This window comes from Panthera onca, chromosome F1 (assembly GCF_046562875.1).
Source record: "Panthera onca isolate mPanOnc1 chromosome F1, mPanOnc1 haplotype 2, whole genome shotgun sequence".
In the NCBI taxonomy this organism is placed as follows: Eukaryota; Metazoa; Chordata; class Mammalia; order Carnivora; family Felidae; genus Panthera; species Panthera onca.
This window is the reverse complement of record NC_138355.1, coordinates 69,165,143-69,304,133: the sequence shown is the minus strand read 5'-3', so window position 1 is coordinate 69,304,133 and position 138,991 is coordinate 69,165,143. Positions and strand designations below refer to the sequence as shown.

General features: G+C 54.4%; 3 protein-coding genes, 2 long non-coding RNA genes and 1 other non-coding gene across 15 annotated transcripts in view; 3 read left to right on the top strand and 3 right to left on the bottom strand.

Moving 5' to 3' along the window:
- LOC132674250 (SLAM family member 8-like) overlaps nucleotides 1-9,345 on the top strand; it is a 9,592-nt gene extending 247 nt beyond the window's left edge. Inside the window, exons 1-6 of the mRNA XM_078440918.2 lie at nucleotides 1-252; nucleotides 4,269-4,661; nucleotides 5,039-5,329; nucleotides 6,657-6,791; nucleotides 6,988-7,070; nucleotides 7,311-9,345. The exon at nucleotides 1-252 is cut by the window's left edge and continues 247 nt beyond it. Coding sequence (XP_078297044.1) covers nucleotides 180-252; nucleotides 4,269-4,661; nucleotides 5,039-5,329; nucleotides 6,657-6,791; nucleotides 6,988-7,070; nucleotides 7,311-7,403 — 1,068 coding nt within the window. The 5' untranslated portion in view covers nucleotides 1-179 and the 3' untranslated portion in view covers nucleotides 7,404-9,345. The remainder of the gene's footprint in view (nucleotides 253-4,268; nucleotides 4,662-5,038; nucleotides 5,330-6,656; nucleotides 6,792-6,987; nucleotides 7,071-7,310) is intronic.
- A 31,698-nt stretch (nucleotides 9,346-41,043) lies between these two features.
- On the top strand, nucleotides 41,044-43,726 carry LOC144614884 (uncharacterized). The gene is made up of 3 exons (XR_013553146.2): nucleotides 41,044-41,243; nucleotides 41,388-41,733; nucleotides 42,941-43,726. It is a non-coding gene; the product is annotated as an uncharacterized LOC144614884 (long non-coding RNA).
- Nucleotides 43,727-52,865: 9,139 nt separating this feature from the next.
- On the bottom strand, nucleotides 52,866-63,455 carry LOC132677794 (SLAM family member 8-like). 7 transcript variants are annotated; one of them, XR_014136456.1, is made up of 7 exons: nucleotides 63,205-63,450; nucleotides 58,154-58,552; nucleotides 57,479-57,775; nucleotides 56,008-56,142; nucleotides 55,720-55,805; nucleotides 54,626-55,462; nucleotides 52,876-53,706 (listed from the first exon to the last, which is right to left on the bottom strand). XR_014136456.1 is itself a non-coding variant. In XM_078440892.2 (6 exons), the coding sequence occupies exons 1-6, from the start codon at nucleotides 63,275-63,277 to the stop codon at nucleotides 55,370-55,372; spliced, it is 1,083 nt and encodes a 360-aa protein (XP_078297018.2). In that variant the 5' UTR covers nucleotides 63,278-63,450; the 3' UTR covers nucleotides 52,873-55,369. The 7 variants fall into 7 exon arrangements, 5 of the variants coding, with proteins under 5 accessions (XP_078297020.2, XP_078297021.2, XP_078297022.2 ...); XM_078440892.2 differs by having other exon boundaries at nucleotides 52,873-55,462; XM_078440893.2 differs by having other exon boundaries at nucleotides 52,875-55,462; nucleotides 58,154-58,546; nucleotides 63,205-63,448.
- A 19,631-nt stretch (nucleotides 63,456-83,086) lies between these two features.
- Nucleotides 83,087-123,723, bottom strand: FCRL5 (Fc receptor like 5). 4 transcript variants are annotated; one of them, XM_078440708.2, is made up of 17 exons: nucleotides 123,173-123,723; nucleotides 112,846-112,866; nucleotides 111,367-111,621; nucleotides 108,847-109,101; nucleotides 108,281-108,565; nucleotides 106,591-106,863; nucleotides 103,670-103,948; nucleotides 96,889-97,167; nucleotides 96,237-96,515; nucleotides 93,985-94,263; nucleotides 91,734-92,012; nucleotides 88,768-89,046; nucleotides 88,221-88,337; nucleotides 87,607-87,634; nucleotides 86,575-86,657; nucleotides 86,299-86,367; nucleotides 83,087-84,218 (listed from the first exon to the last, which is right to left on the bottom strand). In XM_078440708.2, the coding sequence occupies exons 1-17, from the start codon at nucleotides 123,312-123,314 to the stop codon at nucleotides 84,094-84,096; spliced, it is 3,327 nt and encodes a 1,108-aa protein (XP_078296834.2). In that variant the 5' UTR covers nucleotides 123,315-123,723; the 3' UTR covers nucleotides 83,087-84,093. The 4 variants fall into 4 exon arrangements, with proteins under 4 accessions (XP_078296834.2, XP_078296836.2, XP_078296835.2 ...); XM_078440710.2 differs by lacking the exon at nucleotides 103,670-103,948 and having other exon boundaries at nucleotides 123,173-123,722; XM_078440709.2 differs by lacking the exon at nucleotides 112,846-112,866 and having other exon boundaries at nucleotides 123,173-123,722.
- On the top strand, nucleotides 106,053-110,313 carry LOC144614855 (uncharacterized). The gene is made up of 3 exons (XR_013553090.2): nucleotides 106,053-106,271; nucleotides 106,682-106,787; nucleotides 109,231-110,313. It is a non-coding gene; the product is annotated as an uncharacterized LOC144614855 (long non-coding RNA).
- A 2,899-nt stretch (nucleotides 123,724-126,622) lies between the features above and the next one.
- Nucleotides 126,623-126,707, bottom strand: TRNAR-UCG (transfer RNA arginine (anticodon UCG)). Its single transcript has one exon. It is a non-coding gene; the product is annotated as a tRNA-Arg (tRNA).
- Between the last annotated feature and the right edge of the window lie 12,284 nt (nucleotides 126,708-138,991).

The window sequence follows — 138,991 nt, the reverse complement described above, 5'->3', positions numbered from 1 at the left end:
CTGAATGGCTTATCTAGACCAGCCAGCTTGTCCTAGACAGTTAGCTCCGCCCTTGGGGTGGGAAGAGCCTAAGAGTGTTCTGAGCAGAAGCTCGCCTCTTCTCTTGCCTCTGCCTTCTGGATGTTTCCTCCACAGCCAACTCGGCCCAGACCAAGCAAGCCTGAAGGAGGCAGCCTGTGATGGGAGCCCGCTCAGAAGACCCCCACCTGTGCTGGGCCTCCCGGCTCCTGGGGTTCAGCAGCCTCGTCCTCAGTGAGTGGCCCGGGCTCCCCGGGTGGGAGGCCGGTGTGCGGGGCAGGGAGGCGGGGGTCCCGTGTGTCTGATGTCTGTGGGGAACAGCCCGAAATAGAACTCTGTCAGGGAGCACGAGGGGGGCATCTGGCTCTGAGCCGGGACCCGCCTGGCACAGGGGAGAGGCTGCCTCTGCAGCTGTGAGGGGAGCAGGGGGCCGACCCAGGGTCCCCGTCGGAGCTGGAGGACGCTGGTCCCGCTTCTGGGGGAGAGGAGGGCACGGAACACAAGGAACCAGGAAGGGAGGGCGGCCTCCGGAATTTGAGGGTGTCTGCGCCCACTTGCTGGAAGGGTGTGGATGTCAGAGGGCACTGATAATCAGGGCCCCGGGACGGGGTGAACGGGGTGACGGGAAGGGAAGCAGCAGGTCCCCAAAAGGGAACTGAAAGAAAGACTGTCCTGATGAAACCCAGATACTCCTGTTAGCACTTCCCCCGAGACCATCTGCCTTCGTGAAACAGACGAAATAAAAACAAAGGACAAGACCAACCTCGAGAGCCGTGGATTCCTGGGAATTTCATTTCCTGCCATGTTTTGCTTGAGTGCCCTGGCCTGTCCGGGGAAGGGGGGTACTGGGGTTCTAGGAAATTCCCGAACCTGGGGCATCTGTAAGCAGGGCATTTCTCATTAGACATGAGGTTTGTGGGGCCTGGGGGCTCAGTTGAGCGTCTGACTCTTGATTTTGGCTCAGGTCATGATCTCACGGTTCAGGTGTTAGAGCCCCGCGTCGGGCTCTGTGCTTTGTCAGCCTGGAATTGTGTCTCCTTCCGTCTCTGTCCCCACTGCACTCATGCTCTGTCTCTCTCTCAAAATAAATCAATACATTTAAAAATTTATTTAAAAAAAAAAAAAAGAAAATGAGCTTTGTAAGGCGTTGACATCTCTTTGATCTCAGTATTTTGGCCACAACAAATTGTAGGCTTTCTCTTTCTTGTAATTTTTATTAACTGGAAAAATATGTGAGATTATGTAGAGTTTTCTCCATCAACATCTGGGTTGGAAGAAGGAAAGAAAAATGGAAGAAAGAAGGAGAAATGAAGGAAGGGGGAAAAAGTAAAGTTTTATGTTCATTGCTGAATATTAAATTTTACCTTCTTCAGGGCTTCCTGGGTGGCTCAGTCGGTTAAGCTTGGGACTTCAGCTCAGTCATGATGTCACGGTTGGTGGGTTTGAGCCCCCAGTCGGTCTCTGTGCTGACAGCTGGGAGCCTGGAGCGTCCTTGGGATTCTGTGCCTCCCTCTCTGTCTGCCCCTCCCCCACTCTCTGTCTCTGTCTCTTGAAACTAAATCAATGTAAAAAAAAAAAACAACAATAAAATAAAATAAATGTTATCTTGTTAAATAAATCCTGGCTCTCTGGATCACTGCCACCTGTGTCCCTGGCCGTCTGTCTTTCTGTCCTTCTGTCCTTCCTCTCTGGGATTAGCACCTTCTGCTGATCTGAGAGCTCTCACTGCCTTCAACCGAGCTTGAGTCGGCTTCCAGCCTCCTGAAGCCCAGGCTCACCATCCAGCCTGGGGGGCAGGCCCTCCCCTGCAGCCTGAGGGCTGAGCCTCCTCCCTCCCTGGTTGCCTCCTTCCCAGCAGGTGCCCGAGGTCTTGCCCTGCCACAGGCGGACAGGTACCTGGGTGCCCTTTCCCAGGAGAATAGCTGGGGCGTGAGAGCCCAGGACTGCTGGGAACCGCTGAGAGTGAGCCCCTTCGCAGGCAGGGTAGGGCAGGGGGAGAGGTGCAGGCAGCTCCCTGCAGGGGAAGCCCTGGGCTGGAGGAGAGGGAAGCCGGCTCCATGGACAGCAGCCCAGTGGAGAGAAATGGGGAGATGCCCACACCATGTGGAGCCACAGTATCCGGCCCTCCCTCGTCTCTAGGACGCTGCTCCCCCTGCACAGGTGTGCTCAGTTTCTTGCTGCTGGGGACTTGACAGGGACCATGGAAACCTGCTGCCGTGGACATGGCTCTGAGAGCTCCATGGCTCTGAGCGGAAGGCCCGGCGGGACTTTGGCTCCCGTGGTCGCCTGTGGGGCGGCACCATGGGTGTCTGTCTCCCGGGAGCCCGTCCCTGATCCCGGGAAGAGACCCCGAGAGGGCAGCTGGTGGGGAGCACAGGGCTCCATCCGGGACCTGGGAAGTTCGGGGCGGACCCCAGTTGTGCTTGCCAGGAGCAAGCATCGTCCTGATGGGAACAGCTCACACCTAAGGGAAAGCTCTCGCCTTCTGACACCCTGGCAACGGTTCCCTGAGGGGAGCACGGTCATTGTCTCTGCCTCAGAGACTCAAGGAGAAGGCAGGGAGGTTACATGACTGCCTGAGGCCACAGGCTGTAGACAGCGGAGGACTCCCGCCTCCTGGACCCTCCCCCATCCTCACCGCCCTGCTGCAAGGGACCTCCTGGTCTGAGACCCAAGCACAGTCCCTTCCGGTCACATTCACACACCAACACTGCAAAAGTTTTAGGAGGCATCTAGACCGAGTTCACAGCACACTTTTGCTGTGGGGCCGATGTTTTTCTGCAAGACGTAAAACCAATAAGCCTTACAAGTAACGGGTACATCCAGCTTCTTGAGGCTGAGAGCGGGGCCAGAGTCCACAGACAGAGGTGATGTGCGCGTTGGAGAAGAGTTACGTTATCTGTGTTAGAAAACAGGCTGCTTCTCTTACGACAGGTGCGGTGGCTCCTCTAAAGTAATGGGACACAACATGCCAAGGACACAAGCAGATCCAAACCACAATGGGATGCGGCAGCTGGCACGTGGGGACAGGGACCTGCCGTCCGTGCCGGGCAGCGTTAGGCGGGATGCAGCCGCCTGCTGTCGGAATGAGGGAGTTAGTGAGGGCATCATTGCGTAGAAGGATCCGGAATCTTCTACAAGCAATACTGGCCTGAGCCCTTCTCTGGGTTCTCTGCTTCCTCGGAGAGCCAGGAACGATGTGAACACAGTGAGGGGGCAGGCCCCCCGTGAAGACAGACCTGGAGAGGGGTTTGGGGCCCTGGCAGGCAGCGGTCCCCCAGGCGGTCCTGCCCTGCTGCAGGGGACACATGGGCTTCCTTTCAGGACAAGGTCGTTCTTTGCCCGTCCCCTTCTTTCCCATCCCGGTCTCCAGAAGGACCCAGGGTATCAGGTCCCCTGGGCTGTGCCGCATGGGGCATTTTGGGGTCTGGAGGGGTGGCCCGGAGGCCCTTGCCTTCTGGTCACGGCTCTGCAAGAGGTGACTGAGGAAGGACATTGAGGGTGTCTCGGGGACCGGCTGGGGAAGCGTGGTCTTCGTGGCAGGCACAGCAGAGCTCACCTACCCATCATATCTTCTCCCACATTTTCCAGTTCTGGGTAGGGAGCCAGGGCCCTGTGACTAGGTGACCAAACCCATGAGGAGAGATCACGCCGCTTCTGGAGGGAGAGAAACCCCCACGGGCGATTCCCATGTGTGCCTTCCCTGCTGTGGCCCCGGGGGTGCAGCCACCAGGGCGTGATGCCTCTACTTTGTGTGACAGGACCCCTCTCAGTCTCAGAATCTCCCCTTGTCTCAGCCCCTGAGCGACTGGAGTGCGGGTTCCCGTAGCACAGCCTCCCTGAGCCTGACCTTGGGCCACTCCGCTGCAGAGCAAGTCACAGGGCACGGCCCCCACTCCAGGGCCGGGGCTCCCACAGCATGTGGGCAGCCACGGTGGAAGCTGCCTCCTACGCTGGGCACTTGGCATCGGCCCAGATGTGCTGGGGGCTCTCGACCCTGATGTCGTCACGTCCAGACTCTCAGAGTTAGGCGGCGAGGACACTGCGGGAGAGCAGGTCAGGACCGGGTTCAAGGGGACGCCCCACGAGGACCAGGACCCGATTCCAGCATGGCTCCAAATTCTTGCTCTGTCCCGCCTCCCGGAGTCAAGGGAGTCTACTGGGCGGATTTCATGAGCGCCATGGGTTCTAGGGTTTTCTCCTTATTGTCAATGACCAAACACTCACCGTGTCTGTTTCCAATGCCGTAGGCGCCTTCAGCACTGTGGTCAACGGTTCTGGAACTCTTGGGTCTCAAGTGGAGGATTCTGGAAACGTGGTTTCTCTGACGGGAACTCAAGGAGGTTCTGTGTCGTTTCATGTGACCCGAAGTCCAGAATCACTTCCAGGAGTCACGCTGGAGAAGATTTCTTGGGGCATTAAAAACAAGTCCGACTACCTACTCCTCCTGTACGTGTCTCCTGGGGAAGATGTTCCAAAATGGGTCAACTTCCAGGACAAGCTCGAGAAGAGGGTCCATGTGCTCAACACCACGACCCTGAGGATTGACAACCTGACCCTTGAGGACAGTGGGCACTACTGGGCTCGAGTCTCCTTAACACGAGGAAGAGAAACGAACCGGTATTTCCACCTCACTGTCTACGGTAGGTGGTGGCTCCTCCCCCAATACATACTTACCCCTTCCTTTTGTCCCTGGGAGTGTCCTTGGCCCCCCTTGCAGGACCCCTTCCAGACCCCAGACTTGAGGCTCTGGCTTCTCCCTTGAAACTGGACGCAGTGTGTTCACCACAAGTCGAGGCAGAGCTGACATCACGCCTGAGGCTTCACGCAGTGGCTCCCGTCCTCATAGCCACTCGCTGTATATTTGGGTCAAGTCTGTCTTATCTGTAAAGTGGGGGGAGGATGCCATCCATCCTTGGAGGGAGGATGCCAGGGCGAGAGTGGGATTCTGCCCAAGAGAGCAAGAGGCGTGATGCTCCCCACTCACGTGACCCTGTGTCCTCTTGTCCCTCTTCCCCAGAGCTCGTGCCCTGCCCCCAGATCCTGGCCGAGACTCCATCCATCACACCAGACTGGTGCAATGTCACCCTGGAGTGCCACGCCCCGGGAACCAGAGAGGACGTGAATGTGTCCTGGGAGAGCCTCCCCAGGGAGCTGGAGCAGAGAGGGGTCCCAGGACCGGCTCCCAACCCCTGGACCCTGGCTCTGAAGCTGCCCCTGAGCCAGCCCAGCCCCAGCATTACCTGTGTGGTTAGCAACCCAGGGGACTGGAAAACTGCCACCAAGGACCTTGGGGAAGTCTGTGCCCACGGTGAGTGCATCCTGTCAGAGGGGAGGGGACTCCCGGGGCTCAGGTCCCCCTGGGTGAGGGTTCCGGGCTCTGTCCCCCATGTTTAGGTCACCTCCTGCCACCGTCACCTGTCCAGGAGGCTGGCAGGCACATCCCGCTTGCTTCTGCCTTTCGGTGTCTCTCTGCTGCTCCTCTGCACCCCTCACCCTGCTGGTCCAGGCAGCCCCCTCGGGTACCTCACCCCTGCCTCATCCTTCAGTCCTTGTGTGTCCCGGGAGGTCTCCAGCAAGCGAGGGGGGAGAGTCAGTGGTCGGTGCCACCGACCAGAGGGAGGCCGAGCCAGCCGCGGCCTGCAGGGTTCAGGCGTCGGGGCTCGTGTGCCCGTCTCCGGTCTCGGGGACACGCTTCCCGCCCAAGTGCTCGCCTGGATTCCCGGATGTGTCCTGGGCTCCCCAGGTTTCAGCCTCTGGCCAGGCTGCTCCTTCTTCCCCCAGACCTTCCCGTCCCGCGTCCTCCCCTTCCCCACTTACTCCCGTCCAGGGACCCCTTGCCTGCAGCTGCCCCACCGTGTGTGACCCCTGCCGGCCCACAGGAGCCCCCGCTGGGGTCCCGTCCAGCAGGCACTGACCTCGAGCAGGGCTCCTCACCTCAGGACGCTGCAGGAACCCCCCCTGAGCCACCCTCACCCCTTGCCTCCTCTCGGGAGCACAGGGGCCCCCCCACCGAGAGCTGATGCTGTGGCCAAGGGCACCGGAGGGGGGGCCGCGGCTGCTTCTGCTTTGCCTTCCTGTCCCACCTCGGCCTCCCCACCTGACTTGCTAACCGTCAGTGTGTCCCCTAGCGAGCAGTGACCGGCTTCCCTGTGAGCCGCCTCGTCCTTCCACCCCATCGTCCCCCTGCTGCCTTAGCCTCCCTGAGTCCCCTAGGAAGCTCGTCCCTCAGTGACCTCTAACCTCTGGAGGAGCCTACTGCCTCACGCTCACCCTCCCTCCTCTGGCTCATCCCTCAACTTAGTCCGGCCCTCACCTCCCCCGGGAAGCCCTCCCTGGAGACCCGTGTACCGGCTGTGAACCTCTAGTGCACCGCCATGGCCCTGACTGGCTGCCTTCGGCCTTTTCCCAGCCCTCCCCCCGCGTCTGAGCCGCTCAGCACATGGACCCTGTCCTGTCCCTCTCAGCACCCCGGCCCCAAGCAGGGGCCCGGCGCTGGTTGAGCGACCGGACCTGCCGTGTTCCCCCTTCTCCAGCCGAGATGGGGTCCCTTCACATGTCTCCACGTGCCTGGCAAAGGGCATGTGACGTTGTCTCTTGTCTCATCCTTCTTCACTGTCTGTGTGGGAGGCAAACAGGTCCACATGGGCCGGACGGGTCTGCCCACTTGCCAGCTATCCTGGGGGCTCTTGTGGTCGTGCTGCTGATCCTCGGAGCTGGACTGTACCTTCTGTGCTCACGTAGGAGGAAGCAGAGCTTGGAGCCTGGGAGAGGCAGGTGCACTTCTCCTTCCCGTGCCCACGTACCTCCCCCCGCCCCCACTGACCCTCAGCTCCCTTCCCCCTGCGTCTTGCTGCTCAGGGATGTCCCTGCAGAAGGCTGGTGGGTGTGGGCGTGACCGAGGGGGGCATGCTGGGGGAGGGTACAGGTTTCCAAGGCTCAGATTCAAGCTGCATCGGTGGGACTCAGGCGCAGGATCCCAGGAAGAGCACAGGGACCGTTTTGGTGGCGTCCACCGTGCAGGGAAGATGTTCCGAGACCACAGGAAGCAGGTGAGGCCTGGGTTCTCCCACGTCCCTGTGCCTGGGTGTGGGTGTGTCAAACCCAGGGATCAGCAGTTTCTGGCCTCGTTGCCTCTGTATCCCTCTCCAGACAGGGCAGAGTTAACACGGGGTCCGTGCAGTGCTGGGCGCTTTGGGGGGAGGTCACGTGAGCGGCATGGCATCTGTGCGGGTCCCTCTGGGGCCCCTCTGTCCCTCAGCTGTGGCAGGAACCCTCTGTCTGCGTTCCAGGGTTCGGGGGAACCACATCTCGAACAGGAGACACCGCTCACGACAGTCTACAGTGAGGTCCGCCACCCAGGCCAGGGCTTGAGGGTGATTTAACTGGAAGAAGCAGGGAATCCAGCCTCCCCCCGACACCTCTGTTGTGCGCGCGATGCGTGCGGCCCTGGTCGTGCCCCCTCCCCCTCTGACTGCTCTCAGCAGGGACCGGATTCATCCAACCTCAGTGACTCTCTATGCGGACACGTCGTGCACAAGTTAAGCAGAAGACACCCATCGCGGCAGATCGAGGGGGACCTCCGTCGTTAAACGAGTCCAAAGCTGTGGTCCGGTTCCCCTCAGCCTCAGCCCCTTTGGCAACCGTCAACGGAGCCCACTCTCCCCACGTCTGTGCCCCGTCCGTCGTCCTGTCCGGACCCTCGGCCTCTGGGACCCATCGACACGAAGTCTCAACTTCCAGCCTCGACCGGTTCACCACCAGCCGGCTCAGTCTGTGCTTGAGAGCTGTGTAAAAGAATACAAAGTCGCACTAGCCAGGGCTTGCTGAGTCCTGGCCCCGTGACGGGCACTGATCTCGTCACCCTCCTCGTTCGTCACTCACTGGGCCCTGGCAGACACTGTGTGAGCTGGGTGTCCTTGTGCCCACTTTGCAGACGAGGAGCAGGAGGCCAGAAAGGCTGAGTCTCAAGGCCTCACAGCTGGGGGAGCCCGAGCCACACCGCAGCCAGGGCCTGTGTCCCAGCCGTCGTCTGTTTTCCCACGTCCTGGGAAACCTCCTCCCTTCTGACCGGTCGTGCTGGCACCTGGCAGGGCTCCTGTTTCTCAGGAAAAAAGCAGAAGTTTCTAGTTCCTACTAGTTAGCTGTCAACTGACTAGTTATTAAAACCTGCCTCTGTCCCACAAGGCCACAAGGGCACCGTACGCACCCCAATCCTGATGGGGCTCCCTGGCACCAGGGACCATCCCCCCCTTAATCCCCTTGTGCTCGACCACATGGCCCCACCTGCCCCCGCACACCGGCTCAGGGCCTCCGTGACCGCCCCCCGCCTGCAGCACAAACTGTTACATGTCTGTTCAATCCTGCTGGTACAATGGCCCGTCAGTCCCCTCCCCGTTGGCCTCTATCCTGCCCTCTTGGCAAACTCGCTTACGAGTCTGGGGAATTTTCTGTAGATTCCTGGGATTTTCTTTCTTTGTTTTTTTTTTTTTCTTTTTTTTAACGTTTTTATTTATTTTTGAGACAGAGACAGAGCATGAACGGGGGAGGGGCAGAGAGAGAGGGAGACACAGAATCGGAAACAGGCTCCAGGCTCCGAGCCATCAGCCCAGAGGCCGACGCGGGGCTCGAACTCACGGACCGCGAGATCGTGACCTGAGCCGAAGTCGGCCGCTTAACCGACTGAGCCACCCAGGCGCCCCTCCTGGGATTTTCTACGTAGACAAACATAAGTAACGTCTGTGATCAAGACAGCTTTTCTTTTCCCCTTTCCAATCTATATCTTGCTTGATTTCTTTTTCTTGCCTTAGTGCATCTGATGAGACTTTCCCTAGATGCTGCAGAGGAGCGGTGAGAACAAGCACCGTTGGCTCGTTCCCAACATTAAGGGAAAGCATCCAGTTTTCCACCTTCAACAGCGACGTTCGCTGTCGGCTTTTCTGTCAATATGTTTTATTACATCACTCGGTTTCATTTTCTCTACCTTCGTTTTTCTTATTTCCTCTCTTCCACTTGCTTTGCATTTGTTTCGCTCATATTTGTATAGATTTGTAAGATAAATGCTTAAATTATAAATTTGGAGCATTTCTCCTTTGGTAAACTATGCTTTGAATCATGTTCATTTCCTCATAAGCACCTTGTTCGCGTCTTTTCCCACGTTTTGATGTCTTGTACGTTCATTTCCGCTCACTTCAAATGTTGAGATATTTCCCTTCAGGCGCCCTCTTTGACATTTGCGCTATGGAGACTTGTTTCGTTTCCTCCGTAAGCGTTTGGAAATTTCCCGTCATCTTTCTGTTATTAAACTCTACCCGAGGTCTGTCACAGTCCGAGAAAACACATTATTTCAGGACGCAGAAAATCGTTGACGTTTGTGTTCTGGCCCAGGATGGGACACTGTCTTGGGAGCTGAGAGGGCTCTGCAGGCTGCTGGTGGGGCCGAGTGTTCCTCAGATATCAGCCGGGTCAGGCTGGTCCGTGGTCGTGTTTAGCGTCGCGTGTTCTTGCTGACTGTCCGCCTCTCGCCGCGCTGCCGGGACGGGAGTGCTGGGCCCTCTGGCTGCGATGGTGGACGCACCTGTTCCCTTTCAGTTCTGCCATTTTGCCACGTGTATTTGGTGCCGTGCCGTCTTCAGGTGGGCACACGTCGGGGGTTCTCGTCACGTCTTGCTGAACTGACCTTCCGTCATTGTCCGCTATTCTCCTTTACCCCTGGTAACTTCCCGGGCTCTGAAGTCTACTTTCTCTGATATAATTTAGCCCTTCTACGTTTCTTTGGATTCGTGTTTGTGCGATCTGGTGGTTCATTTTATACGTCACCCGGCTGGGCCACAGTGCCGAGAATTGCGGTCAAGTGTCATTCTCGATGTTTCCGCGAGGACACGTGGGATGAGATAAACTGAAAAGGATAAACTCTGAGTAAAGCAGGCTGCCCTCCACAATGTGGGTGAGCCGCATCTCATCGGGTGAAGGCCTGGAAGCTGCCAAGTCTGACCTCCCCTGAGGAGGAAAGATTTCTGCAGCAGACGGTCAGGGGACGAGACCTCCAGCACTGGCTCTTCCCTGTGTGTCCAGGCTGATGCCATTTGGCCTGAACCTCAACAGCAGACCTTCCCTTGTCTCAGCCTGGTTCCCCACCCTGCAGACTCCAGGCCCGCCAGCCTCTGTCAGAATGTCAGCCAAACCTGTACAATGAATCTCTCTAGACCTGCAAGCATCCCTTTAACTGCTTCCCTGGAGAACCCGGAGGGACACCACGGCATGTCTGTTCCTCTCATTTGACTGTGAACCCAGCTCTGTCGAGCCAGACGGGAAGTGTGGTCGCAGAGGGAGCTGACCCCCAGCCGTGTGTGCAGCTGCCCGTCTGCCCCCCGGCCGAGGCGCCCCCTGGCCATCCCCTGCCTGTCCTGCTCCTACCCCGTCCCGGCGCCCACACTGAAGGCCCCTCACAAATCTCTCTCCCCGCTGCGCACCCGGGGCTTCGGTTCTCGGGGCGGCTGATTTTCCTGAGATCCTCTCCCTCGCCCTCTTTTCTCCCTGCTTTTCTCCCACTCTGACTGACCGTCCCAGCGAGAGTCACGGTTCCCTTGTCCCAGGCGTCCCCCCAGCCCGAGGGGACTCCCGGGGGACCTCGGCCGCTGCATGAAAACCGTGCCCTGGAACTGGAGGAAGAGGGCGGAGGGGTGAGGGGAGGGAGCCTCGAGGTCACGAGGGGACGGTCCCGCCCTGCCTGCTCCTGCTCAGCCGTGGGACAAGGAGAACGGAGGCGATGGTGTTGCTCCTGCTCGCGGGAGAGGATGTTCCCGTGCTGAGTGTTTAGAAAACGCTGCTGAAAACGGTAAAAGGGGCGGCAGCCAGAGGGGGAGGCAGACGAACAGGAACGAATGTGGAGCCGGGAGCCGGGGTCCGGCTCCATCCGCTTGCCTGAAGCCACGGGCCGCCGAGGAAGGCTGGAGGACACTAGAGGTGCAGAGTCCCTGAGAAGGCGTTGGACACGTGGCCACGGGGGTGCGGCTCCAACGGTCCAGTAACAGGGCTGCAGGACGGGAAGTGAGTGGCTCCATGATGCAGGAGGCGAAATCTGGGTGGATGAGCCCTGGGACGCTCAGTTGACCTCATTCCCTCCTCCCGCATCCCCATCCAGGGTGGAGGGGACAGGGCTCCGGTCCCGGCCGGGGCCGCCCGGTGCCAGGGTCCTGGCGCCCCGACTCCCTCTGCCCTCTCCCCCACTTCCCACCTTCCACATGCGTGGGCTTTAATGGGATAGACCGGATGGTGGGTCCCAGTCAACTCTCCCCCGGGAGCGTCTCTACGAGACTAAAGTTCCTGCCTCCCTTACTTCTTCTGCAAACAGCGACCAGATCGAGCCTGGGTGAGGATCTCTCTCCTGGGTTTGCTTCCCTTCCACACCCGGTCCCCGCGCGGCTGGCAAATGCTGCTTGTGTGCGGGGACGTCCTTAGCTTCCGTGTCGTTAGTCCCCCCCTGCACCGTGGGCGATCGGAGGGCAGAAGCCTCACCTCGCCCTCGGCCACATCCCCCGTCCCTCCTACAGAGGTGTGTCGCAGAAGCAGTTGAGTAACTGCGGCTGGAAGGTGGCGAACATTTGCCCCGAGAGAATCTGTCCCTCGTCTGGGCTTGTCCGGGAGCCCCCCAGCCCCCACGTCAGCTCACCCGAAGTTGAGTGTCATTGTCCCTGCGGACAAGCTACTCAGAGCTGCCCGCTCGTTCTGCAAAGGGCACCCGCCGGGGTCTCCTAGGAGCAGACCTGCTCGGGGTGCATCCGGCCGTGGGAACGCGGCTTCTGCTGCTGGGGCCAAGTCTCAGTCCGTCTCCCGTCATGCGGACCCACCACGGGCATCCGGCCTGTGTCGCGAGCAAGTGAGAAGGACGTAGCGGGTACCCTGGAGCCCTGGGCCGCAGCAAAGCGCCAGGAAGTGGACCGTAAGTCTCCTGAAAATCAAGGTTCCTCACATTCTGTTACAGGTTCTAGGGGTCCAGTCACTTAGGGAACATCAGCACATCCCTCAAAGTTATTTAAATGTCTCGCGATTTTCATTCTTCTGTATTATTTTCTCTGTTTACCGAATTTTATAGAATCAACAGGGATTATTCTCTTCTGAACAAACCCATGGGGCATCTGGGGGGCTCAGTGGTTAAGCATCTGATTGTTGGTTTTGGATGAAATCATGTTCTTACCATTAGTGGGATTGTGCCCCTCATTGGGCTCTGCAGTCGTCTCTCTCTTTCTTTGTTCCCCTCCCCTCATTCATGAGTGTACTTTCTCTGTTTCAAAAGAAATTAATAAAGCTAAAAAAAAAAAAAAAAGAAACAAGGAAGCAACCCTTATTTTTCAACTCTGTATGTCTGTAGCTCTTCAGGCAAGGAGAAACCAGTAAGGAGGTCTGGGATTCAGAGGCAGGAGGGACCTTGGGGGACTGGGCACCAGGAGAATGGGTCAGGGTGGTGGTGGGGAGGAGAGAAGGGAGTGATGGGGTTGCTGGGACTGCAGGGGCAGAGAGGAGAGGAGCAGGTGTGACCCGGGGCCCAACAGATGGGGACTCCATGTGTTAGCTGGTTTCCCGCCCAGACCCCGATGGTCCAGATCTGCCTCCTCCTGGGTGGCCGGGGTGGGGGGCAGAACAGAGGGGCGGCTCCCGGGTGGGTGTAGCCAGGGGCCAGGAGGCAGGTGTGAGGCAGGCAGGTGGGGGGTGGGGGCTTCCTGACATCAACATGCTGATTTTTCCAGAGTCTTGAAGGGTTGAGGGAGAGGGATGGGGGGCTTGGCCCTTTCTGGGATGCCCTCAAATTCCCCAGGGCAGGGAAACCACCACCAAATGTCTAATTGGAAAGGCAGTTATTTGCCCTGCTTTGGCTGAGATCATCAGGCACTCAGTCTCCTTTTCCAGTGTCCAGTGTTTTCTGTGGATCTTCCTCTACAATCTGAGGGTCCCCTTTGCACCCCTCTCCATCCCTTAGCCTGGTTGCATCTGCAGCAACCAGGCTGAGGACGGCATGTGTGAGCGAGGGGCCAGGACGGCCCCCCGTTAGCCCAGCATTAGGGACAGCCAAGCTGTGGCTCTGTCTTCAGGGGCGGGGTGGGCAGGGTAAGGGGGGGCCTTCCCTCCTTATCTGCCGGTGACATGTACGTGTGGTTGCAAACTGTTTCCACGCTCTTGCGGGGGAAGGGGCTGGGCTGCAGATATGGCCTTCCTGAGACCCAGACTTGGTAGCCTGGCCCCCGCCCTTGGCCCCAGAGTCCCCCGGGGTGGAGAGAAGGGCTGAGTTCTGCAGTCAGACCCCCTGGGTCCCCAAGTCTGGTTCTGCCACCTTTGGCCCTAAGATTTGGGGCACATTGTCCCAGATCCTGGAACACCGGCTGTCCCTTCCTGAGCTTTGTTTTGCCTCACCCGTCAAATGGAGAGAATGACACCTAGGCCAGATGTTACTTGGGACATCACATGACCCTGTGCAGCTTCCGAGCAGGGCCTGACACGGGACCCAGCTCCCTCGTGTGTGTGGAATGACATGTCGTTTCCTTATTGACAGTTTTTCTCATGATCCAGCAGTTTACGAATAGAGAAGGGGTTCCCGTGGGGCCCGAAGGGTTGAGGTGACACAGGGACGGCGCCCGTTCCTACGGGCCCCCCGCCTCTGTCCTCCGCGCATGCAAAGGGCAGGGGTGCGTGGAGCGAGCAGAAACGGGTCGGGTGCACGAGCAGGAAGGACGGTCGTCCTCACAGGTGCAGACACATGCAAATAAGATTCTGCTCGCCCTGTTTGCCTAGCAAAGGAGCACAGTCGGGTCTGTTTTGTTGACAGTCCTGAGTGCGGGGACAGGCGTGGGCAGGTAGGCTCACTGCCCGAGGCAGCTGGGGACTCAGAGCTTCCTGGCTGTTCCTGAGATGCCTCAAAGACGCTGAACCCTTCCCAGCGCTTGCACTCTTCCTAGTCCGCCTGTGGGGTTTGGCCTCCAGGAAGAGGACTTCGTGGAGAAGGAGTTTGAGCAGAGACATTCATTTTGTGGTACTCACAGCAGCCACGGCCCCGGAGCCAAACTAGGGGGTCAGTTACCGACGGGCCCGCGCTGGGTGTGGAGGGCTGCTGGGTGATGGGGCGCCAGGACCTGGTCTGAGGGAGAGACAGGAATAACACGGGCCGACCGCACCCGGGCTGTAACATCCGTGGTCTGGTCCGGCCTCGCCCACTATGTGCCCCCGTGGCCTGCAGGGACAGCGAGGCGGGAAGGCCAAGGCCATGCTAGATCCCGCCCAGCACGGGGTACCGAGACCGGGTCCAGATCCTGCATAGACAGCAGCCCCACTAAGCAGACACCCTGCCCTGCTTCTGCGTGGGAGGTCTACTCCCCACTCAACAGCCTGCTCCTTGCCCTGCCCTCATGGCACCTGCCCGCTGAGCTGGCCGTCTCCCAGCATGCACTTGGGAGTATACCTTCAACTGGGTAGATTTCAGCAACATTTGGAGGAAACCCACAGAAACACACTAATTTTTCTTGGATATTGATGATCGAAGCCTGATTCATATTCCTTTACCCACTGAAAATAGTTTATACCAAACATTCAGATAAACCACCTGCAGAGCAAATAAATGCCTAAAAAAAAAAAAACAAAACCCATAAGCTTTCTAAATACCTGTTTCCTAATACTTTGTAAAAGACATTCCATTTAATTTTATATTTAAATTATCTGTTAATTAATCACCTATTTTAAAGAAGGTACTTAAGGGGCACCTGGGTGGCTCAGTCAGTTAAATGTCCGACTTCGGCTCAGGTCGTGATCTCACGGTTTGTGAGTTCGAGCCCATGTCAGGCTCTGTGCTGACAGCTCGGAGCCGGGAGCCTGTCTTGGATCTTGTGTCTCCCTCTCTCTCTGCCCCTCCCCTGCTCCTGCTCTGTCTCTCTCTCAAGAATAAATAAACATTAAAAAAAAATTGATGATAAAAAGAAGCTACTTAAAAGTACCATCTTCCTCAGACACATGATCAGTGGGTGTTGGGATGGGCTACAGATTTGTATTTTTAATAATCCCGTGATCAGGGGTTGGCAGAATATAGCCATTGGTCAGATCTAGCACCTGTCTGCTTTTATAAATAAAGTTTTATTGGAACACAGCCACATCGCTTCATTTACGTGTTGTATTTGGCTGCTTTCTCCCCATAGTGGCCAAGATGTGCAGTTGGGACAGCGACCATATGGTGAGTGACTCCTAACGGATTTACTGTGAGTTTGCCTGCCCTTTCCCGGATGACGCTGCAGACGCTGTGGATCCAGGTAACTGTGTGGGTTACTATGGGGATTAAAGAGGCTAATGGAAAGCCCTTGGAGCTGTGCCTGCAAACGTACACCTGGTCGATAACTAAATGCTATTGTTTCTTCTTTTCATCGGCTCAGGGAGTAAATTACACTGATAAGTTTCCTAATTATTCTATCCTTGTATTCCTATAATAAATTCATGATCGTGATCGATGGTGTGATTTTATTTGCTAATATTTAATTTAGGAATCTTAAGTTCTCTGTGTATAACCGACTTTAATCCATGGATTAACGTGTGTTTGTCTTGTTTTGGTTTTTGGATTCTCCTTGTCTCATATCAGCATTAGAGCTGAGCTATACTTCTGTGACCTGGAACCTCTCTGCCTGTTTCTAAGCTGGAACGCTGTATATAGCACGGGATTTTTAACGGGCTTTTTATTTTCTTTGGCCATTTGCTAGTGTGCGTCTCTGCAACCGCGTGCCCTTCACGCCTTTTATGAGGACGGATCTTGGCAACCTTTCTAATCTCTTCTAAGTCGGTGGGTATAACCAGGTTTCCTCCTTCGTCTTAACAGAATTTTGACCAGTTCACTTGCCTAGAAAGGCATTATGTCACTTACATTTAAAATCTTTTAATGTGTAGTCACATATCGTGTTTCCTCATAAATTTTAATGTTTCTTGTCTGTATTTATGCCTTGATCTTCATTCCTAATGACAATTAGGTATAACTTCAACTTTGTGGTCAGACATCAGTATTCTGCTTTGGGTTGGTCTTTTAAGAAAATCAACTTTTGATTTTGCTCATTAAATCTCCTTCGCTATTGTCTTCTGTGCTAGGACTCAGTCTGCCCGCAGCTAGCATACAACTTGGCCTTCGAAGACTTAAGCAGGTGCGGGTTATTTTCTCCTGTAACAGGAAGTCAGGCGATGGCAGGTGCTGGTGTCGGGCCAGCTGCTCAGCACGTCCCCGGGCACCCAGGCTCGCCCATCTTTCTGCTTCCCCATCCTTGGCGCGGGGGCTTTGTCCTCCGGCTCGTTGACTCACGGTCCCGGACAGCTGTTGCTGCAGACACAGCGCCACGGGGAATGTGGCAAACCAGAAGGATGAAGGCCACAGTCTCTTTTGTCCTGAGTTCTGCCCTTCCAGGAATAAAGACCTTCCTCCCATCCAGCCGCTCCCCCTGCTTTCACGGTCAGCACCAAGGCAGCTGTTAGAAGGTCCGGGAAGCTCTCTGGGTTGTGCAGCTGGTGAGCGAGGACAGTGAGGGCCCTGTGGCTGCCTGTGGAGGGAGACACTACCCCCCCCGCCCCCCTGCCCCACGCCGGCCAGTGGCCGTCAGTGTCCGTGGTGCCCTTTGCTCTGCTCTTCCTGCCGTGTCACCAGAGCGAAAGAATCCACTGCGGTGAGAGTATGCTTGCTGATTCACGCTTGGATCTCCCAGGGTGTTGTGGTTTGGATTTTTTGTTTAGCCTGAGAACATTCTCACATTTCCAGGCCCTGCTGTTGGGCGCACAGGAATTTAAAGAATCTCTGGTCGGCTTGCTTAATGCTTTTCCATCTTACAGATCGTTTGGTCTGCAGTGACCCCTGTCACACCTGTGTTGATTTTGTTGACGTTTCCCTTCTGTACGGTTTTCCATTTCTTTCTTTTCAATCCTCCTGTGTCACTGGGCAATACGAGGAGCCTCACGTGGCTGCATGTTCGGAATCGGGGTCTTGGGTTTTTACGAGGGGGTGTCATGCACCCCGACTTCTTCCATGAATGGACCTACTCCCGACAGTTAATGTTCTTTATTGACCACCCTCTGGATTTTTTTCTTGCCTTTTGTTGGATTGAGAGAGTTTCCTTTGGTCCAAAGATCTCTAGTATTTGGAATTTGTACCACCTCGTATTTGTTTTTTTTTTCTGAATGGACACGAAACGGACGTTTTTACTTCAACATTTAAGGTTAACCGGTATTTCTTTTTCTGAACAGAACTTTAACGTGTTTCCCTCCGTATTCTCGACTCCTGCGGTGTTTCTCGTATACGTGAGGATAGATATAATTATTCTCTTATGTATCATCGTCATGTGTAGATGTAATTATAGAATTACCATACACATCAGGATTACTGAAATAACCAGACAAAACTGAGCTCGGAAGGGCCTCGGCCACGTGCGCCTGGGCTGGGAGTCAGAGCCCCTTGGCCCTGGTGGTAGGATCCTTCTCCAGGCCTGTAGTTGGGAACCTCCCACGGCTGCCTCACTTGGTGATGGTGTTGATGACCTTGTGTGTCCTCCAGTGCTGAATCGCAGCTTCTCCTTGGTCCCCTCCTACCCCAGAGCCCATCCCCCGAACCCAGATTGTCATCCACTCATTATCCAGCCGGGCAGGCTGGTGCGACGTCAGCCTGGAGTGAGGGACTCCAATGGCCACAGAGAACGGGACAGACGGGACAGGGATCTGGTTGAGCCAGGGTCTCCTCGGGGAGCTGAGCAGAGAGGGCTCTGGGGCCAGCCTGCAGTTCCGGGAATCTAAGCCTGAGCCTGCTTCTGAGCCAGCTGAGGGGCCACGACGTCACCTGTAGTGTCAGCAACCCCGTCAACGAGGAGGATGCGCCTGACCCTGCCTAGCGTCTGTCCGTGGAGGGGTGAGGGGGTCCGGGGTCCGCCGGGAAGGGCCGGCAGAGAGGGGACGTGCGTGCCTGCGGGGGACTCGGGGAATGTTCGAGGCAGAGGAGCAGTGTTAAGGTGCTCTCTGGGGAGCGATCCAGAGGCACGTGCGTGTCCACACCCTCGTTCCTGTCTGCACACCCGCCCGTCCAGAACCTGGACGGCACCCGGAGACCGCCGTGACCTCCAGGACCTGCCCGTGGGGCTGGCACGTGGGCGCCCCCTTCCCAGCATCCGGGAGCCTGGGAGGCTGACCTATCGGCAGAATCCAGGCAGGGGAGGGGAGAACTTGAGGAGGAAAGACTGAGGACCCTGGGGGCACCCCGCCCCAGCCCTGGAAATGCCGGCCCCGGAACCAGGATGGTGTGGATAGTCACAGCCCGTTCACTCTGATAAATGTCCATTTGTTTTGCCCCGTGTGCTAGACGTGACCTTCCTGAGGATGGTTACCACATCTGAAGTCGTAAACCACAGTTCAACCCTCCTCTGAGCCGCGTGAGCACCTGTGGTCACTGCAGGCAGTTACCCCGTTTTCCCTTCAGCTTCAGGTGTCCCCTTGGCTCTGTAGAAAGGGACTGTGTATGCAGTGCAGGGTAGGTAAGGGGGGAGGCTTACAAAAGAGCCCAGGTCCTGATCTCATGAAATACCAAATCCCCTACTTCACCTATACCCCCCCGAGCTAGTACAAGGGTGTAAAGAAGGAGGTTAATAATCAGTGTGTCTGTCCTGCCCCAGAGGTGTCCTCCCGAGCTCTGCCTGCTCCCTGGGGCTCTCCTCCGAGCCGTCTCCTCCTTGCCTTTTCCCGGCTCAGCCACCCAGCCTTCGGCCCCTACACACGCACTGAGCGCTCCTTGTGCCCCGTGGGGAGGGAGGCCTCGCCTCCCTCCCCCCTCCAGGCACCGCTCAGGACAGTGGGGGGCATCACCACAACCTGGCTGTGAGACTCTGGGCAGAGTGACTTAATTTCCGGGGCCTTCTCTGCGTGTAATTACGTCCACTTCCTCGGGTCGTCTCTAAGGTGTCCGCAGAGCACGGGGCACACACGTCCTAGGGGGCACGTCCCCAGGCGAGGAGGGGAACGTCCCTAAACATAGAGCTGCACGCCCGCTGCTGAAGTTCAGGCAAATACAAAGTGCCCGGTTCAAGTACGAAGGAGAGACAGATCTGAGCGGTCGACGCGGGACCCGGGGAGGCGTCCCAGAGACGGGGACACTTGAGTTGGGCCTTGGAGCATGAGCAGGTTTGTTGTGCCAGGAAGGGAACGAGGCCCCGCACAGCGAGCCCAGGGCCCTGAAGCCAGCCGGCCCCGCGCCCTCCCCCCTCTCCCTCCCAGCCGGTGTCGCCCTGAAGTCTGACGGCAGGAAAGAGGGGCGAGATGAGCGGCAGGAGCCTGTCGGGGCTGCGGCAAGGATGTGCACTTGGGATACCTTCTCCACCCGACCCCAGCCTGGGACCCCGGTTCTCCTTGAGCAGAGGGCTTCGGGGGGACGTCCTTCCCACGGTTCTGAGGGTGAGCCCGGCAGGGGGTGCGCATCTGGGTGAGGAAGTGAGGCAGGTGCAGTCGGGGAAGGTAGCCACTAGGGAGAGCCCGAGGGGAGCTCTGGGGAGGGCAGAGGGTGGGGGGGCCCCGGGAGGGACGTACCGACCTCTCCTGTGGGTCGTGGGGTAGGAGGCGGGATCCAGCGGTGCTGACGGTCAGGGCTGTGTGCCCAGAAAGGAAGGGTGCTGGATGGCGGGGATTACAGCCCATGGAGCGTGGCTGCCCTGTCCTGGGGCTGAGGGGGGGTCCCCCCGATCCCACACGCCCTCACTGCCCCCGTGCTGTGTGTAGGCGGGCCCACTCTGTGCCACAACGCTGTTCCCCAGGCCCTTTCCGCAGACAACCCTGCTCTCCGACTGGTGGCACCAACAGCCAGCCCCCTCCCTGTGGAGATCAGCCTCCTGAGACACCCTAAGGTGGGTCCGGGGGAATCAAGCCAGGTCAACCGATTTGTGGTCAGAGGCCATGAGCGACGGCAAAGCCAGGGTACCCTGCTCCTGGTCAGGCTCTGGTCCCATCCTTGCTTTGAACGGTGCGGTTGTCGTGTCTGGACCTGAGAGCAAAGGCTGGAAACCACCCGGCTCGTATGCACACGATCCCGTCAGGGCCTTGGCCCCACCAAGGAGGAGGGATGTGGAGGCTGGAGAGGGAGGGGGACGACTCCTCGAGGTGTGTGACTGCCCAAGGGCACACGACTTGGCAGGGGAAGGGGTGGGAGAGAGCCCAGGTCTCCCTGGAGGCGCTCGCCGCCCACAGGCCCCAACTCAAGCCCTCGGGGGAGGCAGGAGTGTGACTGGGTGTTCGGTAGGACCTGTCATCCACAGAAGAACCGAAGCAAGTAGGAGTCAGGGGCTCTAGCAGGTTCTGGAGGCAGGGCAGACCCAGGGCTCTGAGGGGCCTCAAGAAAGCCCCATCCACTCCTCCCCCTTCCCATGGTTCCTTCCCTCCTACCTGCCTGAGATCCTGCCATTAACGCCTCCTTTTTGGGTAAAGGCGTTGTTGTCCCCCCTGTGAGCCGCCCCTGGGAGAGCATCTCAGGTGCTGTGCCTCCACTTGATATGGTGGCCGATGGCCTGATGACCCAGGAAGGCCTGGAGATGAGAGTGACCCGGGAAGGGCAGGGCACCTTTCCGGGAGCATGGGTCTCTACCCGAGTCACATCAGAGACCCCCCGGGGGCTCGCTGGTGCCCCTCCCAGAACTTGTCTCAGTGGCTCTAGGGCGGACCTGAGGCCTTGCATTTCTAACATGTTCCCCAGTGAGGGCCCCATCCTTCGAGAACCATGAACTAAAATCGAGCAGCGAGGAAGTAGCCCCGCTGTCCAGACTCCCAGGGGCAGCCAGTGGCCGCGACCTCTGACTGCACGGAAGGGCGGCAGGTCTGGATCATTGACCCACAAGACGTCGGGACCTTGGAAGTCCCCTGGTCCAGTCCCAGCAGATCATGGTGGGGAAGTGGGCTCCAGAAGGGACACTAAGAAGGACTTAGGCAGAAAAGCACGGCGGCACCAGGCGGGACGGGGTCTCCTTGCCCCCAGTTGAGTGCGCTGTGCACTGTCCCCAGCTGTCTCAGCACCTGCCTCGCTGTGACTTTCCAACTCAGCCCCTCTGAGTCATGTCCCCCTCTGACCTGGGCCACACAGGCCTCGAAGCAGTTCCTCAAGACCCAAATCCCCATACCCACCCTGGAGAAGCACAGGAGGGGAAGAGGGGAGAAACAAAGAACAAAGAGGGCGACCTCTGACCCCGATGCCCAGCCCTGCCCCCTCAGTGTCTGCCCTCGGGGAGCTCCCAGCCTGCGGAGAATGTCTTCCCTCCCGGGACGCAAGCACAGTAGAGATGGGGTGGCCTGAAGGAGCAGCATCGGGAGGGGTGGGCGTGAGGCTCTCGTGCCCACTTCTCCATCAGCCTTCGAAAAAACTGCTTCCTGGGGTTCAGTTGCCTCTTTCCCAAAGTGCAGATTACAGGAAGAAGGCGTAACATTTATCTGATGCTTGGCAGTTTTTCAGAGCACTTTTGCGATGAGAGCAGCTAAGGCGAGTTACAAACTTGTTCAACTAATACTTCTTGTTTAATCTTAAAAAAATTTTTTTTAATGTTTATTTATTTTTGAGAGAGAGAAAGAGAGACAGACAGACACAGCGTGAGTGGAGGAGGGGCAGAAAGCAAGGGAGACACAGAACCTGAAGCAGGATCCAGGCTCCGAACTGTCTGCCCAGAGCCCCACCGGGGCTCGAACCCATGAACGTCGAGACGATGACCTGGGCCGAAGGCGGGCACTCAACCGACTGAGCCCCCAGGCGCCCCTGTCCCACTAATACCTAGTGAGGGTCTACTGCGTTCCCAGCATTGTTCTGATCTGGGACACCGAGGTCGACAAAACAACAAGAACCTTGGCCTCAGAGAAGACACATTCTAGGTTGGGGGAGGGGAGAACGGGGCGCACTCCGGGAAATACTCCGGAAGTACTTCCGGCAGGAAGGGGACGGGTGTGATTTTCACCAAGGCAGTCAGGGAAGGAGACCCCAAGAGACATGAGAGAGTGAGCAAAGCGAGGGGTCCTGGGGGCGAGGAGAGGGGTAGCATCTGGGTAGAGGGCAGAGCCTGTGCAAAGATCGTGCGGTGTTCAAGAGGGGCCCGCACTGAGCTGTGCTGTGGGGTTCCCAGGAACTGCCTGGTCGAGGACAAGAAGCACGGGAAGAGGGGTAGCTTGATGACCTCCGTGCCTGATTCTTTGGAGTTGACCGAGAGCGCCCCTAAACTCTGCTTGAACCGCGGAATGACGTGGAGGAGGGCGGCTGCCATCCCCTTAGCCCTGATCGCACCCCCACCGTCTACACTGTCTACGGGAAGAGCCAAGAGCCCCAGGAGGGCGCCTAGGTTACGAAGACATGGGGCGGTGAGGGGCCTTGGCAAGATCTGCCTCATCCTGCACTCCACCCCAAGCCCCCGAAGCCCCTCCTTAGGTAGAACTAGGACAAGACCCCGCGTCTTTCTGACGCACCCCCGGGGATGGCAAAACAATACGGTGTGTCCCTGGGCTCCTAACCAGGGTTTTCTCACTTCACAGGTTGTATGAGAAGCGAATTCTTCGGCAGACAGTCCGCTTGCTGACCTCTGAGCCACTCACCCCCGTGAGGGAGCACCTGTCGTCAGGCAGGACCTGCCGAGGCACGTCTGGGAACAGTGATGCTTTCCCGGAATCAGGAGGGCCTCGGAGGGGGGACCGTCAGGATGTCACTGCACAGCCTGGACGGGAGGAGGGGTGGCCCTGGATGATGGAAAATCAAGAGCTGCAGAGATAAGGCTCAGGGTCAGCAGAGGGAGGCAGGGAAAGGAAAGGAAACAGGGGGGGTTTGAGCTCCTTCACCCGCCAGGCTTCGCTGTAAACAGAGGAAATATCGCATCTCAAGATCCATCAAAATTTGAGTAATTTATCAATTCTTTTATGTTTATGACCTAATGTAGGTAAACGGCAAGAAAGTCAAAGGCACGTCTTGTTGAAATTATATTACATAATTTTGGCCGCTATTGCAAATAGGACCTTGTTCCTGTTGTGTCTTCTAATTAGTTTCAAGATAATACATACAGGGGCGCCCAGGGGGGCTCAGTCGGTTATGCGTCGACTCTTGGTTCCAGCTCAGGTCAAGATCTCGAGGTTCGTGGGTTCGAGCCCCGTGTCGGGCTCTGCACCAACAGCGTGAAGCCTGCTTGGGATCCTCTGTCTCCCCCTGTCTCCGCCCCTCCCCCACTTGCTGTCCCTCAACATAAATAAATAAACGTTACAAAAATAATACGAACATAACACATATTGTCACATCGCGGAATTTCTCTACTGTTTGTAACAGTTTTTCATTTGATCCCTTTGTATTTCTGGGTGAATAACCATAGTGTCAACAAATGATGATAATTTTTCTTCCTTCTTTCCAATTTTTATGCCCCGCTCCTCTCCTGTGTCACACTGTGGGGGCAAATAGCTCCCAGACTGTGTCATCGTAGCGATTCTGGAAGGCGGTCTCGTTTGGCTCCTCAGTGTGGGTGCTTCTAGGGTTTCCCTGTTTTTTTTTTTTTTTAATGTTTATTTATTTTTGAGACAGAGAGAGACAGAGCATGATTGGGGGAGGGTCAGAGAGAGGGAGACACAGAATCTGAAACAGGCTCCAGGCTCCGAGCTGTCAGCACAGAGCCCGACGTGGGGCTCGAACTCACGGACCGCGAGATCACAACCTGAGCCGAAGTCGGACGCTTAACCGACTGAGCCACCCAGGCGCCCCTAGGGTTTCCCTGTTAAACGTAATGTTTACGGTTAAGGCATAGAAAGCATTTTAAAAGTACGTTCTTATTGCCATTTTAAGGGTTTTACCATGAATAGCATGTTAAAGTTTATTCTTTCCCTTTTATCATCTGCGGTGAGATCATCTGGTCTTCCCCCGGTTTCCTCTATGAATAACAAACACATTAATAGATTTCCTCATATTGAACCAGTCCTGTGTTATCGGAATCAACCCCAGTGGATGTATTATTCTCTTAATGTGCTATTGTTTGATAACAGTTTTATTTGGGACTTCTGAATCCTTATTCGTAAATAAAATTCTCCTGTATGTTTTTAACGTTTACTTGTTTATTTTGAGAGAAAGAGAGAGCACACAACGTGTGTGTGCAGGGAAGGGGCAGAGAGAGAGGGAGAGAGAATCCTAAGCAGGCTCTGCACTGTCATTGCAGAGCCCGATGGGGGCGGGGAGGGGGGTGCTCCATCCCACAAACCGTGAGATCATGACCTGAGCTGAAATCAAGAGTCTGATGCTTAACCGACCAAGCCACTCAGGCACCCCAAGATTTAAATTATTTGATTATAAGCTACTTAGAGATACATAAACATACAACTATGTAAAAATGGCTTGTGCTTATGGCTTTTATACCATAAGCCACGAAACATGCATAAAGTAAATAAGAACGAGGCAACAAGACAGCAAGGAATGGTTATTCAAGCCTACAATTTTAACCTAACGTGATGGCTGTTTTCGTTTGGCTAAAACGAAATCATTAGTGTGAGGATCGTGGGGGAAAATGTAGCTTCCCAGCCGGGTCTAGATTTAAGGTTGAAAACTTTCTAACGAACCATGGTAGTTCATCTAAGTTTGTTGCAGAAGGCTTGACTGATTCATTTACCAGTTCAAGCCGGTCAGTCTCCACCTTGACCGAAACTCTGCCAGCTGGCAGCTGATAGCTGCGCAAGATCGTTGTACACACTTGGAAAACAAATCGACATGGTTGCTGAGAGCGCCGCTCTGGACGCGCCTATCTACTTACTACTGGAATCGTAGAGCAAGAAAGTTCTTCGCTGAGGATTTGCTACCCTGGGGGGCATCGATTATCCTTGTGCTCGTGAACTTTTGTGAGCTGTGGCCACAAAGACAGAGTCCCATACCGCCGCCTGTAAGCCAAATCTGCCCCCGCCAGCCACAGACCGGGGGCTTCTGGGTTTGGCACACTCGGTGGGGAGGGGAGGTGTGGGCAGAAGTGGGCCAGGGTGCCGGGCACCAGCTCAGTGGGTGACCAGGACCCCAAAATGATCGAATCCATCTTTTTCCAGAAACTTCTTCCTTTCATCTACGTATAAAGCTTAAAGCAATTCATATTGGATGGAAGAGTTTAAAGCTTTTGAAGATTTCTGTGGTGTCCGTTGACAGGTTGCCGTGACTTCTTCCTAAGAGCACCTTCGGCAACGTTCAGTTTCTCTGCCCCGCTCCCTGCCAGGAGAAAGAGACATCGGTGCCCGAGGCGGCCTGGGTTGGTGTTCCCTGACCTGGGGGACGGATGGGGACGCCGAGGGCAGGGAGGACATCTGGAGCCCGAGCCCTGAGTCTGCTCCCCAGCGTTCTCACAGGCTCTTAATCCATCAACTCAAATTGTCATAGTCTTTCTCAGTAATGACAGAAATGGATATCTTGTAAGTTTAGCAAATGCAGTAAGTTTTCCGCTCAGGGATTTGCTCATCTAAGAAACGGATTCTTCGGTCAAGTGTCTTTCAGCAAACAGGTTCTAGATGGATTGACCTGTGGGCAGGTTGATGTGAACTTTACCGCTTATGGGCAGGAAATGTGGCTTTGGGGCCAAGCTGCCCGTGTGAAACCCGCGTGCACCTCCCGGCGGTCTGGAAGCAAGCCCTGGGCTTCCGTGGACCTCAGTCCCCTCGGCCGTAAAGGCGGAGTCATCAGAGGCCTTTCCTCGCGGCCTTGTGGCAAGAGTCATCGTGTTAACACCCTCGTGGCGCTCAGGGAGCGCTGGCCTCGCACGGGCCCGGTAGGTGCCACCATTGGCACTCTGCCCGGCCCCATCCGGTGGCCCTTTCCCTGCCTGTCTCCTCTAGGTGAACCGCGCACATGGCGGTCCCCTTCAGGACCACGCTCCGCTCCCTGCCCTCATCGTGTTCTCCTGTAAGACGCTTTCACCCCGACGTGAACACGGTCACAGGATTAATGCTTTTCCTCTAAGGTACAGGATCTGGCACGTGCACACATTCCTGTCCCGACTCTCGTCGGGGGAAAGCACGAAATCTAAACATTCTGACAGCACCTGCCAGCCCCTGAGACTGCAAATCCAGTTTGAGATTTACCCTTCCGGGGCAACAGACCCAGACAGGAACATGCCACACGGCTGGCCCAGCCTGATGCGGAGGAGGGAGAAGGGTCATGTGGGGCCTCGTGGGCAGGGACACCCTGCCCAGTGGAGACCGTTTCTCTGTGGCTTTCACAGACCGCAGAGCTGGAGCAGAAAGTCCTCTCACCGCTGCTGGGTGCTCCCACTCGCCTCGGACCCCACGGGCAGCGGGCAGACGCCCGTCAAACACAAGCCATCCTGTCTGGTTCCCTGACCCCTGTGCCAAGGGCTCAGCGTCCAGAAGGCAACGTCCTGAGAAATCCAAATACACGTTTGCGAAGGAAAACAGCAACACACAAAGATAGGAAAGCAGAAAAAGGAAGAAAAAGAAAAACCCTAACCAGAGACCTCCACACATATTTGGTCTTCCCAAATGCAGGAAAGACATAAGCGTTTGCAAAAGACCCGAGCAAGTCAGAGATGAAAGGTGGACTCAGACATCAGAGTGTGATGGGGGAGGGGCAGGGCTAAGAAGATAATCAGGGAGGAAAGGGATTCTTCTGCAGAATTTAAAAATGCAAAGAACAGGGGCGCCTGGGTTGAGATTCTGACTCTTGATTTCGGCTTAGATCATGATCCCAGGGTTGTGGGATCGAACCCATGTTGGGCTTTGTGCTGAGCATGGAGACTGCTTATGATTCTCTCTCTTTCCCTCTGCCCCTCTCCCCTGTTCGTGCTCTCTCTCTCTTTCTCTCTCTGTCAAAAAAACCCACAACAAACCCTTAAAAAATGCAAAAGAACAGAATCAACACTACAGGAAACCAAATAGTGACATGCGGACAGGGTGAGCAGAAGAGAAAAGTTAGAAGAACAGCGTGAAATCACAGTAGAGACCGAACATAGAAAACTCGGTCCCCGGAGAAGGGATAGAAGGAACGTCCCCAAACCATTGTTCTTGCTAACAGAGCCCCCCTCGGCTCAGCGGTCAAGGACAGATGGCTGTGCCCCTGTCACCACGGTGGGCAGGTGACCCTATTCTGGCCAGTGGTGCGTAAGAGGAGGTCACATGGGGTTTCTGAGGATGACCTCCATCCCGATAAGAGGAAGGAGGGGAGAGGGGTCCCTGCTGTCGTGGCTCCCCGGCTCCTGCCCCTGAACCTCTGTGTGAGAAGGGGGGGCTGGAAACCGACGGAGTCACCCCCCAGCAGAGGTCAGGAGATGGCCGAGGCTGACCCGGAGCCCCGGTGTCGCCGAGCGCTGATCCAAAGCCAGTGCAGTTTACCTCTCGGCCTAGAAATTACCAGGGAGCCGCGAGGGTGTCACAGCCGCGGGAAGGGGCAGGTGCTCACGGGCCGAGTGACGGGGGCTGACTGTGGAGCCGTTGGCCCGTTTGTTTCTACTTGCCAGTGACAGGGGGCAAAGGAGTGGCTGGAGATTTGGTTGCACGTGGGGGTTGGGACGAGGTTTTGGGTTTCTTGTTCAAGATGTTCATAAACCGTGTAAACGCATGCGTCTCCTGTCCTTCCCCAGAACCTTAAAACTACAGTAAGTCTATTTTAAGGGTATAAATCACAGCAGCAGAGAGAGACGGGGAGACACCTGACCAGCAGACCAGAGATGCCTGGAGTCTCAGAGAGAAGGAAGAGGGCTGCCTGGGTCGGCAGAGCCCGACCCCCGACCGGTTACACGAGGACCTCTGGGGTAGTGCCCAGGGAACGGTTAATGACCCCTCGCGGTGCGCCCATTACGCAGCCAGGGCCGAGAGCACCCTCCTGGAATACACACGCAGCACAGCTTGGAGCCGTCCGCCCGGAGGAACCAGCAGGGACTCTGGGCTCAGGCCAGCGAGGAACAGGAGGGCTTCTCGGGGGACACAGGGGCAGGGCCGGGAGGTCTGTGCTTGGAAGGGCCCGGGCCCCCTGCCCGCTCCAGGCACGGAGTGTGATGGAGCCTGGAAGCCAAGAAAGCAACGCTTTTCTAAAAACCCCCCAAATGCCCTGCAGAGAACTCCAGCAGCCTCCCGGCTGTGGCACTCAGGGCTTCCCCAGCCGAGAGCCGCCTCCCTGCCTGCACCCTAGGGTGCAGCCTGAGGACTCACAGGGCTGCCTGGCTCCTTTTTACATAAGAGGAAAACCAGGGGTCACCACACACGTGAGAAAGGCAGGCAAATGAGGATCCAAGGATGCTTTGCAACCGCCGGCCAGTGGCCCCAGGGGGTGCATCAGGGTGTTAAATCCCTGCAGCCCAGCGGGGTCCCATTCCATGAGGTCTCAGCCCGAAAACTCCAGAAACAGCCTGGGAAGCGTTATCTAGAGACACAGAAGGAACCACGAGACAACCGAAACCAGAAACAAGACATGTGGTTGCCTCTGGGAAGATGGATTGGGGCCAGCAGGACCCTGAGGGGTGTAAGTACGCGTTTGCTGTCCCGTGCATGGTGTGGTGCACTGTATATCTACGCTCTCGTATAGCGGCTACGTTTGATCACACACATGCTAGAAAGAAATCCGACCGGCCTGAATGTGCACCTGACTCACTTGGCCACCTTCTTCAAAAGCAGATCTGGTTCGGGACTTCTGGAAGCCTGAGATCACAGGACGTAGGACAGAGTAATGCGGGGACAGTAGAGTCACTGGCAAGGGCAGGGTGTGGGGACGGAAGGCAAGGACGCCCTATCCAGTGGAGGGAGGCTGACCTTTGGGGACCCTGGGCAGGAGGGCAGCCCCAGCCTGGGGCCTCAGTGTGAGGGTCTGCAGGACCACCGATGCTGGTAATTGTGAGATGCTAGAAAATACATGTGTCGTCTCTGCCCTGGGTTCCCTTGGAATTTCCTGGGTGAGAGGAGTGTCTTTTGTCCTAACGAAGTGGCTCTGGGAGGGCTCCTGGGTGGGGGCTGGTCACATCAGAAAGACAGAGCCCTGATTAGAAGCTGCTAATCTGTTTCTCCAGAGAGGGGAGAGGGGCTGGAAATGGACTCAATGATCCATCGTGCCTGCGTTGAGGAAGTTTCCATACAATCCCAGAGGTATGGGGTTCTAGAACTGCCAGGTGGGTGAATAGTCGGAGGAGTGGGGGGAGGGGCTGCCTGGACAGGGCATGAGGCCCTGCACCCCTTCCCCCTCACCTCGCCCCACACATCTCTTCTGGTACCCTGTATCGTTGCCTTGAGTAAGCTGTTGAACAGTAATTATTTTCTCAGTCTTGTGAGCTGTTCTAGCAAATTAATTGAACCCAAGGAAGGAGTCACGGGAACTTCTAATTTATAAGTGATCAGTCAGAAACACCAGAAACGCCTTAGATGTTTGCTGGCCTCTGGAGTGGGGGGCGGTCTGGTGGGAGCGAGCCCTTGCTGACAAGGGAGCATAAGGCAAGCTGAGGGCCAAACACAATCTAGCCCCCTCCTTATAGGTATCCATACCACCCGCCCCCCCCACCCCAAGTGGGATGTGTGACATTCCTCAGGGTCTCCTAGTCACCCAAGGACAAAGGAAAGGACAGAAAATAAACCGCTAACTGGTAGAGATCACAGTCCTGCAGGAAGTGAGTCTCTATCACTTTGCAAATGTCTTCGTAAATTACAAGAAAAAGGCAATCCCATCAATGGCTTAATCTCCAGAAACCTACAGACTCAGTTTCCTGGAGCCCCAACATCACCCTCCCCTGCACAGTGATGTGGGAACAAAGGCAGAAAGAAATGGCAGGTGAGATTAAATTTCCTTCTGACCTGCAGCCCATCGACAAATACTTGTGGCAAATGCAGAGCCTAACATTTCTCCAGGAAGCCCCTACTGTCCTAATGTTAATGCCTCACTAGAGGGAAAACAACCTTAGCCTGACCACAGCCTGACCACTCTTATGACCACGGCGTCCTAAGAGTCCTCTTTAGCAGATGAAAGTCCTTCTGGAGGCTTCCCTTTGGCCTTTTCCTCCCCCAGCTCCATAGTACGTAACTACTCAGTCCTCACAACCCCGGTGCGGCCCTTCCTACCCATAGGTCCTGTCCCTGTGCTTTACTAAAATCACCTTAAAAAAATTTTTTTTTTACATTTATTTACTTTTGAGAGACAGAGAGAGACAGAGCACAAGTGGGGGAGGGGCAGAGAGAGAAGGAGACACAGAACTCGAAGCAGGCTCCAGGCTCCGAGCTGTCAGCACAGGGCCTGATGAGGGGCTCGAACTCACAACCTGTGATATCATGACCTGAGCTGAAGTCGGACGCTCAACCGACAGAGTCACCTAGGTGCCCCAATAAAATCCCTTTTTGCACCAAAGATGTCTCAAGAATTCTTTGTTGGCCCTCAGCTCCGACCGCCCCCCCCTCCCCTGCCCCATTTCCCAAACCTCATCATTACCCTGTGGGATCTGACACTCTGTCCATGTAGGTAGTGTCATAACTGAACTGAACTATAGGACAGACACCCGGGGTCACAGCACAGTGCTTGGTGCGGGAGAGACACCTGTCCCCCCACGCCTGGTGTCAGAGTGCTGTGAGTGGGGCAGCAGGGAGGTGAGGGCTAGGCAGAGACACATGGTGAGAGAGAGAGAGAGAAACATGCCTGCCCAGTCATGCAGAGCAGTCGAGCTGAGAAGCAGTAGTTAGTGAGGAAGTGACTCAAGGCTACAACCACCCATCACTCACAAATGCCACAGGATGTCCTGCTCAGGGCACACCCAGGGCCTGTATCCCACACAGGTTCCGGGGGCTGGAACCACACTGAAGCCACTTGGGTGGCCTCTGTCCTGCAGCTCTGGGCTCCCTCTGCCTCCTCCTGTGGTCCCAGTGATGAGGGAGCGTAAGGCCAGCTGAGACCCGTAAAACCCCTTGCTAACCCTCCTTCCCTCCTTGGGTGGGATGCGGGTGACATTCCTCAGGCACTCCCCACTGCCCAAGAACAAAGGAGAAGGGAAAAACAATGGCTAACGATAGAGATCACAGTCCTGCGGGACAGGAGTCTCCATCAGTTTGCTACTGTTTTAAATATTTACAAGAAGGCTTTTTTTTTTTTTTTTTTTTTTTTTTTTTTCATTTCGTTGTCTGATTGCTGAGTCTGGGACTTCCAACAGTAGGTTAAACAACAGCGGTGAGAGTGGACATCCCTGTTGTGTTCCTGATCTCAGGGGGAACGCTCTCGGTTTTCCCCACTGAGGATGATATTAGCTGTGAGCTTTTCATGTATGGCTTTTATGATGTTTAAGTATATTCCTTCCATCCTGATTGTCTTGAAGGTTTTTATTCAGAAAGGATGCTGAATTTTGTCAAATGCTTTTTCTGCATCCATTGGCAGGATCATATGGTTCTTTTCTTTTACTAATGTGATGTATCACATCGATTGATTTGCGAGTGTTGAACCAGCCCTGCAGCCCAGGAATGAATCCCACGCGATCATGGCGAATAATTCTTTTTATATGCTATTGAATTCGATTTGCTAGTATCTTGTTGCGAATTTTTGCATCCATGTTCATCAGGGATATTGGCCCGTAATTCTCCTTTTTCGTGGGGACTCTGTCTGGTTTGGGAATCAAGGTAATGCTGGCTTCCTAGAAGGAGTCTGGAAGTTTTCCTTCCATTTCTATTTTTTGGAACAGCTTGAGAAGGATAGGTATTGACTATGCTTTAGATATCTGGTAGAATTCCCCAGGGAAGCCATCTGGCCCAGGATGTTTATTTGTTGGGAGATTTTTGATAACTGATTCCATTTCTTCACTAGTTATGGGTCTGTTCAAAATTTCTATTTCTTCCCGTTTGGGTTTTGATAGTGTGTGGGTGTCTAGGAATTTGTCCGTTTCTTCCAGTTTGTGGCATATAATTTTTCATAGTATTCTCTGATAACTGTATTTCTGAGGGATCGGTTGTGACAAACCCATTTTCATTTGCGATTTTATCTATTTGGGTCCTCCCTTTTCTTTTTGAGAAGCCTGGCTAGAGGTTTATCAATTTTGTTTATTTTTTCAAAAAACCAGCTCTTCGTTTCATTGATCTGTTCCACTGTTTTTTGTTTTTTGTTTGTTTGTTTTTTGCACTGTTGGTGGGAATGCAAACTGGTGCAGCTGCTCTGGAAAACAGTGTGGAGGTTCCTCAAAAAATTAAAAATAGAACTACCCTACGACCCAGCAATAGGAATTTATCCTGCTAGGAATTTACCCAAGGGATACAGGAGTGCTGATGCATAGGGGCACTCGTACCCCAATGTTTATAGCAGCACTTTCAACAATAGCCAAATTATGGAAAGAGCCCAAATGTCCATCAACCGACGAATGGATAAAGAAGATGTGGTTTATATATACAACGGGATAATACTTGGCAATGAGAAAGAATGAACTCTGGCCATTTGCAGCAACGTGGATGGAACTGGAGGGTATTATGCTGAGTGAAATAAGTCAGCCAGAAAAAGACAGATACCATATGTTTTCACCCCTATGTGGATCTTGAGAAACTTAACAGAAGACCATGGGGGAGGGGAAAGGGAAAAAAATACTAGTGTGTGTAACACTGTATATTAGCCAATTTGACAATAAATTATATATAAAAAAAATAAGGTCGGTTTTGTCTGATGTAAAAAAAATTATAAAGTTTTCTACGCTCTTTAAGAAAAAAAAATATTGACAAGAAAAAAGGCGATCTCCAGAAATCTATAGACTCCATTTCCTGGAGCCCTAACAGCACCCGCCCCTCCGCAGTGCTGTGGGGAACAAAGGCAGGAAGAAAACGTAGATAAAATTAAATTTATAACCTGCAGCCCGTTGATAAATACTTGAGGCAAATACAGAGTAGAACATTTCTCCAGGAACCCTACTGTCCTAAGGTTAATGTCTTACCAGAGGGAAAACAACCTTAGCTTGACAACAGCAGGACTCTGGTATCTTATATGAGTCCTCTTTAGCTCAGCAAAGTCCTTCCGGAGGGGCGCCTGGGTGGCTCAGTCCGTTAAGCGTCCGACTTCGGCTCAGGTCATGATCTCGCTGGCCCTGAGGTCGAGCCCTGCGTGGGGGTCTGTACTGACAGCTCGGAGCCTGGAGCTGCTTTGGACACAGATGTCTCCCTCCTCCACGCATGCTCTGTCTCTTTCTCTCAAAACTAAATAAAACATTAAAGGTTAAAAAAGAAAAAGTCCTTCTGGAAACCTCCCCCTCCCTTTTTATTCACCTCCTCCAACACCTAAGTATATAATTAATCACTCCTCAGGACCCCAGTGCAGCTCCTTCTGCCCGGGCTCCTGGGCCTCTGGTCTTTCTAGCCCCAAGTCCCTCCAGACCTTGAGAAGCCACAGTGGGGGAGAGGGGAGGCCAGGCCTGCCCCAGGCCAGCCTCTCTCTTTCCTCACACCCCCAGCCAGAGGAAACAGGCCTGTGGCTGCAAGTCAGAAGCCTCTGAGGTCCACAGAGGCCCTTTGCCGACCACAGCCGCCCCCCTGCACAGCCTGCGTCACAAACGGGCCACAAACGGGCCGCAAACGGGCCACGAACGGGCCAGCGCCTCCAGGGCGGCCCAGACCCGCAAGGTTGCTGACCTCAGAAGCCCAGGCTGGTCTCCCCACAGGGCCCGGGGACCCTGAGAGAGACGGTGAGCTGGAGGAGCCCCGGGGAAACCGCTCTCCTTCCCCTCGGGGCTTGAAGGCCATTCTCCCAGGGCAGCTTCACGGCCACTTTCCTCCTTGCTCTCAACCACCCAGCAGCCATTCCGGCGACATCTCCTCACAACCCAGAGAAGCCCACCGGTGCCCGCTCCCCATGCAGGAGACCCACACGGGACACCAGCCCTTCCTGCCCTGCTTCCTTTGTCACAGGATTCTGGTGGGTCTGGGCTGGGCGGGTTCTCGGCATCTCTCTTCGAGGGGCGGGGAAGGACAGACCATGACACCCCTTCAGGCCTCTGCCCACCCCAGGGGCGCAGGCCCCACCACAGGGTCCCTCAGGGAGAGGGTGGGCTCTACGGATCCCCAGCCGCAGCCCCTGAGAACGTGCCCGTGGATCTTTGAGCCCCCTCCGTGGGGACACACAGGGGACAAGAGACCCAGAAGGAGAGTTAACTGGGAAATAGCTCCCCACTCGGAGGGGTCCATCCCAGTCCCTTACACCTGAGAGGGACCCCCCGCAGCCCCGTTGCCCACCTGCCCCCACCCCCTGGGCTAAGCCCGTCCCTCCCACTCGGGTTGAACATCTGCTCACCCCTCCAGAAGCAGCTCAAATGACCCCAGCAGCCTGCCCCAGTGCTCTTGCCCTCCCCCTTCTGGGGGGATCCCCAGGTTGGTGGCAGGAGATTATGATCCTGAGCCCGAACACACGCCCTGGGCAACATGGCTTCTGTGGTGACCCGTGGGCTTCGGGCTGGAAACCCTCCTGGACGTGCTGTGGCCACAGTCAGCTGCTGGGAGAGCGGCTTTAGGACCAGACCCAGTGAGAATCTCATCTTTTTCACTCATTCAGTGCGTGTCCCGGGACAAATGGCTCCATGGACCTGAGCCAGTGAGCTCTCAATACGGAGGGATTTGGAGACGCTCCAGGGGTCACTGGGTTAATCACCGGGACTGTGTGGGGCCAGTGAGGTCACCAATGCTCCAGAAAGCCTCCAGTTGTATCCAGAATGCCCGTCTCCAGGAGAAACCTCCTGCGTCCGGAATGTGTTGGCTTTACTCCTGAGCAGATTCCCAGCAGCTCCCCGTCCAGACTCTACATTTTCCCTTTTTCCCACCCTGTACTTCCCTCTGCCTCCACTTTCCAGGTTCATGGTCCTTGCCTCGGTTTCTTTGAAGAAATGTCCCAAGAGCCTCCGTATTCTTCTGCCTCCGAAAGTCAGATTAAACCTGTCCCACGTGCTTGTGTGAAATCACCGGCTGAACCTGCAGCAGCCCCGTCCTGTCCGGGAGGGTCCTGGTGAAGAATCGGGCTGGGACCCAGAGCGGGGCTCCCCTGGGAGAACCTGGTCCTGTTCCTGGAAGGGATCCTGAGCAAGCCTCCCGGGAGGGGAGCCGTGTGGACCGCAGACACAGCTGTGTCCCTGGGGACCCGGGGGAAGGGGCCCGGACTCGCTGGGGGAACGGGTGGTAGGAGGAGGCTGGGAAGCAGGTCAGTTCCACAGATGGAGCAGACAGAGTGGGGACGTCCCGCCTCCTGGGGAGCCCGGCCCTCGTCATGTTAAGGGGGGCGGGGCACAGGCTTCAGCGTCCCCCGCGTGCAGGGCCCTGTGCAGGGGGCTCCGCGCCTTCTCCAGGACCCCCTGTGGCTCCGCGGTTCTCTCCTCCCCACCTGCTCTACAGAGGTGCGGGCACCCGCACCAGGACGCGCGGGAAGAAGGTCGGGATCCGAGTGGGAGGGGCCGCAGATGACAGACCACAGGCTCTGTGACCCGCCTTGTGTGCACCCCCAGAACAGGCCAACTCGGCCATCCCGTTCCTGCTGCCTACGGAGGTGGTCCAACTGGAGAGAGGCGGCAAGGGCTCACGTCTGGGGACGGGGACTTTGGGATTCGTGAGGACACAGGGAGACTCCTGGGGGCCGGGGCGTCCCTGTCCTGACCCCTGCTGCTTATGTGGAGTGTTTCTTTAACTCATTCACCTATAGGTTTATGCTGTGATCTCTCTGTATTATTCCCACAACTGGGAAGGTCTTTTTTAATTTAATTTAATTTTTTATTTTTATTTTATTTTATTTTTTTTTAAAGGGAGGGTCTTTAACAGAGAACACTGTGGACAACTTTTGAGCATAAATTGTTCCCAATATTTTTGGTTTTTCCGCCTTGGGCTTTATTCACAGATGTGAGTGACGAGGAACATGCTGGGAACAATTCACACTTCTCCCTACTTACCGCCCTTGTGTGTCTAGAACACCAGTAACTTGGAACATGAGCCCAGGTTTCTGAGCTGCTTGTATTTTCTCTTTTCTGATTTTCTACACTCATCCCTGAACATGATCCACTGGAAAATCCCGTCATATTTGGGTGGTGAGACCACTACATTTTGCAGAGAGAGGGTCCCTGAGGGAGAGACTACTAAGACTCAGGGGGGCCTGGGGGAACCGGAGGGGCCACAGGCCCCTTCTTCCAGAGCCTGTGAGGACCTGCTGTCCCTGCGGACGAGGAGCCGTGCACGTCTTTCCGTTTGGGGCCCCTCGTCCTGCTCCACAGCAGCAGCTCCTGTGCCACCGGGACCCAGAGCCAGCCCCCCCCCCCCCCCCGGGGCAGGAACAGGTGCACGGGGTGGGGGGTGGGGGGCAGCGGAGCAAAGACGCACCTCACGCAGGGGGAGTAAGCAGAGGGATGGGGGAGACAGCACACAGGCAGGGGTGCGGAAAGGGGGTGAGAGCTGAGTTTGGCTCCAGGGGTGGGAGGGGCAGAAAGGTCCAGGGACTCACAGAGAATCCCCGGGAAGGAGAAGCATCGCCATTGGGGGGGGGGGGGGGCTAGATTGGAGAGAGGGGAAGGAACCCCGAAGGCCTGGTGCCCGGCTCAGCGCGGAGCTTTGTCCTGAAAGTGGCGTCTCCCAGGCAGGCGACGAGCGGACGCTGGCGTAGCAGGAGCCCATAGCACCTCTGCTCCAAAAGACAGGAGTGAGAATTCCGCGCCCCTCATGCCGGGAACCCCGGATGAGAGCATTGCCGCTCTTCCCGCTGGAGTCGGACCCTGAACAGGTCAGCAGGGACCCGTCTGCTGCGTCTCCCCCATTTCTCTGACCTCGTGCCCCGCCCCCACTCTGAGGAGCCTCCCGCAGAACTCACCCTCCCCGCTCGCACCCGGAGTCCCCGATGCAGGCAAACCGGGTGCCGGCGTGTGGACACGCTGAGCGACAGCGGCCTGGCCGGGCCGGGCCGGCCTCTCCCTCCAGCCCCTTCTCTCTGTCCCCACAGGGCAGCTCCTGGACGCCCCCCCACCCCCACCCCCGCTCCTGTCTGGTGACCCCTGTTTGGTCGCAGCGGCAGGACCACGAGCAGGCACCGACCGCGAGCTGTTCAGGGTGCACCGTCTGCCCCCAACCGGACCCTCCCACGGTGGACTCCTTCCTTCCACGCCTGCTCCTGAGCTCCTACTGGGTGCACAGATCCCTGCAGGAAGCACCCAGCCCGGGCTCCGCCCCGCTCACTGTACTGGGAGGAGAAAGGCAGTGGGCGGTGCCCACAACACAGAGGGGGAGGGGCTCTGGAGCAAAGAGCAGGTGGGGGGAGGCTCAGGGCCTGGGAGTGTGGTTTCAAGGTCACACCAGGAGGTCGGGGCGGCCTCCCCAGGACCCCTCTGAGAGGAGACCAGAGGAGGTGAGGAGTGACCGTGGACATCTGGGGAGCTGCTCTCCGCGCAGAGGTGACAGCCCGTGTCATGGCCTCAGGCGGGACCTGGGCTGTTGTGTTCCAGGAGCCAGAGGTCAGGTGCCCAGAGCATACGTGAGCCCAGACAGGACAGTTGGGAGATTGGGATCAGACAGGTATCAGGGAGCCAGATCGGGTCCATCCTGACCTAGAATCCTGGGATCCCAGGGCCAGAAGGGCCTCGGAGCTGCCCCATAACCCACCACCCGCTGGACGGCTGAGGAACCAGGGAACAGGAGGGACGCACGCCCCCGAAGCACCGGGAGAGAACTTGCCCCCTGAACGCCTTTCTCAGACCCGGGTCTGGCCGGAGCTGACCTGGCCTGGCCCGGTGCAGGGCTGTGCCGTCCACCTTCAGGGTCCGGGAGAGACCTGCTCCCTGGGCCCTGCAGGCGGGGCTGGGAGACCGGGCCGCGCGCGGCCGCCGCTGCAGCTCCTTCCGCCAGGGGGCGCTGCCGGCACAGCTTTGCCCGCAGGCCCTGCACCTGCTGAGGCTGAGACTCAGGGGCGCCCCTGGCCCGCGCCCTGACCCTGACCCTGACCGCAGCCCAGCCCGTGCGCAGGGCCCTTCCCAGCCTCGCTGCCCGGGTCTCCGTGTCTGCCTCCGGTTGGGCCCCGGGAAGAGGCCTGAGGGCAGCCAGCCCGGTTTGCAGGGCGGAGGGGGGAGGGGGATGAGGAAGGGCGGCCCCAGGGCGGCCTGGGCAGGTGCAGGGTGCACAGTCAGCTTGTCCCCCGCGCTCCCTGGGACGGGCCCTTGTCGGTTCCTCTTGTGTTTGCCGCTGCGGGTTCCCCGGGGGCTCATTGGGAGCCAGGGAACAGGGCAGGGGGTAGGAGCGAGGGCAGCAGAGTAGAGAGCAGGGAAGAGTGGGGTGACAGGCGGCCCTTAACCTGCCAGAACCACTGGGAAAGGTGCCATGGCCCCACCCCCATTCACAGGGCTTGTCCCTCTCAAAGACAACAGCCCAGGCAGGGGAAACTGAGGCACCACAGGACAGGGCCGGCTGCCAGGTGCCCTCCTCTCCTGCCCCTCATTCCTGGGTGTCCTGGATGAGAGTCGTGTGGAGGACGCCCCCCTCCGGCCCTGCTCTGTGGACACACTGGGTTTCCGGGGCTGGGGGCGGGGGGGGGGGTTGCTGCTGCCACACCCCCCTGATCAACGCTGTAGGTCCCGGCCACGCCCACCTGCACACACCTGCTGGGAGAGCAGAGGCGGCCCACACCTCGTCCACCTCACTGCTGGACAGCTGACGACGGGGACGGGCAGGACAGGGCGATGCAGGCGGAGGCCAGCACGGGGTCTCTCCCACCCATGAGCCCAGCGCCGCCTCTCTCTCCTGCCCCCACCCGGCCTGGCTCTCTGGGCCTTGAGGCCTCCCCTGCAGATCTGAAGTTTGGTGCGTCTTACTAGCTGGCCCGAGGCTAAGAATAAGGCATCTCTCAGGCTGACTGTGCCCTGTGTGCAGAACAACCAGTGTCCCTGGACCTGAGGTCCCAGAGCCGGGGGTGGGGTGCCCTCAGGGTCCTCAGTCTTTCCTCTTCAAATTCTTCCTTCCTCTGCCTGGATTCTGCTGCTAGGTCAGCCCCCCAGGCCCCCCGATGCTGGGAAGGGGGCGCCCACGGGCCGGCCCCACAGGGAGGTCCCGGGGACGAGGCGGTACCGGGTTCTGGTCCAGGTTCTGGTCTTACCAGTTTGCAGACAGGAACGAGAGTATGAACACAACATTAACAATCACAGGGAAACACTATGTGTGACTACACATTAATCCATTTTAAAATGTAAGTCAAATACTGCCTTTCTAGGAAATCGTATTGGCAAAACTCTTTTAAGAAGGGGCAGGAATCCTGGCGAAACCCACTGACTTATAAGAAGTTAGAAAGGTGGCTTCCGGGCACCCCCGTGCAGCCACCCTCAGGGCTCTCTGAGAACGGTGCCTAATGCAGGGGTCACACTCTGTGTGGCACCACAGTGGTGTGGTCTGGGGGCAGGGGAGCCGGTGTGGATGTCTCCCTGTCTCCAGGAAAAAACCCAGCAGGACTCCCTGGATGGCTCCCTGTCCCCATGGGGTCCCTGACCCTAACCAGGAAGCCACAGTGACCGTTGGGTGGCAAAGAGGAGAGAATCAGGCTGGGGGAAGACCGTAGCAGAGCAGCTGTCTCCCCGTTGAGAAATACTCATGTCATCATTTCCCCGAGGCCGGAGTAGGAAGGAGGCACAGCTCAGAGAGAAGAGCATTATTTCAAATAGTGGCAGTGTTTCCAGCCCCCAACTGGAGGTCGGAAGACTTTGCGTGAGCGCCACAGAGGGTCCCCTGCTTTGTGCGTCCCAGAGGGGACAGCGTCTCGGGGCTACTGGGACCCTGTGTGTACTTAGTAACTCTGAGCTCAGGCTTCTTACCTGGCCTCCCTGAGCCTCGGTTCCTCACAGGCAGAAGCAGGGTAGGGTGACCCAGACTTGGTAGCCTGGCCCCCGCCCTTGGCCCCAGAGCCCCCCCCCCCCCCCCAGGGTGGAGAGAGGGGCTGAGCTCTGCAGTCAGACCCCCTGCATCCCAAAGTCTGGTTCTGCCACCTTTGGCCCTAAGATTTGGGGCACATTGTCCCAGATCCTGGAACACCGGCTGTCCCTTCCTGAGCTTTGTTTTGCCTCACCTGTCAAATGGAGAGAATGACACCTAGGCCAGATGTTACTTGGGACATCAAATGACCCTGTGCAGCTTCCGAGCAGGGCCTGACACGGGACCCAGCTCCCTCGTGTGTGTGGAATGACATATTGTTTCCTCATTGACAGTTTTTCTCATGATCCAGCAGTTTGCGAATAGAGAAGGGGTTCCTGTGTGGCCTGAGGGGTTGAGGTGACACAGGGATGGCACCCGTTCCTACGGGCCCCCCGCCTCTGTCCTCTGAGCACGCAAAGGGCAGGGATGCGTGGAGTGAGCAGAAACGGGTTGGGTGCACGAGCAGGAAGGACGGTCGTCCTCACAGGTGCAGACACATGCAAATAAGATTCTGCTCGCCCTGTTTGCCTAGCAAAGGAGCACAGTCGGGTCTGTTTTGTTGACAGTCCTGAGTGCGGGGACACCCAGCACACCTGCTCCACTCCTGCCCAGCCCCCGGCCCTCCCTGTGCCCGTCCCCCCCAGCCCCCTGCCCCTATCACCCTGGCTGTCCCCCGCCCTCCCAACGCTTCCTACCCCCCACCCCACCCCGCACTTTGCATCTGCTGCCAACAACTGGTGGCACCAACCGGCCTCCCCCCACCTGCTGAGCTATAGGCATACGGATTTGAAAAATAAGTTTTTGTTTTTCTGATGAGAATAATCCATGTTGATTATTTAAAATTCGGAAAAACATAGAAACTGACACAGAAGAACGAAAACCACTTGTTATCACGCCTCCCAGAGCCAATCTTTATTGAGTCATAATAGACACACAGCGTGTGTGACTGTATGCACGTTGTGAAAATGTCACCACATGAGGACAGTTAGCACCTCCACACCTCGCGTCGTGGTGGTGCCGTGACACTTAGGATCCGCCCTCTCAGTGCCCTTCTGGTCTGTAGCGCAGTGGTATTTTTTTTTTCTTAATGTCGGCTATTGTTTTTTTTAAGTTTGTTCATTTTGAGAGGGAGAGACAGCACGAGCAGGGGAGGGGCAGAGAGAGAGGGAGGGAGAGAGAGAAGCCCAAGGAGGCTCCTCCCTGTCATCGTGGAGCTGGATACGGGGCGAGGACCCACAGACCGCGAGATCGTGACCCCAGCCGAGGCTGGACGCCCAACCGACTGAGTCACCCAGGCGTCCCTATAACACGGCAGTATTAATTTTAGTCACCAGGCTGTGCCTTAGATCCTGGGACTTACTCATTTCAGCCCTGCAAGCGTGAGCTGCCTCCCCACCCCAGCCCGTGGCTGCTGGCAACCACGCTCTAGTCTAGGGCCGGGCGTTCAGCTTTTAGTCTTGCTTTTTTTAAAAGTTTTTATTTAAATTCCGGTTGGTTAACACACAGTGTATTGTTGGTTTCAGGTGTACAATGTGGCGATTCAACGTTTCCTTATGTGGCCCCGGTGCTGATCACAGGTGAGTGTAACAGGTGTGGATCCACACGTAAGTGAGCGCATTGAGTCTGTCTTTCTCTCTGTCGCACTTAGTTCGCCTAACACATGGCCCTCGATGTCCGTCCATGTGGTCATGAAACGGCCACCTCCTTCTTTTTGTGGCTGACTAGGACTCCCTGTGGTGTGTATGTCCCGTGATCTGCCCATCCCGCTCTGGACCCTGGGGTGCGCGCGCGTCTTGGCTGTTGCGACTATGCCGCCGTGAATGTGGGGAGGGGGCAGAGTCTCTGAAATCTGGATTCCAGTGCCCTCAGGTAAATACCCAGACGTGAAACTGTGGGGTCGTATGGCATTTCTATGTTTTAGTTTTTTGGGGAAACTCCACAGTGTTTTCCACAGTGGCTGTGCCAGTTTGCCCCTCGTGTCTTTGCTCGTTGCCCCTTGTGTCTTTGCTCGTTGCCCCTTGGGTCTTTGCTCTTTGCCCCTTGGGTCTTTGCTCTTTGCCCCTTAGGTCTTTGCTCGTTGCCCCTTGTGTCTTTGCTCGTTGCCCCTTGTGTCTTTGCTCGTTGCCCCTTGGGTCTTTGCTCGTTGCCCCTTGGGTCTTTGTTCGTTGCCCCTTGGGTCTTTGCTCTTTGCCCCTTGTGTCTTTGCTCGTTGCCCCTTGGGTCTTTGCTCGTTGCCCCTTGGGTCTTTGCTCTTTGCCCCTTGGGTCTTTGCTCTTTGCCCCTTGTGTCTTTGCTCGTTGCCCCTTGTGTCTTTGCTCGTTGCCCCTTGGGTCTTTGCTCGTTGCCCTTGGGGCTTTGCTCTTTGCCCCTTGGATCTTTGCTCTTTGCCCCTTGGGTCTTTGCTCTTTGCCCCTTTTGTCTTTGCTCTTTGCCCCTTGTGTCTTTGCTCTTTGCCCCTTGGGTCTTTGCTCTTTGCCCCTTGGGTCTTTGCTCGTTGCCCCTTGGGTCTTTGCTCTTTGCCCCTTGTGTCTTTGCTCGTTGCCCCTTGTGTCTTTGCTCGTTGCCCCTTGTGTCTTTGCTCTTTGCCCCTTGGATCTTTGCTCTTTGCCCCTTGTGTCTTTGCTCTTTGCCCCTTGCGTCTTTGCTCTTTGCCCCTTGGGTCTTTGCTCGTTGCCCCTTGGGTCTTTGCTCGTTGCCCCTTGGGTCTTTGCTCTTTGCCCCTTGGTTCTTTGCTCGTTGCCCCTTGTGTCTTTGATTCCAGCTACGCTACTGGGCGGGAGGTGATTCCGTGGTTTTGATTTGCGTGTCCCTGAGGAAATACATGTTGAGCTGGGCCATCTGGATGTCACCTTCAGAACAGTGTCTCCTCAGGGCCTCTGCCCATTATTTAGTCAGTCGCAGGCATTCACATACAGTTCCTCTGGGTACGTTTTCCTGTACATTTTAAAATAAAATGAAAACAAAAAAGCTAGCCTTTAGATAAAGTACTGGTCTCCAAAGTGTGTTATATGAGATGATCCAGTGAGAGATGCAAAGAAAATACAAGAATGTCTATCTATACTTTCATTTTGATCAGGGAAAAAAACCCCACTTCGAGCATGTAATAGAATTTCACTGGCACCCTGGCCTGATCTGTCTGTCACCCAGTGACAGTGAACAGCCCGGGAGGAGCCCTCCCACCCACTGGCTGGACTCCAGATTCTTGCTGTCTGGGGGGCACGGATATCACTGACCGAACCAGCACAGAAAGGTGGCATTGCCAAAAAAGATCCCCTCCCAGGATTCATGGCTTGAAGACGGCACACCTAAGCGAAGAAGAAGAAAAACCAGAGCTGGCTTGTCCCACGCCTGGCGTGAGCTCTCCGTCTCCACGCTATGATGCAAAACAGACCACCAACTGAATCAGACAAGGAGCTCATCACAGATTCAGACTTGTTTATATCTCCAGGATGAGATCTCTCTGACTAGCCTCCAAATGTATTTCTAACAGACTCGGATGTTTGTTGTGACGTTGCCTTAAAATAGACGAGGAATGTAAACAGTCTAAGCTTCCCTACCTTCCCCTGGCCTGAATCCTTGAAATCAAAAATCCACACTTGCACAATATTCAAGAAGACGGAAGTATGGCTGTGCCCCTACTCCCATCATACGTCTCTTCTAAACCCATTCTGAGCCTTGAGGGATTAGCTAATGTTGTACGAAGCCATCACAAACTGTGAGATCTTAACATACTGTTTGTTTCCTGGGTATGGATATCTTATATTTTCTAGGTTGTAATTTTTGGTGTATGCTTTGAAATGTGCAATTCCCAAATTGACAAATATATTGTGAGATTGTCTGCTTAAAATCTTTTAACATACGTTTTGCAATCTTGCCATAAATGATGAACCACGAACATAGACTTTATTTCTTTGCCTCTCTACCTCCTAAAGATTTGGAAGGTTAACATCCCATTTTCAATTTTTTAAAAGTTTATTTTATTTACATTGAGAGAGAGAGAGAGAGAGAGAGAGAGCAAGAGGGGGAGGGGTAGAGAGAGAGAGTCCTCAGCAGGTTCTGTGCCATCGGCGCAGAGCTCGACGTGGGGCTCCATCTCACCAACCTTGAGATCATGACCTGATCAGAAATCAAGGGTCTGATGCTTAACTGACTGATGCTCTGGGCGCCCTTCCTAGTTTAATTTTAATTTTACTAGTGGTGTCCTATAAATAATAAATAAGGAACTTATTATATATATATATTTATATATTTATATAATATATATATTTTTATATATTATAATATATATTATATGTAATTATATATATGATTATATATATTATTATATATTTATAATATATAATATTTATATATATATTTATTTATATATTTATATATATATAAATAATAAATAAGGAACTACTCTGTCTCTCGTTATCGACGCTACGAACAGACCTCTATTTCTGTTCCTGGGTTTTGTGAGAACAAATCCCATTTTCTTTCTCCTACTTCTCAGTTTTTGCTGATGTAACTTGGGGTTTTACACAGTTTATACTTCTTGAGTCTTGTGTACTTCGTGTCTTCCTTTCCAGAAATTTAGAAATATTAGAATGACACGTCTGGTTCCCTAGCAGCCGGGGAGGCACGTGCTGAACTAGACCCATGCTCAAGTTTCGCTACGAGACAGAGGTTGAGGGTCAGGATCTTGCGTGCTGAGCTGGGGGTTGGACGTGGAAAGCCTCAGGAAAGTGGGAGCTAGGGGTGTTTAGGCTGCTAACGTTATTCTAAAGCAATGTTACAACCAATATCTGTGTCCTTTAGAAATATAGTAGTGCCCCCTCACCCACGGGAGATGCGTCCCGAGACCCCCGGTGATGCCTGAGGCCACAGAGTCCCAAACCCCATGGAGACTGTATTCGCTCCTGTGCACACACACCTGTGATGAAGGTTGGTTTACAAGTCAGGCACAGAGATTAACAATACTAACGAACGAAAACAGGACAATCATAACCGTGTACTATCATAAAAGCTACGTGTATGTGCTTTCTCTCCCAAAATATCTCACTCTCCTCCTTCCGAGGATGGTGTCAGATGATAAAATGCCCATGTGACGAGGGGAAGGGAGGCGAAGGACGCAGGCGTTGTGATATGGCGTTAGGTACGGCTGTCACAAGGAGAGTCATCTGCCTCCCGACTGTGATGACGGCAAAGAGTGAAACCACGAACAAGGGGGCCTACTATACTCTCTGTACTCTGGACTCTCTCTACTGTACTCTCGTGGGCTGCCGTGAGAGAGATCTAATCGTGGTGACCTAAACAAATGATGGGGTTGTTTTTCTCTGGTGTTCAGAAAAAGCCTGTAGGCAAGCAGGTCAGGGCAGGAGTGGTGACTCTGCGAAGCATCGAGGTCCCAGGCTGCTTGTATTTTTCTGTTCCTCGGTGTGTGGCTTCTGTCCTCAAGGTCGCAAAATGGCTGCTGTAACTCTAGCCATCTTGTTGCAAGTTCCAGATGCCACAAAGAAGAAAAGAGGGGGAGGGTGAGAGGGCTTTTCCTCGAGCTCCCCCCCACGGAATTCCTGTATTTCATCAGCCCTCCCTTGTCGTACAAAGGTCTGGGAAATATCAGTTTCCAATGGTGTATGTGAGTTCCCTTTTTTTCCACAGCCTTGTCAACGCTGAACATGATTATCCTGAATGTCAATTTGATATATGGAAGTGGTATTCTCTTCCACTTCTTCTTTTTTTTTTTACGTTTATTTATTTATTTTGAGAGAGAGAGAGAGCATGCACATGAGTGGTGGATAGGGAGAGAGAGAGAGAGAGAGAGAGAGAGAGAGGGAGACAATCCCAGGAAGGCTCCACACTATCAGCACAGAGCCCGGCTCGGGGTTTGAACTCACGAACCGTGAGATCATGACCCGATCTCGGAATCAGCAGTCGGACGCTCAACCGACTGAGCCCCCCAGGTGCCCCTCTCTTTCATTTCTTATTTCGGTGATGATCCGTGAATTTGAGCATGTTTTTGGAAGTCAGCTTGTTGTCTCTGGCAAAAAGGAATTTGCGCAGGGAAAAGCCTCCTCTCTTCTCCACCGTCCGTACCCCCCCTCGCCCCCCCATCCCAACTGGCCACACAAGACTTGACTTGTAGAGGGTGTTCAGGCCTGGGGACGTATGACAAGTGGACTGAGGCAAGGCGGACAGGTTCTGTGACAAAGCCTCTGAGGGAGAAACCGAGATTCTTCTGGACAGAGTCAAATTCAAACTAAGGAGAAAAGACCAAGGGAGATGCTTGCTGGGCAGAGTCACGAACTCTGGGTGAGGAGAGACAGAGAAGTGGTTGTTTACGAGGTTCTGGGAAATTTGATTCCATTCCCATATGTGGTTCCTGAGGAGCCAGTCTGTCTGGGGTCATGTCCCCAGCGGGGAGGAGCGGCCATGGAGGGAGGAGGGAGGACGTCAGCTCAGTCCCCGCTGAAGGCTTGGCTGATCCACGCTGCTGCAGGGTCATCCAGCCTGCAGGGGAGGGGGGGGATGGTAAGCAGGCGCCTTTTGAGCTCCTCTCCAACATAAAAGCCCTCGCACCCCGATGAGTGACACGTGTGCCACTGAAAAACCAGCGCCTCTTGGAACGTCATCTTCAATGTAACGCAGACGTGAACTTGATTGAACTTGGCCTGAATCCCTCTTTCACGGCCCGCGACGACCACAGGCCGTCAGGCCGGTAATGTTTGAGGTTTGCAGCCTCGCTGTCCTGCCCGTGGCTTCTCCACTGCGGACCCCAGGTACGCGCGTTGCACGGGTGCCCCGTGGGCGCCCCGCAGAAGTGCTCGCCTGGGCTAATCCACCGGCTGGTGAGGTGACCCCAGCGGCATCTGGAGGCCGCGGCAGGGCAGGGGGGGGTGCTGCCCGCGTGCCTGACCGCCTCGGTGCCAGGGCGACCCCTCCCGACAAGTGGCCCTCCTCAGGGGCGGTCCAGCCCCCGCACTCTGACTGCTGGTCTCCTCCTCCGGCCGGTCAGCCTTCTTCAACCTCTGCAGTCCTGGTGGACACCATTCTCTCCGTCCCATCACGTCATCGTGGAGGAGTCCTATAGGTCCTTGCACATTCCGCCTCCCGAGGCGGGAGAGGGGACGATCGACCACCATGTTCGCCTGTGACGCGGGGCTGCCCTGTCCTGTGGGATCTCGCACTCTGTCCTCTCTCCAAGGGCGGTGCAGAACTCTTCTCTGGGCACCTGCCACGGTCCTGTAACTTTGTGGTCCCTTATGGCTCTGGCCCTGAGGGGCGCCGGCTTGTCAAATACGGCTTTATCTGTCCAACCCAGCCCGGCGGGGTCTCCCTGTACCCACAGGAGGGGCTGGGGGTTCAAGCTGTGACGTGTGCAGCTGTTGTTTGGTCCAACCCGGCGGCCCCCGGGGCCTTAGAGCTGGTCGCTCACACGGCCTGCCTGCGGAAGGTCAGGGCCACCCCTGGGATCACAGCCCGTGCACCTGCAGAGGGCGCCCTTTGGTAGATGCTCTTCCCCTTTCAGGCGGAGAAGAGTTTATCGACTAAGGTCTTTACCGGTCTGTCTGAAACTACCCCTCACTCGGACACCCCGTTTCCTGGCCTGGATTCCTGGACTCCCAGGTGGGGTCTGCTTCCGGTGTCGGTGTTGAGAACACCCTCTTTTGCCTTGACTTAAAACAAGCCGTTAGGGGCTTTCCGCCTTCCCGGCTGCAGGCAGGGCTCGGGTCGTCCGAATCTACTCCACATACCCCACGACTCCCAGGCGCTAAGAGCAGTGCTCTGTCCCGTGACAGCTCCGTGCCCCAGCCCGCGTGCACGGAGACGAGTTCGCGGCCATTGTATGGGACGGTGCCCCTGACACAGTGGGTCCGAGGCCCCTTCCGGGCCCGGGGGTGGACGCTGTCCGTCCTTCCCTCAGAAGGCTGCTCCGCACAAATGTAACTTCAGGGGCTCAACGTACCCGCGGTGCCCCCCTCCCCGCCCCGCCCCGGTCCCTGAACCCCACCCACGTCCCCACCCAACCCAGCCATCGACGAATTACCACCAACCTTTCTTCCTCCTCAAACAGCTGCCCCGAGAACGGTAATTTGGAGGCCCGTCTGGTGAGGTCTGGGACTCCTCCGTCGGACTCCCTCGCAGATTCTTACACAAAGCTGTGTGACTTTTTGTCAGTCTCCAGTAAGCAAGTCCCTCTGACCTCTGCATGTGTGGAGGCCTCTCCTGCCCTGTGGTTGATGTGTGGTCAGTCTCCTGCCCTGTGGTTGATGTGTGGTCAGAAACCTAACAACTTGCAACCCAGACATGGGGGCGCCTGGGCGGCTCGGTCGGCCAAGTGCCCGACTCTTGATTTCAGCTCAGGGCCCGGTCTCACTCTTCGTGGGTTCGAGCCCCACGTCCGGCTCAGTGCCGACAGCACAGGGCTTGCTTGGGATTCCTTCTCTGCCCCTTTCCCGCTCACGCTCTCAATCTCTCTAAAGAAATAAATAAACTTAAAAAAAAAAAAATTAACCGAGACACGGTCTCTCATACGGGCCTTTCAGCCTTTCTCTAACCCGCCCCCCTCTCCTCCGAACCACACTGTGGCGTGCCTTCGGTCGTTGGCACGGCCCCGCGTCTGCTGCTCACGGGACCAGGTGTCCCCTGGCCTGGGGGCGGCTCCCCCCAGTGGCCGTCAGTCTTCAGGAGACTCTGTTGCATCAGGGGAAGCAGGTGGGAGGCCCCCAGCAGCCCAGGGCTGGCCACAGGCCTCCTTTCCCTCCCAAGGATGTCTCTGATTTCGGAAGGAGTCGTGGCTCCGAGGGGTCAACACCACTGTCCGGCTGACAGCTTCATAAGTGACTTGTTGCAATGCAGTCATCCGAGTGTGCTCAGAGGACCGGACTTCACGGCAGAGTGGAGCTTGCTGTGTTGAGCGTTTAACCACGTGGGGACACAGGCCGTGTGGATCTGTGTTTGTCCACCAACAGACCGGTCTGAGCAGCAGGGCAGGCACGTCGGGGCTGCAAGGGTCCTGCTGGAGCCTGCTCTCGTGTGCAAGCTCCACTCGCAATGTGACCAGACGCGCCCGCTGGTGTGGTCTCGTGGCTCAGAAAACACGCGGCTGAGGACCGTCGTCGGGTTACGTGGTCATTTGGTGTGGCCCATGGTCTGGCGCTAGGTGCCTACTCGAGTCCGATACCCTCTCCGTGAGAGGAGAGGTGCTTTCCACGGAAATAGTGGTTCTCTTCACCCCAGAGGAACCTCTGAGTTTTCTTCTGTCAAGAAGGGTCGGGTCTCAAGATCACGTCAAAGCCCCGTGGCTCCAACACCACAGGGCCGATCACAGGGCCACATACACTGTAGCCCCAGCCGGAGAACCTTCTCTTGTCTTCCAAGTGGGGGTGATGTGTGAGTGGAGTGACGTCGCACACCCGTTGTGACACGCTCGTCAGTCACAAACCCTTAGAAAGCCTGGTGTCTCCTTCCCTATGAAGGGGCAAAAAGTGACACAGTTTGCTTTCGCCTGGAGGGATGTGCTGATGTTCCCTAAGTGACTGGACCCCTAGAACCTGTAACAGAATGTGAGGAACCTTGATTTTCAGGAGACTTACGGTCCACTTCCTGGCGCTTTGCTGCGGCCCAGGGCTCCAGGGTACCCGCTACGTCCTTCTCACTTGCTCGCGTCACAGGCCGGATGCCCACGGTGGGTCCGCATGACGGGAGACGGACTGAGACTTGGCCCCAGCAACAGAAGCCGCGTTCCCACGGCCGGATGCACCCCGAGCAGGTCTGCTCCTAGGAGACCCCGGCGGGTGCCCTTTGCAGAACGAGCGGGCAGCTCTGAGTAGCTTGTCCGCAGGCACAACGACACTCAACTTCGGGTGAGCTGACGTGGGGGCTGGGGGGCTCCTGGACAAGCCCAGACGAGGGACAGATTCTCTCAGGGCAAATGTTCACCACCTTCCAGCCGCAGTTACTCAACTGCTTCTGCGACGCACCTCTGTAGGAGGGACGGGGGATGTGGCGGAGGGCGAGGTGAGGCTTCTGCCCTCCGATCGCCCACGGTGCAGGGGGGGACTAACGACGCGGAAGCTAAGGACGTCCCCGCACACAAGCAGCATTTGCCAGCCGCGCGGGGACCGGGTGTGGAAGGGAAGCAAACCCAGGAGAGAGATCCTCACCCAGGCTCGATCTGGTCGCTGTTTGCAGAAGAAGTAAGGGAGGCAGGAACTTTAGTCTCGTAGAGACGCTCCCGGGGGAGAGTTGACTGGGACCCACCATCCGGTCTATCCCATTAAAGCCCACGCATGTGGAAGGTGGGAAGGGGGGGAGAGGGCAGAGGGAGTCGGGGCGCCAGGACCCTGGCACCGGGCGGCCCCGGCCAGGACCGGGCCCTGTCCCCTCCACCTTGGATGGGGACGCGGGAGGAGGGAATGAGGTCAACTGAGCGTCCCAGGGCTCATCCACCCAGATTTCGCCTCCTGCATCATGGAGCCTCTCACTTCCCGTCCTGCAGCCCTGTAACTGGACGGTCAGAGCCGCACCCACCGTGGCCACGTGTCCAACGCCTTCTCAGGGACTCTGCACCTTTAGTGTCCTCCAGCCTTCCTCGGCGGCCCGTGGCTTCAGGTAGGCGGATGGAGCCGGACCCCGGCTCCCGGCTCCACGTTCGTTCCTGTTCGTCTGCCTCCCCCTCTGGCTGCCGCCCCTTTTACCGTTTTCAGCAGCGTTTTCTAAACACTCAGCACGGGAACATCCTCTCCCACGAGCAGGAGCAACACCATCGCCTCCGTTCTCCTTGTCCCACGGCTGAGCAGGAGCAGGCAGGGCGGGACCGTCCCCTCGTGACCTCGAGGCTCCCTCCCCTCACCCCTCCGCCCTCTTCCTCCAGTTCCGGGGCACGGTTTTCACGCAGCGGCCGAGGTCCCGCCGGGACAGAAGGTCCCCCGGGAGTCCCCTTGGGCTGGGGGGATGCCTGGGACAAGGGAACCGTGACTCTCGCTGGGACGGTCAGTCAGAGTGGGAGAAAAGCAGGGAGAAAAGAGGGCGAGGGAGAGGATCTCAGGAAAATCAGCCGCCCGGAGAACCAAAGCCCGGGGTGCGCAGCGGGGAGAGAGATTTGTGAGGGGCCTTCAGTGTGGGCGCCGGGACGGGGTAGGAGCAGGACAGGCAGGGGATGGCCAGGGGGCGCCTCGGCCGGGGGCAGACGGGTAGCTGCACACACGGCTGGGGGTCAGCTCCCTCTGCGACCACACTTCCCGTCTGGCTCGACAGAGCTGGGTTCACAGTCAAAGGATAGGAACAGACATGCCGTGGTGTCCCTCCGGCTTCTCCAGGGAAGCAGAGTTAAAGGGATGCTTGCAAGTCTAGAGAGATTCATTGTACAGGTTTGGCTCACATTCTGACAGAGGCTGGCGGGCCTGGAGTCTGCAGGGAGGGGAACCAGGCTGAGACAAGGGAAGGTCTCCTGTTGAGGTTCAGGCCAAATGGCATCAGCCTGGACACACAGGGAAGAGCCAGTGCTGGAGGTCTCGTCCCCTGACCGTCTGCTGCAGAAATCTTTCCTCCTCAGGGGAGGTCAGACTTGGCAGCTTCCAGGCCTTCACCCGATGAGATGAGGCTCACCCACATTGTGGAGGGCAGCCTGCTTTACTCAGAGTTTATCCTTTTCAGTTTATCTCATCCCACGTGTCCTCGCGGAAACATCGAGAATGATACTTGACCGCAATTCTCGGCACTGTGGCCCAGCCGGGTGATGTATAAAATGAACCACCAGATCGCACAAACACGAATCCAAAGAAATGTAGAAGGGCTAAATCATATCAGAGAAAGTAGACTTCAGAGCCCGGGAAGTTACCAGGGGTAAAGGAGAATAGCGGACAATGACGGAAGGTCAGTTCAGCAAGACGTGACGAGAACCCCCGACGTGTGCCCACCTGAAGACGGCACGGCACCAAATACACGTGGCAAAATGGCAGAACTGAAAGGGAACAGGTGCGTCCACCATCGCAGCCAGAGGACCCAGCACTCCCGTCCCGGCAGCGCGGCGAGAGGCGGACAGTCAGCAAGAACACGCGACGCTAAACACGACCACGGACCAGCCTGACCCGGCTGATATCTGAGGAACACTCGGCCCCACCAGAAGCCTGCAGAGCCCTCTCAGCTCCCAAGACAGTGTCCCATCCTGGGCCGGAACACAAACCTCAACGATTTTTCGCGTCCTGAAATAATGTGTTTTCTCGGACTGTGACAGACCTCGGGTAGAGTTTAATAACAGAAAGATGACGGGAAATTTCCAAACACTTACGGATGAAACGAAACAAGTCTCCGTAGCGCAAATGTCAAAGAGGGCGCCTGAAGGGAAATATCTCAACATTTGAAGTGAGCGGAAATGAACGTACAAGACATCAAAACGTGGGAAAAGACGCGAACAAGGTGCTTATGAGGAAATGAACATGATTCAAAGCATAGTTTACCAAAGGAGAAATGCTCCAAATTTATAATTTAAGCATTTATCTTACAAATCTATACAAATACGAGCGAAACAAATGCAAAGCAAGTGGAAGAGAGGAAATAAGAAAAACGAAGGTAGAGAAAATGAAACCGAGTGATGTAATAAAACATATTGACAGAAAAGCCGACAGCGAACGTCGCTGTTGAAGGTGGAAAACTGGACGCTTTCCCTTAATGTTGGGAACGAGCCAACGGTGCTTGTTCTCACCGCTCCTCTGCAGCATCTAGGGAAAGTCTCATCAGATGCACTAAGGCAAGAAAAAGAAATCAAGCAAGATATAGATTGGAAAGGGGAAAAGAAAAGCTGTCTTGATCACAGACGTTACTTATGTTTGTCTACGTAGAAAATCCCAGGAGGGGCGCCTGGGTGGCTCAGTCGGTTAAGCGGCCGACTTCGGCTCAGGTCACGATCTCGCGGTCCGTGAGTTCGAGCCCCGCATCAGGCTCTGGGCTGATGGCTCAGAGTCTAGAGCCTGCTTCCGATTCTGTGTTTCCCTCTCTCTCTGCCCCTCCCCCGTTCATGCTCTGTCTCTCTCTGTCTCAAAAATAAATAAAAACGTTAAAAAAAAAAAAATTAAAAAAAAAAAAAAGAAAATCCCAGGAATCTACAGAAAATTCCCCAGACTAGTAAGCGAGTTTGCCAAGAGGGCAGGATAGAGGCCAACGGGGAGGGGACTGACGGGCCATTGTACCAGCAGGATCGAACAGACATGTAACAGTTTGTGCTGCAGGCCGGGGGCGGTCACGGAGGCCCTGAGCCGGTGTGCGGGGGCAGGTGGGGCCATGTGGTCGCGCACAAGGGGATTAAGGGGGGGATGGTCCCCGGTGCCAGGGAGCCCCATCAGGATTGGGGTGGTACCCTGGTCCTGTGTACCTCATGCCCCTGACTCTCTGGTCTACACTGAAAATAAGAATCATTTCAGACTTCAGGTCGGGGCTCTTCTCTCACTGACTGTGTGCAATGAGGTTAATCATACCAACCACCTGCTATAGTTCATGTAGCCCAGCGTCCAGGAGATGCTTTTACCTGCTCCCTGCCCACGAGCAGGGGTGAGGTTTCAGGACCCCGGGGCGGGGTGGGGGAAGAGGCTTGTTTCACAACATTTACTGCAAGGTTCAGACACAGCCCGGCTCTGCCCCCTCTCCGGATGCGGATACCGTTCTCAGATACTTAGAATCGTCCTTTCAGTTGCAATCTGGATGTTTCTGGAAGCCTTAGTTCTGAGGCACGCGCAGCTGCTTGGCTGGAGGCTGGTGTGTGCGTGCTCCCTTGTAGAAGCTGAGGTTTTAGGGGCGATTACCTCGTCTGCTTTCCTCTGATCTCGGGGGATCCACCTGCTTCCGGTGGAGCCTCAGGCTGAGCTGGGGAGACGGACAGGCAGGGACATTTGAGACCCACTTCTGTCCTGCTTGGATTACTAATTCTGGCAAATAGCAGGCCACTCTGTTCGCATGGGGGGGGGGGGGGCGGGAAGAGGTAGAGATGGAAGGAGAGAGTTTGTGCGTCCAAGAGGTGACCTGAGGCTCAGGTAGGCGACCAGCCTCTCCTCCGAACGGAACACGCACATTCATGGCCTGAAAACACTTTCCCTCCTGTGGGGGCCGAGCCCCTGCTCTGTCTTGCCCGGCCCCTGGATTACAAGAAGGGAAGCTGGGCTGTGAGGGCAGGGAGAGAGGGCAGGGAGGACACAGCGCAAGGGTGAAGAGGGGGAGCCGAACCCACAGCCCCAACAGGCGGGAAGCACGTGTGCCAACCCAGGGTCTGGTCCTGTTTCCTCTTGAGTGAGTGGCAGAAACCGCTAAGGCTTCAGCGTCTCCGGCTTTCCTCTTGCAAGTGCGACAACAAAATAAACTTGTTGCACCCGAGGCGCTTGGCACAGGCCTGGGGCCTCAGAGGCACCGGATCTGGGCCCCTGAGCAGGAAGGAAGGAGTCCAGGGTGTGGCCCATTTCCTGAGAAGGGGCACCTGCTGTGGGTGGAGGTGGCAGCTGATGCGTGGGGGTCACCCCTGGGGGCTCTAGGGGTCCCCTGAGGTGGGGCCCGGGTGCGGGATCAGCCGTTCAGTAGGCGGAGCCCCAGCCAGGGTGCAGGCTGCAGGGAGGGAGCCAGCAGGGTCAGGGGGACGGACCAGAGAAGGGGTGCCTCAGACGGGGCCTCACGTGTAGGGAAAGGTCCTTCTTAGACACGAGGAGCTCAGTGTCCCCCGTGGGGACAGGAGAGAGAGGGAGGCAGAGGTCAGTAAGCAGTCAGGGAAAAGTTAACTGGCAGAACGAGAACTCACTTATCAACTTCTGCTTTTTCCTGAGAAACAGGAGCCCTGCCAGGTGCCAGCACGACCGGTCAGAAGGGAGGAGGTTTCCCAGGACGCGGGAAACCAGACGACGGCTGGGACCCAGGCCCTGGCTGCGGTGCTGCTCGGGCTCCCCCAGCTGTGCGGCCTTGAGACTCAGCCTTTCTGGCCTCCTGCTCCTCGTCTGCAAAGTGGGCACAAGGACACCCAGCTCACACAGTGTCTGCCAGGGCCCAGTGAGTGACGAACGAGGAGGGTGACGAGATCAGTGCCCGTCACGGGGCCAGGACTCAGCAAGCCCTGGCTAGTGCGACTTTGTATTCTTTTACACAGCTCTCAAGCACAGACTGAGCCGGCTGGTGGTGAACCGGTCGAGGCTGGAAGTTGAGACTTCGTGTCGATGGGTCCCAGAGGCCGAGGGTCCGGACAGGACGACGGACGGGGCACAGACGTGGGGAGAGTGGGCTCCGTTGACGGTTGCCAAAGGGGCTGAGGCTGAGCGGAACCGGACCACAGCTTTGGACTCGTTCAACGACGAAGGTCCCCCTCGATCTGCCGCGATGTGTGTCTTCCGCTTAACTTCTGCACGACGCGTCCGCATAGAGATTCGCTGAGGTTGGATGAATCCGGTCCCTGCTGAGAGCAGTCAGAGGGGGAGGGGGCACGACCAGGGCCGCAGGCATCGCGCGCACAACAGAGGTGTCGGGGGGAGGCTGGATTCCCTGCTTCTTCCAGTTAAATCACCCTCAAGCCCTGGCCTGGGTGGCGGACCTCACTGTAGACTGTCGTGAGCGGTGTCTCCTGTTCGAGATGTGGTTCCCCCGAACCCTGGAACGCAGACAGAGGGTTCCTGCCACAGCTGAGGGACAGAGGGGCCCCAGAGGGACCCGCACAGATGCCATGCCGCTCACGTGACCTCCCCCCAAAGCGCCCAGCACTGCACGGACCCCGTGTTAACTCTGCCCTGTCTGGAGAGGGATACAGAGGCAACGAGGCCAGAAACTGCTGATCCCTGGGTTTGACACACCCACACCCAGGCACAGGGACATGGGAGAACCCAGGCTGACCGCCTCGCCCGGCCTTACCTGGTCCCTGCTCTCCCTGGAAGTCTGCTGGCTCAGCTCTGCATACTGGATGCCATCATCATGGTCCCTGTGCTCTTCCTGGGACCCTGCACGAGAGTCCCACCGATGGAGCTTGAATCTGAGCCTTGGAAACCTGTACCCTCCCCCAGCATGCCCCCCTCGGTCACGCCCACACCCACCAGCCTTCTGCAGGGACATCCCTGAGCAGCAAGACGCAGGGGGAAGGGAGCTGAGGGTCAGTGGGGGCGGGGGGAGGTACGTGGGCACGGGAAGGAGAAGTGCACCTGCCTCTCCCAGGCTCCAAGCTCTGCTTCCTCCTACGTGAGCACAGAAGGTACAGTCCAGCTCCGAGGATCAGCAGCACGACCACAAGAGCCCCCAGGATAGCTGGCAGGTGGGCAGACCCGTCCGGCCCATGTGGACCTGTTTGCCTCCCACACAGACAGTGAAGAAGGATGAGACAAGAGACAACGTCACATGCCCTTTGCCAGGCACGTGGAGACGTGTGAAGGGACCAGGTCTCGGCTGGAGAGGGGGGAACACGGCAGGTCCGGTCGCTCAACCAGCGCCGGGCCCTGCTTGGGGCCGGGGTGCTGAGAGGGACAGGACAGGGTCCAGGCGCTTGAGCACCTCAGCCATGGGGGAAGGGCTGGGAAAAGGCCGAAGGCAGCCAGTCAGGGCCATGGTGGTGCACTAGAGGTTCACAGCCAGTACATGGGTCTCCAGGGAGGGCTTCCCGGAGGAGGTGAGGGCCGAACTGAGTTGAGGGAGGAGCCGGAGGGAGGAGGGTGAGTGGGAGGCAGGAGGCTCCTCCAGAGGGGTAGCGGTCACTGAGGGACGAGCTTCCCCGGGGACTCAGGGATGCTGAGGCAGCAGGGGGACGATGGGGTGGAGGGACGAGGCGGCACACAGGCAAGCTGGTCGCTGCTCACTCGGGGACACGCTGACGGTGAGCAAGTCAGGTGGGGAGGCCGAGGTGGGACAGGAAGGCAAAGCAGAAGCAGCCGCGGCCCCTCCCTCTGGTGTCCTTGGCCACAGCATCAGCTCTCGGTGGGGGGGGCCCTGTGCTCCTGAGAGGAGGTGAGGGGTGAGGGCGGCTCAGCGGGGGCTCCTGCAGGGCCCTGAGCAAACGAGGTGAGGAGCCCCGCTCGAGGTCAGTGCCTGCTGCTCGGGACCCCAGCGGGGGCTCCTGTGGGCCGGCAGGGGTCACACACGGTGGGGCAGCTGCAGGCAAGGGGTCCCTGGACGGGAGTAAGTGGGGAAGGGGAGGACGCGGGACGGGAAGGTCTGGGGGAAGAAGGAGCAGCCTGGCCAGAGGCTGAAACCTGGGGAGCCCAGGACACATCCGGGAATCCAGGCGAGCACTTGGGCGGGAAGCGTGTCCCCGAGACCGGAGACGGGCACACGAGCCCCGACGCCTGAACCCTGCAGGCCGCGGCTGGCTCGGCCTCCCTCTGGTCGGTGGCACCGACCACTGACTCTCCCCCCTCGCTTGCTGGAAACCTCCTGGGACACACAAGGACTGAAGGATGAGGCAGGGGTGAGGTACCGAGGGGGCTGCCTGGACCAGCAGGGTGAGGGGTGCAGAGGAGCAGCAGAGAGACACCGAAAGGCAGAAGCAAGCGGGATGTGCCTGCCAGCTTCCTGGACGGGTGACGGGTGGCAGGAGGTGACCTAAACATGGGGGACAGAGCCCGGAACCCTCACCCAGGGGGACCTGAGCCCCGGGAGTCCCCCCCCTCTGACAGAATGCACTCACCGTGGGCACAGACTTCCCCAAGGTCCCGGGTGGCAGTTTTCCGGTCCCCTGGGTTGCTAACCACACAGGTGATGCTGGGGCTGGGCTGGCTCAGGGGCAGCTTCAGAGCCAGGGTCCAGGGGTTGGGGGCCGGTCCTGGGACTCCTCTCTCCTCCAGCTCCCTGGGGAGGCCTTTGCTCTCCCAGGACACATTCACGTCCTCTCTGGGTCCTGGGGCGTGGCACTCCAGGGTGACATTGCACCAGTCTGGTGTGATGGATGGAGTCTTGTTCAGGATCTGGGGGCGGGGCACGGGCTCTGGGGCAGGAGGGACAAGAGGACACAGGGTCATGTGAGTGGGGAGCATCATGCCTCATGCTCTTTTGGGCGGAATCTCACTCTCGCCCTGGCATCCTCCCTCCAAGGATGGATGGCATCCTCCCCCCACTTTACAGATAAGACAGACTTGACCCAAATATACAGCGAGTGGCTATGAGGACGGGAGCCACTGCGTGAAACCTCAGGCGTGATCTCAGCTCTGCCTCGACTTGTGGTGAACACACTGCGTCCAGTTTCAAGGGAGAAGCCAGAGCCTCAAGTCTGGGGTCTGGAAGGGGTCCTGCAAGGGGGGCCAAGGACACTCCCAGGGACAAAAGGAAGGGGTAAGTATGTATTGGGGGAGGAGCCACCACCTACCGTAGACAGTGAGGTGGAAATGCCGGTTCCTTTCTCTTCCCCCTGTTAAGGAGACTCGAGCCCAGTACTGCCCACTGTCCTCAAGGGTCAGGTTGTCAATCCTCAGGGTCGTGGTGTTGAGCACATGGACCCTCTTCTCGAACTTGTCCTGGAAGTTGACCCATTTTGGAACATCTTCCCCAGGAGACACGTACAGGAGGAGTAGGTAGTCGGACTTGTTTTTAATGCCCCAAGAAATCTTCTCCAGCTTGAGTCCTGGAGCTAATTCTGGACTTCGGGTCACATGAAACGACACAGAACCTCCTTGAGCTCCCGTCAGAGAAACCGGGTTTCCAGAATCCTCCACTTGAGATCCAAGAGTTCCAGAACCGTTGACCACAGTGCTGAAGGCGCCTAGGGCTTTGGAAACAGACACGGAGAGTGTTTGGTCATTGACAATAAGGAGAAAACCCCAGAGCCCATGGCGCTCATGAAATCCGCCCAGTAGACTCCCTTGACCCCGGGAGGTGGGACAGAGCAAGAATTTGGAGCCATGCTGGAATCGGGTCCTGGTCCTCGTGGGGCGTCCCCTTGAACCCGGTCCTGACCTGCTGTTCCGCAGTGTCCTCGCCGCCTAACTCTGAGAGTCTGGACGTGACGACATCAGGGTCGAGAGCCCCCAGCACATCTGGGCCGATGCCAGGTGCCCAGCGTAGGAGGCAGCTTCCACCGTGGCTGCCCACACGCTGTGGGAGCCCGGGCCCTGGAGTGGGGGCCACACCCTGTGACTTGCTCTGGAGCGGAGTGGCCCAAGGTCAGGCTCAGGGAGGCTGTGCTACGGGAACCCGCACTCCAGTCGCTCAGGGGCTGAGACAAGGGGAGATTCTGAGACTGAGAGGGGTCCTGTCACACAAAGTAGAGGCATCACGCCCTGGTGGCTGCCCCCCCAGGGCCACAGCAGGGAAGGCACACAGGGGAATCGCCCGTGGGGGCTTCTCTCCCTCCAGAAGCGGCGTGATCTCTGCTCATGGGTTTGGCCACCTAGTCACAGGGCCCTGGCTACCCACTCAGAACTGGAAAATGTGGGAGAAGATATGATGGGTAGGTGAGCTCTGCTGTGCCTGCCACGAAGACCATGCTTCCCCAGCCGGTCCCCGAGACACCCTCAATGTCCTTCCTCAGTCACCTCTTGCAGAGCCGTGACCAGAAGGAAAGGGCCTCTGGGCCTCCCTCCAGACGCCAAAATGCCCCATGCGGCACAGCCCAGGGCACCTGATACCCTGGGTCCTTCTGGAGACCGGGATAGGAAAGAAGGGGACGGGCAAAGAACGACCTTGTCCTGAAAGGAAGACCCATGTGTCCCCTGCAGCAGGGCAGGACCGCCTGGGGGACCGCTGCCTGCCAGGGCCCCAGACCCGTCTCCAGGTCCGTGAGCTGTCCTCACGCGGGGCCTGCACCCTCACTGTGTTCACATCGTTCCTGGCTCTCCCAGGAAGCAGAGAACCCAGAGAAGGGCTCAGGCCAGTATTGCTTGTAGAAGATTCCAGATCCTTCTACGCAATGATGTCCTCACTAACTCCCTCATTCCGACAGCAGGCGGCTGCATCCCGCCTGACGCTGCCCGGCCTGGACGGCAGGTCCCTGTCCCCACGTGCCAGCTGCTGTGTCCCATTGTGATTTGGATCTGCTTGTGTCCTTGGCATGTTGTGTCCCATTCTCGTAAGAGAATCAGCCTGTTTTCTAACACAGATAACGTAACTCTTCTCCAACGCGCACATCACCTCTGTCTGTGGACTCTGGCCCCGCTCTCAGCCTCAAGAAGCTGGATGTACCCGTTACTTGTAAGGCTTATTGGTTTTACGTCTTGCAGAAAAACATCGGCCCCACAGCAAAAGTGTGCTGTGAACTCGGTCTGGATGCCTCCTAGAACTTCTGCAGTGTTGGTGTGTGAATGTGACCGGAAGGGACTGTGCTTGGGTCTCAGACCAGGAGGTCCCTTGTAGCAGGGCGGTGAGGACCGGGGGAGGGTCCGGGAGGCGGGAGTCCTCTGCTTTTGCAGCCTGTGGCTTCGGGCAGTCATGTAACCTCCCTGCCTTCTCCTTGATTCTCTGACGAGGATACAATGACCGTGCTCCCCTCAGGGAACCGTTGCCAGGGTGTCAGAAGGCGAGAGCTTTCCCCTAGTTGTGAGCTGTTCCCATCAGGACGATGCTTGCTCCTGGCAAGCACAACTGGGGTCCGCCCCGAACTTCCCAGGTCCCGGATGGAGCCCTGTTCTCCCTACCAGCTGCCCTCTCGGGGTCTCCTCCCTGGATTCAGGGACGGGCTCCTGGGAGACAGACACCGATGGTGCCGCCCCACAGGCGGCCACGGGAGTCAAAGTCCCGCCAGGCCTCCGCTCAGAGCCATGAAGCTCCCGGCTGTGTCCACGGCAGCTGGTTTCCATGGTCCCTGTCAAGTCCACGCAGCGGGAAACTGAGCACACCTGTGGGGGGGCAGCGTCCTAGAGACGAGGGAGGGCCGGATACTGTGGCTCCACATGGTGTGGGCATGTCCCCATTTCTCTCCACTGGGCTTCCTCGTGGCTCTAACATATCGTGTGTTCATCACAGCTAGCCTATGGATGGTGCAGTTGGCTGAAGCAGAAGGTAGGTGTGGGTCCCCCGCTCAGGCTCCTCCAGGAGTCAGATGCCCAGGGCGTGTATGTTTGTTCAGGCAGCCGCAAACACCATCAACCCGAGCGCACGCAGCATATGTTGGTAATTGCACTTTGAGTTTCCTGATGGCCGGGACAGTGCGCCCTCGATCCTTCCAGTCCTTCTCTGACTGGGCTGTGAGCACTTGCTGGCTCCCTCAGGAATGAATGGACCCAATGAAGTGTCCGGGGAGACCCAAAGGCAGCTCCCCGGCTAAACGGTCAGGGCTGAGCTGATGTGGAAATAGGCAAAGTTGGCTGCAACTTCCATGAAATTCGGAGAAACAGCCCTTGTTGCAACCGGGGTGGGGGTGGGGACGGTGCACTGGGCTCCGGGAGGGACAGCGATTCAGCCTCCACTGTGGTACCTTCCCGAGGGCTGTTCACCAGCAATTCTGAGCCAACAATGACTGTCTCGTGCCCCCAGCGTTGGTGAGAGGGGCTCAGCACTAGGGAAGCGGAGAGAAAGGAGGTGGCATTTTGTGCTGACCACAGGCGGGCCTGCACGGCTCTAGCCGGGCCATGGGTTAGCGGCTTCTTATCGGTTCACCGCTGTGGCTCGTGTCCTGAGCCTGCCGTGCACACAGAGTTTGCAAACACCGGGGAAGGGGCTGCTGGCCTTCACACATGGTCTAGAAGACCCTGCTCAGGAGTGGAGACAGACACAGCAGAGGGTCAAGGATTGTGAGCTGAGCTTCGAAGAGACGATATCCTTCCGACCTGGGGGGCTGAGCCACTGACGGCGGAAAGCCTAGGCTCCTGGTTTTGAAGGGTCCTCAGCTGTCCGTCCCTGTCAGCACCCGGGACTAGGACAGGATGGAGACAGAGAGCACAGGCCTTGGAGAAGGCAAAGGAGAGTCCTGTCCAGATGGGGGCACCCAGGCCCAGGATGTCATAGTGGGGAGGGCCTTGAGGGGACCTTTCACAGAGGAAGGGGCTCCGTCACTGGTGAACTTAACCCTGGGTCATGAAAGGCAGAGACAGACCTGGAGCCAGCTTCGCTCTCCCCCAGCCCAGGGCTTCCCTTGCAGGGAGCTGCCTATACCTCTCCCCCTGCCCTACCCTGCCCTGCGCAGGGGCTCATTCTCAGCGGTTCCCAGCAGTCCTGGGCTCTCACGCCCCAGCTATTCTCCTGGGAAAGGGCACCCAGGTACCTGTCCGCCTGTGGCAGGGCAAGACCTCGGGCACCTGCTGGGAAGGAGGCAACCAGGGAGGGAGGAGGCTCAGCCCTCAGGCTGCAGGGGAGGGCCTGCCCCCCAGGCTGGATGGTGAGCCTGGGCTTCAGGAGGCTGGAAGCCGACTCAAGCTCGGTTGAAGGCAGTGAGAGCTCTCAGATCAGCAGAAGGTGCTAATCCCAGAGAGGAAGGACAGAAGGACAGAAAGACAGACGGCCAGGGACACAGGTGGCTGTGATCCAGAGAGCCAGGCTTTATTTAAAGAAGATAAAATTGAACATTCAACAGTGAACATAAAATTTTCCATATCCTCCCTTCCTTCCTTCTTCCTTCCTCCTTCTTTCTACCTTTTTTTTTCTTTCTTTCCTACATAATTTTCCAATCCAGATGTTTATGGAGAAACTCTATGTAATTTCAGATATTTCTCCAGTCAATTAAATTGAAAGAAAGAGAAAGCCTACGTTTTTTTTTTATTAACAAAATTATTTGGATAACAGGGATGTCAAAGCCTTATAAGCCAAGCTCATGTCTAATGAGAAACGCCCTGTTTACAGATGCCCCGGAGTCGCGAATTTCCTAGAACCCCAGTACCCCCCTTCCCCAGACAGGCCAGGGCACTCAAGCAAAACATTGCAGGAAATGAAATTCCCAGGAATCCATGGCTCTCGAGACCTCGGTCTTGTCTTTTGTTTTTATTTCATCTGTTACACGAAGGCAGATGGTCTCGGGGGAAGTGCTAACGGGACTATCTGGGTTTCATCAGGACAGTCTTTCTTGCAGTTCCCTTTTGGGGACCTGCTACTTCCCTTCCCGTCACCCCGTTCACCCCGTCCCGGGGCCCTGATTATCAGTGCCCTCTGACATCCACACCCTTCCAGCAAGTGGGCGCAGACACCCTCAAATTCCGGAGGCCGCCCTCCCTTCCTGGTTCCTTGTGTCCGTGCCTTCCTCTCGCCCCAGAAGCGGGACCAGCGTCCTCCAGCTCTGACGGGGACCCTGGGTCGGCCCCCTGCTCCCCTCACAGCTGCAGAGGCAGCCTCTCCCCTGTGCCAGGCGGGTCCCGGCTCAGAGCCAGATGCCCCCCTCGTGCTCCCTGACACAGTTGGTATTTCGGGCTGTTCCCCACAGACATCAGACACACGGGACCCCCGCCTCCCTGCCCCGCACACCGGCCTCCCACCCGGGGAGCCCGGGCCACTCACTGAGGACGAGGCTGCTGAACCCCAGGAGCCGGGAGGCCCAGCACAGGTGGGGGTCTTCTGAGCGGGCTCCCATCACAGGCTGCCTCCTTCAGGCTTGGTCTGGGCCAAGTTGGCTGTGGAGGAAACATCCAGAAGGCAGAGGCAAGAGAAGAGGCGAGCTTCTGCTCAGAACACTCTTAGGCTCTTCCCACCCCAAGGGCGGAGCTAACTGTCTAGGACAAGCTGGCTGGTCTAGATAAGCCATTCAGATGCTTGCTCTTATCTCTGGGACCTGCAGTGACACTCGGGAAGGCTGGTGGAATAAACATAGGAACCCCCCCTCGGTGAGGCGCTGTGTGGGAGACGCCCTGTCCTGTGGGCAAGACAAGCCTGGTGATCTCAGCTCCCCAGCTGGCAGCCAGCGGGACCCCTTACCTGTTTCCCTGGGTTCACACTCTGCCCAGGCAGCCCTGCTCCCCAGGGCCAGCCGATGGCCAGGCCCAAAGTTGCACAAACCACTGTACCAGGGACACAGTGACCCCCCTGCTTTGGGCCTGTCCTCTGTCTTAACACCATTGAACGAGTCAAATCTCCTTTCTGATTTTCTCTGCACTTAACTGTCGGGTGTCTAAGGAAGATGCTCTGAGCACAAGAACAAAGCGCTTTGTGGGAAGGGCCCACCCCCATACCCCAGTGCAAACACGGGCATTTCCCTATTGCCGGCACCCCAGGCCCTCCGGGCACCCAGACCCGCCCTGCCCCCCCCCACAGAAGGCAAACCCCCCCAACAGGGCATCACCCCACCAGCTGTCCCCCTAAGGCTCTGCCAGCCCTGGGCCCGCTCTCACACACAGGCAGGGGGCAGGGACGGACTCCTCCCTCCACAGGCTCGGCTGCCTCAGACTCACGGCCACCTGCTGAGGGTCAGGCCTCTTCTCCCCAGACAGGGCCCCACGACCTCTGAGAACCTTGTCTCCCGTGGACCCTGGGGGAGCAGCACCATAACTCCTCGCTGGCCGTGCCCTTTCCTCGCCCACGGAGGCTCCCCCCAGCTGCTCAGAGCCTCGGATCCTAAGGCTGGACCCCAGGATGGCTGGGGACATGTACTGAATGTAGTCAGCCTATGGGCTGGGAAGTCCCTTCTGGGGATGTGGAAGCCCATCCTAAGGGTGTGGACGACCATCGCAGGTCACTCAGCAGGGCGGAGCAGGGTCTGGGCTTCTAACCGTGACATCTGAGACCCAACATCCCAGCCCCTGTCCCTTCCCACCGTGTGGCCTCCAAGAGTCCCCCCGTCCACTCTGGGCTCCCCGACCTGCTCTGCGCTCCTCAGACAAGAGAGCATCAACACCGCCTTCTTCCCCTGCTCCCGTCCCATAACGGGGACGGTCCTTCAGAAGGCTCAGTCCCTGGCCTTGCGGTTAGAAACTCCTCGGACGGAGGCCACACCCGGGCAGCTCACCACTGGTCACTTCGGCGTGATGGGGAGCAAGTTGGCAATGCCCCTGTCCCTGTCCCTGTCCCTGCACCCCCGGGGAGCACCTCGGGGGAAGAGTGTCTGCTCATCCAAACCACTGCGTGGGGGGTGGGGCCCAGGGCCCAGGAGGGAACCCCCAGCAGCTGCAGGTCAGGGACACGGGAGGGGCCGCCAACACACGTGCCACGCCGGCACCCCACCAGGGACATTTCGACCCCACGTGCTGATCTCTGTCACTCGTCGCCGTCCTGGGCAGCAAGAGCTAATGTCACCCGTGCACAGCGTGTCTGGTTTCTGCGGTTCCCAGGCTCGGTCCCTGCCAGAGGCGGCAGATATCAAGATTAGCGTCCATTTTACAGATGAGCAACGTCGGGGCCCATTTAGGGTATTTGATGGGCCCACGGTCTGGAAGCCGGGACATGGCGGGGCCAGGCCCACATCTCAGGCTCATAGGCCACTGGTCTGTCCAGACCTCAGTCCCTCCTGACCTTCAGAAGCCCCACTGGAGGGGAAGGGGGAGGGAGGCCAGGCCTGCCCCCGGACAGCCTCTCTCCTTTCTCACACCCCCAGGCAGAGGAAACAGGCCCTGTGGCCTGAACCCTGCAGCCAAAGAGGCCCCTGCTGACCACAGCCTCCCCCCTACACTGCCTGCGTCACATGTGGGCCAGCGCCTCCAGCCCTGCTCACCGTGGGGCTTACTTCTCCCACACTCAGCCGCTTCCGGAACTTTCTAACCAGACTGGCAGCAGCTAATGTAGATCATGACCCTGAGACGGAGAATGCGCCCTGGGCAACATGGCTTCTGTGCTGACCCGCGGGCTTCGGGCTGGAAACCCTCCTGGACGTGCCGGGGCCACAGTCAGCTGCTGGGAGAGTGGCTTTAGGACCAGACCCAGTGAGAATCTCATTCCCTGCGTGTCCCGGGACAAATGGCTCCACGGACCTAAGCCAGTGAGCTCTCAACACGGAGGGATTTGGAGACGCTCCAGGGGTCACTGGGTTAATCACCGGGACTGTGTGGGGCCAGTGAGGTCACCAATGCTCCGGAAAGCCTCCAATTGTATCCAGAATGCCCGTCTCCAGGAGAAACCTCCTGCGTCCGGAATGTGTTGGCTTTACTCCTGAGCAGATTCCCAGCAGCTCCCCGTCCTGACTCTACATTTCCCTAATTTCCTTTCATAGAAACAGGACTGACCTTGAGGACGGGAAACCCCTGAGGATAGAAACTCCTTCCGTCTCCAGCTCCCGTCAGCATTTCAGGTCAGGAGCCCGCGGCCCGCTCCCGTCACAGAAATGTGAGGGTATATTGTAGACGCTCACCAATAGCACAATGGAGTCTCTCCCCCAGGAGACGGAGGCCACTGAGCCCAAACATAACGCGCGCACGTGTGGCCATCGGACGGGGACCGACAGAAGAGGAAACGGGAAATGCGTCCACCTCCCGCGTGCGCCGGAAACAAACGCGAGATACTGAGTCACATCCACCCCAAGGTCGCACCGCCGGGTGGATCCTGAGTGCACACGGGCCCCGCGCGCCTGGCGTCTCTAACAGCAATCCCAGAGGGAACGGGACTAGTGATGAGGCCCTCCCGCCCCGGGGTGCGTGAGCAGCCGGGTCCTGCCTGCACTGTCCTCCCTCGGGACACCGGCTCTGACACGGCCCGGGAGCCTCCCCCCGATGAACCTCAGGGCCAGGACCCCAGTCAGGACACTGCCGTCTATTGCCAAACCCCTCAAAACCCCCCCACCCGGGCGTGGAAGGGCCCCTCCCTCCTGGAGATGGCCGACCCGGGGGCGGACCCTGGCCACGTACTCAGACCTGCCTCCGACCCTCCAGGCCCAGTGACAGCGGCCTCGGCCCTTTCCAGCTGGTGAGGGTCCAATACTCCGTCCCTCCCCCCCTTCCTTTCCTGGGCCCCTGCCGAGGGATCCTGGGGAGGGGGGAGGCAAGCCACTGTCCCCATTGTCTGTAGGGTCCCCAGATCGAGGAGGGCCTGCTTGCCAGACTCTGACAATCGGAGCAGGGCCCCGACCTGACCTGGGGGAAAATTACCGCTGAGGATGCCACCAACCTGTCGTTACATCTGGACCTGGAAATAGTTCGACCCACATCCCGGAGCAGACGCCCAACTCTACTGTCCTAACAGAATCTACCTGTGGGGTCTCAATAGGCCTTGTGGGCCGGGGACATCTGGCACTGTGTGTTCCCGAGCAGTGCTGCCTTGCATCTTCGGGCGGTTGACATTATTGAGCGCCTACTGTATGCCAGGTGCCGAGGCCCCTCACTTGACGGAGTCCCGTGTCTCAGGGCACCCGAGCATGATGGACAAGCAGAGCAGCAGGACCAGGACCCCCTCCTCCCCGGCTGGGGGTCCCCGTCCGGCTGGGGGCGAAGTCAGGAGCTTCCGAAGGAAATCGGGGCCCCTGAGGTCCAGGAAGGTCTTTCCATCTTGCGTCCTCAGGTGTCACGTGGGCCATGTGGGTAGTGGGCACGCAATGCATGTTTTCTGGATGTGAGGAAGTCTCTACTCCCACAGACCTTGCAGAAGAATTGGGACAATTCTCTGGGCACCAAGCTTCGATGTGGGTCACACACCGCACCAGATACAAGCAGACGATGCCTCCCACAGGCGTCCCCAGCGATGAGGGCCTGAGGCTCTGAGCTGACCTCTCCCTGAAGGTTTTTCTAGACTCAGGTCAGAGCTCAGAGGCCCTGCCCGCCTGACCTCTGCTCCTCGGGCTTCTGACCACCCAGTTCCCACAGATCCGGCCAGAGAAGGCTGCCTGTTCCCTCCACCACTGTCCTACCCCGGTGAGCACCTGCCTCACCCCTGCCCCAGCAGGCCCAGACCCAGGACCCGGTGCAGGCTCACGATGGGGACAGCGACCGCGGGCTCTGTGCCTGGGGTTTCTCTGACCCTGAGCCCTCACCTCACCTTGGGACTCAGCGAATATTGGAGGAGTGTGGCCAGGTCACCCAGACATTAGCTGAAAAACAAGCAGAAATGACTGAGGCTCATTCTGGGTCCTGCACACCACCCACCCCTACTGGTTTTGGGGGCCCATCCTCCTCCCGATGGGTCTGCACCCCCACTCAACCTCCCATGAAGTCGTCACTCCGTTCTCCAGGGCAGAGGGTCTGTGGGTGCTCCAGGCCCCCAGGGCCCTGTGCTGGACAGCCCGCACCCCCAGACCTCTCACGCCCGCTGTGCCCAGCCTGGCCTCCGGGGTCAGTGATCGCCCGTGCTCCCCCTGTCCAGGCAGCGCAGCCCCCTTGTGTGTCCTGCAAATCCCTGAGGCCCGGCCACAGCTTCCCCCGGGATGAGCAGGGGGCTGGGGCACGTCCCCTTCTCTTCCTGCCAACCTCTCCAGGTGATTCAGCCCTTAAAGCCTGTTCCTTAACCCACAGGTATATTCAGGAATTCCTCCTGAAACCTGCTGCGCGACTAAGAGACCCACCTTGCAAAATGGCACAAGACCCTGGAAACAGCAGTGGGGACACAAAAGTGCCCTTTTAAAAGACAGAGAAACAGGGGCGCCTGGGTGGCTCAGTCGGTTGGGTGACCGACCTCAACTCAGGTCATGATCTCACGGCTCGTGAGTTCGAGCCCCGGCGTCGGGCTCTGTGCTGACAGCTCGGAGCCTGGAGCCTCCTTTGGATTCTGTGCCTCCCTCTCTCTCTGGCACCTCCCCTGCTCACACTCTGTCTCTCTCTCTCTCTCTCAAAAATAAATAAACATTAAAAAAAATAAATTTAAAAAATAATTTAAAGGACAGAGAAACAAAGAGAGGAAACTGAGGCACCCGGCTGTTTGTCCAGCCCCCCCCCCCCCCCCACTGCCCTCCCTGAGCCAGGCGGCTTCGCTGCACCCCCACCCCGGACCTCCCACCTTGTACTTCCCTCTGTCTCCACTTTCCAGGTTCATGGTCCTTGCCTCGGTTTCTTTGAAGAAATGTCCCAAGAGCCTCCGTATTCTTCTGCCTCCGAAAGTCAGATTAAACCTGTCCCACGTGCTTGTGTGAAATCACCGGCTGAACCTGCAGCAGCCCCGTCCTGTCCGGGAGGGTCCTGGTGAAGAATCGGGCTGGGACCCAGAGCGGGGCTCCCCTGGGAGAACCTGGTCCTGTTCCTGGAAGGGATCCTGAGCAAGCCTCCCGGGAGGGGAGCCGTGTGGACCGCAGACACAGCTGTGTCCCTGGGGCCCCGGGGGAAGGGGCCCGGACTCGCTGGGGGAACGGGTGGTAGGAGGAGGCTGGGAAGCAGGTCAGTTCCACAGATGGAGCAGACAGAGTGGGGACGTCCCGCCTCCTGGGGAGCCCGGCCCTCGTCATGTTAAGGGGGGCGGGGCACAGGCTTCAGCGTCCCCCGCGTGCAGGGCCCTGTGCAGGGGGCTCTGCGCCTTCTCCAGGACCCCCTGTGGCTCCGCGGTTCTCTCCTCCCCACCTGCTCTACAGAGGTGCGGGCACCCGCACCAGGACGCGCGGGAAGAAGGTCGGGATCCGAGTGGGAGGGGCCGCAGATGACAGACCACAGGCTCTGTGACCCGCCTTGTGTGCACCCCCAGAACAGGCCAACTCGGCCATCCCGTTCCTGCTGCCTACGGAGGTGGTCCAACTGGAGAGAGGCGGCAAGGGCTCACGTCTGGGGACGGGGACTTTGGGATTCGTGAGGACACAGGGAGACTCCTGGGGGCCGGGGCGTCCCTGTCCTGACCCCTGCTGCTTATGTGGAGTGTTTCTTTAACTCATTCACCTATAGGTTTATGCTGTGATCTCTCTGTATTATTCCCACAACTGGGAAGGTCTTTTTTAATTTAATTTAATTTTTTATTTTTATTTTATTTTATTTTTTTTTAAAGGGAGGGTCTTTAACAGAGAACACTGTGGACAACTTTTGAGCATAAATTGTTCCCAATATTTTTGGTTTTTCTGCCTTGGGCTTTATTCACAGATGTGAGTGACGAGGAACATGCTGGGAACAATTCACACTTCTCCCTACTCACCGCCCTTGTGTGTCTAGAACACCAGTAACTTGGAACATGAGCCCAGGTTTCTGAGCTGCTTGTATTTTCTCTTTTCAGATTTTCTACACTCATTCCTGAACACGATCCCTTGGAAAATCCTGTCATATGTGGGCTGGTGACTCGTCTACATTGTGTGAAGAGAGGGTCCCTGAGGGAGAAACTACCAAGGACTCAGGGGGGCCTGGGGGAACTGGAGAGGCTTCCGGAGCCTGTGAGGATCTGCTGTCCCTGCGGACGAGGAGCCGTGCGCGTCCTTCCGTTTGGGGCCACTCATCCTGCTCCACAGCAGCGGCTCCTGTGTTGCCAGGGACCCAGAGCCAGCCCCGCCCTCCCCCCACCCTCCCCGCCTCCCCCCCCCCCCCCCCCCCCCCCGGCATGGGCAGGAGCAGGTGCACTATTGTGTGCCCGACTCCACAGTGATCACTTTTCTTCCATTTAATGTTTCAACCTGTCCCAAGCAGGCAGGTGCTCTCCCATGACCTGGGTCCTCCCGCAGTTCCCTGCAGAGGCAAACTTAAACCCGAGTCAGTCTGGAAGGAGCCCCCCTTCCCAGAGATTCAGTGTCTGGAAGGCTCCGGTTTGGGAGAAGAGGCAGGTTATTCAGACGCCCAGGTACCAGAAGCTCCTCTCCTGCCCCTACGTCAGCTCAGTTTTGAGAACGGGACGATCAGAGGGCTCCGAACTGGGGTGCGGAGGGCAGTTGGCCGCTTTACGAGGTCACTCGCCGCCAGGCCGTGGCCTCTCGTGCCACAGCAGCGGGAGGAGCAGGGCATTTCTGCTGGTGTGCTGGCTGCAGGGTCCCCGTGTCCCCTGTTTCTGCCTCCTGGAGCCGCAGACCAAGACCCTGGGCTGGGCCTGTGCCTGTGGTTGCTGGGAAGGACCGGAGGGGAAGACTGGGCCCGAGGGCACCTGGCGGCCCCTTCCCCAGCCGGACCCTGGGACACAACACCAAAAGAACCCACAAACGCGCCGCTAAAGGTCCCAGAGGCCAGAGTTCAGGGCTGTCACGCAGCTGGAAGTTTGGAGGAAAAATCAGAAAGCGTGAGAATCTAGAGGGACTGAGACCCCAAACCAGAAAGCAATGTGCCAACCCCCTGCCTGGCAGCTAAAGAGTTCCCACAAGAGGGAGACCCTGGGGACCCGGTGAAAAGAACAGCACAGCAGAGGGACCACTTACAGACAGATGGAGCCATGCAAACCGGAGCTTTTTAAAAAAAAATTTTTTTTTTTTGGTAATGTTTATTCATTTTTGAGAGACAGAGACAGAGAATGAGTAGGGGAGGAGCAGAGAGAGGGAGACACAGCATCGGAAGCAGGCTCCAGGCTCTGAGCTGTCAGCACAGAGCGGGGCTTGAACCCACGAACCGTGAGATCATGACCTGAGCCAAAGTCGGACACTTAACCGACTGAGCCACCCAGGCATCCTGTCTCTCATAATTTTAAATGCACGTGGACTGTATGAGTCAGAAAATCTCACTCTTGGTTGTTGACTCCAAAGGCCCATTCCCAAAGAAATGAAAACCAAAGCTGAGGCCAGCGGAGACGAGATAGGTGTCCAGGGAGGGAAATTTCCCCCACCCGGGGCCGCTCTTGCAAGACCCCGAGAGCGAGTGCCTCCTTAAAGCTTGCACCTGATGCTTTCCCTGCCTCACCCTGGTCCCAGCCCTGAGCAAACGTGGCCGCACGAAGACACGCGTGTTCGTGGCATCGGTGTGTGTAACAGCCCAAATCGGGAAACAGCTCGAGTGTATCTGTTGGTGGGTGGGCAATCACGCTCTGGTGCATCCACACAGGGCAGCGTTATTCAGCACCAGGGAGACGCCAGCCACGAACAAGCATGGAAACGTGGGGGGCTCTCCGAGGCACGATGCTAAGCGGAAGGCGTCAGACACAAGAGATCACAGACCGCATGACTCCATTTACATAAATTTCTAGAAAAGACAAAATTACGGAGTCAAAAAGCAGATCGGGCGTTGGTTGCCTGAATCCAGGGGGATCCAGAGGGAGGGGGACGGATTGAAAAAAGGGTTAGCGATGGAAATATTCCCCCCCTGCATGGTGATGGTGGCTCCCTCACTGGGTACCTCTGAACAAATGCGTGCATTACGCATCCTTCAAGGCAAACAGGATTTGCTGGGGCCCTGAGACAGGCTTTCAGGCCCCGAGGCTCACGGACAATCTCGACCACGGGGGGAACCGATCCAGACGCCAGACAAGGGTTTGTCCAGCCCTCTGTGTCTCATCTTCCCAGGACCGGGTGAGGGGTAGCATGCGCTGGGAGAGTGAAACACATGTTAAAGAAACAGACACACCCGTCCTTACTCACAAACAGCAAATGCTTCCGAACCAAAGCAGAGGATTCCAGGGGCCAGTGGAGCCCGGGAACCACCGAGGGAAGGGCGTGGAAAGGTGCAGAAGTGGGGGGAGCAGGGTTTGTGCTTCATCAGCTATTTTTTTTATTGATGTGTAAGGTACGTAGAGTGGAAGTTACCAATTTTAAGTGTACAAGATTTTCTCATGTTTCCCGGGGCGGGGGGGGGGGGGGGAGAAACGTAACTTTCCTACAACTCTGTCTTAGATTCATTTAGGTTTTTTACTTCTTGGGTTGCCGTGGGGACCGTTTGATCTGCCACGTGCCTCAAGATATGAGTAGGCACGCCTGGGGGGGCTCAGTCAGTTAGGCGTCCGACTCCTGATTTCAGCTCAGGTCATGATCTCGCGGTTCGTGAGTTCGAGTCCTGAGTGGGGCTCTGCACTGACAGAGTGGAGCCTGCTTGGGATTCTCTCTCCTTCTCTCTGCCCCTCCCCCACCCGCATGTGCTGTCTGTCTGTCTCTCTCTCTTTGTCAAAATAAATAAAATTTAAAAAACCTTAAAAAAAGATATTTTGAGTAAAACTGTGCCTCCCCTTTCGGTTTGGATCCTCCTTTCAGAACCATGTGGTTGGGCCGGATGTTGATGTCTGCGGCTACTCAGTTACTGCGACAGGTGGGTTTAGACACGAGAGGCCATGGGCTGCGAGCTTAGTCTGTGGATTTGCTCTGAACTTGCTAGGAGAACTTGCACCTGAGGCGAGCGGCCTGGGCTTATGACGTGGTTCCATTGCATGGTGACAGGAATGCCCTTTTGATTTGTGTGTGTGTGTGTGTGTGTGTGTGTGTGTGTGCGCGTGTGTGTTCATTTTTGCACGGCCCTTGTGTAGCCAGCACCATTGGCATCATTATCTCTAGGAGCAGAGCCTGGAGAAAACAGCACGCTGGCAAATGTTGCTTTTTTGCAAACCCTTCTGGGAGAAACTGTTGGGTGAGATAAAGAGCTTCGCAGAAGTTACAAAGTTTCTTTCTTCCTTCCTTCCTTCCTTCCTTCCTTCCTTCCTTCCTTCCTTTCCTTCCTTCCTTCCTTCTTTCCTTCCTTTCTTTCTTTCTTTCTTTCTTTCTTTCTTTCTTTCTTTCTTTCTATTTTACTGGAAAAAACCACAGCAGACTGTCTAGGCTGCCACAGGGCTAAGAGTTACGTTCACTTGGAATCAAGAAACTCCCCACACTTGAGACGCTCGTTGGTGTCTGGGCAGAGCACCCCCTCCCCGCCCCCGCCCCAGCACGGTGGCAAGAGTGTGGAAGTCACAAGGTGCTGTTTGGAACTGCCCAGCGTCACGCGTCTTGTGCGCACTAGCACCGTATGAAGGCAGTGGGAGCTCAGGCGAGCTGGGGAGGGACGCTCCTCACCTCCTACTTTAATTTTCAGAGGCTACGGTGTGGGTGGCGCCCACGCGGATCGCCAGCTCTCCGGTTGTCGTCCAGCATTCTACAGTCTTCTGCTAAGGCCCCTTTCAGACTCTGCACCGTGAGGTCCAGAGCTGAGGCTGCAGAGCTGAGCTGAGCCGAGCTGGGAGGGGAACCCACATTCTTGGCCTCGCAGGCAACACCAGCGGCATCGTCTCCTGGCTCTGGGGTCAGTGGTCTTCGATGCAAACGCCGGCAGAGGCGGCTGTGGTGAGGGCCCTGGGGCTGCGAGGGGCTGTTTGGCTCCTGGCCATCTGGGCCCCGGCCACACCTCGAGGAGGCGCAGGAAGGATGGAGGGGACCTGGCAGTTCCTTCTTGCTGAGGTCCCCGAGATGTCTTTGGCTGCCGAGTATGAGGAAGGTATTAATAATAACTGGAATGGCCAGTATTTATATAACTCAAAGGTCATCAGCATTGTAATGAACCAGTCCTGCAAAGGGGTGTGTAAAATGGGGTAGGAGTGGATTGCATTAGTGAGGTTATAGTCCTCCATTTATTGGGTCATCAAGAGAATGGGTTGATGACTTAAAGTGAGTCAACTTCTATTTTTAATTTTTATATTAAACCGTTGGAAAATTTTTTACATGTTTTATTTATTCTTGAGAGAGAGAGAGACAGAGTGTGAGAAGGGGAGGGGCAGAGAGAGAGAGAGAGAGAGAGAGAGAGAGACAGAATCTGAAGCAGGCTCCAGGCTCCGAGCTGTCAGCACAGAACCCGACGTGGGGCTCGAACTCACCAACTGTGAGACCGTGACTTGAGCCGAAGTCGGACGCTCAACCGACTGAGCCACCCAGGTGCCCCTAAAATGGGTCAGGTTGAACCTAAAAAATGACTCAATGTATGGCTGATCATGTTGATAGTGAATGGCCTCAAGTAACCAGTGGACCAAGAAACGTGACTGCTCACTAGTCCCATGAAATTCCAAGTCCCCGATTTAGGTCCAGCTGGCATAACATCAGCCACGGCATTGAATCAGCTTTACCTTGCATTTTATTGCTGTGTGTCTGGTTTTATGCTTCAAATTTTTGTGGTTATTCGAGAAGCAGAAGGCGTAGGGGTTTCGTACTTGCCCACATTTGGGTCGTGTGGTAATCAAATCGTAAATCAACGCTGAGTTCAAAGTTGGCACCGGGAGTTTTTTTTTTTTTTTTTTTTTTTAACGTTTATTTATTTTTGAGACAGAGAGAAACAAAGCATGAACGGGGGAGGGTCAGAGAGAGGGAGACACAGAATCTGAAACAGGCTCCAGGCTCTGAGCTGTCAGCACAGAGCCCGACGCGGGGCTCGAACTCACGGACCGCGAGATCATGACCTGGGCCGAAGTCGCCGCTTAACCGACTGAGCCACCCAGGCGCCCCGGGCACCGGGAGTTTGAAGAGGATCCTGGCGGGAAGGCCTGTGCTTGTGGTGTCAGCGACACCCGGTGGCGCGAGGCGGAACTGCAGCCCCGCTGACCGGTCCCTCCTGGATACGCTCCCCTTTCTAGGGAAGGAGTCTTGACACGGGGTGACCAGCCGTCCCTCGTCTCTGCTGTCCCGTTTGTGTGCACTGCGGCTCTCCGGCCACTGGAAGCAACTATATGGAGAGAAGTGAGCGTCATGTGCCTTTTAGAGGAAGTTTCCAGTTAGGCGTTTCCAAGAACCACGGTGGTCCCACGATGCACGCGGCGTGGCTGGAGTCGCGCCGGACTGATGTTTTGGGGAATCAACGCCCTGCCAGCAGAAGGGCTTAACCAGCATCTGAGCAGACGCTCACGGCGCCCGTCCAGCAGGGGCGGGGACGGGCCCAGGCTCCCGGCTCCCATCGGAAGCTGACCCTCTGGGGAACGGGGCTGGAGGTCTCCTGCCCGGCGGCCAAGTGCATGACGTCAGGGCGTGAGAGCGCCGCGCTAACGTGTCTGGAAGCGGCCCTGACGCTCTGGGGACCTTTTTACAATGAGACGTTGAGCCCGGGCGCCGGCACTCTGACCAAATAGGGCAAAGAAACTGACGTGCCTCTGTGTCAACGAAACTCTGGCCCGTCACCACGGTGCCACCCTTCCACCATCATGGTTGACAAAACACGTGTTCACCGAGGGGCGTGGGCTCCTGAGCCCTGCTCGCCTCTTGCCCCCAGCTGGAAGAAAGCCGCGCGGGTCTGCTCCGGACCCGGCTGCCTCACGTGGGACACGAGGGCAAGTCTGTCACCTTGTGCCTGGTTGTCGCCCGGAGACCGGGCAGAGGCCGGCGCTCCCACCTTCCCCAGCGGCTCTCTTTCCGGATGCTTCTGGGCTTTGACGGTGAGTGCTTGCTGCCCTCCTTCCCTTCCAACGCCGGCACGCTCCCTTGCTGAGAGCTCCCGGAAGGACTGGAAAAGCCCCTCGTGGAGGACTGTCGTCCCTGTGGGCCGAGGCCACCGGTTGCTGTCCCTGCAGACACCCATAAGCGCCATTCTGCCCCGTCAGGCAGCTTTCCGCCTGTCCAGAGCTCTGCCGAGGGCCTTTCCGCCCTCTCATGTAGCTGGCCAGACGGGAGCCACGGTCTGGTTGTGGGCGACAGACTGTGCCAGGGGCTCTGTTACCCAGAGCCAGACTTGGTTTGAAACACTCAGTTTCGACTGTTGTGTATTTGCTTGGTGTGTATTTTTCTCAAGCTTCGTCTCCTTCATTTTGCGCTTGTGGGGAGGAAAAAATCTTGCTCTGAAGCCAGGTGCTTATCGTCACCAGCCCTTCGAGAAAACACTGTTGGTGACGAAGCCTGCCTCACTCACTGGCCACACAGCCGCCACGCGTCCTGCTGTGTGTTGGTCCCTTGAGCCTTGCACCTGTCGTGTTTCCGTGTCCCTGCGAGGGTGCCTGTGCAATCCGTCCCCACCACACGGGGTCACTGGCTGTCAAGGGCCGCATGTAAAGCACAGAACTGTTCTTTTCCTTCTGAAGCTGGTGACCTCGTGAATGTGGCCCAGGCCCAGTGGGACCGAGAGTCTCAGGAGTGTCTGGGGGTCTGACCAGCCTTCCTGTGAGCTATCTCGGCCCCTCCTTCCCTCCCACGGGGCCCCCGGCCCAACTTGCCCTCCTTTCTCTGAAGGCGGCTTTCACCAGCCACTTAAATGTGGGTTTCCTCCTCCCTTGTCCCTGACTTTGGACTTAGCTCCCTTGTGCTTGGATATTCCTGGGCCTCTTTCAGGGCTTTACTGGTTTTTCATCTGGGGACAGAGACGAGGGGCACAAAATAGGCAAGTTACACAATTCAAGAACTCCTGGGGCGCCTGGGTGGCTCCGTCGGTTAAGCGTCCAACTCTTGATTTCAGCCCGGGTCATGATCTCACGGTTCGTGGGTTCGAGCCCCATGTCAGGCTCTGTGCTGACGGTGCGGAGCCTGCTTGGGAGTCTCTCTCTCTCTCTCTCTCTCTCTCTCTCTCTGCCCCTCCCCTGCTCATGCTCTCTCTCTCTCTCTCTCAAAATAAATAAAAATAGTAAAAATAAATTAAAAAAAATTAAATGCTTAAGAAAATTCAAGAACTCCTATAGATGTGACCTGAGGCTTACCAGCAGCTGAGAGTTTTTGTGAAAACCACACAGGCAGTGGCTCTGGGGGAGCTTCCAGGGGGACGGAGGGGAGACCGGGTGGGGAGATGGTGGCCAAAACCTCCGGGTGTCCTTCTCCACTGTTGGTGGGAGCTGGGATCAGTCAGGTCTTGTTTAGGTATGAAACAGGAAGTTTCCGCAATAGGAAGCCTATGTTAGGTTTAGTTTAAAAAGAAAAAAATTTTTTTAATGTTTATTTATTTTTGAGAGAGACAGAGACAGAGCGTGGGGGTGGGGGAGGGGCAGAGAGAGAGGGAGACACAGAATCGGAAGCAGGCTCCAGGCTCCGAGCTGTCAGCACAGAGCCCCACGCGGGGCTCGAACTCGCGAGCTGTGAGATCATGACCTGAGCCGAAGTCGGACGCTCAACCCACTGAGCCACCCACGCGCCCCTAGGTTTAGGTTTTAATAAAAAAAATTCAGAAATCCCTAAAATTTTTGTTTTGCTGGAAGAGAGCAGCGGAATCACTCCTCTGGCACGATGATCCTTCCAGCAAGTCCCCCAGCACCAGGCACTGGGGCCGTTTGACGAGCAAGCTGCCGAATCATTTGTGCAGACCTCCTTCGTTTTCCAAATCAGCTCTAACTTTTACCCTAATTGGCTTCTTATGACATCACAAACTTATGTAAACATCTCACCCTTTACACTATTGGAACACCAAGGTTTTAATGTGTATGATTCTGTAAAAACAAAGGAAGCGTCCTTGCATCAGGGGGGTGGTCTTCTCTTTCTGTGGGTCGTTAGGAGTTTGAGGCGGGAACAAGACGAAAACCAAAATCAAAACCAAAGCGCAAACAAACCAAAGATTTTTCCTTTTTCTTTAAGTCTCGATAGCAGGGACTTTCCTGGTGACGAGTGGTCTTGGCCGCCTGGGGCCGCTGGGTTAGCCGGGTTCTCCGGGGGAACAGAGCCAACGGTCCAGGCAGACCCACCGCCAGAGGGGAAGAGTCGCGTTATGAGGGTTGGCTCGCCATACGCCGAGGCCAGGGAGTCCCCGTCGGCGGGACTGGGGGTGGGAGAAGGCGGGCGCCCCACTCGAGGACGGGTGGATGTGCCCTCCGTCCCCCTGTTTCTTCTTCTGGTGGGGCCTCAACCGATTGGCTGGTGCCCCCAGCGGTGGCGAGGGTGATTTTCGCTCCGTCTACGGATGCAAGTGCTGTCTTCTTCTGGGGACGCTCTCGCAGACGCACGTGGGAATAAGGCTGTGCCAGTTCTCCGGGCCTCGCTCAGCTCAGTCAAGTGGACGCATAAAGCTAACCATCACGGCCGCCATCGGGCCGGGGGGCTTAAACTGCACGCACCCCGTGGGTTCGGGGGCTCTGGGCTCATCCCCTAAGTGGCTGGCGGAGGCTCGGGGGCCTTCGCCCGGGCCTCCCCGAGTGGCCCATCCCTCGCCCACGCCATTTCTCCACAACCACTTTCTTCACATTGACCACAGACGACAGACCAGACCAGAAGAAATGTGGACAAACCGAGTGTCCCGGGGGGCGAGTCTGGGCACCGGATCCCACCGTCCTGCCTCCGTCACAGACACCCCAGCCCGGGACCGAAGCTGCCCAGCAGTGCCGTCGTTTGTCACTGCGGTGACGCGTGCGGGGGCCGGCCAGCACGTGCACACAGGCCCAGCCTGGACATAAAGAGCTTGAGAGCTCCCGGGTCGTCCTGAGGCAGGAGACCACACGGTCCTCCCCGCGGACCCGTCCCCTTGGCAGGGCTGAGCCCCCCGGGGCGGGACAGGCCCTCGTCACAGGGTGTCGGCCGCAGTGGCCTGGTGGCCCCACGCCCGCCCCGTCCGGTCCCTCCTTGGGTTTCCGAGAGGCCTCTCTGGGCCCGTGCGGTCGGAACGTGACCGGGCTTTGGCTGAGCCTTTGTCGTTGTGTGTGTGTACTTGAGCCGGAAGAGGAGGGAGACCGACTTTCGTCACCCCCAGGGCCGTTTGTCATTTTATTTTATTTTATTTTTATTTTATTTTTTTTATTTTTGAGGCAGAGAGAGACAGAGCATGAGCAGGGGAGGGGCAGAGAGAGAGGGAGACACAGAATCGGAAACAGGCTCCAGGCTCTGAGCAGTCAGCCCAGAGCCCGACGCGGGGCTCGAACTCACGGACTGCGAGATCATGACCTGAGCCGAAGTCGGCCGCTTAACCAACTGAGTCACCCAGCCGTCCCCGTTTGTCATTTTAATAAAGGTGACAGGTGCACTGGCATCATCGCTCCCCCCCCCCCCCCCCCCGGGATAAATGTGATCACAGGCAATGGTGCTGTAGCTGCTGCTTGAGGAGCCCTTCCACGCGCCCGGCCCGCTGCGAACACCAGTCCTGCATCGCTCCCAGACTGCTCCGGGAGACCCCGCACCACCTGCCCGTTCCCTGGCCAGCGCCTCGGAGCAGGCCTTGAACTTCGCCGAAAGGCAGGCCTCCTTCAACTTAAAAGCATACATTCCTTTCAGCGCGTGGTCTGGGAGTCTCGGCAAGTATACACAATCACGGAACCCCCCCCCCCCCTCGCGGTCAGGAGAGAACATTCCACCCCTGCCACGAGCTCCCCCGTGCCCACCTTGGGGAGCCCTCCCCCCACCCCGCCAACGCCGGCAGCCGCCGACCTGTCCGCTGCCCCTTGCGAGGACATCGCGAAGACGGGGGCGTGCCGCCTCCAGGGTGTGGAAGTGGCCTCTTTCGCTCGCTGGGACGCGTCCCGGGTTCAGGCCCCTGGTCACACCTGCCGGGAGTCTGGTCCGTTCAGGGCTGCGTGGGATTCCGCCGTGTGCCGTTTGCTCCTTCCATTTATGAGTTTACCGCATCAGGGATATTTGTTTGCGTTGTTTCCAGTTTTTGGTGACTGTAATCAAAACTGCTAAAACCATCCGTGTGCCGGTTTGGGGTGCAAATGGTGGTTTTCGTTTCCCTCGGGCAAGTACACAGGGGGCCGGACGGCTGGCTGGTGCAGTAAGTGTGGGTTTAACTTTATGGGAAACGGCCAAACCGAGAAAACTTTTTTTTTTTTGTTTTTACAATTTGTACATCTTCGTGCTCACCGCAACCATTTGGGGCAGGTGCTCTCGTTGTCCCGCTCTCCAGGCGAGGGCACTAGCACCCCCCCCCCCCGGGTCAGGCGGCCTGCCCAGGGCGCACGCCGGCCCTGCGGCAGATCTGGGGAGCTTGGCCTCAGCCCTCCGGCCCGATGCCATCGCGTCTCGCTCACTGGCGTCTGTCGCTCTCACGCTGCTGCCTTCCCCCGCCTTCCCTCCTCACTCGGGCTGGCCTGGCCCCGCCTTCCTCGGGCCCCTTGTCCGTCAGCGTGCCCACCAGCCGAGCCCCGGTGGGTCCTCTCTCTTCTCCTGGCCTTGATCTTTCCTGCTGCCGGGGGCCGCGAACCCGAGAGCCGCAGGTGCGCCGGGCACCGACACGAGGCCCTCCTCGCTTTTGTCAGTCAGAGCCCCCAGAGAATGCATCTGGAGAAGTCACTCCTTCGCTTCTGTTTCTCTGGAAAATGACCAGATAGCCCCCAAATCACGGAAGTCCGTTCCCGAAGCGCTGAGCACATCCACTCCTACGCCTCCTCCCGGATCACCCTGCTCTCGCGTTAGAAAGGACGCCAAGTGCTCGTTTCGGCAGCACATCCAAAAAAAGGACACCGGGTCATCTTCCACCGTTTTCTCTGGAGCATCTTTGTGGCAGTTCAGCAGCTGCTTCCTTGTAAACGATGAAGCAATAAAGGCAAACGAAACCGCGAGCACGGGCGCCTCACTGCCTGCTCCCGAGAACACCTGCTCCGTGTGTACATAAACACTGTCCCCACCTGTAATCCAGTCAAGCAGCTGTCGCCACTTTTCCTGTTTTGCGGATGAGGTAGCCAGTGCCCGGGGAGGCCAGATGGGGAGCGGTAGGACCTTCGGACTCCAGGTCGATCGTGCTTCACAAATGCCTCTGTCCACACGGGACGGGTGACCCGTGAAGCCTGCCGGGGACGTTGGCCAGGTAGCGAAGAGTGTGGGCACTTCTGGCTCCAACTGACCGATGCGTGGCCTCGGGCAAGTGGGGTACTCTCAGCCTCAGTTTCCCCGTCTGTAAAAGGGACGCTGACGGGTACTTGTTGCACGGACTTCCTGGGAGGGTCGCGTGATTGATGCAGAATGCCTCACGCGCTACCCGATGCTCATGAAAAATAAATAGTAGCTGCTTTTGTGAGTTAGGTCTCTGTCGGGCGGGCAGTACTAACCAGCGGGGCTGAGAGGACGGGAGCGACCACGAGGCTGGCTAGCTGAAATAGAAGAGGTTAAATCAGGAGATGGGGTGCAGGTCAGCGCACTGTCACAGAGGAAGACAGACCTCGGGGAGGCACAGAAAGCACACAGAAAGAGAAAGCAGCTGTGACCCGGGAGCGGTCGACATTCTCTTAACCCCAAACGTGAGGGAGGCCAGGCAGGCACCCGTCCTGTTCGAGGAGACCCCCCCAAATGAGGATTCGTTGTTCTGAGCTGACTGAGGAAAACCCCCAAAGGTCTAGTGGAGGCAAGAGGCCACCGTTATGATCGGGGTGGTGGTTTTCGTGTGTCAATTTGACCGGGCCACAGGGTGCCCGGATATTTGGACGTTGTTCTGGGCGTGTCTGTGAGGGTGTTTCTGGAAGAGGTTAACATCTGGATCGGCTGGAGTGAAGCAGATTGTTCTCCTGAGTGTGGGTGGGCCTCGTCCAATCAGGCGAAGGCCCGGCTGGGACAAAGAGAGCTGAACCTCCTCGGAGTGAGAGGACAACTTCTCTTGCCTGACCAGCTCCGAGTGCGGGCATCAGGCTCCTTCCTGCCTCGGACTCCGACTGAAATGTCGGCTCCTCCGGGCTCTCGAACCCGCTGGCCTTTGGCCTAAAACCTTACCAGCTCTGAGTGCTCAGTTTGCCAACTGCCAATCTCGGGACTCGTCAGCCCCCATAGCCCCACGAGCCTGTTCCTGACAGCAAATGAACACCTATGTCTCTGCATCTCCCTCTGGTTCTGTTTCTCTGGACGACGCTAGTGCACAACTAGGAAAGCTGAGGCGAGAGAGCCCAGCGGGCCGGCCGGCCGCCTGCTCTCCGGGCTGGAACCTGCGGCAGCCCGCCCCAGGGACAGCCTCCGCCTCCAGAGAAGACCCGGGGATCCGACTGGGCGGGGGGAAGGAGGAAGGGAACAGATCCCTGTGCTCAGGCCGTGCACAGGGCCCCGGTAAAGATCTATCATCACCCGCTAACTGGGGAAGCCTGAGGGGTGCTCGGGGAAAATTCCAGCGTTTCCCTAGCTTCTTGTTGGGCCCGTCGTGCTCACCCTTGAAGCCCGCAGCCGGTCAGGGGTGAGGTGGGCAGAAGGAGTATCCGTGCCGACCCCACCACTGCAGGGTGCTCCCCCAGACCCGACGTTCGACCTCTGTGCGGCCTCCTCCCGGGAGCTCCCCGGCAGTGGGGTTTTGTCCCTCGACACTCCAGCTCCAAAGCGGGTCAGAAGGGCAAACATGTCAGAGGCCACTCCAGGTCCCTCGGCACCCGAAGCCGAGAGCCCCTCTCTGCCCCGCTCCCCTCCGCAAGTCACTTCGTCTGAATTCCCTGCCACGCGAGCCCCAGACCCCGCCAGGGCACCACCCCCCCCCCCGCCCCTCCACGCGAGCCCCGCCCCTCCAATGCCCGTGGCAGGTGCTCCGATGGTGGGAGCCAACTGTTCCACCAGGAAAGCCTCAGGGAGGAGCGACGGGGAAGGGAAATGTTTTCACTGCAAAATCCCCGCCCGCCTCCTCCAGGTCTTGCCGGGCTCCCTCCCGAGCCCCTGGTGGCGGGAGGGGGGCCGGCCCGGGCGGCGCCCCTCAACCGACACCCGGGGTCCGACGCGCTCCGGGCTCCACCCTCAATGTCTTAGTTAAAAAAATGAAATCTCAGATAAGTTAACAGAATGATACAACCTATGCCGTATGCCCTTCTCTGCATTCACCAGTTGTGGGTTTTGCCACGTTTGTGCTCTCTCTGTACACACACACGCACACACAAATGCACGCTAAGACAAACACACTCGAACACAGACGCTAACGTGCACGTGAAAAAATGTTTACTGAATCACTTCAAGGTATTTCAGGTATTTTCAAATATTCTTAAAGTAATGCCAGGTTATTGACTCAACAGTATCAGTAATATATAGTTCATATTCAGTTTTCCCTAACTGCCTCCGAAGTTTCTCCTGTGGCTTTTTCTTGACCCAGAACCCGGTCGAGGTTCCCACCTGTCGGGCCTCCTCCGTCCCCCCGATGCTCTGAGGTGCCTCTGTCGGAATGTGCAGGTCTCCTCACGGGGATCAGGGCGAGCCTCCCGACAGGAGCTCTGGGCAGGTGAGACGCGTTCCTGCACCCACACCGGAGGGCTCACGGGAAGGGGATGTGAGCCCACTGGCAGGGGTGTGGGCCTGCATGCAGGGGAGAAGCTCTCGTGCTGTCAGGGGCTGACCTTAACGTCCCAGGCAGGTGGGGGGCAGGAAATGCAGCCCCATGGTGTGGAGGGAGGTCCACAGCCAGCTGCGCCCGTCCCCACTTGGTAGAGTGCCACGGTAGCCCCACCAGACGGAAGAGCGCTGAAGAAAGGAGCTGCAGGGGAGCAGGTGTCCGCGGCGGGGGGGGGGGGGGGGGCAGGTGTCCAGGGGGAGCAGGTGTCTACGGTGGAGGTCTCTACAGGTGACGGGTGTCCACAGGAAGGGGGCAGGTGGCCTCCTCGAAGTCCCGGAGCAGGCTCCACTAGGAGCGGCTGGCGTGTGCACGGGAGTGGGACCCAGAACAGGGACCGTGGCCGAAGTCCGCTAAGGAAGCCAGGGGACGGGATGGCCCCGGGGGGAGCAACGTGTCACCAGACAGAGAGCCCGTGAGGTGCACGGACTTTCACTTGCGAAACGGCAGCGTCCCACAGTCCCGTGCTCCGGTCACACCGAGGGCAGAGGCCAGGGGACGGGGCCTGGACCCGTTCAAGTCACCCCATGCCGATGTCCTTGCCCCAGCATGGCTTGGGACGCAGGGCGTGTGTGTGGACTCAGCTTTGAGGAGCCACGGAGGCCGAGGGTCATGCCACCTTCACCTGGGAGTAGATGACAGATGAGCCCGGGGGGTCGGAAGGCCGGTGGCTGGCGGCCTGGCCGTGGGAGGGCAGGTGGGTCCGGAGGAGCCCTAACACGGAGTCCGGGTTCGCTGAGGGAGGAAGAGTACCGGTCAGCCGGCAAAGGAGGCCCGGAGCTCCCCGCGCCCCAGCCCCCGTGTCCCCGTGTCCCCGTCCCACCCTGGCGCCTCTCCCCACCCACGCGGCAGCCGCCTGTACCGCCGGGGCCCTCTCCTGAGCCCTTCGCCTCTGGCCGGCCCGGCCCCTCCTTGGCCTCACTTCCCACTCTGCTCCCCACGCCGCTCCCTGGGTCCCCGCGAGCAGGAACCTCCCTCTAATCTTGTGAGTGCTTTGAGCGCAGGCCCCTGACCGAGCGGGGCGCTGTGCCCCTCTGTGGCCTCGGACGGGTGGCTGCCACTTCTGCCCTGGTGGTCTTGTCCACGGGGTGGGAGCGGTAACGTCACCCGCCTCCAGGGTTACTGTGACCTCACGTGAGCTCACGTGTGCGTGCACACCTTCCAGCGTCTGTCACGTGTCGCGTGTCTGCTGTGTGCCAGGTACGGTGCAGACGCACACGTGTGCACGCTTATGGCGTATTCACGTGTAGCACTTAAAACTACTTGGCACACAGGGACTTCGGAACACGTGTGGATGGGACGTCAGACGTTATCGTTACTTGCACACGGTCTTAAGCTGGAACGGAATAGGGCAGTCTGCAAGCAGGCTCTGTCCTCGTGGCTCGGTGTGGCCCTCCAGGCTTCCTGGAGCCACACCGAGGAGCAGAGCTCAGTCGGGAGCTGGGACTCCGGAGACAGACCGTTCAGTGATGTGCTTGCTTTGCGACTTCGGGCCAGTCGTTTCAGGTCCTCTGCCTTAGTTCCCTCGTTTCCAAGATTGAGGGAAGACAGTACTCGCCTCAAAGGGGGTTGTGAGCGGGTGTGAGTCCCTGTGTTACAGGTGCGCCATTGAACCAAGAATGGGCACAAACACGGTTCATCTGACTTTATACAAGAGGATCGGAAGACCAGAGAGGGAAGCAGAACGGCTAGAGTCACACAGCACTCTTTACGGAGCGCAGCTGGGAGCGGGTTGTCTCCCTGACGCCGGAGGGGTTGGGCTGGGACCGGTCCTGGCAGACCACTCACGAGCGGGCAACGACACAGCCAGACCACCAGCAGTCAGTCACCCTCAAAGCTGCTGTAATGGCATTTCCGCATCTGCTCTCTCACCCCTATGAGACAGTGTGGGGGTGCAGAATAATGCCCCCAAGATGTCCATGTCCTGATTCCCGGAACCTGTGAGTGTGACCTCACAAAAAGGGACTCTGCAGATGTGATTAAGATTAAGGATCGGGCCGCCTGGGGGGCTCCGCCGGTTAAGCGTCAGACCTCAGCTCAGGTCGTGATCTCGAGGTTCATGAGTTCGAGTCCCGCGTCAGGCTCTGTGCTGACAGCTAGGAGCCTGGAGCCTGCTTGGGATTCTGTGTCTCCCTCTCTATCTGCCCCTTCCGTGCTCATGTTCTCTCTCTCTCTCCCTCTCCCTCTCTCTCTCTCTCTCTCTCAAAATAAATAAACATTAAAAAAAAAAAGATTAAGGGGAAATGATTCTGAATTAATCCAGGTGGGACTTTGAGAACTTTAAATCAGAGAACGTTTCCCAGATGCACCCAGAGGGAGACCTGACTTGGGACAAAAGGTCAGAGATGTAGCACTTTGAAGACCGAGGAGGGGGTGTCCTTGAGAAGCAGGAAAGGGTAAGGAAATACTTTCTCCCCCGGGGCCTCCAGAAAGGAGCGTGGCCCAGGGAGACGCCGGTCTGACTTCTCCTCCCCCCCACCCCCCACCCCTCCGGAGCTCCTGGCCATTTGCCACGACGGCAGTAGAAATCGGACAGAGGCAGGACAGGGACAGTAGCCCTGTGTCCCGAGACAGCTGCGAGTGCAGAAGCCCTGATGGCGTAGCCGGTCCTCAGGCCATCCCGCGGCGTCCCTGGTGAATGGCAGAGCGGCACCGCACGGTGGGCCCGGGGACCCCAGCAGGGCAGGCGGGTGCCGGTGAGGGCGACCCTGCGTGAGGGCGGCTCCGCGCCCGGTCTGCCCCAGACCTGCCCGCAGGACGGAGGAGGGGCCGCGCGCGGCCAGCGCTGTCAGAGCCCAGGGTCCCCAGGTCTTACCTGCAGGTCTGCTCCCCTGCGGAATCCTCTGGACTTCCGAGTACACAACTTCTCCTCCTTTCGGATTTACTGGAAAGAGATTGCAGTTTGAGAGACTGCCAGGCTCTTGCCTCTGGTCTGAGTTACTTCCTCCTCCCCCAGCTGGAGTTCGCTCTCTGCAGGGACACGTGTCCCCCGGGCATCCGCACGGCCCCCCCCCCCCCCCGTCCTCTGCTGCCCCACCCCTGCCGGACCAGCCCCGGCTCGCTGCCCAAACAGGGGCACCTCGCTCCTCACCATTGCTGTATACTGGCTGCAGTTCCAGCCAGGCTGGTGCATTGTGGTAGATGGGCTCTCGGACGTCGGAGTCTGAAGGGCTCCTGTGGGACAGAAACGGCCGTGTCTCCCAGGAGCCCTGATGAAGGAGCCAACGTAATAATCGAGCCCCGTTGGCAGGTCTTTGGGCAAGGTGGCTGCCAAGCCCGGAGACACAGACGACCGCGTCCCGGGTGGTTTGCTGCTGTGAACGAGCACGTTACAAATCGCAACATGTTCCCGGACGTGGTGGGCACGTGACACTACCGGGCACTGTGCTGATGCTTGTAACAGTGTCAGGGCGATCTATTATCATCCTTCTCTTATAGACGGAGACAATGGTGGTTCCGAGAGAGAAAGTGACTTGCTCAAGACCGCGTAACTAGACAGGGCGAACTAGAACCTGGCTCCAAAGCCTCCCCTCTCAGAGAGATCCACATCTCAGAGGAATCAGTCATGATGAGCACTCAGGAACTCCCCATGGTCAGGATGCTGCCGCCATGGGCTCGCCCGGAGAGGGTCTTGAGCTGCGGCATGCCTCCCGAGGTCAGCCGCCGGGATCCAAGATGGGAAACCTTCTTCACCGGCTCCGCGTCTGGCTGGCGGACCGCTTCTCTGGACGGCCAAGTCGCGTGACTCCATCTCCTCGGCTGTCCCCACGGCAGGTGTGGGTTAGGTTGCTCACATTCAGAGATTTCCAGGCCGGCTGAGCTAAGATTAGCTTCGGGCATGGATGGATCCAGTATTTACAGCGGTCACACAGACAGCCAAGGCAACCATGGTGCAGGGTGCAAGTTAATAAATGAAAAGGAACTGGCCCTTGACGCAAGGAGGCCCAGGTAGCTAAGGCAGCAGTGAATTGCTACCTGGGAATTGCCTTGACCTACGCCAAGGGAGACCACAGTGTGCAGGAGGCACAACCTGTCTGCGTCCTTAGCGGTCACCAGACCCAGGTCAACTTTTATCCCCTGCGGGCATCTCCCGGAGCACACGAGATCATAGCCCGGGTCTTACCTGGAGGGGTCAGAGGTCGGCCTTCCTCCTGCAAAGGAAAGCAGAGCATTTGGAGCCACGGGAGGAGGGGGCCTTGCCCGGGAGCACGGCCGCAGGGAGGGGCAGGCTCCACGAGGCGAACCCTTCTCTGCTAAGCCTGAGGGAGGCGGCAGATGGCATGAAAATTCCTGAGCCTGGCTTCCAGAGGGGCCGAGTTGCAATGTGAAAGGGGGCTCCGTAAAGAGCAACGCTCGACGGCTGCAGGGGGGAAGCAGACCTGATGGGTGTGACAACACTGCCCGTTGAGACACTCAGCAAGTCACGAGGCCCCACTGGGTTTCTGTCCCCACTCCCGTTTCTCGGTCTTCCTTCTCTTCCTCCCAATCCTTGGGGACCTCGTAAGGGTGGAGAGGGGAGTGCACGCAAGGGTATGGTGCTGGATAAACTCCTCTCCTCTGGGCATCTTCCACGCACTAGGGCTATTTGGGGAACTCTGTGTTTGTGAAGAGGAATTCCGGGGGACCAGGAGGGGAAGAGGGGGGACCGGGATGGTGGTGGGGGCAGCAGCTGAGAGCTCAGCATGAGCCTGAGGGGACAGGACGGGGAGGGCAGGGGCTCCCGCAGAGGTGACCCACCTGCTTTCCTTGGGAGCCGGCAATATAACAGCAGGGCCACGACCCCAAAGCCCAGGGTGCTGAACAGCCCCCCGGTGACGCCCGTAGCAATGGGGCCACTTCTGCTCCCGGTCAGCCCTGGAGAGGAGATCCTGCGCATGAGCTGGAGGGAGAGGCTCGTAGCCTTGATCTGCCCTGACCCCTGGAGATGGTGCCCGGGCCTGGAGGAGGAGGGGAAGAATCTGGGGAGCCAGGACTCCCGAGGCAGCAGCACAGGAGACGGCTCTTCTCTTTGAGAGGAAGCTCCTGTCTGCGGCTGGGGCAAGCGTGGGGGGCCAGGGTGGACAGAGCCCATCAGTGAGCGCTAAAGTCAATGATCCTCTCGGGCCTCCTGCTCCCACTCAGGTACCAGCACTCCAGAAACACTTCAGAAAATGACAAGTTAGAGAACTCCCAGCTTTGCGCACCTGCCCCTGAGAACGTCCTGGTCAAACATCAGCAGGGGTACCAGAACATCCTTGGAGGAAATATTCTGTCCACATCTGTGGCCTGGGAACAGGAAACTTACCTGACATGCTGAGTGGCACCGCCTCGCTGCGCCGGGCCCCCAGGCCGTTGTCGGCCTCGCAAGAGTAGTTTCCAGAATGTTCTGCGGTCAGAGACAGGTTGAGGGACGCTCCTCCTCCAGAGGGGGCCGAGCTGTTCCCCAGGGGGACGTCCTCGTGATAAAACCGGTACAGGATGGGGGGAGAGCCCCTCTGGGCCTCGCAGTGAAGCTCCACCATGTCTCCCACCTTGGCCTGGGCCCCGGGCGCCCTGAGGGTGAGGGTGGGGTGCGATGCTGGGACTGAGGGAGACAAAAGCCAACAGAAGTTCCTACTTCTAATGTATCCGTAAAGGAGCAGTAATTATAAACAAATGGCAGAAGTCAGATCTTGATCTTGGAAAACAGGCTGCAACTCTGACGGCAGACAAAGCTAACGACCTTAATCTACAAATGCACAAAATACCCAATAGAAAAGTGTGAAAGGGTATGAATCACTAAAAACTTGAAATAGCCAATGAACAATTGTTTTCGTTACTAATTAAAGACGTACAAATGAAAACACCCATCAGATGGGCAAAACTTAAAAGGACAGACGATACTGATAGAGTTATGGAGAAACAGGTGCCTTGAGATGCTCTAGGCGGGAACGCAAATTTGAGACACTTTCTTGCACGGCGATTTGGCCACACCTGCCAAGTTCAAAACGCACATCAACTTTGACCCAAAAATCTACCTCTAAGACTGCTGCCTTTAGGGATACTGACATCAGATGTGCAAAGGTCTTTGTGCAAGGATTTCTATGCTAGAATTTTTATAATAGCTAAAAACTAGAGGTAGCCTGGTTGGCTGACTAAAGAAACACAAGAGATAGCCAAGATCTATTTTTTAAAGTAAAGCCAAGATGTATGTTTTAAGTGAAAAACGCAAGTTGCATCATTACGTATAATCTGATGCTGTGAAAAATTTTATACTTTTATATTTATAACACATTTGAATACTTCTAGAAAAATGCCCATGAAACTATTAACAGTGCTTATATCTTGGAAGTACACGGACATAAAAGTGTGTGGCTGCAGGTGGAGACCTTCACTTTTTATGTTCTCCCTGCTGTACCGTCGGTTTTCTTACGAAGATTTATGCATCCCTTCAGAATAACGAATTGTTAACAACTCGAAAGTTGTGCTGAAACACGGCCACGAAGGATGAAGGAATGCCACGGTGGAGACCAGGGCAGGCCCACGGAAGCCCGGCTTTCCCATCGCTAGCTGTGTGCAGACTGCCTGCTTCCCACCTCTTGAGTCTCATCTGGCTCTCCTGCGAATTGGGGATAACGGCGGTTTATCTCCAAGATGAAATGGGATCTCGCACGCCAACTACTAAGCACAGGGCCAGGCACATGCAAGGGCTCGGTGAGGATGATGATGAGGACAATGACAAGGACAATGATGGCGGTGGTGGTGAGAAATCTCTCCCTTTCCCGCAGTTCTCTGTGATCGGTACCCTTGTCGCAGAGCTAAGACATAACTCACGGAGTCCAGGCAAGGAGTCCCTCAGGTGTGATGGCAGCAGCAGAAATAGCCTGCATCGTGTGAAAGAATCATAGAAACAAAGGCACGAAGGTGAGCAGAACGTCAGGAATACTGAGTATGGCGGGCACGATGCGCGGTCCGCTGTGTTGTGAAGAGAGAGGGAGTGGCATTTAGCTCACGTTACACGCCTGCATGGTGGATCTGAGAGGTAAGTGTGTAAGAGTCTCTGGAGTTTCTCCTTTTGAATAGCTCCTTCCAGGAAACTTCGAGTCCAAAATACTCCACAGTCACTGTGCACCAAAATCATAGAATTTTAGGGCTGGGGATGACCACAATGGCCATCTAGTCTGATTTTCCCACTTTATGGGCGTGGATATCGAGGTCAACGTACGGGGAAATATGCTCGGCCAAGGTCATGCGGCTAGTTGCCTCCAGAGCTGAGACCAGAACGCTCACCTCTATGGCCCTTAGCATACTTGTGCTACCCTCCCCCGGGTCCCCCGAACAGGAGGTCGGAGGTTCGGTCTGTAGGGCTGTCACAACTGGTTCAGAGCTCACAAGAAGCCATTTCCCTTTGGATTCAACAATGAATGGCAAGTGGTCAGAGGGCAGCATGGAGAACGGAGGAATTTGGTGGAGGGTGGCTCGTGGCATCCGTGCTGTCCTGTTCTAACCTCTCTGTGCTGCTCTCCCGCGGCCCCACTGCTTTAAGATTCACTTTGTAAAAAAAAAAAACAAACGTGGACTGGTTGTGTCTCCTAAAAGGCCACGCACAGAGCTAATGTTAATATGGAGTTTTTAATATGGAAGTCGGAGGCGTATTTATATTCCTGGTAATAAAGAAGTATAAGAATAGGGGCACCTGGGTGGCTCAGTCGGTTAAGCGTCCGACTTCAGCTCAGGTAATGATCTCACGGTCGGTGAGTTCCAGCCCCGCGTCAGGCTCTGGGCTGATGGCTCAGAGCCTGGAGCCTGTTTCAGATTCTGTGTCTCCCTCTCTCTGACCCTCCCCCGTTCATGCTCTGTCCCTCTCTGTCTCAAAAATAAACGTTAAAAAAAAAAAAAAAAAGAAGCATAAGAGTAAAGGCTTGGGGGGGGTGGGTCAGGAGAGAAAAACCCGGACAAGGAACAGCCAAACCTGTTTCTGGAGCAGAGAGACCCATAGTCTCCCTTTGTAATCTTAACCACAGATCAGAATATAGTCTATGGTGTAAAAACCCTTTGCATTTTTAGTGAGGAGTTTCGATGCCACTGAGGAAGACCGCTTGGGCTGGGTGGCCACGAAGGTCCAGGTTCTTGTAGGGGAAACCACAGGGAGGATCCTGGATGCGCAGAGGGAGGCTGTGGCAGCAGGAAGTAGTGGGGGCCCGAGCCGTCCCGGCAGCCGGGGGGAGGACCTCAGCTCCCCTCCGGTGGCCGGTCCTTGCCTGTGCTGCTGGTGGGGCAGGACGAACTCACCGATGACGCTGAGTGACACCACCTCACTGCGCTGAGCTCCCAGGCCATTGTTGGCCTCGCAGGAGTAGTTTCCAGAATGTTCTGTAGTCAGAGACAGGTAGAAAGACGTTCCTCCCCCAGAGGGGGCCGAGCTGCTCCTCAAGGGGACGTCCTCGCGATAAAACTGGTACAGGATGGGGGGAGAGCCCCTCTGGGCCTCACAGCGAAGCTCCACCACGTCCCCCTCCACGGCCTGGGCCCTGGGCGTCCTGACGGTGAGGACGGGGCGGGACGCTGGGACTGAGGGAGGAAAACAGTTAACCATCAGTTCATGCTGTTTGAACATCTCTCTCCACAGGAAAGACGTTTCAAACCAGAAACTGTTTTCCTCGGTCTTTAGTGACCTTGTGACATTATCAGAGCCCAGTGATGATTTCCTCAGATCTGAGGACACAGTAAGATCCGTGTGGTGCTGTATCCAGTTCAGAGAACTGGGATACACAGTCTCCAGTGTGTTTGGGGGCCTGAAGGCAAAGGTTACAGGGACTGCCGAGAAGTCAGGAGACAGTTGGGGGAAAGGAGGGACAGGAGACCCGTGACTCACACAGCCAGGGACGTCACGGAGCCTGGGCCGCGTCGGAAACGAGGTCCACAGAGAATGGGTACTGATCACCTTATTAGCTCATTTCATAGTCCAAAATTAATGGAGCACTGAGTAAGTCCCAGGAAGTGCGCCATGTGCTAGGGATTCAAGAACGAGAAAGACCCCGTCCCAGCCCTCCCGAAGCCTCAATCCAGGGGACGGGATAGGCAGCGATCACGTGAACGGCAGGTGCAGAACGAACACAGCGATGACTGATACAAAGTGGAGACTAATGTGCTGTGAAATGTGTCATCCCAGGGACCCGGTCTTGCAGGGGCTGGTCAGGGAACGCTTCCTCACAGGGACATCTGAAATCAACCAGGTGAAGAGGAAAATGCAGAGCGTGCCCGGCAGGCAGACAGCATGTGCAAAGGCCCTGAGTTGGAAGAAGGCTAGAGCCCTGGAATTACTGTAACAAGGTGGCAGCAGCAGTGAGAGGCGGTCTGAGGGGTGGCATGAGTAGGAGAGGGAGGCTGGGCTCGAGGAGCCTCGGGGAGGACACTGACCCCCCTTCACACAGCCGCAGGAAGTCGCTAAGTGTATCTGTACAGGGCTGTGAGGTAATCCGATTGGTCCTGACTCATCATGCTAAATAAATGTCCGGGGAAAGGTCCTAGAGAGAGGGAGACGCTGGGAGAGGAGGAGGAGGACAGAAAGGGCTAATCGGTGTGCAAATGTCGGGAATGCGAGAAAGACAGAATCCAGGGATCAGGTGGAGACTCACGGAGAGCAGAGGCCTCTCCTCTGGGCCTTAGGCAGAGGACGGAGGGGTCACCGTGTGGGCACCAAGACAAGCGATATGGCGGTGGAGTCGGGGGCCAGCGTCCGGGAGGGAGCGGACAGGTCGGTGAACTGGGGCTCTGCTGGGGTCTGAGGACAGTGGTGGCCAGAGGGGTTGAAGCAGCAAGCAGGGCAGGTTGTTGGAGTGGCGCGTGTACAGGGGGGTGCAGGCTGGCGTGGGGCAGGTGACGAGGCGTGGTGTCCAGTCGCCAGCGGCTACACATCAGAGCCATGGCCTGATGGCAGGATGGAGGGCAGAGCTGTGGGTGAGATGCTGCCCTGCGGGGAAAGGGGCATCTCGGGGAGGCCAGCCCGCGACGGGGCCAGGTGCACACACTGGGACACGGTGGTCCAGCCCCAGGCAATAGGGGCGGGGACAAAGTCGGGAGAAGCTCTGGCAAGTCTCGTAGCCAGAGCTCCGGGAGGGGGCCGGAGGAGCCAGAGAGAAGTTCAAGGGCCAGTGAGACAGTGAGGCGGCCTTTGTCCTGATGGACAGACAGAGGAAACCCCACCCCAGCCTCTTCTGGGCTGAGACGCGCCCACGTCAAGTGTCCTTTCCTGCCCATCATTGCGGACCAGGATGCGATCTGTGGTTTGAAAGCCTTTACTTCTACGTGAGGGCGTTCTTGGTCACAGTGGCTGCAGGATGGCTTCTGGGGAACACACAGCAAGGGGAAGGTGCAGGTTCCTGGAAATGGAGAGTCCAGACCTCCCAGATGGAGGCTGTGCGGGCAGGGCCTGCTGTGATGTCATAGCAAACGGCCCCGTGGCACCTCCGGCCTGGGCCGCCGGGAAAGTTGGGGGCACGGTCGGCCCCTGGTTGTGCTGTCGTTAGAAGACTCAACTCACCTGTGACGTTGAGTGACACTGTCTCACTGCGCCGGGCCCCCAGGCCATTATCAGCCTCACAGGCATATTTTCCAGAATGTTCTGCGGACAGGGGGAGTTTGAAGGATGCTCCTTCTCTGTTGTGGACCCTGCTGCTCCCCAGGGCGTTGTCCTCGTGATAAAACCGGTACAGGATGGGGGGAGAGCCCCTCTGGGCCTCACAGCGAAGCTCCACCACGTCCCCCTCCATGGCCTGGGCCCTGGGCGTCCTGACGGTGAGGACGGGGCGGGACGCTGGGACTGAGGGAGGAAAAACAGTTAACCATCAGTTCATGCTGTTTGAACATCTCCCTCCACAGGAAAGACGTTTCAAACCAGAGCCTGTTTTCCTCGGTCTTTAGTGACCTTGTGACATTATCAAAGCCCAGTGATGATTTCCTCAGGTCTGAGGACACAATAAGGTCCATGTGGTGCTGTATCCAGTTCAGAGAACTGGGATACACAGTCTCCAGTGTGTTTGGGGGCCTGAAGGCAAAGGTTACAGGGACTGCCGAGAAGTCAGGAGACAGTTGGGGGAAAGGAGGGACAGGAGACCCGTGACTCACACAGCCAGGGACGTCACGGAGCCTGGGCCGCGTCGGAAACGAGGTCCACAGAGAATGGGTACTGATCACCTTATTAGCTCATTTCATAGTCCAAAATTAATGGAGCACTGAGTAAGTCCCAGGAAGTGCGCCATGTGCTAGGGATTCAAGAACGAGAAAGACCCCGTCCCAGCCCTCCCGAAGCCTCAATCCAGGGGACGGGATAGGCAGCGATCACGTGAACGGCAGGTGCAGAACGAACACAGCGATGACTGATACAAAGTGGAGACTAATGTGCTGTGAAATGTGTCATCCCAGGGACCCGGTCTTGCAGGGGCTGGTCAGGGAACGCTTCCTCACAGGGACATCTGAAATCAACCAGGTGAAGAGGAAAATGCAGAGCGTGCCCGGCAGGCAGACAGCATGTGCAAAGGCCCTGAGTTGGAAGAAGGCTAGAGCCCTGGAATTACTGTAACAAGGTGGCAGCAGCAGTGAGAGGCGGTCTGAGGGGTGGCATGAGTAGGAGAGGGAGGCTGGGCTCGAGGAGCCTCGGGGAGGACACTGACCCCCCTTCACACAGCCGCAGGAAGTCGCTAAGTGTATCTGTACAGGGCTGTGAGGTAATCCGATTGGTCCTGACTCATCATGCTAAATAAATGTCCGGGGAAAGGTCCTAGAGAGAGGGAGACGCTGGGAGAGGAGGAGGAGGACAGAAAGGGCTAATCGGTGTGCAAATGTCGGGAATGCGAGAAAGACAGAATCCAGGGATCAGGTGGAGACTCACGGAGAGCAGAGGCCTCTCCTCTGGGCCTTAGGCAGAGGACGGAGGGGTCACCGTGTGGGCACCAAGACAAGCGATATGGCGGTGGAGTCGGGGGCCAGCGTCCGGGAGGGAGCGGACAGGTCGGTGAACTGGGGCTCTGCTGGGGTCTGAGGACAGTGGTGGCCAGAGGGGTTGAAGCAGCAAGCAGGGCAGGTTGTTGGAGTGGCGCGTGTACAGGGGGGTGCAGGCTGGCGTGGGGCAGGTGACGAGGCGTGGTGTCCAGTCGCCAGCGGCTACACATCAGAGCCATGGCCTGATGGCAGGATGGAGGGCAGAGCTGTGGGTGAGATGCTGCCCTGCGGGGAAAGGGGCATCTCGGGGAGGCCAGCCCGCGACGGGGCCAGGTGCACACACTGGGACACGGTGGTCCAGCCCCAGGCAATAGGGGCGGGGACAAAGTCGGGAGAAGCTCTGGCAAGTCTCGTAGCCAGAGCTCCGGGAGGGGGCCGGAGGAGCCAGAGAGAAGTTCAAGGGCCAGTGAGACAGTGAGGCGGCCTTTGTCCTGATGGACAGACAGAGGAAACCCCACCCCAGCCTCTTCTGGGCTGAGACGCGCCCACGTCAAGTGTCCTTTCCTGCCCATCATTGCGGACCAGGATGCGATCTGTGGTTTGAAAGCCTTTACTTCTACGTGAGGGCGTTCTTGGTCACAGTGGCTGCAGGATGGCTTCTGGGGAACACACAGCAAGGGGAAGGTGCAGGTTCCTGGAAATGGAGAGTCCAGACCTCCCAGATGGAGGCTGTGCGGGCAGGGCCTGCTGTGATGTCATAGCAAACGGCCCCGTGGCACCTCCGGCCTGGGCCGCCGGGAAAGTTGGGGGCACGGTCGGCCCCTGGTTGTGCTGTCGTTAGAAGACTCAACTCACCTGTGACGTTGAGTGACACTGTCTCACTGCGCCGGGCCCCCAGGCCATTATCAGCCTCACAGGCATATTTTCCAGAATGTTCTGCGGACAGGGGGAGTTTGAAGGACGCCCCTTCTCTGTTGTGGACCCTGCTGCTCCCCAGGGCGTTGTCCTCGTGATAAAACCGGTACAGGATGGGGGGAGAGCCCCTCTGGGCCTCACAGCGAAGCTCCACCACGTCCCCCTCCACGGCCTGGGCCCTGGGCGTCCTGACGGTGAGGACGGGGCGGGACGCTGGGACTGAGGGAGGAAAAACAGTTAACCATCAGTTCATGCTGTTTGAACATCTCTCTCCACAGGAAAGACGTTTCAAACCAGAAACTGTTTTCCTCGGTCTTTAGTGACCTTGTGACATTATCAGAGCCCAGTGATGATTTCCTCAGGTCTGAGGACACAATAAGGTCCATGTGGTGCTGTATCCAGTTCAGAGAACTGGGATACACAGTCTCCAGTGTGTTTGGGGGCCTGAAGGCAAAGGTTACAGGGACTGCCGAGAAGTCAGGAGACAGTTGGGGGAAAGGAGGGACAGGAGACCCGTGACTCACACAGCCAGGGACGTCACGGAGCCTGGGCCGCGTCGGAAACGAGGCCCAAGTTGGAAGACTCAACTCACCTTTGACGTCGAGTGACACTGTCTCACTGCGCCAGGCCCCCAGGCCATTGTCGGCCTCACAGGCATATTTTCCAGAATGTTCTGCGGACAGGGGGAGTTTGAAAGACGCTCCTCCTCTGTTGTAGACCCAGCTGCTCCCCAGGGCGTTGTCCTCGTGATAAAACCGGTACAGGATGGGGGGAGAGCCCTTCCAGGCCCCACAGTAAAGCTCCACCACGTCCCCCTCCACGGCCTGGGATCTGGGCCTCCTGATGGTGAGGATGGGGCGGGACACTGGGACTGAGGGAAGAAAAGTAAGTTAGCTGACATCCGTATCTTGTCACATTTCTTGTATTTTCATTTTTCAGACATGACCTCTGCGCTGTATTGATGACGTTTTCTAGATCTTTCCCTGTACCAGAACACTCATGCATATCAACACATCAATAGACACATAAAAGCATACAGGCACGCACATGCACAGGACCACAATATACGCACTGGTCTATGGCCTGCTCTTTCCTTCAGGAACGCGGCACGAGCATCTTTCCACGTCATTGCTTAAAGATCTACCTCATTTGCTTTTAGAGATCCAACTTACTGTGGTACGATTCACACGCCACAAAATGCAACTCTGACATCTACAATTTGCTAACTTGGGATAAACATTGCCCGATTACGTTAACAACCGCAAAGCATTCCAGTGCATGGATTCAACACGGTACACTGAAGCAGTTCCCCACGAGCAGGTGTTTATGTCCCAGCTCTCCTACGATGTCACGTCCCACAGTCCTGCATACACGTCATGGTACATTTGCACGTGAGCTTCTGAGCATGAGTTCTTAGAAGCGGACTTTCTCGGGTGAGGAATATGAACATTTCAAGTAACCATATATTATGCTAGATTGTTCTTCAAAAACTTTGGACCCTTTTCCCTTTGCATTAACGGAGGTAAGAGCTCCTGCTCCCACACTGTCATGAGTGATAGTCACAGAAATGCAGAGGCTCATTTTTATTATTTGTCTCTTCCTAATCCTAAATTCTACAGTTATTCTTTTAACGATTATGTATTTTTGAGAGAGAGAGAGAGAGAGAGAGAGAGCGAGCGTGCAGGGGAGGGGCAGAGAGAGAGGGAGACATAGAATCGGAAGCTGGCTCCAGGCTCTGAGCTGTTGGCACAGAGCCCCATGGGGGGCTTGAACTCACAAGCCGTGAGATCATGACCTGAGCCGAAGTCAGATGCTCAACTGACTGAGCCACCTAGGTGCCTCTACAGTTATTCTATCTGAACAACTCCCCCGTGTATCCTATGTGACTCTTCTACTTGTTGATTTTTCATGGGCTGCCGGTGAACTATAATCCATGAATGAGAAGTTACTGCCTGCAAAGTATTCAGATATTGCTTACAAAATGGAAAATTTGACAGCTGTGATTAATTTCTCAAAATGTATCAAGTCAATTCTTTTTTCTGCTCCCCTATGAAATAACAGTAGTCACCATGAGAAAATTCTTGTTCTTTTATTTCTTTTTCCCCATCTGGCCAACTAGCTTTTCTTTGTTACATATATTTTTTTACACCTTTGGCACTCTCTGTGACCATAACTCTCACAGTTGATTAGGCTTGTTTTCATATCTGATTCAGTGGTTTTCAACCCTATGTGTACAATATTCTTAACTAAGGTTGTGTTAAAAAAAAAAAAAAAAAAGATTCTGAGACCACATCTGAGAGATTCTGAATGTAATGGGTCCAGAGAGATGATTAGTAATGAGCCTGTTTTCAGAGCTCCCAGACTCTAGCCTGCAGCCAAGGCGGGGCTCCTTTTGAGCCCTTTGTATCGATTCATATTTTGGCTGGCTGGATTTTGTCATCATATAACTTGTTCGAGAAGGTTTAATGGATACTAAGTTCCCTGGGTCCCTGCATGTTTGACCATGTCTTTTGGATTTGGTATAAAATTCTCCATTCTTTTTCCTCCTTTGAAAGTGCAAATCTGCGGAGAAAGAGGATCTCTTTTGCATCGTTGGTGGGAATGCAAGCTGGTGCAGCCACTCTGGAAAACAGTATGGAGGGTCCTCAAAAAACTAAAAATCGAACTACCCTACGACCCAGCAATTGCACTACTAGGCATTTATCCAAGCGATACAGGTGTGCTGTTTCGAAGGGACACACACACCCCTGCTGTTTATAGCAGCACTATCGACAACAGCCAAAGGATGGAGAGAACCCAAATGTCCATTGACGGATGAATGGATAAAGGAGATGTGGAGTATTACTCGGCAATCAAAAAGAATGAAATCTTGCCATTTGCAACGACGTGAATGGAACTGGGGGTATTATGCTAAGTGAAATTAGTCAGTCAGAGAAAGACAAAAATCTTATGACTTCATTCATATGAGGACTTTAAGAGACAAAACAGAGGAACATAAGGGAAGGGAAACAAAAATAATATAAAAACAGGGAGGGGGACAAAACAGAATATGGAGAACAAACAGAGGGTTCCTGGAGGGGCTGTGGGAAGGGGGATGGGATAAATGGGTAAGGGGCACTAAGGAATCTACTGAAATCATTGTTGCACTACATGCTAACTAATTTGGATGTAAATTAAAAAAAGAAAGAAAGAAAGAAAGAAAGAAAAGAAAAGAAAGAGCGAGCAAATCTGGACATGACTTCTCTCTCCCAGCATTGGTTTCTGTGCAAAGTCTAAGACCAATCTAATAATCTTTCTTTCTGAGATGACCAATTTCATTTATTTTTGCCGTGATAACATGTGCACGCACACCCACACACAACGCATGTGCATACACACACATGCACGTGCACACAACAAACACGTGCACACACATGGAACACACGTGTGCATATATAACCTCGAAATTCAGTAACCTTATTAGAGTATTTTTTTAAAAATTTTTTTTAACGTTTATTTTTGAGACAGAGAGAGACGGAGCATGAACGGGGGAGGGGCAGAGAGAGAGGGAGACACAGAATCGGAAGCAGGCTCCGGGCTCTGAGCCATCAGCCCAGAGCCCAACGCGGGGCTCGAACTCACGGGACCGCGAGATCATGACCTGAGCTGACGCTTAACCGACTGAGCCACCCAGGCGCCCGGAGTATGTTTTTTTTAAATTTTAAATGTTTATTTATTTTTAAGACACACACACACACACACACACACACACACACACACACACACACACATAGTGGGGAGGGGCAGAGAGAGGGAGACACAGAATCCGAAACAGGCTCCAGGCTCTGAGCTGTCAGCACAGAGCCCAACGCAGGGCTTTAACTCATGAACCGTGAGATCATGACCTGAGCCGAAGTCAGACGCTCAACCGACTGAGCCACCCAGGCCTTTCGATCTACGTATTCAATTTTCTTCACTTTGGGAAAATTTTTTATTACATCTTGGACTTTTGTTTTTTCTCTTCAGTTTGGTTTCCTCTCTTAGGGACATTCCACACGGGGGTCTTCATTGGTCTCCATATTTCAAACATTTTGTTGCTTTCGTTTCTCTTTTTCTACTTTGCATTCTGTCATGTTTTCTCAAACCAATTCTCCCTTTGATTAACGGTTTTCAGAAGGATACATCCTGTTCTTAAGGCTTCAAACTTGGATTTCATTTCTAAGAGAGCTTTGTGGGGGTTTTTTGGCTTTTCTTCTGAGCTCTGCTAATTTATAAAATGTCTTCTGTTTTCTTATCATGTCTTCTTTAACCTGTTTGTTCCTTTTTGCAGTTTTTTTTTTTTTCTGGAGTCCGTATTTTCTTTAATTGTATTGAGAATAGTTAGAAGAATTTGTGGGTTTTTTTTGTTTCCTATGCCAATTCTTTTTAAAAGTATTATGAATTACGTGTCCCTTCTTCCCCTTTTACAGTTTCAAATGCATCAATGCAAAACTCCCATATTCTGCTTCTTTTTGCTTATAACTAATCCTTCAATGGATGGAGGTATATTCAGAGTCTTGTATCTGCTTGAGAATGCTGTGTGTGTGTGTGTGTGTGTGTGTGTGTGTGTGTGCGCGCGCGCGCGCGCGTCTGTGTGTGTTTCGTTGACCCAGGGCTGGCGATCGATGCCAAATGGGCATATCTTATCAGAACACGTTCCCGCAAACTCTCTTTGTCGTTTCTTTGGGGCACAGTCCCTCAAAAAAGTACATAGTTTTGTCAGAGTATCTGCCTGGCTCACAGTGAAGCTTCCCAGCTCACAGACAGTTGTCTGCGAATCTAGGGCTCATGAACTTCTGCCCATGTGCAGGAGTGGATGCAAAGATCAGTGTTCTCTTCCTCATCTTGCCTCAAAGGCTTTTTGTTCATTGTTTTATGAATGCCGACTGAGGACCTGCACTGTGCCAGGTGCCAAGTAGGCACAGGTATGTGGCAGAGACCCAGAGTGACAAGGCTCTGTTCTTATGAAGCTTACAATGTGGTTTTGAGGGAGGCAGGCAAGAAACAGGAGATAAAGAAGTTTGAGGCATTGCTAAATTTGAGAAGAAAATAAAACGTGGTAACGGGATGGATGGCGCCTTAGGGCTGGGGCCTTTCCTAGGTAGGTTACATTCCGGCTTCGGAGCCTGGGTCTCACGACACTTAAATTTCTTAACTAATCTTTTGACCCCACAATTTACGTTGGGGGAATGTCTGCCTTTGGTCATTCGTGATTTCTGTGAGCTGAGACAGAGGTTGTCCAGGAGCAAGAGAGCCTTCAGATCTGTCTGTTCAAAGATAAGACAACTCCACCCGGACTCACGTGTTCCTAAGACCAGCACGTTGCCAGTTTACACACTCACCAGCTGCTGCCTTTAGCCGCAATCGTGCTCCGACTCCTGCCCACTCCCATGGCCCTGGCGGTGCCTCCCCTCGCGCCGCCGGGAGCGACGGTGAAGCCGTCGGGTGGCGCTCTCCCCCGGGGGGCCGGGCAAATGGGCCCAGCTCGGCAGCACGCCCCGCTCTGCCCCCACTATCTTCTCTGGGGCTCGGAGGGATGCTAATCACCATCTTGCCTAACTTCCAGCATACGGTGGAAACAGTAAGACAAAGGCAGTTTACACGTTTTGCCCGAATTACGAACCACATTTTCATAGCCAGAGCCAGAATTCAGATTTTCTGACTCATACTTAGATCGGACGACCCAAGTGTTTTCAAGTATGCTGGCTCTTTCTAGGAAACCCCAGAGTCCCTGCCGTGCACACGGGTCCCTAAAACAAGTATTTTCTGAACCGTAGTTCGTGCTGTGTCGTCTCCACGCTTTTGTTGGGCTGGAGGTGGGCAGTGCAAGGCTTGCGGCCCCCGGGGCCTGGCTGCCCGCCTGGTCCTACCGCTGCCTTGGCTCGAGCCACCCGGCCCTGGAGGCCGGGCAGAGGCTGAGATACACGGCAAGGAGTCACAGCCAGAAGCCGAGAAGTTAATGCCGGCATGGCAGAGGTCACGAGGTGGAGAGAAGGGAGGGCGCTTAGGAGCAGCAGGGGTGACGGTGGGGACACAGGAAAATAGCTGGTGGCCTGCGAGCAGAGTGAGCTTTGAGCTCGTCACAGGCCAGTATCACCTGCTCTGGAGAAATAAGTGATTTTCTGAGAGATCTCCCAGCTCTTCCTTGTGCCTGCAAGTGTTGTCTTGTTTTTCTCGCTCCCTGGACGTACACGAAACAACCCTCCCCTCTGGGGACACCCGGTCTCAGTTTCCTCATGACGTAGAATGGTCTGGTGAACCCTGCTCATGGTTTTTCCATCATCCTTCTATTTCTCATAAAAACAGATAAACCAACAGGGGCGCCTGGGTGGCTCAGAGGGTTGAGCGTCTGACTTCGGCTCAGGTCATGATCTCACGGTTACGTGGGTTCGGGCCCTGCCTCGGGGTCTGTGCTGACAGCTTGGGGCCTGGAGCCTGCATCCGATTCCGTGTCTCCTTGTCTCTGCCCCTCCCCCACTCCCCCTCTGTCCCTCTCTCTCTCAAAAATAAATAACATTAAAAAAATTAAAAACAAAAAAACGGCCAAACCCACAAACAACTGGGCTTTCACTCCCGAAGAAGCAAAGATCCAAGTGTAAACAGAAGCAACTTCACTCCAAACGTGATGCCACCTATTTGGGTGGTTACATGGGTCACCATGAGCTGTATGCCTCTGATTTGTGCGCTTTTCTGAACGTATGGCATATTTCAACAACAACTTAAACAATGGGATACGATAAAATGAAACTTATTTTCACGGATTCAGGCAAAAGATCACGGAAACTCCAGAAAACCCTTCCTCCTTCCCTCGTCGACCCTGCCGTGAGTGCTTCAACGGCTTGGGAACTCTGGACCAGTTGAGGGCTTGCCGGCTACTTGGCTGCGTGACCCTGCTCGCAGCCAAGTGCACGCTTGAGTGTTAGTGCTTCTGGGCACTGGGTTAAGAAAGAGTCTCCCGGGGACGGGATCTACAGAACATGTGAAAACCTCGGAGGGAGTGCATTCCTCTGGTAAAAGCTGGGGAGTCCCTTGAGCTATCCAGGGGTCAGGCTGAGCCAGGGCTGGGAGGGCCAAGGCCCACAGCTGGCTGCCAGGGGCGCCAGGTTGGGGAGGTGGAGACTGCGAGGAGATCCGTGCAGACTTCTGAAAGGAAAGAACCCTGTGAGAGGCAAGGACTGAGTCAGCGCCCCCGGGGTTCAGCCACAAAACGCCGCATGCAAAAGCAGAAGACACAAAGGAGAAGGGAGTCTGGGTGTGACGGCTGCCTCGCCACTTGTCGCATCGGGCCTCAGTTTCCTCTTCTGTAACACAGTGGCAAAACAGAGATGAGTGGCTGACAAGAATGCAGGGCTTACCTTTGACAGAGAGGCTCTTGGCCTCGCTGCGCTGGGGCCCGAAGCCATTGTCAGCGGTACAGAAGTAGTTCCCAGAGTCCTGCACCGTCACAGTGACACGGAGGGACACTCCTCCTGCAGACAGGACCGACCTGCTCCCCAGGCTGATATTCTCGTGATAAAACTTGTACAGGATGCGAGGCGAACCTCTCTCAGCTTTACAGGTAAGCGTCACTGTATATCCTTCAGGAACCGAGGCCCCATGGGGGCTGAGGGTGAGGACAGGACAAGACACAGGGACTGAGGGAAAGAATCTTCAGTCAGCGGGTGCTGGGCCTCCTCCCTGCACATTTCCGGTGCTGGCCGGGCTTCAGCCCCTGCCTTCCACGCGCCCCCTTCTCCCCACCCGCCCCCCTTGAGGTGACCCCACTCCTGTTTTCCGGTGTAAATGACGCTCTTGTGGAGGAAGTCCCTTCTTTTACCCCTCCCTGTTCCTTCCTGTGGCCCTGGAAGAGCTGCCCCCACCTGCCCACCCCAGACGAAGCCTCCTCCTTCTCCACCTGCCTCTGTCCCACATACAGGTTCTCTGGCTCCACCGGCTTCTTCCAAACCCCATGTAGACGTATTTAATCCTCTCCACATTAGAAAATCAGCAAAGCGCAGGGCGCTCTGGTGACTCGGTTGGTTAAGCGCCCAACTCTTTGTTTCGGCTCAGGTCACGATCTCATGGTTCATGGGTTCGAGGCCCATGCTGGGCTCCGTGCTGATGAAGCCTGCTTGGGATCCTCTCTCTCTGCCTCTCCCCGGCTTGCTCTCAAAATAAATAGATAAACTTTAAAAAATCAACCACAGAAAACCTTCCGCATCTCTGTGTCCTCTTCCCCGTCACCCCTTTCTCCTGTGGACAGATTTCTGAGCGAAGGGGCCTACATTTCCTGTCTCCATTTCTTTGCCTCACACTCCTGTTTTTGTCTGTGAAAACCTGCTTTTTTTTGCCTTATCGCCACCAATCTATAACGTTGATCTTCCGCCTTTGCGATTATAATGAGGCTATAGCGCTGTCACATCTGCATCTGCTGTACGGGTGTCTGTCGTGTATAATTTGTAAACACATGCATGCAGGCACTAATTATCAAACAAGCCAATGGAGCAGGTGCTATTACTGCCCCTATCTTACAGAAGAGGAAACTGAAGCCCAAAGCAGTCAACCGCGCAGCTGGTAAGCGAGGCAGCGGTCACACCCAGACTCCCTTTTCTCCTCTGCGTCTCCTGCTTTTGCATGCAGCGCTTTGTGGCTGAACCCAAGGGAGGTGACTCAGTTCTTGTCTCTCATCAGCTGGCAGCTCTGCTTTGTCTGAAGTGGCCACATCTTCTGCTTCAAATACGTTCTTCCCTTGGTTTCTGCGGTTTCTGGGTCACGGCGCCTCCTCCCACGAGCCACGGTGCTCAGGGCCCTTCCCCTTCGGCGGGGCTGGCCTGAGGTCCTGTCTGGCCTCTCTTCTGGAGCCCCTGCTCTGCTCCTGGTGGCTCCCAGGGTGGGCTCTTCTCTTTTCTGCCATCCATTCGTCACCCCGGTGGCCCGAGTGATCTCTCCGGTGTGAGTCCCGATCGCGGAGTCCGGGGCTCCCTTTGGAATAAGGCCCAAGCCCTGAGCATGGGTCTGAGGCCTCCTGCCGCCCGTCCTCCGCCCCTCGGCCCTTCCACGCTCGCTGCACTCTGCACCGCCAGCCTCCCGCCGGGTCCTGGACGGGTCCCTCGTTTCCGCTGCGGGTCCTTCGGGGCCTGCCTCCGCCCGGGTCCCAGGCTCTCTCCCAGCCCTCAGCTCCCCCGTGAGCTCTCCTCGAGTCCTGTACCGAGCAGTGCAGATCGGGGCGCCCCCCTGCCCCCACGGCCCGCAGGTACTCGTGGGCCTCGGCCCGGGGTGGCTGGGGTGCCGGTCCACACCCGTCGGTCGCCCCCAGAACCGTGCGCAAGGCCGGGCCCGGCTCGCCTCAGGCTTCTGCAGACGGCTCGCACCCCCGGCGCAGCGCTAGCCGAGCGCATGCGCCGTCACGTAGGCACTTCCGCCGCGGCGGGCGCTTGCGGTGACGTCACTGCCCGATGTCCTCGGGCCTCTGGGTGTTCGCAGCGCGGAGCCCCTGCTCTCCTGGTCCGATGCCTCCGTCGGGGCTCCCTGGCCCAGTTCCGTACGACCTTCTGCGCAGGAGCTGCGGGAGCGGCTGCACTCTGGCTCGTCGCCAGCCTGGTTGTGTGTTTTCTCCAGAAGCGGAAACTGAGGCTGCGCGGGTCCTGCGCCGGGACCGGACTGCGCATGAGTACATCCCCGCCCCCAAAGGTGCGCCCGGAACTCGTTCTGCGTCGACGGTACAACGCAGACTCGAGGCTCCGCAGAAACCGGGTAGGTTCGTAACTTTTTCGACACTCGCCTTTGTCACCTTGGGGGCCTTAAGGCCATCGGGCGGGGGGGGGGGTCATCCGTGCCCCCCAGACTCGCTCTCCCCTGCACTCCTGCTCCCCGGCGCCCGCGGAGGAAACGCTGATCGCGCCGCGCGGGCTGAGTACCTTTGGTGGCTCTGTACCCCGCTGGGATCCATACGTGACGTTCGAGAGCCAAGTGATCAAGGTGTGTGGTGATCAATAATTGACGTCACCTCTGGGCCCCGGGGACTGATTCTGCAGTTACTGAGAGCACGTGCGAGGATGGGGCCTCGCAGGACGAGGGGTGGGCACGAGAAAGCACCGGGCTCCTCGGGTGGGGCCGGGAGGGGGGCTGCGGTGCAGACGTCCCGGGCTCTGATGGAGCCTGCACTGTGCCAGCGACCAGGCGCAGAGAGGCAGGCAGCTGTCCCCGGGAACATCGGTGGGCCTTGGAGGCGGGAGGGCACCCCCGGAGGGCTGGGGGAAGGAGGCCGAGGATGGAGGGCCGCAAGCCCAGGACTTACCAGTCACGGTGAGGTACACGGGCAGGCTGCGTTGGGCACCCAGGCCGTTGTCCGCGGTGCAGTAGTAGTTTCCAGAATGCTCTGCCCTCAGAGACATGACGGACTTCATGCTCTGAGTGGGCTCCATCTTCTGGATGACGACTTTTTCGCGAAGGAACTGGTACAAGATTGGGAAGGAGCCACTCTCGGCTTTACAGGTAAGCGTCACTGTATATCCTTCAGGAACCGAGGCCCCATGGGGGCTGAGGGTGAGGACAGGACGAGACACAGGGACTGAGGGAAAGAATCTTCAGTCAGCGGGTGCTGGGCCTGCTCTCTGCACGTTTCCGGTGCTGGCCGGGCTTCAGCCCCTGCCTTCCACGCGCCCCCTTCTCCCCATCCGCCCCCCTTGAGGTGACCCCACTCCCGTTTTCCAGGGTAGATGATGCTCTGGTGGAAGAAGTCCCTTCTTTTACCCCTCCCTGTTCCTTCCTTCTGCCTGTGACCGTGGAAGGGCTGCCCCCACCTGCCCAAACCCCGGGGTCTTCCGCTCAGTCCCTGTTCTCCGCTTCTCCACTCGCTGGGGCTGGGCTCAGTGCACCACCCTTCATCCTTTCCCTTCCAGATTCATACACTGTTCCAGGACCCCCTCCTCTGTCCCCGCACTCTCCCCGCATCCATCCTGACCCCCTCTGTTTCCCTTGGAGAGAACAGGGTCAGGGAGAGGATGGGAGGCCTGTGTGTTTCCAGACGCCAGGACTGGGGTCTGCCTGCTGAGTACTGGCCCAGTGCTGAATGAAGAGTCTCCTTAGGCCGGGCTGGGTTAGGCAGCCATGACTTCCCTAAGGGCCTTGAGTGCCCTGGTCAAGGACTGGTGGTTTCAGGGGTCCTCCTCACCCCCGACTACATCTCTGGAGTGGCTGCGATGTTATTACCCATCTCTGTATCCTACGAGGATGTGTGTGTTGGTTATTGTCAAAAATTAACTGCTAATTGGGAAAAGATACTTCTGCATCCCTGGGAGAAAGAGAGATGGAGACAAACAGGGAGGGAGGGAGAGAGAACGAGGGAGGGAGGGAAGAGACGCTGCGGACACATTGAAGGGCGTGATGGTCCTGGGCTGGACAGAGCACGAGGCCCACGATAGACAGAGAGAGACTCTTGTTCAGAGATGTGGGAGACAGCAGAGACATCAGGACGTCACTGGCTGTACCGTGTTCCTCCAAAATGCCTGTGTGGAAGCCCTAACCCCAGAGGTGGCTGTATTTGGAGACGGGGTCTTTGAGGAAGTAATTCAAGTTAAAGGAGGCTATAGGTGGGGCCCTAATCAGGTCAGATCGGGGCTCTGTTAGGACTCGGTGAGAAGCCCAGTTAGGACTCGGCGAGAAGCTGGCCAGCTGCAGGATGGAAAGAGCTCTCTTGAGACACCAACATACTGCTCCTTGATCTTGGACTCGTAGTCCCCAGGGCTGTGAGAGAATGCACTTCTGCGTGCAGGCCATGCAGCCTGAGCAGACCCACACAGGTGACTTGGGGAGGAGGCAGGAAGCGGGTAAGGCAAGAGATTGGTTGGGAGGCAGTACAAGGCCCGAAGAAGCCGGAGGGGCTGGGCTCCAGTTGACCAGCAGGACAATCAAGCACTGATGTGCCGCTCCGCCTGGCTCCTGCCCCATCCCCAGGTCCTGGCGGATCAGAACCCACTGACACTCACTCTGCACGCGTAGCTGAGATTTCTGGCTCTGTTTGCAGACGCTGGAAGACCCTCTCTGGGCCTCGCACCAGTAATACGGCGAGTTTCTGCTCCTCGTGGTGAGGGTCGAGATTTTCAGAAAGCTTTCCAAGCCCGACTGCAGCACGTGGTCGTCTTTGAAGAAGCGGAACCAGAGTTTGACGTCTGACCTCAGCGGAGGGAGCTGGGTCTTGCAGGTCAGGGTCACTGACTTCCCAGAGACGCTCGGTGAGAGGCTGGCTGTCAGCACGGGACGTGGAAACAGCTCTAGAGAAGGATCACAGCGGTCCCCAGAGCAGTGAGGCCCGGAACTGCTCTGGAGAGAAACACAGCCTGTCTGCAGCAGCCGCGGAAGGTGCACGGCAGGCAGGGGGGAGGCCGCTTTCCATCCGCAACCCCCTTCAGCTCAAAGCACTCCTGCGCTTCCTCCGAATCTTGCAGGAGTGAGCCCTGAGGTGCGGGGGTATCCCAGCCCACCCTTCTCACCCTCTGCTGCCTCAGGGAGCGTCCTTTCAGCAAGCCCGTCTCGCAGATAACGAAGGCTTTACCTCGGACTTTGATGTTGATCGTGTTGGAAAAGTAGGAACAGCAGCCATTCTTAAATCCGGAACAGTGATAGTCTCCGTTATCTCTGAGACTTGCTTGCTCGATGCGGAACTCGGAACTTTCATCAGAGACGCTCAGGACCTCGCCCTGCCTGTGCAGTGTCATGGTATCCAGAGTGATTTCTGCATTTGCTCGGCATCTCAGAACCACAGAGTCGCCTTCAAACACGAAGGGGGGAGCCTGCAGGATCAGGTTCTCTGCAAGACAACGCGAGCCTGGTCACTCGGTGCCTTCTCTTGATTAATGTCCCCAAAGGATTTTCTAGGATTGGGATGGGGGAAAAGAATGCATAAAATAACTACAATCCGCTTTTATTCCGATTTTAGAGTGAACACGTGTCCTGAGAAGACTCGGAAAGCAGAAATGCAAGTACAGATCCCTTCCCGCCTCGCGGCCCAGATGTGGACGTGCACGTGTCGGGTGCCCTTTTCCGTGGGCACGTACGTGAGAGTCTGCCGTGCTCTCTTTGTGAAACTGCAGCAATGTTTGTGTATTTGACAACCTACTCTGCTATGAACCCTTCTCTAGGCCGTCAGTCTCGCTACCGAACCTGGTTGCTAACGGCTGCAAAGTTTCCCTTCAGTGCAATGCCATGTAATTTACTTAATGAGCTTGCTTTTCTTGACCGTTCAGCATCCTTCAGTTTGGGGGGAGTATGTCTATGATTCCAGTAGGTAAATTCTTTTTTTTTTTTTTTTTAATATTTATTTTTGAAGCAGAGAGAGACAGAGTGTGAGCGGGGGAGGACCAGAGAGAGAGGGAGACGCAGAATCCGAAGCAGGCTCCAGGCTCCCAGCTGTCAGCACAGAGCCCGACGCGGGGCTCGAACCCACGAACCGTAAGATCATGACCTGAACTGAAGTCGGCGGCTTAACTGCCTGAGCCACCCAGGTGCCCCTCCAGTAGGTAAATTCTTAAGAGGGGAATTGCCAGCTCAGAGAGGATAAGCATCTTATTTTCTCCTTGTTACCATACTGCTTCCTTGTTCATGAAATCAGAGAACATCATAACCTGCTTCGAATTCAAACAGGTGGCTTTATTTATTATTGTTTCTGGGGTGCCTGGGTGGCTCAGTCAGTTAAGCATCAGACTCCCGATCTCACTCAGGTCATGATCTCACGGTTGGTGAGATCGAGCCCTGTGTTGGGCTCTGTGCTGGCAGGGCAGAGCCTGCTTGGGATTCTCTCTCTTTTTCTTTTTAATTCAGAAGGAAATTACACCAAAATAAATCAGAATCTCTTTACATAAAAAAACAAAAACCAAAAACAGGTGGCTTTAGGACACAGGGAAAAAGAGAAATGTTTCTTCTTTTTTTCTTGTTGTCTGTATACATTATACCCTTGCACAACATGGGGGTAGGGCACCGACCCCCCCGTGCAGTGGAAAATCTGAGTATTATGCATTTTGTGACATTATGAGGATTATGAGGATTATGAGGATTATAATTATGACATTATAAAATCATTATGTCATTAATGTCATATGACATTAATGTCATATAAATGACATATATATGACATTATGACATATGACATATGTCATATATATGACATATGACATATGACATATATATGACATTAATGTCATTGACATTAATGTCATATAAAATCATTATGTCATATAATTATGACATTATAAAATCATTATGACATTATGAGGATTATGAGGATTATGCATTCTCATGCATTTGTGACATTTGTTGTCTGTATACATTATACCCTTGCACAACATGGGGGTAGGGCACCGACCCCCCCGTGCAGTGGAAAATCTGAGTATTATGCATTTTGTGACATTAACATGTATTTTGCGTGTTCTCTGTATCGTAGACCGTATTGTTGTAAGGAAGTACACTGGAGGGAAATGTTATTAAGAAAGTCATCAGGAAGAGAAAATACATTTACAGTCCTGTCCTGTAGAAAGTCTGCTGGGAAGGGGACCCATGCATTTCAACCCCGTGGCATTCATGGGTACCTCTGTCTGTCTGCCTATCCATCTGAAAAATCCTCATGCTGCTTATTATTCAAAATAAATTTTATAAGTTTGAAACTACACGTGTGGGGTGCCTGGGTGGCTCAGTCAGCTGAGCGTCCAACTTCAGCCCAGGTTGTGATCTCACAGTTTGTGAGTTCAGGCCCCGCGTCGGGCTCTGTGCCGACAGCTCAGAGCCCGGATCCTGCTTCGGATTCTGTGTCTCCCTCTCTCTCTGCCCCTCCCCTGCTCTCACTCTGTCTCGCTTTCAAAAATAAAAAATAAAACATTAAAAAAATTAAAAAAACCAAAACTATACGTAGATTCAGAAACCATTCAAATAATTTGCTTCTCCAGTTTTCTTTGACCTGAGCAACAAATCTCGGGGTCTCATCTGTATAGGTTATTATCCCGTAAATATAGGCAGCTTCTGGGTAACTGTGTGGTTTCTAAAGAAACTGTGGTTTCTTTGTGTTCTTTCCTTTTTTTCTCACCTGAAGAAAAGGTCAAGCTCACATGGTCACTTGGGAGCGAGTCCTGGGTCTGGCATCTGTACTGTCCAGAGTCACGGACCTCCAGGGTGTTTCTTGGGGTTTCGCGTAGCATTCTACCCTCGAGGTACCAAAGGAACCGTTTTATTTTCTCTGGAGCGTGGAAGTGCAATACGTGACAAGTCAGGGTCACTGTCTCTCCTCTGAAGGCGACGGTCCATGGAGGATGGAGGGAAATCACGGGTTTGGACGCAGCTTCTGAGGAAGAGAGAGACAGAGCCTGAGATGGGGACGCCTGTGGTCCCCGCCGCGGCCGTCTGCGTGGGATGGACTCGAGGACCAGGCTTGGGGGAGATCCCCAGGAAAGCCCCCCGGGAGGGTCAGTGGTTGCTCACGGCTGTTTGTGGACTGGGGCCCCCAGGGGATGGCAACGAGAGAAATGATTTCACGCCGACAGTATAAGCAGCGGGGTTCATCACCAAATGTCAGTGGGATCAATGGCCAGTTGGCTTTTTACGGGCGCTAGAGAAGGCCGCCCCTGCCCTCCTGCTTCATCACGTCCACCGACTCATGGGGACCTCCCAGGGAGCTGTGCACGTCACAGGGATGCACTTTCTCTCACGGGATAAATCCTATTTTCCGAAGGCTTTGGCACTGAGTAAAGCTTGAGAGATTAACTTGTCTAGCACCTTCGTGTCACAGATGATGTTTCAGATGCCCCGAGACTCTTGTCACAGCTGATTGTGGCAGAGCAAGGAACAGACAGGTCGTTTGCTGGAATTCAGAAGTGAGCCAGACAAGGATGAAATCCCGGGGCAGCTGATTTCGGGCAAGGAGAGAGGTGGTATTGCCGTTCGCGAATCCTCAAATATCCAGGACATTCTCTGACCCAGGGGAATGGTGGTGGGAGTCAGAACTAAGAAAATGTGTGACACAGATAATATGTCTTCTCCCCCAACTCCTATTTTGGGTGCATTTCTTCTTTTTGAGGGCCTGGTTGCTGGATGTTCTTCTGGAGGAGGAACATTTCCTGCAGGATTTTACTTCTAAACGTGTAGAGAACGTAGTATTCCTGCTCGTGTCTTCACAGTGCGATGCTTCCAGAGACGTTTTTCGAGCTTGCTGATGGGAGAAAACCTTGTCCCAAGCCCTGCACGTTTGCCGTGGAGTTGAGGACGTCCTGCATGGTCAAGTGGGTTCCATCTGCGGTAGGGTTAAGTTCAGGGTCTACCAGAGGCCAAGAGCCGCTTGTGCATTTCTTAGTTCTTCCAGGGAGAGGCCGGGGGGGGGCGGGGGGGGCGTGTGGCTGTTCTGGCCCTTGGGTGATGCCAGTGGAGCACGTGACACTTTCACATCCCTTCTGGTCTCGGCAAGAACAGGAGCTATTGGACACCCTCAGACAGACATTGCAAGCACCTCGTGTTTTTTAGGGAGACATTCTTATCCAGGGACACCCAAAGAGCAAAAGAGACGAGAACTCACCAGATTTTCCACGGACAGGAGCTGCAAAATAAATAAATTAGCCAGAGATGAACACAGAGCAAGGATTCTTCGGTTTTTCAAAAGTCATGGCTGTTGTTTTCTGTTCATTTTATTATTTCTTTCAATAGAAATCCATTAAAAAAACTTAACAGACACTTGTCAAATGTCTCCTTCTCCTTGGACTTCTAAGATGAATAAAAAAAAAAACGGTACCTGCTGGCAAGGAGTTGACGGCTGGGGGAGCAGAAGCGCGAAGCAAAATAACGTAGTGCGGAATGGAAGTTCAGTAGTAGAAACACACACGGGAGTCTTGAGGGCGGAAGGGCCAGCGGGGCCAGTGGGTGTGTGTGTGTGTGTGTGTGTGTGTGTGTGTGTGGTGAGGGGGATGGGCTGTGACACGTACCTGAAAGAGTGATCCTTGAGAAAACTGAATGAAAACAGGGGTCAGCCAGGCAAGGGTGTCTGTACCTGGCAAAACATGGCGGAGAAGGTAAGAAAGGCAGCAAGGGCACAGAAGTGGAGAAGTAGCACTGGTGTTGAGGGGGGCTGAGACGGAGTTCTGGAAGGAGGGGAGTGAGGAGGAGTCGGGTCGGAGAGGCATGCAGGGCTCACGTCATGGCTGGTAAGTAGCTGTGGTTTTCTTCTAAAAGCTGCAGTGTTCCCATCATCAACAGGGAGCCATGGAAAGGCTTCAAGTAGGAGAAGGGTAGGGTTAGCATTTGTAACTTCGATGGAGCATTATGACGGTGGGTAGACGTCCGAGAGACCGGACGTGAAGCAGAGAGGCTGATGAGAAGGCAGGGGCGAGAGATGATGATGTTTACTTTTCTTCAGAGTGTTTATCCCAGATTATTTGCTTGTTTACTTTCCCACCTCTAGAATAGACGTTCTGTAAGAGCAGGGGCTTCTTAGGTTTGTTATATGCCCCCCTGGATCTACAACAGTGCCTGGCATTTAAGAGACATTGCGTAAATATTGAATGTGTATTTATTAAGTAATGAATTAAGTAAGTGAATAGAGGTAGGAGGTACAGGTTTGAGAAATGGGTAACAGGAAGACAGAGGAGGCAAAGTTGGCAAGTTTATAAACTGCCTAGACACTCCAGATGAGGGACCGTTCGTTTATTCAACAAATTAAAAAAAATTTTTTTTAATGTGTATTTCATTTCTGAGACAGAGACAGAGCTTGAGTGGGGGAGGGGCAGAGAGAGAGGGAGACACAGAATCGGAAGCAGGCTCCAGGCTCCGAGCCGTCAGCACAGAGCCCGACGCAGGGCTCAAACTCACAAACCTGAGCCGAAGTCGGTCGCTCAACCGACTGAGCCACCCAGGCGCCCCTATTCAGCAAATTTTAAGATGCTGACTATGTGCCAGGGCCTGGATAGGACAGAGGAGATCCAGCAGTGAGCAAGCGGTACTGTCTGTCTCACATGAGGCTGGCGGGGAGAAGTAATCCAGACCTATGAACTTTAGAGAGAACAGCGGATTATTTCCCATTGCCCAAGTATCTTGGTCACTGTGGATTTCGTATTGTTTTAAATGTGGCTAAAATTTTCCCGAGTATATTCTACGTGGTAGATGTTTACCTGTAGTGTTTTAGGTGATCTTGTCAACATCTCTGTGAAGTACGTTCTAGGATCATCCCTGTTTTACAGGCTGTAAACTGGTTTAAGTAGCCAGTAGGCAGCAGAATGGAGTTTGGGGCCATTTGTCTGAACACGGGCTATTTGGCCCCAAAGCATGTGCTCCAGGCCATTACCCTAACCTGTCCCTCTGTGTTGGCACAACGTTGGGATGTCCTTCTATTTCTGGAGTGTTTGGTGCAGCTTTTTCCTGCCACTGGGCCCCACTGCACGTCTGCCTCCTCTAGCTCCTGCTCTCTGTCTGTCTCCTGAAGGCATTACCAGCTCCTTGGCATGCAGTGTGGTATTTGCTTGCACCACTGTCGGTAACTTTGGACATTTATTTAACTGGGCTCTTGTTAGGTGGATGTTTCTTGTACACTGGGTTTGCTGGAGGCCTACTTATTTATTTATTTACTTACTTATTGTGTATTTATTTTGAGAGAGCACAAGCAGGAGAAGGGCAGAGAGAGAGGGAGAGAGAAAATCCCAAGCAGGCTCCGTGCTGTCAGCACAGAGCCTGATACAGGGCTTGAACTCCTGAACTGTGAGGTCATGACCTGAGCCGAAATTGAGAGTCGGATACTTAACCGACTGAGCCCCCCCAGGTGCCCCTGGAGGCCCTTTTAGATCATGAGCTTTCTGAGCACAGAAATGCTGCCTCCCATGCTTTCCCATCATTCTCAGCACCCCGTACAGGGCTGTGCATACGTGTCACTAAAAATTTTTGTGAAATACATGAATAAATATTTTATTCTAAGGTTTTCAATGTTGGTAAAAACAACCCCCTTTGTGTGTGTGAACTGATAGAGACTGAAACACACCCGCAGATGCAGTTAGTGCTGTGTACTAGAAAAATGACACGAGGGGCGCCTGGGTGGCTCAGTCGGTTGGGCGTCCGACTTCGGCTCAGGTCATGATCTCACGGTCCGTGAGTTCGAGCCCTGCGTCGGGCTCTGTGCTGACAGCTCAGAGCCTGGAGCCTGCTTCAGATTCTGTGTCTCCCTCTCTCTCTGACCCTCTCCCATTCATGCTCTGTCTCTCTCTGTCTCAAAAATAAATAAACATTAAAAAAAATTAAAAAAAAATGACACGAGTGAGATGATGGAATAGGAGTTCTCCAACCTGTGTCTCCCACAGAAGCAAATGTTTGGCAGCCATCCATAGATAAAAGCGGGGAAGCTTTGGGACCTGGGCAGGAGATTGCACAATCCCATTGGAGCCCAAGACCAAGGAGGACCACTTTGAAAAGGCGGGCACGTGCCCTGGTAGAAGACTCACTGACTATGAGCCCACCTGCAGACCTAGAGCTGCCTCGTCTTTCTGGGGACTCAAATCTGGTCTCATTTGTTCATGGTCTTGCATCTAGATCCTATTGCCGAGAGACTCGAGAGGAACCATCCCCTTCTTCGCCCCAGCATCATGGCCTACTGAGCTCAGACCCAACTGTTGTTGCCAAAGTAGTCCTGTGACCCCAGCTCCAGTGCCATTCTGCTGCAGTCTAGAGGCAGTCTTGGCCATCTAGGAATCAGCCTAACTCAGTGGGAGAGTACTCAAGGACCCAGCAGAAATGAGATCCGTTCATACCCCTGGCAATGGAACCGCCAACTGCGGACCCAGCAACAGCCGTGAGATCCAGCTCCAGCTCTGTTCAACCATATCTTGGAGGCAGCCTTATAACCCCAGGGAAGCCGCAGAAGGTATTTACCTTCCAAAACCAGTCTGTGAAGGTATCAGCTCTTCTAAATAGAGACACCAATGCAGAGTTGCACTGATCATGAAAAGTCAGGCAAATATGACAACATCAGTGGAAACGAATAAAGCTCCGGCAACTGACCCTAAAGAAAAGGAGATTCATGAACTATTTGACACAGAACTCAAAATAATAGTCTTAAGGAAGCTCGGTGAGCTATAAGAGGACACAACTAAATGAAATCAGGAAAACGATACACAAACCAAATGAGAAGTTTAACAAATAGAAAACATGAAAAAGAATCAAACAGGAATCTTGGCACTAAAGAATACAATGACCAAACTGAAAAATTCAGTAGTGGCAACAGCATAATTGGTCACTTAGGAGAAAGAATGAGCAAATTTGAAGACAGGCTGTTTGAAATTACCCAGTTAGAAGAAAAAGAAAAAATGAAAAAGTGAACAAAGCTTCGGTGACTTCTGGGAAAACAATAAGTGAATCAATGTACCTATTACTGAAGTCCCAGAAGGAGCAGAGAACAAGAACAGAAAGATTATTTAAAGAAATAACGACCAAGAACTTCCCAAATCTGGGGAGGGAAATCTGTATCTAGGTTCATGGTTCCCAAATAACCCCTACAGGCTGAACATCAAAAGGTCTAAACTGAGGCACGTTATACTCAAATTCTCAAAAGTCAAAGACAAGGAGAATTTTGAAATCAGTAAGAGAAAAACAATGCATCAAAGAGTCTCATACAAAGAACCCCCCCGTAAGATTTATAGTGTATTTCTTTAGCAATATCATAGGCCAGGGTAGAGTGGGGTCATATATTCGAAACACTGAAAGAAAAAAAAAAAAAAAACAACTGCCAGTCGAAATACTATACCCAACAAAATGAAGGAGAGATAAAGACTTTCCAAGACAGGGGCTCCTGGGTGGCTCAGCTGGTTAATCATCTGACTTCTGCTCAGGTGATGATCTTGCAGTTTGTGAGTTTGAGCCCTGCGTTGGGCTCTACACTGACAACTCAGAGCCTACTTGGGATTCTCTGTCTCCCTTTCTCTCTCTGCCCCTCCCCCATTCATGCTCTTTCTCTCAAAAATAAATAACATTAAAAAAAAACTTTCTGAGACGAAAGCTGGGGGGAATTCACCACCACTAGACCTGCCTTATAAGAAAAGCAAAAGAGTTCCTCAAGGGCACTAAAGCAAGGACACTAATTAGGAACATAAAAACACACACTCCCTGGTGAAGGTAAATGTATAGTCCAATTCAGAATCCTCTAAATATGGTACCTTAGTGCATTCAGTCTGCTATGACAAAAAATACCATCGTGGGTGGCTTATAAACAAGAGAAATGTATTTCTCACAGTTCTGCAGGCTGGAAAGTCCAGTATTAAGGCACCAGCAGATTCATCTCTGGTGAGGGCCTGCTTTGTCATAGATAGCCATCTTCTCATGTAACGCGGCAGAAGGGTGAGAGAGCTCTCTATGGTCTCTTTTATAAGGGTACTAGTCTCATTGCCTTGCAGAGCCCTAAAGACTTAATCACCTCTCAAGACCTCACCATCTCCTAAAACTACCACCTGACAGGTCAGAATTTTAACGTATGAATATTTGGGGATGCATATATTCAGACGATAGCATACTGTGTGGTGATATATAATCACTTTTAACTGTACCATAAATTAAAAAAGACAAAAGTATTACAAATGACGATAGCTACAATCATTTGTTAATGTATGCAGAATATAAAAACAAGGAGATTGTGACATTAATAACTAAATGTGGGGAGGGAGAAGAAAAAGTGTAGAGTTTTTATATGTGATAGAAATAAATTTCTTAGCTTAATTGACTGTTATGTTTAATATAAGCCTCACAAAGAAAAAAATCACAAGGAAATCACAAAGAGAAAAAAAAAACTATAGTAGATAACACAAAAGATAAAAAGAGAAGTTAAAGCATACCACTACAAAAAAATCATCAAATCACAAAGGAAGATAGTAGGAGAAGGAAGAAAAAAAAGGAACTACAAAATAGTGGGAAAACAATGAACAAAATGGCAATAGTAAGTCCTTACCCATCAATAACTGCCTTTAATGTAAAAGGATTAAATTTTCCAATAAAAAACGTGGGATATCTGAATGAATAAAAAAATCCAACTGTATGCTGCCTACAAGAGATTCATTTTACATTTAAGGGCACACATGGGCTCAAAGTAAAAGGATGGAAAATATATTCCATGCAAATGGTAACTGAAAGAGACCAGGAGCAACTCTACTTGTATCAGACAAAACAGATTTTAAGTCAAAAATTGTAACAAGAGACAAAGAAAGTCACTATACAGGGGTAAAGTGGAATTAGGAGGATATGCAACCATAAATGTACATGCACCCCATATGAAAGCACCTAAATATAGAAGACAAATAAGAGAACTGAAATAAGGAATAGTGATAATACAATAGTAGTAAGGGCCTTAATACCCCATTTTCAACAGTGCGTAGATCATTCAGACAGGAAATCAATAAGGAAATGGCAGGCTTGTACAAGATTCTAAACCGGAGAGTTTGCATATCTAACATGTACACCTGATGGATGTATACAGAACATTCTATCCTACAGTAGCAGAACACACATTCTTCTCAGGTGGTCATGAAACATTCTCCAGCACAGATTATGTATTAGGTTATAAAACAAGTCTCAGATTTGAGAGGATTGAGTTTTCTGACCACAATGGTATGAAACTAGCAATCGTTCACAGGATGAGACTGGAAAATTCACAAATAACAGAAGCGAAGCAACACACTCTTGAACAATCAATGGGTCGAAGAAAAAATCTAAAGGGAAATCAGAAATTATCTTGAGTGAAATAAAAATGGAAACACATTGTAAAACCTATGGGATATAACAAAGCAATTCTGAGAAAGAAGTTAATAGTCATAAATTCCTACTTCAAGAAAAAGATAAAGCTCTCAAATAAAAAAAAAACCCCTAAAATAAAAAAACCCCTAACTTTATACCTTGAGAAGCCCAAAGTTGGCAGAAGAAAGGAAATAATAAAATTAGAGAAGAAATAAATAGAAGATAGAAAATAGAAAAGAAAACAAAACTAAGAGCTATGTTTTCAAAAGATAAAGTAAATTGACAAACCTTTAGGTAGACTAAGAAAAAGGGAAGACTCAAAATCAGAAGTGAGAGGAGGCATTGCAACTGATAGCACAGAAATATTTAAAAAAAGACTCCTATGAACAGTATATCCCAACAAATTGAATAACTTAGAAGAAATCAATAAAGTTCTAGAAACATGCAATCTACCAAGACTGGATGGATCTTGAAGAGATAGAAAATCTGAACAGACCGATAACAAGTAAGGATATTTAATTGTTAATCAACCCCTCGCCCCCCAACAAAGAAGTCAGATGACTTCACTGGTGAGTTCTACTAAACACTTAAAGAATTAACTCCAAACCATTTCAAAGGCCTCCAAAAAAATGAAGAGGAGAGAACATACTTGCAAACACACTTTGTGAGGTCAGCCAAATAAGCATTCTACAGGAAAACAAAATTACAGGCCAATATCTCTGATATACATAGATTTAAAACAATCCTAAAATGGAATGCTAGCAAACAGAAGGAACATGTGAGATTTGCCCCTGGGATGACCCAATGTGTGCAATGCAATAAAGGTGATACACTACGTTAACAGAATGGATGATAAAAATCATCAGATCATCTAGGGGCGCCTGGGTGGCTCAGTCGGTTAAACATCTGACTTCTGATCAGGTCATGATCTCACCTGAGCAGATGAGGTTCCTGAGTTCAAGCACCGTGTTGGGCTCTGTGCTGACAGCTCGGAGCCTGGAACCCGCGTCGATTCTATGTCTCCCTCTCTCTCTGCCCCTCCCCCATGCCTGCTCTGTCTGTCTCAGTCTCTCAAAAATAAATGTTAAAAAAATTTTTTGAAAATCATAGGATCATCTCAATAGATGTATAAAAAGCATTTCACAAAATTCAACACGTTTTCATGATTAAAAAAAAAAAACTCAACAAATTATGTCTAGAAGGAAAGGATCTCAACGTAGTAAAAGCCATAAGAGATGAACCTATAACTAACATCACAGTTAATGGTGAAAAGCTAAAAGCTTTTCCTTTCAGTTCAGGAAAAAGGCAAGAACGCCCACTCTTGCCACTTACATTTGTTATAGTCCTGGAAGTCCTAGCCAGAATCATTAGGCAAGAAAAAGAAATAAAAGATGTCCAAACCAGAAAGGAAGAAGTAAAACGGTCTCTGTTTGCAGATGGTTATCTTATATATAGAAAACCCTCAGGACTCCACGAAAATACTGTTAGAACTGATAAGCAATTCAGTACAGTGGCAAGACACGCAGTCAATGTACAGAAAAAAGTTACATTTCCGTATACTAGCAACAAACTATTTGAAAAAACAGGAAAACAACCCCACTTCCATTAGCATCAACAAGCATAGAATATTTAGGACTAAATTTAACCAAGGAATCGAAGAATCTCTATACTGAAAACTATAACACATTGAAAGAAATGAAAGAAAACACAAATAAATGTAAAGACATCCTGTGTTTACGGCTTGGGACAATTAATATGTTAAAACACCACATTATCGAAGCGATCTACAGATCTGATGCAATCCCTCTCAAAATTCCAATGGCATTTTTCACAGAAACAGAAGAAAGGACCCTAAAATTCGTGTGAAGCCACAAAAGATACTGAGAGTCAGTGCAATACTGAACAAAAACAAAACTCGAGACCTACTCCTTGACTTAAAACATATTACAAAGATATAGTCATCCCAACTGGAACAAAAGCGGACATATACAGCAATGGAACAGAATCGAGGACCCAGAAAAAAATGCACACATTTACAGCTGACTGACCTTCAACAAAAGTGCTAAGAACACACAATGGGGAAAGAATAGTCTCTTTTGTATACTGTGCTGTTTTTATTTGTACAAAAATAACTCAAAGTATATTAATGACTTACGTGTAAGACCCCAAACTGTGAAGCTGCCAGAAGAAAACATAGGTAGGAAGCTTCTTGACATTGGTCTGGGACACAATTTTTTAGATATGACCCCCAAAGCACTTGGGAACAGAACCAGAATAGACAAATGGGGTTGCATCTAAGTAAAAAGCTTTTGTACAGCAAAGGAAACCACCAACTGCATGAAGAGGTAACCTATGGAATGGGAGAAAGTATTTGTAAGTCATGATTCTGATAAGGAGTTACTATCTACAATGTATAAGGATCTCTAACAAATCAACAAGAAAACAAATAGCCTCACTGAAAAACAGGTAAAGACCTGAACAGATATTCTCAATAGAAGACATACAAATGGCCAGTAAGTACATGAAAAGATGCTCAACATCACTCAGTCATCAGGGAAATGCAAATCAAAACCACAATGAGATATCACATCACACCTGTCAGAGTGGTTATTATCATGAAGACAAAAGATAACAAGCATTGGTTAGGAAGTGGAGAAAAGAAAACCCTTGTGCAGTGTTGGTGAGAATGCACTTAGTATAGCCATTATGCAAAACAGTATGGAAATTCCTTAAACAATTAAAAATAAAACTATCATACGATCCAGCAATCCCATTTCTGGATCTATATCCAAAGGAAATGATACCAGTACCTTTAAAAAAAATCTCTTTCCTTAAGTTTATTTATTTTGAGAGAGAAAGAGAGAGTGGGGGAGGGGCAGAGAGAGAGAGGGTGCTTCACCTACGGAGCCACCCAGGTGGCCCGGAAATGTTACCAGTATCTTGAAGAGACACCTGCGTTCATTCCCACGTTCACTGCCACATTCTTTGCAATAGCCAGGATATGGAAACATTCTAAGTTTCCATACCAAGGAGTATGGAAGTCCACCAACCAAGGAATGGATAAAGGAAATATGACATATATGTATATATATGATGGAGTATTACGCAGCCTCAAAAAAGAAGGAAATCTTGCCATTGTAACAGCATGGATGAATCTGGAGGACACAACGCTAAGTGACACAAGCCAGACCCAGAAAGATGGATGCTGTGTGACCTCACTTTCACGTGGAGTCCAAAAAAGTTGGAACTCACAGAAGCAGAGAATAAAATGGTATTTCCCAGCTGGTGGGGGAGCCAGGGAGGTGTGGATCCAAGGAAATGAACTTTCACTTACGAGATAAATAAATCCTGGAGACCTAATGCACACCACGGGGCCCATAGTTAATAAGAACAGACACTCGAAATTGGCAGGGAGAGTAGATCCTGACAGTGAGTTCTTACCACACACGCGCACAAAAGGTGAAGTGAAAAGATAGAAATGTTAATTAGCTCAGTTGTGGTGATTATTTTAACAATAGATGTATGTCAAAACATCATCTTTTGCATCTTAAACATGTACAGTTTTTATTTGCCAGTTATACTTCAGTCAGCCCCGGGGGAAAGAATGTTATGTGCCCCAGGCTTTCCCCGAGCCTCACTGCCTTCCCTCTGGAGCCCTGCTGTCCCCCTCCCCCTGTGATCTTTATCTGCCCATCACTGCCGGGGTTTGCCATCGTGTAGGGGAAGGAGACATCGTTGTGTTAGAAACCGTGCTCTTCCGTGCCCAGGACCAGGATCTGGGCTGGTCATACAAGCAATAGATGATCTCCTTTGCAGAGAAACAAGGAAGGTCTCCTCTGAATCAGGCAATGGGAACAAGCAAACAATACATTTTCTGGACTTCATGAAGTAAGATTTATCGCAGAAAAACAACGAATAGATCCTTCACTGTGTGGTCACCGGGTTTCCTTCTCTGTAAGGGTGAAGGTTTATCCCAGCTCCCTCCACTGCTTCAGACTCAAGGGAGAAACCCCTGAGCTGGATGGGGAGTCCCGAGAACAGTCTCCCCTCGCAGGAGAGAACGTCTGAGCCCCATGAAAGGGCCGGCCCCGGGGTGGAGAGAGAGGCTGTCCCCGTCCCACCTTGGTCCCGCGTTGGGCACTTGTACTCACCCAGGACCAGCACTGACACCCACAGAAGCATGAAGGCCCGGCCTGCCCCGGGATGAGGCCAGACGAGGGCTTTTCTCAGGAGTAACAGGGCTGGTTTTGATTCTTGAGAAGCACAGCTCCACAGCAGCCCCGAGGAGCTCATCTGAGAAAGTTCTTTTTCGAAGAGCAGGTCGTGCTAGTGAATTAGAAAGAAGGAAGTGGCACTACCCTTCTTTAACTGAGAATCAGAATGTCCTGCCCTATGACCAGGGTGAGAAAATAAATTCTAGGCTTAAAAAAACACACACGGCTCCGTGACCCCACATCTCTAAGGCTGGGAAATTACCTTAAGGGAAGTATGTGCAGATTGTCTAAGAGAATGTTTACAGCGGTGTCGTTCATAACTGCCCAGAACACTGAAAGCACGTGAAAGGTCATGAATGCGGGACCGTGGATGAAGATTCTGTACATGTCTGCGGCGAGATGCAGTGCAGCCGTTACGAAGGAGATCAGCCCACATGGAGAGGCATGCAGCACCCTGGTGAGTGGGAAGAGAGAGCCGAGGAGTGGGTTGGTACTCGTAATATCGTCCCAGCGGGGTAGATGTGACAAATAGAACACGTGTGTGCAAGCTGATACAAATACGCTGTTTTTTTTTTTTCCTGGAAAGTATACCTAAGATAGTAGTTGTGTTGGTAAGAACTGTGGATGGAAAGGAAATACTTCATTTTATGGCTTTCTTTACTCTTTTTGTTTATTTTTTTAAAATGTTTGTTTATTTTGAGAGAGAGCGTGAGCCAATGGGGGAGGGGCAGAGAGAGAGGAGCGAGAGGATCCCAAGCAGGCTCTGCTCTGTCAGCACGGAGCCCAACGTGGGGCTCGATCCCACCAACCGTGACACCATGACCTGAGTCGAAATCGAGAGTCGGGTGCCACCCAGGCGTCCCTATATTGTTTGAGTCGTAAACAACCACTATGTTAATAATTAGTGACAAATACTATGTTGGTGCATTGCTTTGATAACTTGCAAAAGTCAAGCTTCCATCCTGGCATACTGGTCAACGAAGATCCCTAGGACATTAGTAGCATGAGGAATGCCACTTTCTTCGTTTCAAGTAGTGTTTCTCACCTTTTTTCTCCCCCTGGGCCCGCACCTCGGTCCTCCTGAGGGGACGTTTAATTTCACGCGGACAAATGCATATCCCGTTGCATACGTGATGCCCCCCCTGACCTGCGGCACTGGGAGACAGGAGAAGCATCATAAGGGTAAATAGAGTTTAACCCACGGCAGCCCAGCAGGACCTCAACGCGAGCCAGGAGGCTTCCCATGCTTTTGGACACAAAGAACGCCGCTGTGTATATTCTTGGACGGGTCTCCCGGTGCACGCGTGCACACACATTTCTACTGGGTACACCCCGAGGAGTGGAGTCTGCGGCTCCTAAGGCTTACGTATATTTTGAGAAGGAACCGCTAAATTGCCTTCCAGGGTGGTTGTGCTAATGCACACCCCGTCAACCTGTGTGTGTGAGTTCTCGTCCCTCTAAAATCCTTGCCGATACTGGTATTATACACAGTCTTGTAAATTTTAGCCCTTCTCCTGGGATGATCTCAGTGTGGTTTCAATTGTTGTGTCCCTGGTGAATTTTGCAACTGAGCATGTTTCATATTTAATTGGCAATTTAGATATTCTTTTTAATGTGAAATCTCTTTTCCAGTCTTTCTCCCTTTTTCTAGTTTTTCGGTCTTTCTCATTCTGTGTTGTGGGGCTTTTAAAGCTGGATATGGATCCTTTTTCCAGGTAATGTGTTGCGAATGTCTTTCCCTGTCTCTGTCACGCTTCGATAGAGCCTTTGACAAATCCCTGCTGTAACTCTGGTGGTCCATTTAGCAGTCTCTTCCTTTACGGTCAGAGCTTTATCTGTCCCTTCCAGGAAATGTTGTCTACTCCAAGCTCTTGAAACTATTCTCCCAAGTTATTTTCTAGAAACTTTATTTCTTTTACTTTTACTTTGTATCCATAGCATCATTGGAATTGACGTCTATGTGTAAGCAAGGGTTCATATTCACTTACAGATGGCCGCTTTGCCTGGGTCTCAAATTTATTGAAAATCCGAGCTTTCCACAGCACCATGCAATTTCACCTCCTTGTAAAACAAACAGCCATGCGGGTCTGCTTCTGGAAACTCTGTTCTCGTCCAGTTGTCTGTTTATTCTCATGCCAGAACCACAGTGTCGTAATTGTTGCCTTTTTTTTTTTTAACTTGAGAGAGAGAGAGAGAGAGAGACAGAGAGACAGAGATACAGAGCAAGAGCACGTGCATGTGTGACAGCGCGGGAGCGGGGGAAAGGGCAGAGGGAGAGAGAGAATCTCAAGCAGGCTCCTTGCTCAGTGCAGAGCCCAACGTGGGGCTTGGTCCCACAGCCCTGGAATCATGACCTGAGCCAAAACCAGGAGTCAGTAACTTTCTTGTAGAAGTTACATTTTTTTGTTAGGCTTATTCCTAAATAGTTGATATGTATTTTTCGTGTTATTGTAAGTGATATCATTAAAAGCTTTCTCTAAATATTTATTGTCAGTATATAGCTACAGCTTTTTTTTTTTCTGATTTTCCGTCAATTACTAAGAGAATTATGTTAAAGTTTCCCTCTATAATTGTGAATTTGTCTATTTCTTCTTTAATTTCTTGTCTTTTTTTTGTTTTATAATTTGAAGTTGTTTTATGGGTGCATATACATTTAAAATTACTTATGTATTTATGTAATTATATAATTTATGTTTACGTATGTTATTTATAATTTATATATATTTATAAATTTATATAATTATAATTATTTCTTTCTGGTAGTTTGACTCACCGCTCTTAAATGTCTCTATATGTTTCTAACCTGAGAACCCATTGGCGGGGGCCCATCTACCTTTGGACCTGATTTAGATGATTGAATCTGACTCTGATAACCCTATCCTGTGATTGGATGAGTCTTTGGGGGTCTCTGGAGGCGGTGAGCTTATTTTTCATGTAAGAAGGATGTAAATATTTGTGGCTAGAGTGCGGACTGCCTCCTAAGAAGCAGTTCTTGTACATGTATGTACCTCACCCTCTTCCCATCAGAAGTTCCTTATATATCCTTCACACTTGAATCTAGCCAGCCAGTGGAACGTGGCAGACGTAAAGCTGAGCACATTTTGGGTCTGGCCCTTCGGAGACGTGGCAGGGTCTGTTTTTATCTTGGAGCCCTGAACCACCGAGGATGAAGTCTGACTGCCCTACTGGACAGTCCCATCAAGGGGAGCTGCTGCAGCCTCCCAGACCAGGCCCCAGACATGTGGATTAGGCCATCTTTTTTTAAGAAATTTTTTATCATGTTTATTTATTTTGAGAGAAAGAGACAGAGTGTGAGTGGGGGAGGGGCAGAGAGAGAGGGAGACACAGAACCCGAAGCAGGCTCCAGGCTCCGAGCTGTCAGCACAGAGCCCGACGTGGGGCTCGAACCCACGAACCTCAAGATCGTGACCTGAGCCGAAGTCAGACGCTCAACCGACTGAGCCACTCAGGCACCCCAGGAATACTCTTTGAGTCATCAAGTAATAATTCATTTATCCCTAATACTTCCTTTGTCTTCAAGTTTATTTTTGTGATTAGATCAAGCTTGTTAATCATGTCATTCAAATCTGCATACTTACTAATTTTAGTCTGCCTCAGCTTCTGCGTTTTGTGCATGTATAATTTTACCTTATTCTTTCCAATTCTTACGTTTTATTTCTCTTGGCCATTATTCAGAGAGTGCAGGCACAAAGTCGTGAAGCCCGTGTCATCTTCCCCCTTTGGGGTTTCTTGGTGACCGAATGTCTGCTCCTGACTCATATTGGATGTGTAACTTGAGTTAAAAATGAACTTTTATGGTACGGCGTAGGGAATATAGTTAATGATGTTACAAAAATCTAGCTATGAAACTGTCTTGAACTGATGTTTTTTTATAAGAGTGTTCTTTAGCGATGGTCTAAATTTCTACCATGATACCTTATCTGTTCAGACTTTCTTCCCTAACTCAGGACAGTTTTTATTTTTAGTTATTTTCCCTGGTTTTTATTTGCTAGTATTTATTTATTTTTAATCTCAAAATAACCAGCTCTTGAGTTTAATTACAGTTCTTTTTTTTTTGTTTTGTAATTTATAAATTTTTACTTTTCCTAGATTTTTTGTTTTCTTCAAATTATTAAATGAAATGTTTAATTTTTTTCCTCTTTAGCCATATGAATATTCATGGCTCTGGATTTTTTTGTGTGTGTGCTTTAGCCATAATTTGTAAGTTCTGATACAGTCTTTTCATTATAACGTGTTCTAGGTAGTTTACAATTTCAGTTTTGATTTTGTCTTTGAAACAAGAATTTTTAGAGTTTTCAAATATCTAGACGGTAGATTTTTCTTTTTCTCTTTTCGCTTTTATTAATGACGTTTTGTTCCTCATTTCATTGTAATCCAAAAATACGGTGTGTGTATATCCTACTTTCTGGAATTTATTGAGATTTTCTGTGACCTAATATGGTCGTTGTTGTTGTTAGTTGTTAAGTATTCCATGGGGCTTTGAGAAGAATGTATATTCTTTATCTTCAGGACAGAAAGTTCTACATATATTTAGTATAACCAGCTGGTTAAATATGTTAAGTAGATCTTCAGTGTTCTCATGTAATACTTTTGGTTGATTTATAAATTGTAAAATTATGTGATTTGATATATGGAAAGTTGTGGTCAATCTTATGTTTTTCATCATTATATACTGCCCTTCTTTTGGTCCAATTAGATACTTTTTTTTTTTTTTTCTTGGCTTGAATTAGATTTGTCTGAAATTAATGTCAGGATTCCTGTCCTTATTTGTCTGGTATGCTTTTTTATTTTTTATTTTTTTTAATGTTTTATTTATTTTTGACAGAGAGAGAGGGAGAGGGAGAGGGAGAGAGAGTGGGGGGGGAGGGGCAGAGAGAGAGGGAGAGAGGGAGAATCCGAAGCAGGATCCAGGTTCTGAGCTGTCAGCACAGAGCCTGACCTGGGGCTCGAACTCATGGACTGTGAGATCATGACCTGAGCTGAAGTCGGACACTCCACCAATGGAGCCACCCAGGCACCCCTGTCTGGTATGCTTTTTAGCATCAATTCACTTTACCTTTTAGGTCACTTTGTTTTAGAACGATTTCTCACATATAATATATGCAAAAACCTATTGGGTTTCATTTTTAGATCCCAAATGTATCTATTGCTTTTGTAACATTTATTTATCACCTATGCATTCATATGACAACTATGTTGGTCTTAATCCTGTCACTTAATTTTGTGTTACCAAACTTTCTCTTCTAATTGCTTTATTTTCTTTCGATCCCTCGTCGGTATTTTCTTTTACGGTTGTATTACATTGCTTATACTTCAAAGAGTCTATAGTGTCTTTTCAGTTCTCTTAGTGGCTAGCTTTGCAACTCTAGTGTTCTTAATGCTCTTTTTCTTGATTAGACTCCATTTATGTTCTGATAAAAAAGAAAGAGATCAGCTCACTTTTACCTCTTGCCGTGTTTTCTTCCCTTTCACCTCCTGATGAGTAATAATAGAACCTCCACATTCTCTAAAGTTAGAACATTTATGCCGAGTCCTACAACCATAGTTCTTACACTTGTGGAACGTTGGTGCCGTGTTTACGTGGGCTCGAGACCCCCTCCGACTCTGGTTCTTACTTTGTCTTCAGGGCTCCACGGTGCCACCGTCACCGAGCTCTTGCACGTTAGAAAGAGTTTGTCTTGTCTTTATTCTGAAGACAACTGGGTCTAAAATTCTTGGGCTAAACGTGCCTCTCTTGTAGCACCAGCCGTCGTCGTGGGGCGTGGGGCGCGGCTGTGGCTGCGCTCCCCGTGACTCACCCTTGACCTCTGAAGTGGCGTAACTTCATCAGAATGTGTCGGATGCTCCCTTCCATTACGTCCACCTCCATTTATTCTGTTGGCTTCGCTCAGTGTGCCACGAATGGCTGCGTGGGCTCTTCTGCCTAGCACTCATACCAGCTGTTTTCCCAGAATAACTTTAGCCTTTTGATTCTTTCCTATTTCAGTTTGCGGAGTTTTCTCGCATCTACCTTCAGTACTCGGTGTGTCGTAGCAGTTTCTAATCTTTCCTGTTTCCTAACGTAGCTCGTTTTCCTCTTCCCTTTCCAAACGTTGTTAATTTACCTCCAGTCTTGTTTCTTTGATTTTTCACTCCTAATAAGTCTATTACATTAAAAAAAAGAGAGCTTTTAAACAAACTCCTCTGATATCACGGAGAACACAGTATCTGATTCCCCCCCGCTTTGACTCAGAGGTCTGGCTTTTCTTCCACCGTGCGTGCCCTTTCCCCAAATTGCTCTCGTACAGACGGTGAGCCCCGCGCCAGTGACATTGTAACGCGGCTTATCTCTGCACGGAGCTCAGGCTCCCCGAGCTGAAGAACAGGCCGTGAAGGGATCGGGGATGTGAGTCGGGCCGCGGACGGCTTGCGCTGAGCCATGTTGCCGCAGGGCGTTTTTCTGTCCGTCTCCGCCACGGCCTCTGTCTTGGGGCAAAGAGGAGGTCTTCCTGTATGTCACGGGATTTCTGCGAGACGGGTCAGCAGGATTCCGTCCAGCGGACAGCGTTTGCACCGGCAGAGTCGCCCGCCGTCTCCTCCTGTGTCCCGGGCTGCTTCATCCGGTCCTGCCGTCCCAGGCCTGGAGGGCCTCCGGGGGGGGGGGGGGTCCGGGGGGCTTGTGCAGCCCCCACACTCCCCAAACCTGGCCTTCAGAGCAAGGGGTTAGTGACTTCCTGAAGCTTTGGACCTTGCCGCCAGCTTTTGGAGAAGCTGCAGCTCTTCCCAGAGGCGTGTGTAGGAGCTTGTGTTCACTGTCGCCTTCTTTCTTCCCCTGCTTTGGTTTCACATTTGAGTTTCACTGTGGTTAAGAGCCGTCCTTCACCGTTTGGCACTTGGCATTGTGGCTTTTCAAAAGTTTCATCAAAGGTGGAGCTTTTTCGTTCTCTTTGTCATCTGTGGCTGGTCCCAGAGAGTAAAGCGTGGTCGATGCGCTTTTGTTCTGAACTGAACGAGATCCCATATGTTGGACGCTTTACCGTACGTCGCACCAGGTACTCTGTGTACATTAGCTGGTTTAATCTTTGCATCGACTCTGACGCGCGTGGATCGGTGAATAACGCAGGCAAAGTTTATCAGGCAGGCAGTTTGATCCTGATTTTCTAGGTGAGGAAAACTGAGGCTCAAAGACATTAAGTGCCTTAATTTCAAGTGCCTTGTGAGGCCAGAGACTCAGAGCAGCCAGGACTAGAACCCACATCTGTCTGAGCATGAGCCTGACAACTTCAGTAGAGATTCACCAGCCACTGACATGGGAGCAGGCAGCCAGGTCCGACACTGCTAAAGCCAGACATGGTCAAATGACCCTCAAGAGCAATTAAGGGCCTGTTCTGGGTCCCTGATGGCAGGAAATGGAAACCCGGTGTTCTGCAGTTTATAAATAAGCACTGTGCTATTTATATGTGTATATGTACCACTGCCCTGCTTACAGGCAGATCAAAGCCAGAGGTTTGTGGAGGGCAAGAGAAGCAGGTGTCCTGGGAAGGGGGGTTAAGCACACTTGTCTTGTGGTCCTTCGGGGCTCTGTCAGTCCCTCTGGGAAAGGGGTGGAATCTCCAGGGTGCTCCGTGGAGGCAGCCACGAGAAAAGGTGGACAAAAATCTGCACAAAAGGAGGATTTAATTGCTTGTTTCAAAAAAGTGTTTTCAATGTTTACTTTATTTTTGAGAGACACAGAGAGGCAGAGCGTGAGCAGGGGAGGGGCAGAGAGAGAGGGAGAGGGAGACACAGAATCGGAAGCAGGCTCCAGGCTCCGAGCTGTCAGCACAGAGCCCGACGCGGGGCTCGAACCTATAAGCTGTGAGATCGTGACCTGAGCTGAAGTCTGACGCTTAACCCACTGAGTCACCCTGGCGCCCCAGGAGGATTTAATTTCTTAAATGGTACATCTGGTCGTCTTGCTGAGGGAACACCTGACAGGCCATGTTTTGTGAGGACGGCGGAGGGGGGGAGGGTGGTGACGGGCACAGGCTCTGTCACTTACCAGCTGCAGGACCTTGAACAAATTATTAAACCTGAGACCAGGTTTCTTCGTCTTTAAAAACAGAGGCAACGACACCCATCTCACTGCGTCGGCAAAGTTTCAAGGCCCAGACCTGCTGGCACCTGGTGCCCCTCGAGCTCCCTCCCCTGCAACACTTCCACCAAATTGCCTTCACTTGTGGTAACGAATGCTTATTAAATATTGCCGAGCGAATACATGCGTGTTTAATAACTGCTTGGGCGTATAATTTTCGGTGATAAAATTCACTTGTTTTTATCACCACAATCGAAGTTTTAAAAATTTCCATCGCCCCAAATAGAAACTCGTCGCCCATTTGCACTTTCCACTCCCACCCACAAGCCCAGGACACAGATTACTCAGTTACTTTCTTCCTCCGGAGTCTCGTCTGTTCCGACCACGGGCGCCTACTCGGCGTGGACTTACACGCTATGCGCTCTTCTGTGGCTGGCTCACTGCGCTTTGTGTGAGGTCCTGGGGCTCAGCCCCGTGACAGCGGGGGTCGGTATTCTGTGGATGGATGTTCTGTGGTTTCGATCTTGGCTTGGGTACCAGGGTTTATTAAGAATCTGCTGGAGGGGCGCCTGGGTGGCTCCGTTGGTTAAGCGTCCGACTTCAGCTCAGGTCACGATCTCGCGGTCCGTGAGTTCGAGCCCCGCGTCGGGCTCTGGGCTGATGGCTCAGAGCCTGGAGCCTGCTTCCGATTCTGTGTCTCCCTCTCTCTCTGCCCCTCCCCCATTCATGCTCTGTCTCTCTCTGTCCCAAAAATAAATAAACGTTAAAAAAAAATTAAAAAAAAAAAAAAAAAAAAAAAAAAGAATCTGCTGGAGTATTTCAGTTTCCTTGAGGGTGCTGCCCACTCCAGCCTGAGTTTGATGAACATGCACGATAGCCAGAGACGGCGAGGGGAGAACCTGTTGGGCGTCTGCCATCCGACTTTCTGGGCTTTGGAAGCAAACCACCCATGCCTTTGGGTCAACTTTGTGCACTTTCGAGCTTCACCCTCTCAACTCTGGTTGTCGGCCTGCGAGGAGGCTGCCATGTGGGAGGCAGGGGGTTGCCTGAGTTGGGCAGACGTGGAGCCAAATCCCAGCTCTGCCAGTTACCATCTGGGTGACTTTGGGCAAGTGGCAAGGTGTGAGCCCTGGCTTCCTCAGGTATAAAGCAGGTGTTACGTCTCCTTGCGGCCCAGTTGTCAGGACTGGAGAAGATGTTCCCAAAGTCTATGCTGCCAGCACAGAGGGCAGAGAGGTCATGAGCCCGTCACCCTGACCTCTGACCCCGGGCCTTCTTTCCGCTCACGCAGTCACTGCGCCCACAGGCCACTGTCGGCCCCGGGCATCCGGGGGCAATTGCCCTCTCACCCCAGGACTAACATACTTATGAATGCAACAGTGGTTCAAATCATTAACGAAGGACTTAGAACAAGAGGGGCGCCTGGGTGGCTCAGTGGGTTCAGGTCATGATCTCACAGTTCGTGAGTTCAGGCCCCACGTCGGGCTCGGTGCTGATGGTGCTGAGCCTGCTTGGGATTCTCTCTTCGTCCCTCCCTCTCTGCCTCTTCTTGTGCACGCTCTCTCTCTGTCTCTCTCTCAAAACAAACAAACAAACAAACAAACAAACTCAGAACAAGAGAGCTAGAACTTGTTTGGGGCCTGTTTGATCCTAGAAGGTCAGTTCTCAGTCGGTGATGGCCTCTGAGCAGTGCCCCTCGACATGAAGCCTCAGGCTGCCGCTGGCCTCATGAGGATGCTCGGCCCTGCACTCGGGAAGGCCCTGAACTTGGCTGAATGCTCTGTTGCCATCCTGAAGGTCCTGATAATTTTATCTCCGGACTTGTGTTCTGAAGTCTCATGGGGCCGTGAAGTCAGCGCCAGGGCAGGAGAAAGGCCTGCGGTAGGCGTGCCCGCCTTCCTCGCTGCGCATCCACACCGCGAATGCCGGTGAGCACAGGACTCCGGGCGGGCCCGCAGGCATGGGGGTTCAGCGGGACTCAAAGTGAGTGAAAAGCAAGCATGTTACGTCGATGACTGACAGCCCCGAGAAGCCGCACTTTCCATGAACCAGAACTTGCTTGAACGTAGGAAGAGGGCGGGTGTGTCCTGAGTGAGTAGCCTGAACAGCCAAGGAAACGCACCATGCTCCTCCCGACGGCGCCTCCCCAAGTTAGCTGACGGCCTAGGCTAGGGCAGCAGGAAGGGAAGAGGAAGGCGGGGCAGGGTGCAGCCCGCTCCTTTCCAGACCCTCCTTTCCAGCTTCCCAGAGGCAGGCTGTGTCGGCGGGAGGCGCACGTATGAAGGGGTACACGCAAAACGTTGAGAGATTTTTGCCGCATTTCCACTCCTCTCACGGCATCGGCTACTAGGTGTATGCTGTCTGATCTCCGTGATCCCACGGATGCAGGAGAAGCTCTTACGTTTGCAGTTACGCTATAAAGATGAACAGTAAAATCCATGCGAATCATTTCCAACGTTATTTTTTCTCTCCTTAGAAGGACTAAGAATTAAGTAGCAAAAAACATCTTGGCAAGTTGAGGCAGAGACCGTGGAGAGAAGGAAGAAGCTTTATGTTTCTGTATTTTGAACACTTTTTTCCCCCTTGCTTTTTGAACAAGGCGTCTTGCGTTTCTCTTTCTCACTGGGCCTGGAAAGGTAGGCGCGTCCCTGCCTCGAACGCTGCTCTCCTGTCGGAGGTCCTGGGCAGCCCCTGGCCCTCGGCGAAGGGGGGCCCCTGTGCAGGTGAGCTCACTTCCTTTTGTAATGAAAACTCTCATTTTTTGCACCAGAAATGAACAGAAGCCAACTGGCTCAAGGCCTTCCCCTTCCCCTCCAGCTCATGTAAATTTTTGAGGTGTTATTTTTCCGTGCCTCTGGGAAGTCCAAAGACCCAACATGCTTTTGCATAAACATAAATGATATATTTATCTTGGGGTTCCTCTTTCTGAAACTCTTGAAGTGACATTTGGCTGGGGGCTGTTTTACCCTTTTTTCTCGAGTTCACGCTCAGCCTTAACAGATTTTATTAAATGTAATAAACAAGAAACCGGGATGGAGCTGACGTGAGCCGAAGGCAATGGCGTGCACAGTAGGGTCGTCCGACGTACAGCGGGATGGGGCACAGAGACTATCTAGGTAAACTTTCTAACTTGGCTCAAGTGTGAAAGCAAGGAATTGTCAAAAGAGCTCACAATTAAGAAAAAAAAAAAAGTTTAGGCCCAGGGGAGAGAAAGCCAATGTGAATCTCAAAGTTTCCAGAAGTCTTTGGGGGGCAGCAAACATGGAAAGTTACATCCTGGCACGTGAATCGGGACACTGAGGGGAACGGGTGGGACCGTGTGTGCGTGGCAGCCCGCGTCCATCCAAGGTACCGTCGCCCCTGGTTCCCCTGGTTACAGTGGCCGCTTGATTTTGGAGCTCTTCCGGCAGCCGCAGCCGCGGAGGCCCCGGGATCTCGAGTCAGCTGTGGGGGCGGGGGCTGCTCTCTTGCAGGGCCGGGGGGGGGGGGGGTTGCTCCTGGAGGCTCAGCCCTAGAGGCTCGCTCTCCAGCCTTCCCCTCCGCGTCCGACATTAAATCCCTTTCTTCATAAAGCAGCCGCGGGGGATTCTGCCGTGGCCGCGGAACCCTGACTGGTGGAGCGGTCGGCACAGAAACTGGGGTGGCGGTGGCTTGCTCCGGTCGCTCCAGCCAGGATGCTCGTTTGTTTCCAGTGATGCAGACACGGCTCGCTCATCTCTCCCGGTCCCGTGACCCGAGGTCCTGGTCAGTCACGGGATTCCGATCACCATCCTGGCCTTGCTTCCTGCCGTAGGAGCCGCGTCTTCGTGGGTCTCCACCGCCCTGAACCCGCAGTGATCAGGGAGCCCGCTTCGGAAGCAGGGTCATCACCTGGGTCCAGGGCCCATTTCTAGTATGCTTTTCAAAGACGCTTGGACTTTTTTTTTCAAAAAAAATTTGTAATGTTTTTATTTATTTTTGAGACAGAGAGAGACAGAGCATGAATGGGGGAGGGGCAGAGAGAGACGCAGACACAGAATCCGAAGCAGGCTCCAGGCTCCGAGCTGTCCGCACAGAGCCCGACGCGGGGCTCGAACCCACAGACCGCGAGACCATGACCTGAGCAGAAGTCGGACGTCTAACCGACTGAGCCACCTAGGCGCCCCAAGAAGCTTGGACTTTTATCACATGCCCTCTTACCCGAAGAGGAGGATGCAGGCAGGGTGTGTGTGTGAGTGGGTCGGACGTGATGAACCCACTTCTAACACCTCGAGAGCGACTAACGAGGACCGCCGTGCATTGGCTTGTGCGGGCGCGTTGAGCCCAGACCCTGTCAAGTGCCCCAATATCCATGAGCTCAGCCCCAGACGAAGTTACCGTCTTTCTCCCTGGTCGCCTGTCCTCAGCAATATCCAGGTTTTGGCTGTTATAAGCCCTCCTCTGGCCTTTGCACTGTAATGGCCCCCGTGACATGTGGAGATAGTCCTTCCCAAGACAGACTGGTTGCTGCTCCCATTCTGTTAAGAGAGAAGCCAACACCTGACAGGCCACTGGATGTGGGCAACATAGATCACGTTTGGCTGCCCTGCCCTGACTCAGTAACCAAATAGCCCACACAGCTGCTCTCCTTGGGTGGGCTCCCCAAGCAAGCAAGACGTCTTCGGCTTGTTTAGGCTGTAACGCAATCAGTTCGTCCTTGGATTTTATGACCCCGTGGACTCAAAGGGTCCAGAAGCGCTGTGGGTGATCACGATGTTGTGCGAAGCCCGTGGCAAGCCCGGACGGGGGACTAGCAGTCAGTGACCCCAGGGTTTCGAAGCCAACCTGTGCCCTTCACCAGTAACTGCTGTTTCTTTTGAGAAAACTCGTGGGAGGCACTGGAAACCGGGCCAGCACTGGACGCCTGAACGTGGTACCGCAGAGACCCGAGCCGGAGGTTGTCCGACCCGCTGACCAAGAGCTCCTGTGCGTCCAGGACCATTGTGTCACCCAGTGGACGCGGTTTCCGGGAGGTCGGGCACCTGAAGGCGCCTGCAGCTGTGAAAGACGGTGACTGGCTTGTGCTCTGCTGCTGTCCCACCCTGCTCTCGGCCAGCAGCTACGGCCCGGTGCCGAGTTCCCTGTGACGGGCTGACAAGGGAGGAGAACGGGAGAGTCGTGGCTGACGTATGCCCGCATCAGCTGCGGGGGATACCGCAGCCCCACTCGGGGGGCCATTGAAGGGCAGCAAAGAGCCCAGCCAGGGCCGGAGCTTCTAGCGACACAGCCACCGGCTCACGGGCCTGCAGGAGGAGTATCCAGTCTCGGAAAAGTGCAGGACGTGTGTATGCGTCATTTGGATTATGGATTCAGGTTTTTTGCATATTTGTATCTTTTGTTATGGATGGAGTGTTTATAAAAACAAAGTGAGCTGTAGTTAGAATACTCAGGTTTTAATTTTGTAATTTTTAATTTTCTTTTTTGTTTGGGGAGGAAGAAAAGTTTTTAGCATAAATGTTTTACATAATTTGTACCAAAAAAAAAAAAGAAAAAAGGGGACGGCCTGACACTGGAAACGTTACTATGTTTTTAAAACAAAATTAAAAAAAAAAACCCACAAAGACACAAGCTTTTTTTTTTTTTTTTAACGTTTTATTTTATTTTTGAGACAGAGAGAGACAGAGCATGAGTGGGGGAGGGTCAGAGAGAGAGGGAGACACAGAATCTGAAAGAGGCCCCAGGCCCTGAGCTGTCAGCACAGAGCCCGACGCGGGGCTCGAACTCACGGACCGCGAGATCATGACCTGGGCCAAAGTCGCCGCTTAACCGACTGAGCCACCCAGGCGCCCCGAACAATATATTCTTTAAAGAATGTTTCATTTCAGTTTGTACCACCAAGGTCCATTTAATTTAGTGTTAGAGACAGAGAAAAAAGAGGACTTCTCATATGCTTATTAAAAACAGAATTTTAATCCCAATTAAATCCATTCTTTTAAGTCCATTTCATCCTGTATAATTTTTTTTTTTTATAGTGATGACTCTGTGTTAAAGAGAGGACTTTCATAAGCCGTCTGTTTCTGGAATGAGTCCTGGGAGTTCTCACTTGTCCCTGGATACGACATAAAGAGGTTTGTTCCCTGGGACAATGTCAGCTTTCCCCATGAAGTCTGCATCCTTAAGTACGGTCACTGTAATACGAAGGGTCAAGAGCCCCCTTTAGTCATTTACTATGGTTCTTTTGATGTTTCTTCAGAAGATTCAAGATCCAGTTATCACACGTGGCCAAGGCTTTCAGGCAAGTGTAAGGAAATAAGAAACCGCCTGTTGACAGGGCTCAGCAAGGTGGAATGAGTCTGGTAAACTGACTACAACCAACCCCAGTTGACCCTTAAGCAGGGTTACTACACCAGTCTGCTTATACCTACACATTTTCCAGGAAATACAGGGTAGGACTGGCAATGTACTTTCTCTTCCTTATTATTTTCTTTTTTTAAAATTGTTTTTAAACATTTATTTATTTTCAAGAGACAGAGAGACACAATGCGAGGAGGGAAGTGCAGAGAGAGAGGGAGACAGAATCTGAAGCAGGCTCCAGGCTCCGAGCTGTCAGCACAGAGCCCAACAGGGGGCTCAAACCCACCAACAGTGAGATCATGACCTGAACCGAAGTTGGACGCTTAACCGACTGAGCCACCCAGGCGCCCCAACGCAAGCTTTTTAAAAAAATTTTTTTAATGTTTATTTTTAAGAGAGAGACAGAGACGGAGTGTACGCGGGGGAGGGATAGAGAGAGAAGGAGACACAGAATCCGAAGCAGGCTCCAGGCTCTGAGCTGTCAGCACAGAGCCCGACACCGGGCTCGAACCCACGAACTGCGAGACCACAACCTGAGCCAAAGTCAGACGCTCAACCGACTGAGCCACCCAGGTGCCCCAAACACAAGCTTTTAAGCTGGACTAAACTGGAGAACCTTCTGACATCAGCTCTGCCCCTGTACTGTGTACCAGAGTATGAATGATGCTTCTCTGACCCCAGCGTTTTGGATAAAAAGTATTTAGTAAGCACCTACTCTGTGCCAAGCACAGTTCTAAGTGCCTGGGGTCTGTCAGTGAGCAAAAGAGACAGAGGGTGTTGTCCAATGAAACACACTTTCTCGAGGGCTGACGTACAGGAAGCGTAATAGTTAAGTTTTGTAGCGTGTTTCACAGTGACATGCTAAGGGGAGAAGAGACGAAGGAGATGGGCTGCTGGAGATCGGGGTGAGAGTTTCCAAAATACACGCGTTTCAGGGTGGGTCTCAAGGCCTTGACGGCCATCTGGGGGGAAGGGCTCCCCCTGCAGGCTTTAGGGGGGCTACAGTGTCTGTAGCTGAGTGATGAGAAGGAGAGAGGCGGGAGGTCACGGAAGGGAGGTCGGGGGGAGCGCCGTGGGCAAGCCAGGGCCCTGTGTCTGCTGATGGCAGAGGGGACTTCACTGCGAGTTTGAGAACACAGCCCGACTGCGGCGCCAGGAATGGGTGGTGTGGGGGAAAGACGCCAGCAGGGACCACAAACCCACCGCTGTGATGGGCGAGGGGGGCCCTCGCCACGGCGGAGGTGCTGGTGGTCACCGAAAGAGACCGTGTCCGGGTGTGGATATTTTAGTGTTTTATTGTGGAAGATTAAAAACCTACAAAGCAGAGGCTAGTGTGAGCCCCTTCCGCCCACAGTGTACCTGTCACCAGG

Coding starts and splice junctions, on each gene's coding strand:
- LOC132677794 (XM_078440892.2), bottom strand. CDS start 63,277: ATGGGAGCCCGCTCAGAAGACCCCCACCTGTGCTGGGCCTCCCGGCTC. Junction 58,553..63,204: donor GTTCAGCAGCCTCGTCCTCA/GTGAGTGGCCCG, acceptor CTGTTTCCAAAG/CCCTAGGCGCCTTCAGCACT. Junction 56,143..57,478: donor TGGGGAAGTCTGTGCCCACG/GTGAGTGCATTC, acceptor GGAGGCAAACAG/GTCCACATGGGCCGGACGGG.
- FCRL5 (XM_078440708.2), bottom strand. CDS start 123,314: ATGAGCTCCTCGGGGCTGCTGTGGAGCTGTGCTTCTCAAGAATCAAAA. Junction 92,013..93,984: donor AGTGTCACTCAACGTCACAG/GTGAGTTGAGTC, acceptor TTCCTCCCTCAG/TCCCAGCGTCCCGCCCCGTC. Junction 84,219..86,298: donor GCAGGGGAGCAGACCTGCAG/GTAAGACCTGGG, acceptor TTCCTCCCTCAG/CGAACCCGGACTCCGTGTTA.